The 104,362-nt window shown below is 35.2% G+C and overlaps 3 protein-coding genes across 14 annotated transcripts; 2 read left to right on the plus strand and 1 right to left on the minus strand.

Annotated features, from left to right (window-relative positions):
* Nucleotides 1-1,287: 1,287 nt before the first annotated feature.
* LOC125646072 (rootletin-like) lies at nt 1,288-64,323 on the minus strand. Of its 12 annotated transcripts, none has more exons than XM_048872229.2 (33): nt 63,294-64,323; nt 44,510-44,797; nt 30,207-30,392; nt 28,888-28,941; nt 27,456-27,559; nt 25,206-25,371; nt 24,799-25,011; nt 24,371-24,492; nt 23,721-24,278; nt 23,311-23,562; nt 22,673-22,800; nt 22,329-22,492; nt 21,880-22,003; nt 21,188-21,294; nt 20,621-20,771; nt 20,078-20,248; nt 19,729-19,898; nt 19,345-19,524; nt 18,698-18,894; nt 18,339-18,514; nt 17,798-17,983; nt 17,435-17,679; nt 16,460-16,892; nt 16,074-16,300; nt 15,825-15,945; nt 11,210-11,373; nt 9,935-10,114; nt 7,709-7,989; nt 7,313-7,442; nt 6,803-7,003; nt 6,249-6,418; nt 3,712-3,853; nt 1,288-2,992 (listed from the first exon to the last, which is right to left on the minus strand). In XM_048872229.2, the coding sequence occupies exons 1-33, from the start codon at nt 64,017-64,019 to the stop codon at nt 2,648-2,650; spliced, it is 7,062 nt and encodes a 2,353-aa protein (XP_048728186.2). In that variant the 5' UTR covers nt 64,020-64,323; the 3' UTR covers nt 1,288-2,647. The 12 variants fall into 12 exon arrangements, with proteins under 12 accessions (XP_048728186.2, XP_048728177.2, XP_048728168.2 ...); XM_048872220.2 differs by lacking the exon at nt 28,888-28,941 and adding an exon at nt 29,134-29,214; XM_048872211.2 differs by lacking the exon at nt 28,888-28,941 and adding an exon at nt 29,296-29,379.
* Nucleotides 50,393-79,721, plus strand: LOC125646112 (peroxisome biogenesis factor 2-like). The gene is made up of 8 exons (XM_048872268.2): nt 50,393-50,851; nt 53,479-53,556; nt 53,737-53,799; nt 72,190-72,387; nt 74,542-74,694; nt 77,367-77,414; nt 78,433-78,627; nt 79,099-79,721. Exons 1-8 carry the CDS (start codon nt 50,804-50,806, stop codon nt 79,195-79,197), a joined length of 882 nt encoding a protein of 293 aa, XP_048728225.1. The 5' UTR covers nt 50,393-50,803; the 3' UTR covers nt 79,198-79,721.
* Nucleotides 79,722-97,777: 18,056 nt separating this feature from the next.
* LOC125646067 (uncharacterized) lies at nt 97,778-100,987 on the plus strand. The gene is made up of 2 exons (XM_048872199.2): nt 97,778-99,171; nt 100,240-100,987. The coding sequence occupies exons 1-2, from the start codon at nt 97,808-97,810 to the stop codon at nt 100,535-100,537; spliced, it is 1,662 nt and encodes a 553-aa protein (XP_048728156.2). The 5' UTR covers nt 97,778-97,807; the 3' UTR covers nt 100,538-100,987.
* Nucleotides 100,988-104,362: the final 3,375 nt, after the last annotated feature.

Genomic DNA, 104,362 nt, shown 5'->3' on the forward strand with positions numbered 1-104,362 from the left:
GTATTGGGGTGAAGCCAAAATGGTCAGTTAAATATTAAATGAGTGAACAATAGAAATTTTTATTTTCTTGATAACTACCATTCCATTTCTTTTCAAATTGGTATGAAGCATCTTTTGTAGAAGGGGGATGTAAATTGTTTCAGGACTCTTGAAAAGGAATGCCCTTAGAACTAGTGATACTTTTAACTAGTATTCAGGTGAACTATAAAGCCTGTGGTCCTCTTATCTCAAATTTTCACTTGTCCAAATGAAAATTTTAGTTGTCTACAATTTGTTTACTCCAAGACACTCATCAACCAGTAATCTTAAATTATCCCTCTCTGCTGGGTCAACCAAAGGTCGATCGGTGAATAATGTTGCTTCCGGAATCCAGTTTAGGCAGATAAGGGGCTGATCTAATTTGTCCAAAAATCAACCAATTATCAAAATTTTAAATCTTCTATACAAGCACACGTGCAAGAAAAACTAAACTAGTGATGGAGGGCATTTACCAAAATAATAAATTTCACACAGTGGAGAAGCACATGCTGTTGTATCACTACCATGAGTGTGTTAGCAACTTCAACAAGCATTTATGCTTGCTGTAGATTTCAATTTCTAACACAGGTACTTAATTACATGCTATTTAATAAGCATAATAAATTCTGTCATTCTTAATCTGTAGTAAAATTGTGTTTTATGCATTCTGAAGAATTCCAGCACCATTTTTTTCCGTTCATATTCCAGATATATTGCTGGAGAAACTTTCTGACCCCCAGGGTAGGTGGGACATGGTCTGAACAAAAGTGGGTCACACTGAGTTTAAGAAACAATACATCTAGTTTGTGAAATTGGAATAGAGCGTCATATGCTGTGGGTATTTTTTCAAAGCATAATCCCTGTGAGGAACACCAGGTGGTGTCTAAAAGTTTTTATAATAAAAGTTTAAAAGGCTTTTTGTAATCGATATGCAAACATTGCAAAGTAATGTTGATTTAAATCTGCCCTTGGAGGAGCAGGCGACTTAAATGTGTTGTGACCTACAATGTACATGGTTCTCGTTTATTATGAACATGCACAAGGCACATTATGAACTGCACAGATTAGTTCACAAGGCACATTATGAACTGCACAGATTAGTTCACAAGGCACATTATGAACTGCACAGATTAGTTCACAAGGCACATTATGAACTGCACAGATTAGTTCACAAGGCACATTATGAACTGCACAGATTAGTTCACAAGAAAAAGGGGTGTCATCACATTTGGGGTCTCTTTTTACGAGTGTAACAACAGAAGATGTTCAAATAGTATGCACACTTTATTCATTGCTCTTTGCTGTGAAGAAATAAAGATATAAAAAGGTGAAGATAATAGCTGTACAAAACACAATGATAAGAGATAGCAAAAATCAACATCAAAACAAAAACAAACTTGCTGCAAAGAGATTTTTAAAAAAGGATTCTAAAAACGAAGAAAATAAAAAAAAACTATTGGACGAAATGAAGTGACTAAGTATAACTCTGACTCTTGTTTCGAGTCCATCACAATCTGCTCATTGCCTTTTTGTGTAAACATAAAAATAGGAATTAAGGGACTTCATTCTATTATCACAGAAACAAATAATCTGAAATAGTGTAATAGATTTCAACTCTCAAATCAAGATCAAAATCATATCTTAATTTAAAAAAATCACAACAAATACAAAACAGCTCAATATTTGGTAAAATAGAATTACTAGAGATTTTTTTCCTACGGTTGCCACAGTAACTTGCCGTGCTGGGAACAATCCAAAACATCTAATGTAATATATCTCATTAACTAGACATCTACATGTAACATCAAATAGATAAGTACAACTAGATAGTACATTAGCTCTTTGCACTTTGAACAATGAATTCTAATACACTCCTTGGGGTTTCTGTTCCTAGCTGATACTAAAAGCAGGGATCACGTTCTTTGAAATGTCTCAAACCAAATCACTTGTACATCACTGATTTGCGAAAGTTTTCTATCAATTTAACAAATTTTCAGACCTGATTAATCCACCAAAAAAATCTCGGGCCAGCGCCTCCTCGAAACAGATCCATGCTTTCTCAGCCGTCTGTGCTAAATGGACGGAATCAATAATAAAAACTGCCAATCCAAAAACAAAAATTGGTCATTATATCACAGTATTGTATTAATTATCAATTAACAATGACGAGAGCCTACAAATATAACATAATACTGATAAATATATATATTCCTAAAGACACACAACATAAAAATTAAACTCCTTAACAACAAAATTTCTTTATGTTAAAAACCTTTTCCCATTCCAATTTTCACAATAACACCCAGATGCTATGATTATTAACGTGAATCATCATTACTATTGGTTAAACGTGACACAAAATTAATATAAAACCTAAATATAAATCTATCTATTGATTTGATTTTATGTCAGGCACATGACCGCTGCCATATCTTTCAACAACATGCTGTTAATGCTGGAATGTGTCTTTTTTTCTTCAAATGGAATGAAAGATTCACACAAACTTCTAGTCATCAAATTCCTTTCTTTCCCACATGTAAAATCCATTCTTGCATAGATATTAAGCAAGACGTAGCAAAAATAAATATCTATTTTTCATTTATATAAATGATAACTGATAAAAAGGCAGTTATTTCTGAAGTTTCTTTCGGAGTGATAGCGGACTCATACTACGACGGACGTTAGGAGTGGACGTCAGCCCACCGTATCTTCTGTAATCCCGTCCAGGACTCAATCTTCTGCGGGATGCGGTCGGTGTCGGATAACTGCGTTCGAAGTTCATGGAATCGTCTAGTTTCCTGGTTTCGGTTTCCAGCAGCAGCGGGTCCAAGGACTGGTCGCGAGTGATGTTGCCCAGTGAATTGTCTAGGACTCCACGAATGTCCCGAATTTCATCCCCAGTGCGGGCGCTTCTGGAGATGTACTGCTGCCGTTTTCTCATCTCAGTGGCAAGCTGATCCTTCAATGTGGCAACCTGAAATGATTAATCACAAATGTATTCACAACACAATGACAAAAGTTTCATGCTTTTCTACGTTAGCTATATAATTTAGCGGGCAAGTTTCATACTTTTCTACATCAGCTATGATTTAGCGGGCAAGTTTCATACTTTTCTACATTAGCTATGATTTAGCAGGTAAGTTTAATACTTTTCTACATTAGCTATAATTTAGTGGTTAGGTTCCATACTTTTCTACATTAGCTATATAATTTAGCAGGCAAGTTTCATACTTTTCTACATTAGCTATGATTTAGCGGGTAAGTTTAATACTTTTCTACATTAGCTATAATTTAGTGGTTAGGTTCCATACTTTTCTACATTAGCTATATAATTTAGCAGGCAAGTTTCATACTTTTCTATATTAGCTATGATTTAGCGGGTAAGTTTAATACTTTTCTACATTAGCTATAATTTAGCGGTTAGGTTCCATACTTTTCTACATTAGCTGTAATTTAGCGGGTAAGTTTAATACTTTTCTACATTAGCTATAATTTAGCGGGTAAGTTTCATGCTTTTCTACATTAGCTATAATGTAGCAGGCAAGTTTCATACTTTTCTACATTAGCTATAATTTAGCAGGTAAGTTTCACTCCACTTGCATGCGAGGATATCAGATATTCAGAAAAGTAAACATGCATACTCTCAAGAGTTACAAAAATACATTAATTTTGACTAATAAATTAAATACTTACCGTTTCTTCCAGTCCCTTGACCTTGGCTCGGTGAGCACGCTCACGAGTCTCGAGCATTCTCTCAGCCTGAATCTGAGCTGATCTCAGTCTCTCCGTCTCCATCTCGGTCTCTGCTCTATGTCTGGTGGTCAGATCAATCAACCTGAAAATTGTTCAACCATGAAACGAACTGATCTATTACTTAATTAAATGGACTGTTCCAATCGTCAAATAATCTAAAGGACTGTACTAATAGTTAAACCATCACAAATATAGTTAAAATTAAAAGTCACTACATGAACTGGTTGTAGCATTTACTGAGATGAATATGACTGTCTTGTAACAAAGCTGAATATTCTAATGTACCTAATTTTATTCACATCATACAATATATGCTAGTAATTTCCTTGAATATGAATATTTTCCAAAAAAAAGTTTCAAAATCTGTAATGTGAAAATTAATCCACGATTAATTGTTTAAAGGTTAATTAAATTTGAACGAGAAGTAAATCAGAAAACATCAACAAATAATACAAATTCAAGAAAATAAACAAATTCAACAAGAATTGTGTCCACAGGATGCAGTGCACCTCCAGGGGTAAACTAGAATAAACGGGTTCTAGATGTCTTACTAGTGTTCTAGAATAAACTGTATAACAGGAACACGCCCCTCCCCCATGTTATTTTCACCCTCATACATTGAAAAATGATTAATACTGTTTCTCCAAAAACATTTACTAATGAATAAAATTTAGATTTTTCAATATGAATTCACTCATGGATGAGTGCAAGTTGAGTAAAATAAAATTTGGGCGAAATTTTCCGGGTATACAGTAAGCCTAATGTATAATGTCAAGGTCATCAAACTTGCAACATCTCTCATCAACATGCCAATATAGAATATATGAAAGATACTGCCCTGACATGTCAATGATGGGTCATAAAAATATCTCTGCATGCATTCAGTCATAAAACAAAAGTCAAAACACACTGTAGACATACTTAACTACATCCCTGACACCCCATTGACAGCGTGAGGAGGACATGGGGGCTTTCACTCTAGATGTATTGTGTCTTGAAAATAATTTAACAAGTATACACTCTCTCCCAGAGGAACCAAATAAGAGCCTAGTTCTGCTAACCCCCCCCCCCCCCTCCCATTTGCACAAATTTTAAAACCACTTCTCTATACTTAAGCAACCCGCTTCAAAGCTCCTTTGATTAATCTCAGCAAAATTTATGCTCAGACAGAAAGGTTTCCCTGGCATTTGTCCAACACTCTGACAATGGTTCCCCCAAATATCGTTTTTGAAAGTTCTGTTCAAACTAAATAAAAGAATATTGTGAAAACTTGGCTGAGTGTTTAATAAAGCAGGTTCAGGATTTCTGCGACATTCTGCATTCCTAGATGTGAACACTATACAACATCTTATACCCACACCTCCAGATATGTTCTGTCTGCATTGTACTGAGGCTGAGGAAATAACATTAACGACTGAGTTGTACTGAGGCTAAAGAAATAACATTAACGACTGAGTTGTACTGAGGCTAAAGAAATAACATTAACGACTGAGTTGTACTGAGGCTATGGAAATAACATTAATGACTAAGTTGTACTGAGGCTAAGGAAATAACATTAACGACTGAGTTGTACTGAGCCTATGGAAATAAACATTAATGACTGATTTGTACTGAGCCTATGGAAATAACATTAACAACTGACTATTTTGCGTGTGTGTGTGTGTGTGTGTGTGGGGGGGGGGGGGGGGGGGGGGGGGGTTGTTACCATATATAGAAACTGCTTCATGTGCAAAATCTAGTAAAGAATTTTGCATTTCATTTTTATTTTGGTTCAGTATTGAAATTACTGGGTGTGAATGAATGATGTTCTGTAACTCCCTCAAAAGTATCAATATCATATGCTGTGTGTAGCTATTACATAGATTTTGCCTATCCCTGGGCATTATAACTATGTGCTGTGTGTAGCTATTACACAGATTTTGCCTATCCCTGGGCATTATAACTACATATATGTGCTGTGTGTAGCTATTACACAGATTTTGCCTATCCCTGGGCATTATAACTATGTGCTGTGTGTAGCTATTACACAGATTTTGCCTATCCCTGGGCATTATAACTATGTGCTGTGTGCTATTACACAGATTTTGCCTATCCCTGGGCATTATAACTATGTGCTGTGTGCTATTACACAGATTTTGCCTATCCCTGGGCATTATAACTGTATGTGCTGTGTGCTATTACACAGATTTTTCCTATCCCTGGGCATTATAACTATGTGCTACGTGTGTTACATTATTACACCTATTTTTCCCTATGTGTTTTATATTACAATCCTGTGCTATGTGTTATATCCCTATCTCTGGACATTACAATCCTGTGCTATGTGTTATATCCCTATCTCTGGACATTACAATCCTGTGCTATGTGTTATATCCCTATCTCTGGACATTACAATCCTGTGCTGTGTGTTATATCCCTATCTCTGGACATTACAATCCTGTGCTGTGTGTTTACATTATGGTACTGATTTCACCTACCTCTGGGCGTGTTGCTGCTCTGCTTCAGCCAGCTGAGCTTGCAGTTGTTGGACCTGTTTCTGAAGGTCAGTGTTGTCGTCCTCCAGACGGTTCAGCGTGCGGTCCAGGTTTCCTTTCTCCACAACGGACTTGCTGGCCATCTCCTCAGTTCGCAGTTTTTCTCTCTCAACCTAAACCAAGAAGTTTTTATATGACTGGATAATCTACTGCAACTTAATTGGCAGTAACCATAGAAATTCATTTAGATAATGCCTATAATTGCAAGTAAACAGTCCAACTACTTTGTTTATATATTTGAATTGAATATCAATCTCACATGCTGAAATGAAATTTTTATGGATGTTTTTTTATTATTGTAAATTACATCTTGGAATAAATTCCAACTGCTTGAAAATTTGAAAAATCACATCTGATAATAGTTATTCATTATATGAATTTAGTCAGAATATTAAATATTTTCTATTATACATCAGACCATGAGTTATTTTCATAAAATTTGCAATAACAGCTTGTTTGTTGAATTATATTAGGTACTGAGATTTTCATGTTACTACCTTATCCAATGTCTTTTTCAGTGCAGATTTGTCTTTCTCAAGTCTTGCTGATGAACGCTCCATCTCGGATTTCTCAGTCTCGAGATTGGACATCAGTCTGGAGAGTTCCTGGACTCGTTCATGCAGAAGCTGTTTCTCGTTGCTGATTTTCTGAATGTTCTGGTTTAAGTCTTGTTCCCTTTCTTGTCTCTGTACCAACAACTGGAAATATATCAAGTCATTTTAAATCACAATACCAATCAACTTCAACGTTGTTAGACTTTCACAGGATTAACACCATAGATTTATAAAGAGAAAACATTCAGGAGACACTGAGCAACTGAGATTGGACTAATAATCCTAGGCAACATGGAAATAGTGCAAGGAGTAGATTTTCATGACTTTAGAATCTTGGGAAATTATGAATTTTTTTTACTGGATTAGCAGATAAAACTGGAACGGCTACTACACTGCCTTCAGCTACATGTATAAAATTTTCAAACAGTTTAGATAAATCTAAAGTCCACTGACTGTGTGTGACTGGCGGAGTTGTCCCTCCAGTTCCGCTCGGCGAACATCACTGTCTGCCACCTCATTCTGTAGTCCCTGGACACGCTCCAGTAAACCATGGTTCTGTTTCTTAGCTTCATTCAAAGCTTGTCTACAATCCATAAAATCAGGGTTACAAAAATGTTTCTTGGTCAGTTCGACACAAAATGCTATAATAAAAACTTTTTAAAATAATGCTTTAATATTTAGAAATCGTTATCTAAAACTATGAGATGATTCGCCATCAAAATGGCTTATTAGTTATCTTATATACTCAGCTAATATTTTTCATTACTACTTACAAGAACCATTTTTACATACAACTGATTGATACTGGTATCTCGTTTGGAGACACAGACACCCAGACAGATTCTGTACCTGGTGGAATCAAGCCTCTCCTGCAGGACTCGTCGGTCATGCTCGCTGCTGGAGAGCCCCTTCTGGAGCTGACTGATTCGCTCCTGGAGCTCGTTGATGACAGCCTGGTTGTCAGACAGGGTCAAGTTCAGAGACTGGACACGATCTTTCTGGTTGGATTCCTCCTCCTCTGTCTTATGGAGACTGGAGGTCAGTCGGTCAATGGTCAGTTCTAAGGACTGGGACTTAGACTCGAGGTTCTGGACTTGTTTGTTCAGACTCTCGATGCGATCCTGCAGCACCTTAAGTGTGATAAAAAATCCTAGTAAGTATCTCTTCTGAACAAATAAGTATCTCATTTTGAACAAATAAGTACTAGTATCTTCAGAAAGTAGTAATTTCCTTGCATTAGTATGACTTTCATCTTACATATCTTAAAATAAATCAAATATAATACAGTGAGATAGACTTCAAAATACATGCATCATTCCTCCACATGTATATCAAAGTTTCTATGGTACAACACAAGGTTTAACAAATAAATAATAATAGCGAGCAAGAACTCTAAAATACTTTTCACCATCCTTGTTTCATTATGTTTCCCGTGTCACAACACAAACACACATGTTAAACAAATAAGATGTATCATAGCAGGCTAGAATTCCAAATGCATGAACATTTGTAGCATTTTTGTTTTTTATCATTTTCCCATCTGATTGTTCAAGCTGAACATAAATTTCTCTTCGTCCATCACATTGAAAAACCTTCAAAATTTGACCTTGAAATGTCTCATCTCCACACTGCTGGTGTTGTTTTCTGAATCATCTTCAACAAAGACCATCCTGAACCTGTCCTTTTCTAAATGCCTAAGCACGATATCAGGCACCTGTGTCTTAGACAAGTCATTCTGACACTGTAAAATCTCCTTATCCTCACTTTCGTAGGAGCTACCACTTCCTATAAACTGTTCAAACCTTATGTTTGCCTTTCTCACTCTTTTTCCAGTTGGAGGTTTTTCAGATGTATACATTGTTTTAAAGAATCAGTTCAAACTACAAAAGCACCATTCCAGAAATCAAGGAGCACCAAACAGATAAACAAGCAGAATGCACTCCACACAGGCCTGGGCTTCAATAATATATGTCCCTCTATCTAAGAAGTGCTACTTTTCCCCTTGTCTCATTCATTATTCACTAGAACTACATAAAAGAGCATTCCAATAAAGAGAAATCAGGCACAAGAAAAGTCAGAGTGTTTGGGGAACAGATGGACACAAAGTCATGACAAGAATGATGAAGGGGTCCATGAACATATACCGCATGAGTAGAATTTTTAGCGAAGATTTAATTTTGGCATTATTAGTTAGAGTGATGAGATCAATAAAATTGAATATAGCTAATATTTATTCCATATCGATTTAATTTTGGCATTATTATCGAGAGTGATGAGATCGCTAAAATTGAATATCTCCAACATTTATTCCATATCGGAGGTAATAGCTATCTTTTTTGGAATTATAAAGTCACAAAAATTAGCTCTCAATAAAAATATATATATATATCCATGATTTATGGACAAATCACTCAATTTGTGTCTCGTTAAAAATTCCATTTATACGGTATATGGTGAAGCATACTAACAATATTCTCTTATTGAGATGAAATATCTTAATGAGTGAATATCATTAGTACAGATCACCTAATATGTATTTCTTCATGGACCTCATATTATCTCTGCAAATTACTACGTAACACATTCACCCCCTTTAACGTTTTGAGACCAACACCTAAAACAGTTTTCATTACTGTTTGAAAGTACCGGTATACTGTTGAACGTATCAAAGACATAAAATTATGATGTCATGGGGAATGCCTGTAATAGGTGTCATGCATATTCATCCTCTTTAATTATGATGTCATGGGGAAGGCCTGTAATAGGTGTCATGCATATTCATCCTCTTTAATTATGATGTCATGGGGAAGGCCTGTAATAGATGTCATGCATATACATCCTCTTTAATTATGATGTCATGGGGAAGGCCTGTAATAGGTGTCATGCATATTCATCCTCTTTAATTATGATGTCATGGGGAAGGCCTGTAATAGGTGTCATGCATATTCATCCTCTTTAATTATGATGTCATGGGGAAGGCCTGTAACAGGTGCCATGCATATTCATCCTCTTTCAATGGACATGGAAGTGGAGACTACCTTCAATCATCACACAGAATTTGGATCCACCTCTTACCTGGTTTTCAGTTTCCTTGTCATTCATCACCAGTTTGAACCTCTGAAGGTCACCCTCCAGGGATCGTCTCCCAAGCTCTAACTTGGTACAGCGGTTTTCAGCATCATCTAGGGTCAGTCTAAGAGCCTTTTTGTCCTCCTCCAAGCGAGCCTCATTAGCCCTCAACTTGGCAATCTTCTCCTGTTAATATCACAAGTATTCATACAGATTAAAAATGTTCAAAGACAAATAAAAAACTTATAATAAATGAATTATTGTCACATCCAATTCAATTTGAATTGAAGGCTTTTATTGAAGAAAACGCACAGCTCAGCTTTGTGTTGCATGTATCTCACACTAATATTTTGGTTTGCCTTTATCATGTTTATTATTCCATTGCTATAATGTTGACAAGCATATTGTGCAAATCATTGCTCTAAAAAATAGATAACTTAAGAAGTGTTGATAATTGTTTATTCTGTCAAGTCCCCCCCCCCCTCCCTAATTGACATATAGTATTGATTCATAAGAGTATTTAAAGATAATAATGAAAAGCTAAAGCATACACATGGGAAACAATGACTATGTATAATTAATGACTGCAGTGTAAATTACATCAATGCTACAATTTTTTTCTTGCTAACAATCTCTGTGATCATTCACAAGAATGCGTAGGTTATCAGTTTTCCAATATCACTAGCACAATAGCATTGATGTGAAAATTCTGTTACATGACAAAAAATTATGGCAGCTGCGATTTTTAAGTCAAAGTTCATAAAGAATGCAGAGTTAATTACTTCAGGTCTAATAAACAACATAATATCATTTTAAATGGGGAGTACATAAATGTTATAAGAAAAATTTATTATTTTTAAAAGATGTATTGGTTTAGACTTTGTAATTCCCTGGAACTGATCAATATATTTTAAAATGTTTCATGTAACATTTTAAACAAAGCAGTAATTTTGAATGGTGCCGTGTCAGTAAAACCTATCCTAAATGTAGAGGATAGAGCAGCATTACATTGTTGTGATTTGTATGTTGTTGAGATGTTGGCTGTGTTGTGATTGGCTGAGATGTTGTGTTTGGTTGATGTCACTGTAATGTTTGCAATATGATTTCTTTGATATGTTATGTATGTGATTTCGTTGATATTATTGAAATGTTCGCTATGTGATTTGATGTCATTGACATGTGGGTTGTGATTGGACATCATGGAGATTTAGGTTGTGATTGGATGTCATTAAGTTGTATGCTGTGATTGGATGTTATATTGAGATGTTAGCAGTTGCTGACCTCCTGCTGCCTCTTTTCGGTGTCAGCAGCAGCCAGACTCCTCTCCAAACTGTTGATCTTGTCAGCCATGACTTTACGCTCTCGTTCATTTCTGCGGATTGTTTCCTCCTGCAGCATGAGTGCAGTCTGAGCGCTGGCCAAGCGACTGTCAATTCCTCTCTTGTCTGTTAATGAGAAACCAAACATGTATTTATGACATGTTAGAGACTTTGTATGACACATTTCATATGTCTGTATATCAACCATATTCACTGTGTAATTGCTGAGTGTTTTATTCATTCATCAACAGACCTTTATGGTCAGAAATGCCCAGATTTTAAAGATTTTCTGATTCTATTTCATGAACCAGTACATAATAAAGTGCAAAATGTTGATAAGATAATCTGTCCATTTTAACAAATTAGCTATCTTGAATAAATAAACTCGTGAGAATTGTTATGGACCTCTTATCTTAGTTTGTGGACAAAGTCTATTTAAAGTCATCTTAAAACAAAGATGGTTGGTACCTGGTGTGGCAGCTTATTGAATTTCACCCCCTAGAGCCCTTGTATTGACCCAATAGTCGTGTCTATAACGATACATATTAGCTACAAGTCTGATTCTTGACATGAAATGCAAATTCAGAGATTACAATCTCCTGAACTTGTATCATTGACAGGCAACATTCGATTGTCACTCGGGGCTTTAAACCAAATTCATCTTATATTGATTGTCTATGGGAATTTTACAAATCATTTTTAAAACTACTGGGTCTTTAAATGGATTAAAACAAGATTGCAACAAAGCTTTACGACTGTGAAAACAAAATTAGAATTGTGAGGACTGTTTTAATTATGGTGTTGTTGTGTGAAAATTGATTTAGGCTCATGCCAAAAAAGAAACTACAATTCCTATTAAAATTACTTAATATCTGGCAGAGTGTTGCATTAGCCCATTCAGCAATATTTCAATACACAATCATTCAATGTTTCCACAGAAAGGGGATTACCAAGCTTGCCATTTTCTACTTGAATACACTAAGTTATTTCCGTGACCTCTTAATCTCTTTATATTATTACAATGCATTTATCTTTCATATTTAATTCTACAATTTGCAAATTTTTGCCAAGTCTGTATAATAATTAAAAATTCTTAAACACGTATATGATCTAGCATGAGAAAGACCTACTACCAGCTGATAGATATCATGTATATTATCAATTTTATTTGTACATTCTGCCTGCCAAAACAAATACAGTTTGGCAGATAAGCCTTGAGCTACATACCGAAAATGTCGTAATATTGCACAGACGGAAGAGGTTTGCTGAGTGGCACTTTTGCTGGGACATTTTCGAACTTCTCCGGAGGAATATAGTTCATCATATAAACTCTGTATGCCATGATAAAGGCAAGAATATGCTGCCAGTCACAAAAATATCACAAAAATCCCTGAGTCAAATTTTCATTTCTTCCTACATTCTTTTTCCTTAACTTTCACAAGATAAATCTGCATGAAAACACTTCATTTTCTTAATCCTCCCCCAAAAGGGCGGATGTCCTTTATCGTTCATCCATCTATGCAGCCAAAAACCAAAACTGCAATTTCCCTTTAAACTTTTACGGTCTTTAGACAGAGAAAATAAGTATTATTGATTTTCAGATCATATTGCATGCTCCAACATGCCTAGGCTGGGCAGATATAGAGCGGGAAGTTTCTTTACCTACTAATATACATGTAATGCATCGTGTCAATAGTTTATCACGGGATCAACACCATACAATGAAATCTATTCACCTCTCACAATGGGCAATATAATAAACGACAAATTGGACATGTATATACAGTGTCTGGTTTTACTAACGCTACCCCTGCCTGATCAAATAACACAGGAATACTCATTTTGTTAAAGTTTTTGAAAACAATTTGCTGAGTTAACATTTCAATGCCTTGTATTTTAGCAATGGGTATACAATTTCAAAAATTACATCATGGAGCAAATTTTAACGATAAATGATTTATTCAGAACTCTGTCATGCTGATATAAGTAAATTACTCAAATATACCAAATGATCATATTTCATTTCTTCTTATCAAATTATCAAACTATAGGTCTCAAATTGAATATTAAGGAAATTAAATGCAAAAAAAAGAAAAAGAAAAGAAAATCAAACTGAACATTTGATAGAAACATTGACACATCAGAGTTACAAAAAGGACTGTAGAGAAAATGTTCCTGATAAGTTAAATTTACCTGTCTATAAATACTTACACTCAAATATACCAAATGATCATATTTCATTTCTTCTTTATCAAATTATCAAACTATAAGTCTCAAATTGAATATTAAGGAATTAAATGCAAAAAAAAAAAAAAAAAAGAAAAAAAAAAAAAAATCAAACTGAACATTTGATAGAAACTTTGACACATCAGAGTTACAAAAAGGACTGTAGAGAAAATGTTCCTGATAAGTTAAATTTACCTGTCTATAAATACTTATGTGCTGGACAAACCCTAATTAATGTTTTTTATAAGCTTTAGAATGTCTATGAATATTCATGGCTAACAGATTCTTTACAAGTGACCCTGCTTAATCCATGATTAACATACTCAAAATGGAAATCTAATGTAAAATCAGATAATGGCAATCTCTTATTGCTGTTCCCGGTGAACCCTGCACAATCAGTGTAGTTTTAACTCGTAATAAAACCCAGAATTATCACGGAAATGAAAACCTACAAGTACTAGGGATCACTTTTACCGTGATTCAATCGACACCAGAATGATATACAATCCCGTGGATTCAATTTTATCTGACGAAATCAATTCCTTTGTCTGCAGGTGACTTTTGATGATTGTTGAACACCATAAACAATCAATCAGTGATCTCTAACGAGTTCGATCAAGAGCTGACCAAACATGTTAATGCCTCCAGGAGCAATCTAACAGTGTTTTTACCAACCCTTCTAGAATCAAATTACTCACTGAGCACAATGCATAAATTGTGTCAACTTTATACAGGTACTTATTGAAAATAATAAAATATGTAAATTGTAAATCATTTTTCTAACTGGAATATTGACTATGCAGTTTACCACAAACTAATTACAATTTCACAGCTTAGCACTTTAACCCACTGGTCCTGTAACAGATCTGTCTGTGCTTCTGGTGACTCAAGATAAAATGGAAAGCACTTAATATCGAACTTCTACCATTAAAAGATATTAAAATGCGAATTTTGATAATTGATTTTGATTTATTCAGAATATTCAGAAATATTAGGCAGTATTCAATCATAGTCATAATCAGAGGAATCATCCTCAATTACTTTCTTTAAATTTTCTAACACCAGCCTCTTCCTCTAAAACATCATCAGGTACAAGATGGGCATCTTGGGATGAAGGCCTCCTATCTCAATTTTCTGAAGTCATTTCTATTTGCCAAATATTAATTCTAAATTTCATTTTTTTTCACACCTGGTCCATTATGGGTGAAGATTTTTTTTTCATAAACCAAACATGAATTTTTTTACCAGCACAACAGACAGAGTATGTTTTAAATTTAACGACCCTTCCAATTATTGGTCCATCTCAGGCCAGTGAACAAGAATTAAGGTCAAACACTGACCACAAACATCAATAACACAATGACTGTTACATACTGTAGAATTTGTTATATCACATAAGGTGTCTGAAACAATATCTAACTAGAAGACAAATGTGCATTAATTACATTTACATGTATTAACTAGTGTACACCCATTACCTGCTGCATGCAATTTATCACATACCTAACCCTGCAAAGTCATCAATGTTTTCCGATTCCAGGACGATACACGACTGTACATACTACTGTGAAGTCATTAGTTTTGAGTGGGAAGTTTTTTTTTACCTACTAATATACATGTAATGCATGTTTCTAACTTTCAAGGCCTCCAAAAACTAGAGAGTGTAAACTACAACAAATTTTAACTCCTAGCTCCAGCATAATGCATTACGATACATCTAGTATTTCCTATGTATCATTCTATCTTATGCACATACTGTTCCCCTGAAATTGTGCACTTTGAGTTATGAAATTCAATGTAATTTTTTATCCCCACATAGCATTGAAATTTTGCTGCATTCTAAAATGAAGTAGATATCAAATATAAATCTATACAATTCATATTACATAAAGTAAGTTAATGCTACATCGTACTTTGAAAACATAAATCCCCAAAAGAAATTCTTTGCTTTAAAACACAGGAGTGATAATCTGATCCCATGAAAATAATTCATTTTTGGGGAAATGTACAAAATGCACTTTGAAATTAAATCTACTGCATTCACAAACTGAATACTGTATGAATTACTGTAAACCGACTTTTATTCGCGACGACTTTATTTCGCGATTTACTCGTGATGAACTGGTTTGCAGTGACTAATTTTTGCGACCAAGATAATCTTAAACATCCAAGAAACAATAAAGGTCTGCTTTGCAGCGAGAAATTTTCATGATGAAGTGGTTCTTGCAAACCTAGCGAAAATTTCTCGCTCGCGAATAAATGTTGGTTTACAGTATTGAACAAGTGGCGGTTAGACGGGTTCGACCACCTGACCTCCACAAACACATATTGACAAGAGTTGTGTCCCCTACCTTCCTCCACGTCTCCCAGGGATTTTTGCAGAATCTGATGTCTCCTCTCAGTCCTGTCCTTCTCCTCTTCTAATTCTTTCAGTTGGATGGCCATACTGCGGACATTGGCAAGGGCATCATCCTAAACCAGAAACCAATATTAGCATAATAGTTGGGTATCTTGTGTATGAAAGACTGCATGTTCATTTTTCAAGATGAAGTAGAATGCTGGACAGGTAAAATTCCCAGCCTTTGAAATCTTTTACTTACCCTCTCTCTCTCTGCTCCGGCAAGCTGTTGTACGAAATCTCTGAGAGCCATTCTGACTGCCTCAGGGTCTACATCCAGGGCATTAACTTCTCCGACCCTCTCAAACCTGACTGGGGACACACCACGAGAAGAAGTACGCACGGGGCTGCCAGATCTTTCAGGAGAACCAGTCCTGGGGATGGGGCTACCGCGGCCCTCAGTAGTGGTGGCATAGGTGTTTTCAAATCCTACAATAGAAATCAATTAAATAATGTTTAAATAAAAATCTTCAAAAACACTAGTAATGCACTTATTTCTGACAATGATGATCTGCAAGTTTTATGAAAGGTATCAGAAATTGTTCCCATTAAACCTGTACTGCAAGAGTAAGAAGACTAATATAATACCTTTAGATGGGGAGTTGGGTCTGGATCTTCTTGGGCTATGACTGCGGGACCTGACTGGACTTCTGGCCCTGGGCATTTCTTGTCTGAATCCAATGGTTCTCTTTAGACTGGATACAATGCTGCTAAGTTTAAACTCAACATCCTGTTTAGCACCCTCTATTCTAGCCAACTGAGCCTCAAGGGCATTAACTCTTCCCTCTGACCCACTGAGCCTAAGTTTAAGTTCAGCAGCCTCAGCATTGGTGTTCTCAAGATTGATTTCCAAGTTACGACGCTGATCTTCTAATTTTCTCTCACAACGGCGGCTGTCCTCCAGTGCCATTTGGTAGTCCTTCTCCTTCAATCTGGATTCATCGATCAGCTCACCCATCTTACGCTGAAGGTTGGCAAGTTCCTTTCGTACAGCTTCACGACTAGCTTCAGTCTCTACAACCTATTCAATTCAATTGAAATCTAATAAGATGTGGTAACCTTCAAAATCATATGTATAACATACTGTGTAATCATTCATTTTCTTGGGGTGAAATTTTTGTGGTTTGAGAAAAAATTATTTGTCCTTGAAGTCTTGATGTTGTGGTTTGAAGCTAAATTTCTCCTTTCACAGAAAATTTGAATACATGTAGATAGAAATATTCCTACCACATACATCAACAAAAATTAAACCCCCATGAAAATTTGTGATTTCATAGTAATTGTAGAATTTTATCAAAATGAGAGATTAAACATGATGAAATGTCATGAACAATGAACGTAACAGAAAATAAAAACTTGTGGAAAACGGTAATTAAATAATTCATCTGAAACAGAACGGAAAGAGAAAATATCATTGACAATTTCTTTTACCTGATGCTTAACCTAACAAAGAAAAACAGTATTTGGCATAAGTATACACATGATTTCTAAAAGTGTGAGTTGATCATTGCAGATCACATCTGACATTTCTTTTCAGTGATTTTAAGATGAATAAAATCTCACCTTCTGTTTCAGATCAAAAGCATGTCTTCTGCCTTCCTCCTCCTTCTCTTCATCCCGACTAACTCGTGCCTGTAGATCCACCACCTCTTTACCAAGCTTGGATCTTTCACTGTCCAGCATCTTGACCTGGCGTCTGAGATCCTGCAGTTCACGTCTGGCTTCCAGACGAGCTTTCTCCACCTCACGTAGACTAGCTCTCAAGTCAGCAGCCTCCTTCTGAACATTTGCCTTCTGCTCCTCCAAGACTGTATTGAAAAATCAAAAACAACATATAACAAGTTCTCCACAAAAATATTCTCTCTTTTATATTATATAACAGCTGTGAATTCAATGGTTCCTGTGACAGTGAAATGTCATACTTACTGCTACATTTCTGTCTGTGGTCACACAGGTCCCTGCTTAGCTCTGTCTTTTCCACTTCATTCTTTTTTACGGTACCCCTCAGGTCCTCATTTGTCTTGGAGAACAGTTCCTTTTCTCTGACTTCATCATTTAGGTTTCTCTTCAGTTCAATCATGTCCTTCCTCATCAGCTCCATCACCTCCTCACCTATTCAACAAACACATATAATAATGAAAACAGACAAAAACATAAAAAAGAAGAAACTGTACTCAATTTTAAGATAATGCAGCCTGCTTTTCTATATTTCCCAAACCGTTAACCAGATATGTTGAACATTAAAACAAGATACAGTTAAACTTCAGTATCCCAAACACTGATATCTCGAATACCATGGATATGTCGAAGTGATTGGGAAGTCCCAACCACTTATTTGTTTAGTATTTTACCCTCAATATCTTGAATCCTCGGATATCTTCAAGTTTTTTCTCAGTCGCATCGAGATTGAGATAACAAGGTTTGACTGTAATTTGAAACTTCTTGAGAAACAAACTTAAGTACTGACCTTCCCTGACTTTCCTGTTGGAGTCAATCAGATCTCGGCGGACATTATCTCGAGCCTCCTCCACAAGTTTCAGCTGAGTCTTGAGATCAGCAACCTCTCTCAGAGCGGACTCTCTCTGTCTTTCTAGCTCTCTAATCTGATTGGTCAGATCCTTCATCTCCTTCTCATGGTTCATACTGAGATATTCAAAATGAAATAACATGTTGATTTGATCTATAGCATAGCAAGATCAAGAGCAATTATTGTAAACACTAAATATAACATTAAAGAATTCATTCCATTGCTTATCCATTTTGTAATAAACATACGATTTCATTACAACCGACTACAAAATTGAAACAAAATTCAACCCAGCCTACCATGTGTCCTCAAACTGTCCTCTCAAATTTCTGAGTTCCTGATTGAGTCCATTCATGTTGTTCTTGTCCTGTTCCTGTCGAGCTTGGTACTCGCGTCTCAGACGCTCATACTCAACATTCAAATTAGCCAGTTCCATGGTCAGATTGTTGTTCTTTTCAGCCAGAGTGCTCTTCTCTTGTTCCAGGAGAGACATGGTCTGTAAACGAAAGAGAAATGAACCTGTTGAGACTCATTTCAGCAGTGTTGTAACAACAAAAGCAAACTGAAAGTAAAAGTGTTACTAATAGAATTAAAGCATGCTATGTCACATTTATAATTTTATAACTGCAATATAACACTCATAATATCGAACAGTTATCCTCTTGAAGTATAGTTTACACTCGACTTTATGTAAACAAAACTGATACATAGTATATCACTGCTGCAAGGTTAAGCAAATATGTTTTAGACAGTTTTCTGATTATCTATCATACAGACCTAAATCTTGGATAAATCTTTCTAAATTATTGCATGGATCTCACTTATCAAAAACCTTTTTCCTTCAATCATGGATGTGAATTCATCCAAGTTAATGGGATTACATCTAAATGACTGAAAATTTACAATGGTACAGACTTGTACATATAGAGACCCCGTACTGCATTACCTGCTGTTTGTCATTTTCAGCCATCAACAGCTGGTTGTCTCTCTCTCTCTGGAGATTGGCAAGTTCAGTCTGGAGGTCTTCCCTCTCGCGATCGAATCGGTTCAGCATCTCTTCCTTCTCCATGGCGTTATGGTGGACCATTTCATCCCTCTCCGTCTCAAACTCGTGGCGCTGCTGCTCCTGTTTCACAAAGACAAGTCATTATCTCTGGTACATCTTACATTTAAAAATTTGGGACTTACAACATGTAATTTTTTCCACACTTTTAAATACACTGATATTCAAATATACATGTAAAACACAGCTATAAGGAAAAACATGTTTTGCTGCCCATTACTGAAAATAATTTGAAGGATATCTGTGTATGACTACTGAATGCCTTACCCTCTCTTTGACCAGTCTCTCCACATCGTCCTCGTGGCTCTGTTTCTCCTGTGTGAGTGCCAGCTGCATGTCACGCTCGAGTTGAGCCAGACGTCTCTGTAGATCCTCCTTGATGTGCTCAAACTTCTCCAAGTCTGCTTCCTTCTCCTTGATCAGACGGTTGATTTCACCTGAAGTGGTGCACATACAAAATTACCATCTAAACCTTAACTAACCAAACAGATTTTTTCAAGTTTTGATGACAAAAATTGTTCTCAGTTTTTGATGACAAAGATGCACCAAGCAATATTTAAAAACTTTAAAGAATGAATAAATAGAGGATTTATTAATCTCAATAAGGGGAGCTTACTCTGCAGATTTTCTTTCCTCAGGATCAGTTCCTGGTTCTCGCCCTCAAGCTGTTCCTTCCTTACAGTGAGCTGTTGCTCAGACTGCTGAGATTCATAGAGGGCGCTCTCCAAACTGTCCTTTTCACTGCGGAGGGACGAAATAACTTCACTCTGCTGGCGATTCTCACGCTCTGAAATGAACATCAATATCCATCACTAACTTGTCAGAAAAACCATTCAGCTCTAGACATGTAGTTGTTTTTGGTTATTTCCCAGTTTCCTGTCCAAATGTGTTGCAAAAAGTTTTTAATTCATGATATTTAGCTCCTTTTATATAAATGTTATAGTGATGATATTTTCAATGTAGTTTAAATTTCATTATTTTGGCCAACTGTGAAAATATAGTAGATATATTATCAAAATGCAGCAAATATAAAGCTGTAAACATTATCAAAATGAGAGCAAATTCAAATCAATTTTCAAACAGGAAATTTCCCCTTTTTACTCGATTAACTCTACACCTAGCTTTTCATCATGTTGAATAATGACTTCTCCCTGATTACCTGTAGCTGTGACCTGTACAATGAGTTCTCCCTTGTCCTGGGTCAGGATCTCCTTTTCCTTGGCCACTTTGACATAGTTTTGATTCTGTCTCTCTACTTCACGCCGGGCCTGCAACAACTCCTCCGCCAGAGCCTGCTTCTGGCGCGACACCTACACAACACAAGACATCACTATTAGACATCACCTATCTGTTTGCAATTACATCTAAATACTTGACATGCATGTACAGAGGTAAGAAATTGAAGTACTGTAGATGTACTTTTTCCCCAAGTGGAATCAATTTACGCTATGGTCGTGGATATTAATTTTATGCGGATATTTGTCCCAGCGAACTTAAAGTACATGTAAGACATACGATGGCAATCGAAAATCTCTATATAATTTTCTACCTTCTGATTGAACAATAATTGCTATTTCGTGGAAATATGACCCCATGATTTTAGTCCCGTTTTATTTTATTATTTCCCGTTATTTCAATATAAATTTCTTCCGAAGGAGAGTTGTTCCTGATTGTCTCCCTTCTCTCTGTTTTTATTTTTCTCATTATTTTAATATAGATTTCTTACGGAGGAGAGTTGTTCTTGAATGTCTCCTTTCTCTCTGTTGAGGGCCTGGATCTCATCCTCCAGCTGTTGACGAGTCATCTCACTCAGCTCCAGAGTCTGGTTCAGACCTACAGATATCAACAACATTAACTACTTTCACTTTAACCACGAGTCTGGTACAGACCTACAGATATTAACAACATTAACTACTCTCACTTTAACCAAATGGTGAAAACAAAGGAAAATTACATTCGATCTACACAAACTTTTCAGTATTCAATTATAAATTCAGAAGCATTGACAACAGAATCAATGTAGCAAGCTGACATGCTATATTGAAATGAGATATGCAAATTATGAAGATATATGATCCCCTTTCACACATTCATATCACCCATGGGATGAACTGATACTCCAGTGCATGACAAATTAGATGGATATGAAGGTATCAGTGTTTTAAAAATGCACAGACAGGGGTTACATAATCGGGTATTATGATGTAAATCATTATATTGATGTACATTACACACAACAAAGAATACTGTGATGGCTCAATTTTCCAAATATCAAGTGGATATGCTTGATCTACAAATCTATAGTATCTACAAAACGATAATTAAGAACTGACAGGAAAGAAATCAACAACATAAAAGGGCACCCCCCAAAAAATGGCGGTAATCTGTCAGTCCCTGTGGCACACATTATACACCTACCCATCTTCTCTGTGTCCAAGTCCATCTTCTCCTGCTCGACACGAACCAGTTCCTCCTTAATGCCAGTCTTCTCCATCTCCAGGGCTTGTTTTTCTCCAGTTAGATTGGCCTTCTCAGCCTCCATCTACACAACAGACACATCATCAAGGTGTTCAGTTATTCAAGAATTCTTGTTTCAATATGCGAAGACAGTATCTAAGGTATATCTTCTTTAAAAATTCAAATATCACTAAGTTCCTTTTTATGTTCAATGTGGGCAATAAACTTCAAAGATCACAACAATCAAATGGCATGACTATTCAGTTCCCCTTGTATTACCATTACTCTCATATATAGTAATTAGGCCTCCAAGCGATATAATTGTGTGATTGCAAGCATAGATCTACAGTGTATTTCTCTGTCATACACCATGTCCTTTACATAAATACACTCCATTCACTTTGCTTTACCTGCATGATGATCTTGTTGAGTTCGACCTTGTCCTGGCCCAGGCCTTCATTCAGAGCCTGCATCTTCAGCAGGGCGTCCTTAAGAGTGGCCTCCTCCGTCTTTGCTTTGTTGATTTCCAGCTCTAGCTCGGCCTTCTGTAGCTCAGCCTTCGAAAGGGCATCACCTATACACAGAGAGATTAATGAATTTAGCTTATATTTCTTAATCAATGAATTAGCATTTTACTGTTTTTATCAGTATACTACTTTTTATAAAAATTCAACCAAAGCTTTTATATTTCTTACGTAAACGATAAAAAAGGTATTTTTAAAAAAAGACTGATCTTTTGTGCTACTCTACTTACTGACTTCTGCCTTCTGTTGTTCCATCACCTCCTTATCCAGGAGAGCTCTGTTGAGAGCCTCCTTAGTGGATACCAGCTCCTCCTTGATAGTGCTGTTCTTGTGTTCAAGCTGGTCAATCACTCTGTGACTGAAAGAGGAGGTCATTTATTACTAACTGCATAACCACAATGATTACAGAGAGGCCATTTATTACTAACTGCATAACCACAATGATTACAGAGAGGCCATTTATTACTAATTGCATAACCACAATGATTACAGTTAACTCAGTATTGTGAAAAATGGAAAATTTGTCATGATATCATCTTCATTGAATAATTCTGAAATGTGCATGCTTCCATTTGAATACTGTAGATTCCTTATTTACGCGAGTACTTAATATGCCAAAATTATTCATATACATCAAATCGCTTGAACATGAATTTGCACATCGTCTGTTAATCAAGAGTTCTTGAATGTATTTTTGCAACAGAAAATTAAAAGCGAATAATATTATTTTGTGAGTGATGCATCTCACGAAATTTCGCGATGATAAATTCCTCACGTATATTTAGGAATATACAGTATCCCATTTGTTGAATTATTCTGGTCATTTAAAACTTCTTCCTCACCATCTGTCTTTCTTTTATTTCCTTACCATCTGTCATTCTCTTTGATCTGTCTCTCCTTGTCCTTAGTGACATCCTCTTTCTCGTCTTCGAGTTGGTCTCTCTGTCTCTGGAGGTCTGTGTTAGCAGCCTGGAGTTTCTCGTTCTCATGCTGCATGATCTCGATCTGCTCATTCAGCTCACCCCTGATCTTCTCCAGCTGAGATTTTTCGCTGCCTGTCAAACTCAGAGCATTCTTAACTCTGTCACGATCACGAGATGTGTCCTCTCTCTCACGTCTCCTGCAAAATAAAGTAAGGAAATTGTAGTGCATATAAAAACTTATCAAATAGCACTGAAACTATTGCAAACAGCTTCATTTTTCTTATCTTCAATAATTGTTTACATAAATTTTCTTGTAATCTGTAAATTTGTTGTCTTAATGTTTATGGAAACTTACAGGATATCAACATCCTCCTTCAGCTGCAAGACCTGCAACTCAAGACGCCGCCGCTCATTGTCAAGGTCATCCATCTGTTTTCTGATGGAACCATTGTGGTCCTGGCTGGCCCTCAGTTTGGCACGAGCCTCCGACAACTGCAACTGGCGCTTGTTCAGAGCTGCCTGGACAGCAGAGAATGTCGCATCAGCCAAAGCAGGTGACCTCGACCTTGCCATTGGTGACTTGGAGCGGTCCCTGAGCAGTGGAGATCGTGCACGGGCAGAGGGAGAAACAGACCTGGCCCTGGTTGGGGAGATTGACCTACGACCTTCCTCATCTTCATAATCATCAGCATCATTGATGACTGCCTCAGCAATGTTACGGAGGGCCTCATGAAGAGCATCTGTCTCGCCTCGCATCTGTCTGGCTGTGTCTGTTTCTGGCAGGTCATAACTGGTTCTCTCTCCCAGTCTGGTCTCCAGGTTGTTAATCTGGCGTTGCAGAGACTGGACAGACTTCTCTCTTTCCTCAAGCTGGATCTTCAGTTTCTCATTCATCATTGTCAGTTCGTTCACCCTAAACAATGAAAAAAATCATTAAAAAATCACAGCTACAAAATAAGTATTTTAGCGAAATGGTTCCTTAATAGGATTTTGTTGTGGACTTACTTGGCGTTCAGTTCATAGCTGTGAGCATCGTAACGGGACTGGAGTTCAGCAATTTCACGATTCTTCTCTCGGAGCTGGTTGTCGGTGGCTGTCCTGTCTGAACGCTCACGGTCCAACAAAACCTGTCACAGAGTCATTACATTAATACACATAAATGATCCTTTAGCATTCATACAGCTACTTGTATCTTCAAAGTAATATATTTTTCATTCATACAGCTACTTGTATCTTCAAAGTAATATATTTTTGCATATCCTTATTTTCAGTTACATTAAAATTCAGCATAAATGGGAAACACATAAGCAAATTTATGTAGTCTAAGTTTGACAACCCAAATAAATCATAAAATCAAGCAGATCCCTTTTATTTCAAACCAGAGTGTGGTTATAAATCAAACAGACGGACATTTGATGTTCTTTCCTCCTTACCTGGGACTGGGTGTCCTGGTTACGCTGGTTGGCGGCCAGATTCAGACATGCTGAGTGCATACTCCTGGAAGCACGAGTCACATCGTTCCTCACGTGGGACAAGTCGCGCTCCGTTGCCGTCTTGAGATCTCCGAAAGATCGACGGAAGGCCACAACCTGTCTCCACAGAGCCAGAAGTCTACCGTGCTCAGCGCTGAAGTATTCATTGAAGGACTGCAAAAAAAGACAAAAATATAATTTACGTTCATCTAGCAAAATGTTCCTATCTTATCCGAAAAAGATTTCTAAATAGATAAGCATCTCATAAAAATATTACTTACATGTATATAATATAATTTAAAAAAAAAATAAAACCATAACTAGTACTTGTATCATATGACTTTTGACCTCATTTTCATGACAATTACCTGCTCCTCATCACGCCATTCCCTCTCCCTAATGTCCAGCTCCTCCCTGGCAGCCTGCCAATCCTGGGTCAACTTGTGGATGTCAGAGGTCAAGGATTGATTAGCAGCAGTAGCCTGGTCCAGCTGTTCCCTTAGCATGGCATTGACATGGGCCAGACTGGCACTCCTGGAACATTCATGGAAAGACTACTGGTTTTATTGTTTGTTTTATGTAACTTATGCACAATGCACATGCAACTTGAAACTTAAATCACAATGAGAATTTTCATTCATTTTGTAATTTCAACATCCGCATTATCGATTTAAATTTTTGAAGTTTTTCTGTCTTTGATTCATTATTCCACTCCTATAGGTGAATGATATCTGTCATAAATATTACAGTAGAAAGACATCAATTATTTCCTATGTTACATGATGCATTAAATGATGTATTGATTGCTTTGTATCATCTGATGTGTCAGCAAAAATAAATCAACTAAAACTAAGCCTTGTAAGTAAATTTCATAAAGCAAAATTAATTTTCAAAAAACACACCAAAAAACAAGTGTGGGTCTAAGTGTAGTCGAGATAATTAAAACTAGGATTGGTCACGCCAAGTTCAGCAGAATTAAAACAAGGATTGATCACGCCGGTTCAGAAGGATTGCATGGTTATCAACCAGGTGATCCCCCCACAAAGAAAGAAACATAAAAAAACAATAAATCCTAATTATTATATGCTTCAAAAAGCATGAATCTGTGCTGGTCAACAATACCTACATAAAATATGTATGGGCATTAAGAACAGAATGATTTCAAAATATATAGGTAATATGACATCAAGCAAGTTTACAAGATTTCACGACTTTTCATGTAGCTAGTTTTCAATAAATAATGACCTGGTAGGGTCCTTTCATTCCTTTGTAAATTACCCTCGAGATATCCCCGGCTTTTCTCTCCTATCAATAAACACTGTTCATGGTAATTGTTTTCATTATTATTTCAAAATTGTTTTTTTATCTTACGTGTGTGTGTGTGCCAGAAAATGACACACATATGAAATACCTGAAGAGTTTTAAAAGAACAAAGGCTGCAATGAATATTCATTCTTTGAAATCCCACTTGACTTTAAAAACTTTGAATTATCTGAAAACAGCTTACACCTCAACTTTGTGATGTGTAATTCTAATTTGGATGAACTAATTCTGCAAATACTGATCTGACAACACCCCTGTGATTAAAATTCAATTGAATTTGTATACATCATACACACGTACAGGTAACAGATCATATTCCCATTAAATATTGTAATTTCTATCAATGTAATGTCAGAGTGTTGACGTATATGTACTTGAACTTCCCGAATTAATTAACCTTAAATCTCCATTTTAAGATAAAAAGTAGATGACCTGGAATTAATGAGAGGAGGGCACTTCTCGCCAATTTGAAGGTTAAGCTACATAGGTCCTATACAGGGTACACAAAACAAATCAGACACATGATGAACTGCCCAGATCCCTCACAGAAGAGCTGCTAAATCCCACACAGAAGAGCTGCCTAGATCCCACACAGATAAGCTGCCTAGATCCCACACAGAAGAGCTATCTAGATCCCTCACAGAAGAGCTACCTATAACCACACAGAAGAGCTACCTAGATCCCTCACAGAAGAGCTGCTAGATCCCTCACAGAAGAGCTACCTAGATCCCTCACAGAAGAGCTATCTAGATCCCTCACAGAAGAGCTACCTAGATCCCACATAGAAGAGCTACCTATAACCACACAGAAGAGCTACCTAGATCCCTCACAGAAGAGCTGCTAGATCCCTCACAGAAGAGCTGCATAAGTCTTACACAGGATTAGCTAAATATATTCCAACATGACGAGCTTCACATATCCTAAACAGCAGACTATAAATGAGCTACACTGATCCTTTATAGGGTACAGTAAAATGATATTCTCAAAGGTGAGCTTAATAACATGCCAGGTGAGCTGCATTGGGTAGGCCACACAGATATAATATAGCCTGATCTATACAGGTCCCACGCAGTGCGAGGTACCCAGATCCCATGCAGTGAATTTCACAGATCTCATACAAGGTTAGCCACACAGACACAATATAATCCTACCTACACAAGTCCCATACAGCATGAGGTTCACAGATCCCATACAGGGTAACAGATACAATATAGCCTGATCTACACAGATCCCATAAAGGGTAAGCTACACGAACTTATCTGATTGTGTACAAGGTGAGCTACACAGGCCCTTACCGTTGCTGCTCCTCCTCGAGCTTTATAAGTGTGGACTCTAAGTCCATGTTGCGGCTCTCTGAAGCTTCCAGACTTTTCCTGTAGGATTCTTCTGTAGATTGGAGCTGCAGAAAACAAAACCAAAAGGTGTTACTTCTGCGTTGATTAGCATAAATGTTGTAATGACACATTCATTTTTCAAATTAAAATTGATATTATTGAATTCATATTTTACCAGAAGCACTGATCAACTTTTATTTGTTGCTGTTTTAATTTTTGCATGCAGCATGAACTACTAAATTGGAAAGATTATTTCATTTGCATCTAAATGTGCATAGTAAGCTGTTTTATTTAAATTGCAACAGATATACTGTAAATCTGGATATTTTTGAGTCGATTTATTTTTGCGAATTTGAGTAAAAAAAGCCTATATATTTATTTTTGTGTTTCTTATTTTTGCAAACTCATGGTGGAACTATGCTGCATTTTCAGTTAAAAGCACAGACTGCTCCTTTCTATTAAAGTATCTTAAAATTTACATCTTGTGGCTTAAAAATCTGAGTTAAAACTGACCATCGATAAACTACCTATAACCCACCAGATTAGTTACACACGAGTGATATCAAATAAATCGCCAGTATTGATCACTATTTATACACCTAGGAGTTAATACAACTGACCATTGAATTGGTGGATCAAAAAAAAAATTTACAGTAGTTATTTTTGAGAAAAATATTTTTGCGAATCCAACAGACTCGCAAAAACACTAAAAATTAATCAACAGCAAAAATAACCAGATTTACGGTACATAGTATGGGAGTAGTTTAGTTTCTCCCTAAAACTAAGGATAAAAACATTTTTAAAAATCCACTGTTATAAATATGATAATTCAAACTTAACAATGTGAAAATTTATTTCACAGTTCACACAAATCACAACAGAAAGCAGCCAATTCATCTTACTCTCCTTGGTAACCTTGGAATCACAAAGCAAAGTTCAAAGGTCATAAAGTGATCAAAGGGTGCAAAGGATAGCAAAAGGGTGGTTGAAATATGTCCGTAGGTGAAGGTACAGGTGAAGAAATATAAGATTTGACAGAGACAGAACAGAGGCAAAAGCCGTGCAGGAAAAGTCCCACACTATCCACCTAAACCATCACCTGATGAGATATGTGGGGACTTAACACTTTTAGTATGTTCTGAATCTTAATCTTAAATTCTTACTTTCAGCATCACTTTGAATGTTCAAATTTACTTGAAACATGGTCGTCTTTGAAATTGCAGAAATATTATGCTATTAAGTTTGGACAAAACTCAAATGGGTTAATTTAAAAAAAAATATGATAGAATGATGGTTTTAGTTTTGAATGTCTAGCCAACCACACCATTAGACATTTAAGTTCATATTAGGATGTCTGAAGGCATGAAGGATTGCAAGGGGATATCATACTCACTTTACTTTCTACCTGACGCTCTAGATCAGAGCATTTACGCTTGTATTGTAGAACCTATGAAATGAAACAAGACAATGCTGCTGCAGAAGTCTAGTGAAGTACAAGCTACCAACAACCCAACGCACTTGACTGAACTCCTGGTCATGCAAATGTTTTAAAGCACACCAACAGAAGTTACAGAAATCACAGGCAGTGATGAGTGAGTAAACAACGGCCCACTAGATGGCACCTTCACACTGCCCTTACCAACTTAAGGTTATCGTAACGGGATTGTAAGTCCCCGTTTTCTGTCTCTAAGTCCTCACTCTTTCTCTTGTACTGTAATATCTAGAGTTGTATACAAGGAGGATTATATATATAGTATGATGATATACAGGGTGGTTTGGCCTTTCAATTTTGGCCTTTTACCTTCTGGTTGGCGACTTGGTAATGAATATCTCTGCTGCGCATAACATCTTCCAAGTCTGTACATTTTTTCTTGTATTGTAAAAGCTGTTGAAATCAAAATCTGTTACATTATATGACTTGTAAAGTCATTCATCTGTTTCTCTAGGACTGGAATATGTAACTCTAAAAAATTCATAACAATCTCATACTGAAGTGGGCCTAATAATTACAGCGAAAAAACAGTTAATGCATCAAAAATTCTAAATTCACATGCAATTGATTCTTATATACTATCTAATGTAAAAAAGTTAATTATACATATATATTTGCTGAAATACTTTATTATTCACTGTAAATTTTCAAACCTAACTCAAACATTCTACATAAGCTATTAAGATTTCCTAAAAAGAAGTGGGGGAAAATGAGTAACGTGCATTCAACCTTCTTATCTCAATCTGTAGTAAGAAAATCAAAAGTAATCTTGTTCAATACAATGAAAACAGACATCCATAAATCTCTCTCAATATACACACCTGCAAACTCGCCGTGTTAAGCTGCCATTTTATCAATCTGAGCAGTATTGAGGGTAGCTTTCTATTGAATATTCAATGATTTACTTGCATACAAAAATGTAAAACCTGTACAAATTCCAACATCCTTACATTTCTCATCAGGATGTATGTACATTAGGGATTCATTTTCTCATAACATCTGTGTAGAGTTTAAATATTTAATATCTACCCAGGTAAGTAATTACCTATATATTTACCTAGTGAAGATGTTAGTGACTGGTGAAATAGTTTACTATACATCACACATTGACAGGGGGTATTCAAGTACAAAACTGTTCACATTTTGAAAGTTTTAAAAATTTCACATATCATTTATAAAGTAATAAGTATCAGACAATTGTACACGAATGCATCAATTACCTTAGCCTGTAGCTTTTTAACAAAATCAGCTTGTTGGTCTTGTCCGTTTTGAAAAGCTTGTAGTTTCCTTTTGTAGCTTGCGTGCTCCTCTTCAAGTTTACGACGAAGCTCGATGTTCTGCTGCACAAGATTCTTGGAGGGTGCCTCTAAAGATTCACCACCCTGTCCTCGTAAAGACTGTTCCAACTGCAAATTAAATATGGAATCAATTCAATTATTGTTTTAAAAGAAAGATATCTTTTTTGCAAGAAAGAGAGAGGAAATCCATTACCATCAAAACACTGTCAACAGTCTATAATCATTTCATTACAAACTGTGATGATGCTTAGAAAACAATGAATTATTCAGCATCACCATTATCTCTAAAGACTCCGAAAGTCAACACAATTTTTTTTTACTCAAAGCACCTGCAGTTTAAATTCTGTGCCCACACATTCTCCTGTTCAATACACGTAGCATCCTATCACACCACAGGTCCTACCCTCTATCTCAGCTTCCAAAGCACAGCAGAAGCTTAACAGTGTCACAGTTCTCACAACCAAATCTGATTAAATAATCCTCATTACTGGCAGACTGGAGTTAGACTTATTTGTACAGAAAGATGAGTTCTGCAATAGGAAGTCAATATTCCACAAACACTATAAGCTTGCTCAGAGAGAACGATCTTGGGCACTAAGCTTTTGTGTACGGAATATTCACCTGTAATTAAATTAACCTTGGTGTAACTGGGGACGTTTTTCGTGTCATGTCATGTTCACATTTAATTTCATTTACACAATGAGAAACTTACATTTGTGAGTTAACTGTTAATTATGACTGCCCATTGTGTGTTCGGTAGATGTGGGAAAACGCTGATGTTTACTTGTTAATGTATTCTAACACAAATATGTACAATCTGTCGGGACCTCACCAGCTAAGCAATTTAAAATGCTGAATGTGTGATTAAGGAATATTACTACATTGCTGATTATAACTATGAATTAGCTGCTAATAGATTATTCTCACAATTTGTAATACACCCTAGTTAGTAAAGGCTTATCCAGGAAAATATTTTTTCTTATCCTTTAATACAAGACATGAAATTTAATATCAGGACAATTTCACACTGTATCAAATTTCATACATCATAAAGCAGCGATTTAAAAGGTATGAAAGAATTATTAAATACACCATTTGATGTCATTTGAATATTTTTATCAAATCAATTAAGGATAGGTCATAAGTGCAGATTTTGAATATCAATTTGCAAATTGCTTTGATCATTCAAAGCAAAACTTGATACACTTCCTTTATAGATATCGGTAGGCACATGGTAAAAATAGGACTTCAGAGATCAGAGCAATGCATTAACACCCCCCCCCCCTCCCCATATATTAATCTACGGTACCATATCTAAGGATAAACTACAATTAAATCTCTCTATCTACTTACACTTTGACATTGCCTCTCCTGATCAGTGTTTGAACTGACCTATGTATTAAAGTCTTCACGGTTTATTAACCAAATACCCTTGTATAGCACTTGATGGTAATCAAGTCACACTTGAACTAATGTTTGATTAATTATTGAATCGTCAATTCATTCTTTATAATTCTTGGTCCTCTACATACTTTGCTTTAATGATGGGAGGTTTCAAATCATACAAACATTGAATTCATCTGCCAGTATTTCTTTAAAACGTCTATTTCTAATTAAAATATCAAAAATTACAGGTACGAGGTCCAATACTAATTTTTAAGGTAACAAATAGTGTATCAAATTCCCAGTCAGCAATTTTGAGAATGATTTTCACCAACTACCACTATGAGCTGAGAATAATTGAAAACTCTGAATAACTTGCAAAAATCAATTTCAGGAAATTATAGGAGTTTAAAAGACACCTTATTTACTTATTTATGCTATACTCTAAAAATCAATAATGGTAAACTAATTCTAAGTACACAAAGGTCATGAAAAAATGGTCTCATATCACTTCTTTAATATGTTGTGACCCAATTTTATAAGTTAAATATTGGTTTCTATTCTTTGTATACATTGTTTTCACACTTAAAAATGACACATCCTCCTTAAACATTATACAGGTGCTGTAAAACCAGTATCTGATGTTAGAATGGACCCTAAACAACTGAGCAACAACTATTAACTCAATCGCACTCAAAATGAAAATGCACTTCTAGATGCATTATGGGGTACTGACTGCGTCCACTTTCTGCCGGACAAATCCAGGCTTGGGGGTTTCCATGACATCCAATTCCATGTCACCACCTTCATTTTCTATCTGTATTTCTTCCGACATTTTATCTGGTAAACAAATTTATCTGTTCAGTAGAACTCCTTTATGAAAAAATACGTTTTGCTTTCAGATATTTATGATTCTCCAGTTTGTTGAATCTAGGACTGAAATGTGTGTAAAGTTTGGAGATCTGTTGAGGAACTCTGTATTTGCATTCCCTTTAGTTGATAGGTTTACTAGGGGTCAATATCCAAGCATTTGACAACAAGCAAAAGATAATAATATTCTGCTGGTGTGTATTAAGACCTCTTGAAAACCTCAATATTCCTTCTGAATTGACTGTAAATCTTTATCGATCATTTCAGTGAAGAGGTAAGGTAGTTTTGCTGTCACGTATTTGCACAATCAGCACACTGTGTCCCAACATCAGTGAACCTAGCCCTCTATGTACAATAATGGCACTTTCTGGTAAAAGCAAGCACAATTCAACAATTCTCCTGTACCTCAATATGATTTCATTTCTGCCTGTCTATTGTGCGATTAATCCTTTGGATACACTTATCACTGAACTGAAGTCTTTCTTCTTAATTCCACACTGGCATATTCTTGCACATGAAGAGAACTTCAATTAAAGACAAACAAGTGCAAATAAAAAGATCTGTCAAAACTTCACTGAGCTCCTTAAAACCTTGCACAGTTCAATTCTTATCTCATTTCCTTTCTATAAGTTAGTAATCCATGGAGCTGAATTTTTATCAGAGGTAGAGTCTAAATGAAAAAAAGACGGTTTGTTTAAAGAAAGTTAATCGACATGCAATGAAGGTCAAATGGTCCCAGTCTTGTTTAGTTCCAGTACACACATTCAAACAGAAAAATTCCCTTTCAAAACTTCAGACTGAGACAAGAAAAATTCTGCTGTTCCATTGATTTTGTGTCTTGGAAACACTTATCGAAGTAATATGCTCAACAAAAGAATATTAATCCATTCAATGAGATCCTTTTTATATAAAATTTAAATCATCATTTATTTCATTCGAATTGTGTTTTTAGTGTCCACAAAAGAATTCCATGTAGGTAAGAAAGTGTATTAATAAAATCCTAAAACTGATGTTCCATTCAATACAGGATCCAGAATTATCTCCCTTTCAAATAATCAAGCTTGAAACCAAGAGTTTGTTGTGCAGACATGAAAAGTCCATGCAAAAAGAGACCAGAAGTCGTCATGAATTCTAGAAGTCAAAGAATTATGGGATCTTGGTTGTAAATCTTTTTGATAAGTGTTGACATGTTTTGTGTTTATTGTCTTAAGTTTAAATACACTAGTGTTTAACATCGAGCAGCATTTAGCCTTATTGGGGCCAGCCTTAGATACGGTAATGCACAGCACTGCCCCATTGATTGCAATAACTCATAAGCCTAAACAGCAATTTATCTAATCCCTTTGATTTTTTAACTAAAGTATACTAGTACTGAAAGACCAAGTAAATCAACCTATTGAATGAAAAAATATTATTTTCTCAAAAATTTATTTTTTCAGGAAAGTTCAGTTTTTGTGCAAATTGGTAATGCAAAGACAATCCCAGCACTGTAACTCAGGAGAAGGTCACTCTACTTACTCCTGATAATGCATACTGGTTTGCAAAAATAACTTGGAATGTTTCAAAACAAAATTAATCACTTAATTTCCCTTGCAAAGCAAAATTCTAATGTGATTACATGAAGTGGTTGTTGAACTCCTTTGTTTCTGGTTTTGCTGAGCAAGAACTGCAAGGCAAACAAAAGGTCTGCATGGTGTAGAAAAATGGATTTACTCATTTAAATGTCTTTGTTTTCAGTGGTTCTCAATATCAGATTATTTTCACTTGACTGCTGTCAAACCCTCCACAACAATGCAATTATGAGTTCATTTCACTTGTATAAAAAATATTGAAAATCAGGTTTCCTTAAAGTGATCTTACATGAATTTTCGGGGAATCGTCTTTAAGTGACAAGTATACGAGAAAGTCATTCTCACAAGAGACAGAAACGTTTTAATGTTTTAATGGTGCATATCTCAAGTCTGGATCAGAATTCAACTTTGTCATTCTCAAAATGCTTTATAAGGGGAAACTTGCTGTCCACATCTCCAGTCAGGTCAAAAATCAACGAACCACTGTCACAAAGAAGATAGATATGAAAATTTAAGCAAACACTCGTCTCTAGGGCTCAGACAACCTATACATACAATTACCTAACTTAAAAGGTTCCAAATGATTTGCCCAGTCCTCTAAAAGATTAGCAGTTAAAGTGCATGGCTTCATAAATCAATGAATGAAAACAATGGGTCACTTCAGCCTTCGAAATACAAATAGTCCCCTTCTTCAGTTGAGGATATATTGTACAAAATGGGGGATTTCTGATAAAAGCATTTCATATCTACCTAAATCCGTGTCTCCATTGATAAAATGAACATTTTTCCAGTAAAATAATTGGACCTTGTTCGTTTCTAGCGGATATATCACTGGATTTTGATGTTTGGTTTTGAGCCATATTTTACCTTTAGTTAAGTCAATAACTGTCTACCCTAAATTCTGTTAAAACTTTATGGCACAAAAAATAACCGGTACATTTTGGATGAATGTCTACCATTTTTAACTGTGAATTCAATCCCCTCCCTCCTCTTTAAAGATCTGATAAACTGCCCTGGTCTATGGATCTGTATTGTGCACTCAACTGTGTATTGATTGTTGTGTTCTCGTATCCAAAATTTTGTCCTCTAATCACAAATTATCAGCAGGTATGTAACCATTTTTACAAGCCTCTGACGATTGGCTATATCATTAAAGTCAAACACGCAAAGTGCCAGCACAAACAACAGTAGAGAAAAGGGGGGACCAGAATGATACAAACTTTTCCAATATTGTCACCCCAAAGTCAATAAAATCTCAGGACCAAGTGGTAAATTGTGAGATAACTCGGTAGTAAAGTACATACAGATTCTATAGGGACTGACCAATTCCAGTCAAATTAACACCCTGCTACAGATAAAAGCCAAGTGCACAAGGGATGAAGCGAGGCCAAAGGACTGGGACCTAAACACCACGATCACTTCATAAATTGGACTTGTGTCAATATATACTTCAATAAACAGTGCCTGATCAGATCTATCAAGACTCTTCAAATCTATAATGACAGCTAAACTTCATATATTTTATCTTATGACATGCTGCGATATTTGACCACCAGGGGTACCAAAGGCATGTGTCCTCTAAATTCACTTTATCTTCCCAAATTTTCATATATGGGTACATGAAAACTTGAACTTTCATAAGAAAAGTCAAGCGATACATAAGGTATATTTCTGTTCTTGTGGCAGTTAACCCTCTCAAGTTTGATGAAAGATGGTAAAGAAATAAGTACAGGTCCTCTCAGAATTCGTGTAATTGTTGAGTGCTTGTCATTGAGTATTTCATCTGGCTAATTCAGGCAATATTTAAGTAGTCAACGTTTTCAGTTTGCTAATTCCAGGCGTATTGTTAGAATATTTCCTCTCATTCTTGGTTTATTTAGATATGGTGGTGAGAGAACAAGAATGATTGAAAATTCACTTCTGACTTTAAAGTAAACTGAATAGAAACACCTCACTCTACATCTCAAGTTTTCCCACTTACTGGTGTTTCATTTTTTTCTTCTGAAAGAAATGTCAGCGCTTTTAAGACTTTACTTGCTTTCATGTCACAGTTTAGCAAGGAGTAATGGGATTTGCCTATGTAACCAATATCACACTGCTTTGAACTACTAAACTACCAAGAAATCACACCTGGACCGTTATGTAAATCTGCGTTGTACACATAAGCTGTTTGATTAAGCCCATCCAATTCTGCCAATATACACTTTGTCAAGAAATATTATGTAACAGTGAAAGAGTAGACAGGTATTCACAGTACTTGTGCATGCTCTACTACTCAAACTTGGGTGCTTCTGTTCTGACAGACAGTTCCTAGTTCAGTTAAAGCATGTTTACAGAATAAGCACAATCAATGGGAGATTTTTGTCCTTAAAAGGGCTTTTCTTATATTTCAACACTTTACTATAATCAGCGAGCACAGGAAAGCTGCTTAACTTAAACTGATCTAGAATGAAAGAACTGTTTAATCATATACATTTACATTCTGAGGTCAGTCAATCAGCTCTCTTACGCAAATTCATTTTTGTGGTGCTGATGTTTCACATTAATTACAGAAACAAAACTGATGGCAGTAATTTACATGTAATATGAGACCTCCCCTCTTCACTTTTCAAGCAAATTAAATGTGCCATAAGCACTCATCCCAATACACTGAAAGTTTTTAAATCTGATGACATTTCAAACTAACGTTTTTGTTGTTTTTATCAGGTTTACTATTGTTGAAAGTCTGCCGTTTTCTATGTTTCTGATATTGCATGACATTTTCAAATAAATATGGGCAATGTCACAAACCACTGCATGCATTGTTTGAAACAACACTAAATGCCTCTCAAAAATTCCCTTGATTGAACAATTAATTTTTACAATTCCGTAATTACCTCTAAAGTATAAATATTGACAGGTCTGCCTTACTCTATGTCCAATACCATGACATATATTTGACCCAATTCATATTTTGTTTCACATTGTAATGTATTACTACAAAAGAAGTGCCAAACTCTGTCAGTAGGACAATAGCCACGAAAGATCAATGCTAACTTTGTGAGCTGCCGTCCCTGGCTGAAACTAGTCCCTGGCTGAAACGACAGCATTTTTTTGCCATTTGTATAACACCATAAATTTGTGTCATTCTGGCAAAGGTCTCCTAGATACAACATTTACGTAATATTTGCATTGCTAAAAGTTAGCAAAATATACACATTAGAGGAGAATTTGCACTGAGCAAGCTTTGTATACCAATATCTTTATGCCAAACACATATATCAAGAAACAAAGTCATTTACACAAATTAAATCCTGCATTATAATGCAGTGGTCTTTTGATAATTTTGATCCACAGAAAACATGTAAACAATATTGTACATGATTTAAAGAAATCATTGCCAAAAAGCAATCATTTGTCACCATTATTTAAAATCAATAACAGCAAAAGTTATTCCACACTATTACAGTTCAGAAGATTAAATCACAAGAACCTAAAGAATATGTGCCCTGTCTTATAGTTTAAATAATTGCTCCGATTAAAAGCAACAAACAAACAAAATGAGGGAATAACTTCCATTATCCTTTTAAAACTAGCCTTAAATTGCTCGTCAAGAAGGCAATAAATTTTTCCCAACAAATTTAAAGAGATAGCATAAGCAAATCTGAAGACTCGGGTCCAAAACAAATTACCCCCACAAGATGCCCTTCGTTATCTCTTCCTTTGATGCCTGTGCAGGGCTTGTCTATCTATAATAACCACTGAAGCAGGAAAAATATTATTTGATATTCACCTGAGTGTGTCTGCTAGGTCTTCTCTCTCACAATGTGTTCATGATATGTATTAGTCCTCTGCATACAATTGTTCTGTACAGACACGTTTATGAATTTCCCGCTGGGCCTGTTTATTGGTAGATATTGCACGCTAGCAATGGCCATTTAAAAAAAGTTGCACCCAAGCAAAGGTTCCTGACTAAACAATAGGGTTAGCCTTATCATGTTTGAAATTTAAAAGGTTTTTAGATTCTAGGTGAAATAAAAGCTTAGTAATGATTAATTTTCATTTTCAGTCTTGGCCAGTGGTTAGTATGTTATTATACATTGCATGTACAAAGTAAATATATAGCGGACTAAGTACCAGTGCTAAAACTTAATCCATTTGTATTTTATTGAAAATGAAAAATGGACGATTAATTTCTAGCCATAGTGCTGTTATTTGACATTTAAATTTGAACAAAGGCTTGGAGAGCAGGATATTCCCTAGGCCAGAGAGACACCAAATTGGTTGCATTAAGAGATAAAAGCAGATAAAAGTTGACAGTCATTCAGCATGTGGTGTAAAGTCTTATATGTTTTATAACACAAAGTAGCTATAATACTTTGTTGTTTTTTTATCACCCGATCTATCGTTCTGAAGGTGACTTGTGACTCTTAAGTGTGAATATTTTAAATGCCTGTAATTTCCAACATTAAAATTTTAAAAATATTTCCATTATGCTTGGAACCATGGTTGAGTGTAATGATACACACTTCAGCATTTCTCTGTATTGCCTCAAACACAAATACATTTCAAAATAAGCTGTATTATTTGTAACATACACATGAAAAACCTCATTTATCTTCCAGCGACAATGGTAAAACAAACAAAAATTTTTGATCGTGTTTGTTCAAATTTCAATTCACACACACAAGTGTATTGCAAATTTCAAAACATCAAAGTCTAAATTCAACAAGAAAATATCGAAGACTATAGTTTGAGTACATAATAAGAAAAAATATTTTCTTAGGATACATTAATGGACAACTGTATATTTAACCGAAATAAACCTGATCATCATCAAACTCTATGCAATACATCTTTCATTTACGACAATTTTAAAAAGTAAAGGATGGGCATAATTAAACCACTTCCCAAACATACGGGTTGTAATTTACGAGAGGGTTTTTCTATGTCTTTACACAATGCAACGTTTGAAACAGGTTTCCAAAGTTACATTATCAAGATCTTTTAAAAAAATAACAGGAAATTCATGTCTGCAAAGCTTTAAACTGAAAATCAACCACAAGTGCAAATATCAGAAATTATAATATAAGATCTATAAAAAACTTACTGAATAGAGAACACTGTAAAAAGCACCCAGAATTCTTGCAGACTCAAGAAAAATTCATACTACGTGCCGCAAAAAAGTACATCATTCACATGATAGTCTGGAAGTTCTGTTCACAACCCCATTAAACTGCAAACAATGAAGTAACCTAGTATTGCCTGGTTTAATGAATAGCTGTTCTAGTAAATCATATTTTAGGTATCAGCAAGTTTGATACATAGATGTAAATTAAGATATGTTTGTCTGATATTTGAATGTGGAATATACAAAAGGACTAAAGCACACACTGCTCCTGACAGAATTAGGCTGGCATAGATAAGACAAGATTGAATCATTGACGATAATCATTATGATTATTTTGGTTCGATCCCTGTAAAGTCTATTTATCAAAATTTAAAATTACATAATTGATTTTAATCAAAGGTTGAAAACATGCTTAAATGCAAATTAACAGATTTTAGTCCACTAAACTACCTATATTTTATCAGCAATAGAGAATTCAAATGATTTCGGATCCAGGTTCCTGATATGATGTTGTTTAGAACTTCATGTAAGATTCCCAGTAAACAGTTATTGTCTGATTTTTCAATTTACGTGAATCATGAAATCTATCTGACTAACAAAAGAACCTATAAAGTTGTTCAAAATATCTTAATATGGGACATCAAAAGCATTTTTGTTCATGGGGAATTTGATATATGTAAATATTATCTATCTTATCAGGATTTAAAATTAAATCATATACACATAAACATTAATTTTAATTCTGAAAGTGCAAGGAAGTTTTAGAATAAGTTTCATTATGATTTATATGTGACATATTCAAAATCCATGTGCTGAATTGTATATAAAAGTACAAAACTTTGATAAGAGGTGTCAATCTATTACAATCTCTGGCAACAACAATACGTACAGAATTGCCCCGAAAGGTATATTTTACAAAACAATATTTTTTGTAGAAATGAACTGAACTTTAACAGATTAATATCTTATGTTGGTAGATAAGTTAACATAAAAGGGAAGTAACTTCATCCCTAAACTGGCCCAGAGACACGAGGTTATAGTGCCATACTTATATACAAATTATATTCCGAGCACAATGTCCAGTGTACAGAAAACTTACTAGTACAGTACGCAGAGAACTACTTGTGTACAGAGTTTTTTCTGCAGAATCTACCGTAGTGTCTTTAGATTAACAATTGTAGCTAAATATAGTCTTCAATTAGGACATTAAACATGAAATGACATCAACTTTTTCGGCAATGCTTGCCAGAAACTGAGGGCTTAAGATTCCAAGACTAAAATACATCAGCCTTCCAATCATTGCATTTTTTCCCGATTTCAGTATTTATTGGAACTATACCTATCCTATAAAGGCAAGGCATACTTGACTACTTTGATTTCAACTTGGCAATAGAAAGTTATTTCCTTTATAAACCGATAAGAATTAAGAAAACATAAGAAATTGGTTTCCAAACTTCATTTATTTCCAATAAAACACCCCATGCTAGGCTGACACTATCAACAAATCTGCCAGTTGCTGATCTTACGTAATTCTTATTTGATTAATTAAAGGCAGTAAAAGGAAATGAATACTCTTTCATGAAATGGAAACATTTGAGGAACAGAATCACAGATTTGTGTATTCACGAATTTATCCTATGTTTGAAATTCATCAGAATTTTATTGTTAGAAAATGTATTTCCATGTTTGGTTAACCTACTCCCTAATCATATGATCCTCTAAGCCATGATGTCACAAATACCAGTAAAATTAATGATACTGAGGACAGAATGCACTGATATCTAGTTACTGCTTCATCTCTCTATATAAAGGACAACTCATTCATCAGTGCAATGAAAATACTTCAAATTAAAGGGTACATTCCCACTGATGATAAAAATTACACGACATTTCAGACCCGATTTAACAAAATTCTAATGTACCAACCCTCTGAACATTAATAAACATAGGTTAAAATGCGGATTAAATTACGGCATGAACATTCACTCATACGATTAACGCTATTAAAGGGCTAGAAAATCCAAAAGCTTTGATGTTAACCATCCTTGAATTTCTTCAAGTTTACTTTCAATTTCCACCTTCCTTGAAAGATAAGTCTTAAATTCTTAAATTTGAAATTTCTTCACTCTCTATAATTTATTTCAGCAATAAGTAAAATTCAATTTACCTGTCCACTTCAAAAACCCACAAAATCTTATAACATGTTTCAGCTTGGTGTGTGAGCTGTGTACACCAAAATACTCAACCAATCCTCCTCGTATTGGCTTATCTTTGATTTCCAAGTTTGAACGCCATGAACAATTCCTTGGAATTTTATTTTTAAATTTTATTTCCAACTTTTTTTCTATTTGAAATAGCTCTTTGTTAATTACATTTTGTTTCTAGTCATATCAAACATTGCAAATTTGTATCTGTGCACATTTTATATAATTTTGAAATTTCAATAAAAAATTCACATGGTAATCAGATTAAAATGACCCTTTCTGAACTAATTTGTATCCTGTAAATATCAAGCATTTCATTGTCATGCTCTAAGTCCACGTATACTGGCTTCACATAAGGTCAACTGATTTTGAGAGTAACTTTAAAAGAGGCCAAAAATTAAGTCAGAGATAACTTTGGCCCACAAAGTGCAACCTTTCTGCAAGTTTATCAAAATCATATGACACAAATTGATCAGAGATATGACAATTATAAACAAATAGCAAAGTCACCAAGGAAGTGTGCTTTTGAAATATACAACTCTATATGAGTGTTTGTTTGAAGTTCGATTAAAACAGCATTCCTATATCAATAAGGAGAACTGCAATTTTACACAATTTTTCATTCTTCAACATGTTCAGGAAACTTTTATCTAGTTATTTCATAATAAGATATGCCAATTATTACTGCAACTTATGTATAATACACATAAAAAAAGGTAACACCTGTCTGAAATTTCACAAGTAGACTTAGTTACCCAAGACTTTGATGGTTTGATGATTTCTTATCTTGAATTAGGAATCCATTCATTTTATTCAAAACATAGAATTAAATCTGAGAAAATATAAGACTACAAATTAATATTTTCAATTTCATTTAGGTGCAATTATGAAAAGTCTCTTAATTTTAAATCAATTCCTAAATGAATACCTGAATTTTGAATTTCATGTTACAAGCATACTGCTTGCAAAAGTTTTCTTGAAAAGTTGGAAACAGATATGACATTTTATAAAATTTGGTAGTTAAGCCAAATCACAAATCTGATGATCAATACAACTGAACTCTAACTGAAGGAGTGGAATACATTTTTGTTTTTTGTTTTTTACAAAAGGGAAAAAATATTTGATACACACGTTTCATAGGGAATTCAAAAATTTCTGAGCACTTTTTAAATACTTTGTTGATCAAAGGTTTATAACTGTGAATCATTTAATCTGCGCCCTCCTGCAAAGCAGACAGTGCATTTATTGTTTTTAGGGAAATAATACTTGAAGTAAGTCCAGTAGACTAGAACTGTTTGAGTGCAGACCGTCCTGGCTATAGCTGTAATACAGTCGGCCATACCGAGTTAAATACACACACACAACTGTATTTATACTGCAGATTATCTGTTAAGAAAATTCAACACAATTTATCATGTCTATTTATACAAGTTTGTCTGGGTAAGTGTAGGGTTAGGGTTGACGACCAATTCAAAAACACAATTCAGTTTTTGTTGTAACATGGTGGGTTTATTTGCAATAGAATTATCTGGATGAGAAATTGACTGATCAACAACTAGAACTATACTATGTGCATAGCTTTTTATATCAGACCAAAATATAAATCACTAGTACGGAACAAGAATACACGTTTAATTATTTGCATTTATGATGCATGGCTACAAAAAACTATATCAACTTTTATACACTGAAGAGTAAATTTTCACGTTTCTTTAAATTTGATGTAAAGGGAGCACCACAGTTGGTTACATCTATTGATAAAATAAATTGATCAGTGATAAGCTCTGATAATTGTAAGCCTTGTTTGCCATTTTAAAACTTCGTGGAAAACAAGAACACTTCATCCACACAATGTCGTCGCATGTGGTGTTGGAGATTTTCTAGGAATTAAAACTACAATGTTATCGAATTCGTGAATTCATTATCAATGGATTTTAATGTCAGATTATTTTTGTAGAACTATCATATTGAATTATCATCAATTATTCAAAAATATATGAAATCTGAAAACAGTGGGCACAAAATACACAAATGAAACACAGCATGAATCATGTATAGCACCAGAACGTGCTAAACGATTAGCTCATTATATGTCAAAATTTGAAATGTTAACTCCTGATAAATTGGGTGATTACTTACGAAAAAGAATATTCAATAAAAAAGGCTGTAAAGTTTCATCAATGTTAAGCTATGTTAAGTTTGAATCTGTTATAAAAGCTGATAGTGTGTTTGATGAAAACTTTATCTTTAATGCCTTATCTTTTATATATCAAACTTTATTTTTACATACTTTATCATTAATTCGTAATCTTTTATATATGAAACTTTATTTGAACATACTCAAAATAATTTTGGATTACCGGTGGTCACCTAGTTGTCTGCTAATACATTGAGTATCTGAAGGAGTTCATAAACTGTTCAATTTTATTCATTTTTATTTTGTATTGGCACACATACATATAAGACCCTGAAGTGAAGGGGGGGGGGGGGGGGGGGCACTCAAGTCATGCATCACCACACTGATACAAAGTGGGGCACTAGAGTCATGCATCACCACACTGATAATAAGTGGAGCACTAAAGTCATGCATCATCACACTGATAGTGGGACACTAAAATGATAGTAAGTGGGGCACTAAAGTCATACATCACCACACTGATACAAAGTGGGGCACTAAAAGTATGCATCACCATACTAATACAAAGTGGGGCACTAAAGTCATATATCACCACACTGATATAAGTGGGGCACTAAAGTCATACATCACCACACTGATAGTAAGTGGGGCACTAAAGTCATGCATCACCACACTGATAGTAAGTGGGGCATTAAAGTCATGCATCACCCACTGGTTGTTGCAATACTCTAATACTTTTGAATTTGTTTTACAGATGATATGGATTGATCTGATCAACTCTGAACGAAAATCCACAAAAAAACCCTTGTTTCACTAACTTATTTTGAGATTTGTTTGGAGAAAGCACACACTCAAACTGATAATTCTACTATAACACATGAACTGATCCTCTGATCCACAGCACACCAACTTACCTCATCCCCTCATCTCTATAGTGTTCTGAAACTCACCTTATCACTAATGGCATTGTACTTGATCCCCAGTTCATCTCTCTCTGCTCTACTTGCTGCTAACAGGTCTTCAACTCGGTTGAGTTCTGCAGCCAGGAGCCTATTCTCCTCCTCTAGCTGTGAGACAGTGGGTGTGGTCGACATCCTGGGTGGGGTGTAAACTGAGTCCTCAGCAGGCAGGTGCTTGGTGATGATCTCCCTAACACGAGCAGGGAGCTTGGCTGGTTTGTTGTCCTCACCAAGGACTGTCAAATCCTCACGGTCTCCTAGCAGGGAGTCCTCTAATCTCTATAATAAAATATTACTAACATCAACAAAACTGCATTCATGTTTTAAAAAACACATTTCAATCAATCTCAGCACCATAAATGTAATGATTAAAAGATGATGGTGTATTTAGATGCAATTACAGTTACAAATAGGATTGAATTAAATGACGAATATGTAAATGTTTGTAAAAATTATAAACAAGCCTTGTGATTTTTTCCCTCTAATTCATCATTTATGACTCTGACTTTGGATCAGGAACTGGGTTTTGCAAACAGCATGAATGGTTAATGAACTGAAGTGGGCTATGCTATTCATGGACATTAACACACAACCAGCAGTTTATCAATGTACCATTTAACACAAACAAGGTTTTTGCAATTTGAATAAATGAGATTGTACAAAGCCACACTTACATCAATTATTAAAATTCTTATGATAAATGAAATGAAAGTTCTCTGCATTCATCATTTTTTAATGCCATGAAACTACATACAATGGAATATTGATCAGAAATTGGAATGAGTTTACTGGAGAATTGGATTTTGAAATGGAACCAACGGTATTGACAATACGTACATATTGTTCATATATACTGTTTGCTGAACAAATATTGCCATCTACTCTCCCTCTCTAACAGAAATATCTAACAAAGATTTCTGTCAAGTATCAATTCTGTCAATTTCATCCAGCAAAGCTGTACAAACACCAAGGTCTGCCTAGGTTTTACTCTTTATGTGTGTGTCAATTCTGATTTGCTGGACTTTCTAGCCAATTCTAGAACAGCCATTTTCAAGGTGTACTTACTGATCTCAAGATCGTTCCAGGACTGTTCTAATTATCCTTAAACTTCACTATCAGCAGAAGTGATTAAGTAATGAATCTATGTATGCTTTGTTTTATGATTTGAAAAATCAAGTCACCTTTTCAAAAATGTTTTCTAAGACCTTCAAGTTCTGGCGGAAGGGGTGATGTAATTTCATTATATACATACACGTATATTTTAAATATGTGAATGATTGGTGACAGGAGAGACACTTTGCTTTTTCTGAGGCATTTCTGATATTTACACTACTTATACCTAAATTACCTTACATGTACTAATTTAACAAATATACTCTGTTAATTTTATTTAGTACATGTATCATAACTATAATTACTGTTAAATACAAATAGTAATATGCAAATAAACATGTGAGCTCTCATCAGAACTTAATGTCTCTACTAAAGATATTTTTTTAATAATTATAAATACATAATATTGTTTGTAAATACATTGTAAACCTAAATAGCAAATTTTCAATATAAAAATCTGTGTTGGGTGAAAGTTTTTTGATTTAATTCAAAGGTACCAATACATGTAAACTACTGCATCCAAATCTCCATTCATTAAAGTTTATTTAGAATTTGATACTACATCCCAATCTCCATTCATTAAAGTTTATTTAGAATTTGCTACTACATCCCAATCTCCATTCATTAAAGTTTACATAGCTTTTGCAACATCCAAATCTCCATTCATTGAAGTTTACATAGCTTTTGCTACATTCAAATCTCCATTCATCAAAGTTTATTTAGATTTTGCTACATCCAAATCTCCGATAACCAAACATTATCTAATTTAGATTTTGTTACATCAAATTCTCCATTACTTAAAATTTATCAAGATTTTGCTATATCTAAACGAAATTGTCATTCTATCTAGACTTATATGTGTGTGTTTGTGTGTAACTGAATTATGTCTGTGTGTTTGTGTGTGTGAATTATGTGTGTGTGCGTGTTTGTGAATGTCTGGTAGCCTATTAGGTTTATCTATGTGTGTGTGAATTATGTCTGTGTGTATGTGTGTGTGAATTATGTGTGTGTGTGTGTTTGTGAATGTCTGGTAGCCTATTAGGTTTATCTATGTGTGTGTGAATTATGTGTGTGTGCGTGTTTGTGAATGTCTGGTACCCTATTAGGTTTATCTATGTGTGTGTGAATTATGTGTGTGTGCGTGTTTGTGAATGTCTGGTAGCCTATTAGGTTTATCTATGTGTGTGTGAATTATGTCTGTGTGTATGTGTGTGTGAATTATGTGTGTGTGTGTGTTTGTGAATGTCTGGTAGCCTATTAGGTTTATCTATGTGTGTGTGAATTATGTGTGTGTGCGTGTTTGTGAATGTCTGGTAGCCTATTAGGTTTATCTACGTGTGTGTGAATTATGTGTGTGTGTGTGTTTGTGAATGTCTGGTACCCTATTAGGTTTATCTATGTGCGTGTGGGAAGGCCTGAATGTTACAAACTTCCTCCTACTTACGTCCGTGTATACTTCACATTCTTCACAATACTTTAACGAAAATTTTCAAGAACAAAGTGTAAGAGCTATTTTTTTAATGATGAAAATATGTTTATATCCTTTGTACAGATCAATACACAAATTACTACCACCTGGACTTCAAAAGATATAATCACTGTAAAAAAAAAAAAAAAAAAAAAAAAAAGCACGGCGTCTCTCGAGCATAAAATTTGGTTTCCATTAAAGTCAAAACTTTTGTGGTCTTTACACCAACACCAGCATGTTTAATCGTTTACTGTTGTATTTGTGTAAGAAATGAGTCCCATCTAATATATAAACATAGTACCACAACTTTTGTGGGAACCTAAAATGAACATTGAACGTTCTGATTTGAGCAAACATAACAACAAATGACTTTTAAACAAGAGCAAATGATATTTACATAGAAATCCTGTGTATCATGGTATCTTAAGTAATTTCAATTTCTAGTCTGAAGTTTGTGCATAACACACATTCTCTGAGATAAACATTGCACGACAAGTATAAAAAAAAATGTGATAAGAATTCAAAATTTGAAAATACATATATATTTGTATATATATTAAGATCTGTATTTTGATGTTGTAAATAATTTTGAATGATTAAACTTATACTTTAAAAACTCTGATATATATACTATAATTCCTCAGCAATCAAGGCTATTCAACATTTATCTACTCTATATGACTGCCCTCAAAACCAGATCCAATTTCATTTGGTGGACAATACAGATCTTAGTATAGATGTTAAATTTACATACTTGTGATAAACTACAGGTCTGTGAGCTTGCTTACTTAGTTTATAATATTGGCAATTAAATTTGTAAAATTTCTTCCCTATCCAGAGTCAATCTGGGTACAACCATAATAATTCATTGTTTTCCCATTATAACCAACAGGCTAATATTTGGTGAATAAAATAATATGTGAATTTTAATCCTATTTCATATGTTGCCAAAAATGCAGGCAATATTAAAATGTTTACAAGCTTCTAAAAAACGTTAAATGTGTTCAACATTTACAAGCAATTTACAAAGGATAATGAGACGAAAAATGAAGATGTGCAAAAAAGGGGAGATAACTTTTGTGATGTACAAGTCATTAATATGCAAAATCAATGCAAAAGACCTGCTGCTTTATGTGCAGAAACGCATGAAGAGAATTAAGTGAATCACGAGATTTTGCGACTTTGCACAATCTGAGCAAAGTGGTGTATACATATAATATAATACAACTTTGCTCAGATTGTGTCAAAACCCTGTGAAGTAAATGATGTAAGAGGGATTCATCCCCCCCTATCCTATACTAATTAAGCTAATTGGAGATCATATCCGACTAATTGCCACACCTTTCTCAAGAGTAGATAAATAAATAAATGCATCATAACATTGTTAATAACAAGTAAGAAGAAAACCGTGCATTATGACTTATTTCATCTAGCGTCCAATGAAGTGAGTATCCCGCCATGGAGTTATCAGATTCAAAGGATGAAGAGTGTCCAAATAGATCTTTAACAGGCGGAGAATTTCTACGGTATGTAAGGTGGCTCATTGTGAGCACATAATTAAAAAACTTCGCAAAACTTTCATTAACTTTTATAACCGGAAGTATGAATCTCTGTGTAATTTGGGACTATCACACGGGATATTAGTCCCGCAGAAATTGGAAAACGTTTCTATAGTAACGTCGTCCACTAACGCGCACCTGTCAAATAAAATGACTGGCCGAAATTAGGTGCTCTCAAACCGAAGTAACAATACGTTGATTGAATATTCTCAAAAATTGCAAAATACAACTTTAAACAGACGTCCAGATACCTGTAATATTAATTAATTTCATTTAAATTGTGGTTGCATGTATGCTCTGCAGTTCTAATGAGAATGATCTAGATGTAAAGGGCATTTAAAAATCCTAATAGGCTTAATGAATTGTGACAGTTCATAACAAGAAATTGCATGAATAGATTATAAGGACCAAAAATGAAAAGTATGTAAATATATATCTGTATGTACAATGTACCAAAAGTGAAACGAAATTTGCCTCGGACTGATTTTCTGGCATATTACATGTATATACGTTTATAATTCTCGACAGTGTCGAGCCGAAAAACATCGATAAAACATAATTGATCAAAATGTCACCTGTATGACCCGTTCAAGTCGATCGTCAGACATGGGTTCCCCGGCACAGGGCAGACGTTCACTGCGTAAAACTGACCACACCTTCACTTTTCCAGGGTAGGGAACTTGCAACTTAAAGGCTCCCTGTATCTCTTTCACTTCACTTCACCGGATACACCTGACTGTGTATATTTTTCCAATAATGGCTCGTACTTTAATTCATGTTCATACATGTTCATTGAACAGCGCCATTATACAGAACAAACCATTACCGAGTATTGCAATACACATTTTAAATTGATCACGATCGACAGTTTGTTAAAATCTATGAATTCTTAGGTTTTATTCTCTACAAATATAAAAGTGCTTGTTTATCTGATAAATTAGATACTGCTTTCAATATATAAAGCAAAGAATTGAAAATGAATAGCTGTCATTCAAATCTAAATTATGTTTTAGATTTACTGAATAATATTTTCCTTGAACAATGTAAAAATTCAGAACTGGCAGAATTGATTGTTTTCTTCCACCGGAGCAATAAGAATATTCGCAATGCACAATGTATCGAAGTGTCTTTAGGTCAGAGTCTCGTGTTCTGTGCCAAAACTTATGTAAGCAAATCCGACCAAATTACAAATCTTATTAATTTATGTACAGCTTGTACGTGTTTCTGGACCTTCCAATATTTGTGTTTCTGGTCGCTTCCGAATTAACTTATCTGTTTTTATAATGATTGGTATAGCGGCGGTGGACTGGTGGAGAGAGAGAGAGAGAGAGAGAGAGAGAGAGAGAGAGAGAGAGAGGGGGGGGGAGAGTAAAACGTGTAAAGTGAGGACAAATTTCAACCAATGCAGAAGTTGTGAGGACAGAATTGCACTATGAGAACCCAAAATAAATAAGAAAAATTGTCCTCAAATATGTGACATAGAACAGCATGTGAAAGATGTAGATACAAAATATTAGCTTAGTGAGGACAAGTGGTGTGAGAACATGATGTCGTTACTAATATTCTCTCTCAAAAACCTTTTTTTTCATAATTCGAAAGAGGGTATTAGATAAACCTTTATAGATTAGGTATCCCTATAGCTATAACTAACATAGTACTTTTTTGCCTTTAGAATATTCTCTTCTACACATTCCTCACTTGGTAGGTTTGGTTTGGTCGGGGGGAGAGAGAGAGAGAGAGAGAGAGAGAGAGAGAGAGAGAGAGATCGAGAGAGAGAGATCAGTAAACATTGTTAGGGTATGCGGTTCATGTGATAGTTTTTCTACTATAATATCTACTAAAGCCTGGATTTAGAAATAATACCTCTTCAATAGAAAAACTTAGTGCGCTTATTTTTTTCCGGAACTGAGTTTTGGGTATATTTGGATTTTAGTTCTTATTCGTTTTATATATTTTTTTTTCATATGAGTTATACAGCCCCTATATCTATTTATATAATAGAAGTTTTATTAAGATAGCAAGCTATTGGGTGTGGGTTTTCTTTAAATAAGACATTATTTTTTATTTTTTTTTTTTATGTTTTAGATCTAGGCCCACATCCAATGACAGCAGAGCTTATATAATTACGTCGGTTTTCATTGCAAGATGGCGGACCCCTTTAATGAGAAAACGCCAGCTCTTAGAGTTAGTCAAGTATGTATGCTAATTTGTGCATTAAAGAACGAAATAAATATTGCAAAATCAATTTATGTCATTGCGCTTCTTGTTCACTTGTTTTATTTCATACCTATAGTTTTAAACACAAGGCATTAATGCTAAATCTTGTCATTGCCCCAAGTGTTTGACACATATGTGTGGATTGCATGATTGGGTTGTCACATGTGTTCTAAAATACAATTATATAGTAAAACACCACAATGGAGGACATTCAAAACACTCCTAGCACCAAGCACTTGATTTATCTCCGCAAACTGTACTTTATTCCTATGTAAATCCAATCCAATTCGACTCTGAAATGGTGCATAACAGTATTAACACGTCTTGTAAATATTGCCTCAGCCCAGGTCAGTGGTGAAAATGCATTTTAACTTGGTCGGCTGTGAAGCGATATGAAAAAAAGTTGACTTACCATTCAACAACATTGTTTGGAACAGGTCCAGTATAATCTCTTTAATGAGCTATATTGCTTTAAAGGTTATATAGCTTTATCTGAAAGCTAGTTGGTATAGCTTAATCTAGCTATTTTTACAGAAGAATTAAACTTTTAAAGCTATATAGCTTAATTTGGAAATTGTACTGGACCTGTGGAAAAATCTTAAAAGTAAAGACAATGAAAGTGCAGATAGATGGCCTCCCAGTTGACCAAATTGCAATGAAGATTGGCTGCAGACCTTTGGTGACTTGGAATAAGTGCTGTATATGATTTTCGAGTTAAATCATTATGTATTTCATTTACAAAGATGTCGAGGTAATTGTGTAGCCTGCTGTAATAATTCACGAATTGGAAGCGGGGTTCTTTAGTGACAGTAGAGGACGGTTTTTGGCTTCATTCCCAAAGTGGAAAAGAATTTTCCCCAAAATTATCTTTAAATATTTCCCAAAAGTTAAACATTAAATCTACCGATTATAGGATTGAAAATGTATTTTCAAAAATGTTTGGCTTTTTCTCATCTGTCAGAACTCCTATTATGAAATTTATTTCAAATGGGATCTATGTATTTGGACTATGTGTTTAAAAATGTTGCTAAAAATGTTAATATAGGAAAATTAAGAAGCTTGATGATAGGAAACGAAGAAAATCCTGTGAGAAGCATTCCATATACAGAGTTTCCTCCCATGTGGTGTGTGTGTGTATAGATATATAGATATCAGAGTCAATGCCAAGAAAACCAAGATCATGATCTGTGGCGCAGGCTTGGATCTTCTGCAGAGCTCGGGCGAATTCCCATGTGCCATACCGGTGTAGGCAGCAACAGTATACACTGCAAGGGCCTTAAGCACTTGAAAGAGGATCCCAATTACCGCTGCCTTAGATGCCTGGGAACTGCTCGACCAATAGATGAGAGGCCACAGAAGGAAGTTCAAGTTGGAACAGACAAGCTAAAGGTAGTAGCTTCCTTTTGCTACTTAGGTGACCTGCGGCTGGAGGATGTGTGCTCTCAACGATCACTCGTGTGAAGACGGCCTGGAATAAATTCAGGGAACTGCTACCTGTCCTCTCTTCCCGTCATCTTTCCTATAAGACCCGTGGCAGGTTGTACAGCACATGTGCGTAGCGCGATGCTGTAAGGAAGTGAGATATGGCCCTTGCCAAAACCAGACCTCCTTCGCCTACGACGAAATGACAGAGCCATGGTCAGACAGATTTGCAGGGTAAAGCCAGAAGACACGGCTAGTGTCAGATCAAGCGAGCTACTGGCATGACTTGGGATCGATGACCTCGACGCTATCCTACGGGAGAAGAGGCTACGCTGGTTTGGGCACGTTGCTAGATCCAATGGGGCAATCAATAATGTCTTTATTATGAAAAAAGAGGGAGGACGACAACCAGGGAGACCAAAGATGACCTGGAAAGCACAGATAGAAAAAGACCAGCGTGAGTGGGGACTTCATGATGTCAACCCATTGGACAGAGATACCTGGAAGTCAAATGTTAGGTCTGCCATGTGTGCAGCAAGCCAGTTACCTGGAAGGGAGCCCACTGCTGTGGAAGAAGCACCTAATCCTGCACGTTAATCAAAATGCCGATGATGATGATATATATATATAGAGAGAGAGAGAGAGAGAGACAAAAAGGGGGGGGGGGGAGAGTTTTCATTGTATCTATACTGGAAAAATAGACTCTGGAATAAAAATGTATGGAACAAGGTCTTGTGCAATGCATCATACAGCATTTATAATTCTTCATGTGCTGTGCTAGATTGACAAGCATTGTTGCACAATGTGATCAAAGGTTAAAAACATGTAATAGAGGTATTAGATTAAAACAAAATGGATTCAAACATTGCCCTCGGGCCTCTCATAATGCTGCCAACAAATGGAAGTCAACAGTAATTTGCATTGTATAATATTTGACATGTACAGCTCAATGTTTTGTTTTAGCTAGTATCTTTATAAAGCAAAATTGCTTTATCAAAAAATAAAGCTATTTTGAATAGCTTGATATGTTTGTGATCTTCAGGTGATTGATGATAGAATAACAAGAAAGTCTTATCTGCTTTGAAAAGGCTAAAGTGAGGGTACATAATTATTCACTATGTCATGTATAATGAATAAAATATGTGTCTACATCAATAATTATATTTGTTTTTGCTTAACAGTTGGATGCCTCAGAACTGGACAATGAAGTTGTACACATCATAAAAGCACAACTGAACAAGTTATTCAAATATCACAAGGTGAATATTGTTGTATTTGATCATTAGTATTGATGGAATATGATAGGGAAATTGTTAATTTTTAACAATTGGGGGAAATGCTTGCAAACATGCAAATATTACAAACCTACAATGGGGTGTTGCTCCATATAAATTGCATATTTTGATATTTTATTAACACTATGAATTATTTTCTTGCAGAGCAATGTGCTGGTTACTTATGATCCAGAAGTAACTGCTGTCATAAAGACCATCATCTGGAGAGTAAGTACACAATTTTGATAGCAGGGATTGTAGAAAATTTAGTTTGAATTAAAACTGCTTGTATCTTTTATATCCAATTTTAAATATAAATGTTTCTCAAGTTCCTTGCTGAATGTAAATCCTTTCCTATGTTATGAAAACAGGTCTTTTTAGCTCTTCTGAGCCAAAGGCTCAAAGAGCTAATGCTATGGCCATTTGTGCGGTGTGCGTAAACTTTTTAGAAAAAGGGCTATAACTCAAGAACCCCTTGGCCAATTTCTTTCAAATTTGGTACAGGGTATCATTGGCCCAAGGGCTTTCATACATACTAAATAAAGGGATGTGACCCTTTAACAAGGGGAGATAATCAGGAAAATACAAACAAAAGTAGTGGTTGCTAAAAAATCTTCTTCTCAAGAACCACAGGGCAGATTATCACCAAACTTACACATAAGGATGAGGATATGTTGTAGATTAAAAATTGTTCAAGGCATTACCCTGGGGCAAAGGGCGTGGTCTCAAGGTCACTTCAAAGTTGACCTAAATTTAAATTTTTTTTAAATTCCTTAAATCTTAGATATTTTAGCCATTATAAGGACTAGGATCATCAAATTTTTACAGTTGATGCATCTTAGGACCTTGTGTCAAGTTGTCTCAAAAGTAGGTCACGGTGACCTACTTTTTGAATTTTGCAGGTATTTATTTTAAAATTAATTTTGATGCATATCTTGGACACTTTGAAGCCTATGATCATCAAAACTTGTCAGTTGGTGGATCATGGGACCTTGAAATGCGTCAACTGAAAAATAGGTCACCGTGACCTACTTTCTGAATTTTATGGCTTATCATTTATAGATATATTTTAAGTTGTTATTTCAAATACCGAGAGGTTTAGAATCATCAAATCTTGTAAGTTGATGCATCTTGAGGCCTTGAAACATATTTATAAAAAAGTAGGTCACAGTGACCTACTTTTTGAATTTTGCAGATATTCAAATTTCACATTTTCAATTTTAGATGCATATTTTGGGCACTGTAAAACCTAGGATCATCAAACTTTTTCAGTTGATGCGTCTTCGTCTTCGGTTTGTGTCGACCAAAAAGTAGGTCACCGTGACTTACTTTTGGTATTTGACAGCTAAATTACTATATTTCAGACACTATTTGACCTACAATCATCAAACTTTGACAGTTGATGCATCTTGAGTCAACGGAGTGTGTCGACCAAAAAGTAGGTCACCTTGACCTACTTTTGGAATTTGACGGCTATATTTATATATTCAGATACTATTTGACCTACAGTCATCAAACTTTGTCAGTTGATGGGTCTTGCATGTTTGAAGGGTTTCGACCAAAAAGTAGGTCAACTTGACCTACTTTTGGAATTGGACACCTATATTTATATATTTCAGATACTATTTGACCTACAGTCATCAAACTTTGTCAGTTGATGCGTCTTGCATGTTCAAAGGGTGTTGACCAAAAAGTAGGTCACCTTGACCTACTTTTGGAATTGGACGGCTATATTTATATAATTCAGATACTATTTGACCTACAGTCATCAAACGTTGTCAGTTGTTGGGTCTTGCATGTTTGAAGGGTGTTGACGAAAAAGTAGGTCACCTTGACCTACTTTTGGAATTTGACGGCTATATTTATATATTTCAGATACTATTTGACCTACAGTCATCAAACTTTGTCAGTTGATGGGTCTTGCATGTTCGGAGTTCGATGACCAAAAAGTAGGTCACCATGACCTACGATTGGAATTTGACAGCTATATTTCAATATTCAGATACTAATTGGCTTAAAATCATCAAACTTTGTCAGTTGATATTTCTTGGGTTCTCAAAATGTGTAAACCAAAAAGTAGGTCACATTCACCTACTTTTTTTGAATTCTTAGGATTTAACTAAAGATTTAGAATACTAAGAGGCTAAGAATAGAAATGGTGGGGTTGTACAATTTATCAGAAGAGCGATTCTAGGCCCTTGGGCCTCTTGTTTAGTGAGGTTTCTGCTTTAAAGTTTGACTTCTAGAAGACACTTTCGAATCACTTATTTTTATGTCTAGTTTCATGGTAGGCATCTATACCCATGAATTAAAATTTCCAAGGAACAGAAGTGCCCTACCCTAAGGAATGAGGCTCCTTCCAAACACAAATGTAATCTCTCAAACCATGAACCACTGACCCCAAGAAAATGAGTGTATGATATATTGTGTAGTGAAAAGAACTATATCATGTATACCGTGAAACCTGTCTAATCCGACGTGCACTGGGAGACAAAACTTTGTCAGAATACAGAGTGTGTAAGAATAAACAGTGTAAAAAACAATGGACATAAGAAATTGAGAATGAAAATAAGGGTCTGAATGCCCAGTGACATGGATTGTACAGGTGTCGGATTAGGCAGTTTTCACTGTACAATAAAGGTCATTATCTGCTCTCATATTTCACAGGTTCAGTTTAAAAAATAAATTAAATCTAACAGACAAACAGGATTTCACTGTTAGGAAGTATATAGTCCTAAGACCTTTAGTTAGATTTACAATTAGGAAAATAGATCTATTGCCTCTGATAAAGCCATTTTTATGATTCAGAGTGACTTAAATTTTGCCATTGCACTGCTGCAGTCATAACTAGTATCAATATTTGCTACAAGGCAATATAAATTTCTAAAGAATTTTTTACCAAGTGACATATATATAACCCAGGTGAGTTACTTTTGAGAGAGCCTGTAGTTTTTGGACTGCAGAAAGCATTAAAGATCATGAAATAATTGGTTTCTAATTACACTGTAATTTTATTTGATTATAGTTGTTGATGCAAGCTATACAATTTTTTTTATTACCAATATGAAAATTTGCTAATGATTTGTGATTATTACTCTTCATTACATTTTTTTTTTTATGCTTTACCAACAAGAAATAATGACAAATTTCCATTACAATGGATATATCAAGTCAACCTGAATAGTCAGGAGTGTCCGACAATCTGAAAATAATGATTTATTAAGTACCAGATACTCTCTCCCAGTTACAGAATAAGGAAACTCTTTGTTAGTTCCATTATCTGATTTATCATCACGATAGACAGAGGAAATAAATTAAAAGCTGTTAATGTCGGTATATGCAATATTATATCACAAAATTGATTTCCTTTGGTATTTATGCAATTTTAGTTCAAAAAATTGATTTCCTTCAATGAATTCCAATGTTAATATGTCTGCTCAGCTTTTACGTCAATATCTGCTGTTAATAATCATAGTCTTCAATGCCCTCAATACTTTGAAAATTGAAATAATATGTAAATTGTAGGTCTGTCCAAAACTGCATAAGAATGGTAGCATTGTAACATCGGATACAGAATGTGAATCACAGCTTTTTTGTTTAGAATCAAATTAGTCAGGCATTCAAAATACACATGCTGGAGATATCTTTTACCATAATTTATCCATAAAAAATATTTAGGATTAATGCTAAAAGTCTTTATCTCTAGAACACAAATAAAGTTCCAGGGTATTGTTATTTTTTAATGCTTTAAAAGTTTTATCAAAGAAAATAGCCTCTACCCTTAAACTTTAACCTACAATGGTTAAAGTCAGAGCGCTACTTGTCAAATAAGAATGTGAATGGTAGATGGAGATTTAATTGATGTAGATTTCGAAGTTTCTAAACTCCTGTCAATAAATGCTGAGTAGACTGGTATTGATTTGATGTGTACACTTCTTGATATGACCTACAAAAAACATAACTGTAATGGTGTTTTATAAATCTAAATTTTATTGCATTGTGCATCCTGTAGCTGGAAAAGATACAGAGTATGTTTTTGGAGTTCTCTCCCTTCAGTCTGTACTTTGGAGGGGGGGGGATGTTTATACCCATTTTGCTAACATTCTAAAATTTTGTATTCCCACTTAGCCAACTTTAATTTCTATACCCAAGCAATTACCTGGGTATATTATTAAGATTGAGTGTGACAAGCAATTACCTGGGTATATTATTAAGATTGAGTGTGACAAGCAATTACCTGGGTATATTATTAAGATTGAGTGTGACAAGCAATTACCTGGGTATATTATTAAGATTGAGTGTGACAAGCAATTACCTGGGTATATTATTAAGATTGAGTGTGACAAGCAATTACCTGGGTATATTATTAAGATTGAGTGTGACAAGCAATTACCTGGGTATATTATTAAGATTGAGTGTGACAAGCAATTACCTGGGTATATTATTAAGATTGAGTGTGACAAGCAATTACCTGGGTATATTATTAAGATTGAGTGTGACAAGCAATTACCTGGGTATATTATTAAGATTGAGTGTGACAAGCAATTACCTGGGTATATTATTAAGATTGAGTGTGACAAGCAATTACCTGGGTATATTATTAAGATTGAGTGTGACAAGCAATCACCTGGGTATATTATTAAGATTGAGTGTGACAAGCAATCACCTGGGTATATTATTAAGATTGAGTGTGACAAGCAATCACCTGGGTATATTATTAAGATTGAGTGTGACAAGCAATCACCTGGGTATATTATTAAGATTGAGTGTGACAAGCAATCACCTGGGTATATTATTAAGATTGAGTGTGACAAGCAATTACCTGGGTATATTATTAAGATTGAGTGTGACAAGCAATTACCTGGGTATATTATTAAGATTGAGTGTGACAAGCAATTACCTGGGTATATTATTAAGATTGAGTGTGACAAGCAATTACCTGGGTATATTATTAAGATTGAGTGTGACAAGCAATTACCTGGGTATATTATTAAGATTGAGTGTGACAAGCAATTACCTGGGTATATTATTAAGATTGAGTGTGACACAACTTCAGAGAGTGGGGCTAAAATTTTAATTATAAAGCATAAGTGTGAAATTTTTATTTGTTTGATACTTTAATAGAGCAGAGCAGATATCATGCTGTCAATATTGAACTGAATATAGATATGTCCCAGAAGTATAGATTTTATATGGTGTTATTTCTTATTTATTTATGAATGTAGAACTCTAGAATACTGAAATTATGTTAGGTTGTGCAAGAAATATTAAAAGAACTATAGGGTCTTACAACACATTTAGTGAATCACTGTCTATGTTGTTGTTGTGTCTATACAAGTAACAACACACCCACCAAGCATGTCATAAGGTGAGGACCTCGTAAGTTGTTAGAACTTCAAACCTTTTGTAAATGTATTCATACCATGAATTATGTCCAAATCAGCATGTATGTAATGGGGTTGATTGAATTGGAACATGAAAATGAAAGAAGTAGATAGAAACACACACACACATATGTATATAATCTATAAATGCTTAAAATGTAATGTTATATGAGTACTGTCTATGTGGATTAGAACAACATGCAAACATGTAATTAAAGAATTAAGTCAAACCAGTTTTACGGAAGGACTTGGTACATAAATATGTAAAGTGTATATCAGTTGTCAGTGTTTATCATAGTTTAGAATTAGTCTATGTTTGGTGTAAGGTTCAGGGGATTAGGTATGTAAATTATGCATTGTCCAATGGATTATTATTGTCAATACCGCGTTACTGTCAACTTAAACATTATAGCAATAAAATTTTGTCGTGGTGCATGAAATGCAGCTCCAAAAAATGATTTTTTAAAAATTCGATAAGTGTAAACATAGAATATCAATTTAGTACTTATGTAAATGTTGGTGATACCTCAGGGATAGATTAAGGACCTGATTGGTTAGATTTCACCACAGTATTTGAATTGTGATTTGTTATTGACTGCATGAAGCAACATTATCATTCCTGGTAATCGATGCAATCTCAATGAACTATTGATTGATTGCCAGCAAAACTGAAATTTGCTGACAACATAAAACATCATTTCTTATTGATTTTTATAAAGAAACAGGTAATGAGATGGCTATATCGCTGTAGCACAAGAACAAAACCGCCTGGTTATTAAGATGCATTGTTCATGACTGGAGAGGCTGGGAGTGGGATACTGATGTGTTGGGAACACAGCATCTCCATTTTTCTTGCTCAGGCTTGTGACCTTGAGAGGTCACACCAGCTTCACTGTTCATGACACAGAATTCATTTCCAAAATGTAGAAAAATATAATAGAAAACATATACATGTGTTTGTATGTTAATGGAGAAGAACATCTGATCTTGCAGAAAAAAGACTGTTGGTTTTATTGCCAATACAAGCTACAGTTTGAACAGAGAAATAAATACTAGCAAGAGCCTTTCATATTACAGGAATCCTAATGCAAACTTCTGGTAATTGTGTCACCAAAGAAGTTTTTTTAATAAATTGATTATAGAGCTAAGATAATTCATTTGAGGCTTACGTGTAGTTTTGATATTATCCTGGTGACATTAATTTAATGCTGAATCACAAGTTTGTAATTTTAGTTAATGAGTTAAATGTTTCTCAGGGGTATCTGAGCCAGCTATTTAATTATTCTTGAGCACTGAATTAAATACACCATTCTGTGGTTTTCAACAGTCTCTTATCAACCAGCAGAAGATGACCTATTTGAACTCAAAACGTGCCAAGTTGGCTGTATTAATTTTGTTGGGTGTTGAACACATTTAGCATGTTTAGTGAAAATTTATACCAACAAAATTAGTAACAAAGGAGAGTGAAAAAATGTAAGATTCAAAGACATGGCGAATTTTAAATCTGACAACCAAATTTTACTGCCTGTAAATTATAGGTTGTGATTAATATATGGGGTGTCATTGATCCATTTTTTGGATTTTAAAAAGTAGAAAAGTCTACTATGATTTGCATTTAAATAATGACTTGAGATTGCAAGCATTGTAACTTATCAGGCCCATGGGTCACATAGCTCACCTGAGTCACCACAGACTTGCCAAAAGATCTCATTAACTTTGAGCCTCTTATTCTTGAATTTCACTGCATGTCAATATGACATGTTGATATAGCCATGTTGATGATCATCGTAGTTGATGCAAAGACAACTTCTTCTGTCTCTATATCTAAATATTTACACTTTCTCTCCCTATTGTGGCCATGTATTAGCATGGGAACCAATACTACAACCACTTCAGTTATGCTACATCATAGCTCCTTGTATAAGGGTATATAGAGGAGACCTATATTATGTGTGTTTATATTTGCACACATTCATAAATTTTCTGTTCATTTCATATATCTACCCCTGGTCTACAATTGGTTATGATTTATGACACATTATAAGATTAAAACAATTGTTCTGTGTATGATATTGATGTGCTTGAAGTTACCATGCAATAGACAGTTTATGAGTTAGAACTTTGAATAAAATACATTGAAGGATGATGAGAGGCTGTCAGGAAATGTTATTCAAAGGGATGCAATGCATATTAGGCCTAAATAATTTCTGAATAGGAATAAATCATATTATCAACAAGTCTAATGCACATGATTTCTCTAGATTTTTGTGTCGCTCTGATTTTGTCCTTATTGGATAGTTGTGCTAGTCTTTTGGTTAGTGCCACAGGCAATTATATATCGCTTGGGTTCAAATTCCCTATCAAAAAGTATTAAATTCAAACCCAAATGATATAATTCCTGTGGTTTATGTGGAAAAACCGTGGATGCCAGGCCTCATCAACATGCAATAATTGTATATATGTTTTGTCACCCTTTTGAATAGCATGACAAAGAGCAATTGTACTTGGTGAATGTCCCTTTACCCTTATTTTAAACTCTGTGTACTTCAGTTTCACATTTGATTGGTTTGTAAAATTAGAACCATCCCCCTCCCTTTCTCATTTCAAATGCATTATATCTAATGATTTTTTTTTTAGTGTTTTAGTACAATATAATAAATCTCTTTTAAAGAGTTAATGTTTTTGTTTGGAAAAATTATATGTAAAATTCATTAATTCTGAGGAAAGAAGGTTAGAATGTAATCACTGTTGAAAATACCAGGTCACTAAACAACTGAGACAATTAATTCACGAAAGTGCCAACCAGAAATAGAGGATGTCTGATTAAGTAATACCGTATGAGCAGAATTTTTAGCAAGGATTTAATGTTGGCATAATATTAGTGAGAGTGATGAGGTTGCTCAAATTATATGCGAGGAATTTATTATCGCGTAATTTCATGAGAAGCATCACTCGTAAAATGAAATTATTCATTTGATTTTTATATTGCAAATGTACATGTAAAATATCTTGGTCAATTGAGCACTCATGAATTCATGTTCACGTGATTTGATGTATATGAGTCATTTCGCAATATTACGTACTCGTATGAAATGAGGAATCTACACTAGTGATCCACAACACGTAAATGAGATCAATCATGATAATTTCATCCTCAATGATTAACTGTATCTAATTCTATTTCTTGAAGTTTTCCAGTTTTCTTGGACTTCATTCATCTGTATACATTTTTTGAAGGAATTTCAATGTATAATATTTTAAACAAAAAATATAATGCTTTGACATTTTCTCCATGGAACACAATAAATTCTGTACAAAAATGTCTAATCTTTGATGTGGTATTATGTGTAAACCAAGACAGTTATTTGAATTGTCCAGTTCAATCCATTTAAAACCCTGGTTATATAACTAGATTTGGTAAATCATGCTTCACCCCTTAATGTTCATGAGAATGGTGACATAACAGTGCAAAAATTTAGCCTCATGTTCTTGAGACCAAATTTATTAAATTGGCACTCAGTCTTGTATTATAACTCTTTGTTGGGACCTATTTTAAAATTGATCATGCAACTGTTAAGACCAATATTTTCAATTATTGAAATTATGTACCCCGTAATGGGTAAAATTTGGAGGAAATGATAGATTTTCACATGTAGAAACTTCTTCATTTCTTCAGACTGACCGTAGATTTGCATTTGAAAAAGTTGCAGCATTGGATGAAATGCAGAAAATAGTTTTAGTTGTAAGTTGTAAAATGCAGGGCCCCTTGCATTAAATCGACTTGAATCCCCTTTATCCAAGGATGCATATGGCCAGTTTGAAAAGGATTCAGCTGGAGTTTAAAAAGAAATACATTTGTATTGAAAAAAGTGAAAGATTGATATATTATGATGATGGAAAATCATCAATAAGAATAGTCATTTTTTTTCACGTAATCTTTAAATGCAGCACTTACAAATCAATTGTATAGTTACTTTTTATGAATATAAAGTCAATACTCAGTATTATATGCAGTCAGTAAAAATATACCCATGGCAAGTAATTTTTGAGTTGGTACGAGATATTCATTGCTTATAAGGTACTGGTAGTGTGAAATCTTGATTGATGAAGCTATAAAAGTGGGCAAGAGGGGCTGCCAGATAGTTCAGTCTTGAAAATGCAATAAATAAATCTTTCACTGTTGCTAAACAACTGATTATTTTACAACCCTGGCATTACTTGTGTCTAGATATGAATTTTGTATTCTGTTTGTGATGGGTATCTGTTTGTATTAGCTTTCCAAAGTAAATTCAAATCTGAATATTACCGATCTCATGCATTCTTCACTTATTTTCATACCTTCAGTTCATCAGGGTCCAGGTAATAACCATGAGATGGCCTTGACCTTCGCGACTGTGACAGTATAGCTGACTGGGCTAGTTGTCTTGACTTTGTTGGGCGAGTATAGGCAGACCTTAGGCGGTCAAATTTGGATCCGAGGGGCATGGAGTTGGGTTCAGAATTGGAGGCGTCAGGGTGGTGGAGAAATTGTTCGCTGAAGTCTGAGAACATGTCACTGACTACCGACCCCCTGTCTTTGTAACCTACCATCAGATCATCAGTGCTAGAGCTGGGTGCTCTCTCCTTGTCTTGCAATCCTAAATACCCATTTTGGAGATTTTCAGATGAAATATCAACCTCTCCATCACTTACACTTCCAATATTGTCATCATCATCATTACTTTCATCTATTTGCCTTCTGTTAACATCATCTTTTTCCTCATCATCTGATTCATTTTCAAAATCATCTTCATAATCGTTTTGCTCTCCAGTTTGAAGACTGGTTATTGGTGACCTATATGCACTTTCATTCTGACCCTTGTCATCAAAGATATCGTCTTCCTTTTCATTTTCCAGTTCATTACCATTTTCTATGTCATCAATTTCTATGGCTGCAGAGCTTCTCCCACTGGTGCCCCCGCTTCCAATGATTATTTTTTCAGGAATTTCTTCAGACTCCCTGCTTGAGGCCTCACTGCCATTCATATCCTCTTGACCAGCCTCTTGAGTCTCTCTGTCATCCATATTTAGCCTTAGAAATTTCCAGGTGTATTCCGATTTTTCCAGCTGATTCAAAATAGAATGTCACCGTCCAAATTCACAAAAGAAATTATGAAATCCACAATATGCTGCAGTATCCTGTTTTTGCTTTAAGGAACAAGCAATTGTTATTTTATAGAAGTCATGTAAGGTTATGTCACTTTAACTGCCACATGTTTCCTGAGTGTAATGGCCGTGTGCCAATTTCCAATGATTTTTTCCCAATAAGGTAGAGTAATCAATTCCTTGTTGACTATGGGTACATTCATTGATCTATTTCTCTGTATTTATCAGTGGGGATTTATGGTAAACCAGGAGAGGTTCAGAAAGCAGAATATATATAGTTACTTTCAGTTTGGTATTTTATTTGATATTGGGAATATTTGTAGTGATTTGCTCATAAGGCATTTATGACATTAAAATAGGATTCACAGCTGTATTGATACATCATCTTAGCACTCAGTATATATTAAGATTATTTACTTGATGAACAAATTATTATGTGTTAAGCTATTTATCCAACTTTCAAAATTTATTACAAACTGATACCTTTAAATGAGAGAGAGAGAAAGAGAGAGAGAGAGAGAGAGCAGGGCTAAACAATGATGAGAGGAATGAATACACCTAATAAACAATCCAAAACTTACCAAAAATACAGTTTAAAAACTTACTTCTATTATTAGAAATCATTTTGTACTCAGTTTTTACAAGATTCTTAATTGCATGGTCTATGTGCAAGTCACCATTGTTTATTCAAATATATCATTTACAGGTCATCTGTGGCTTGTCTGTAAAATGTAAAGGATTTAATAAGCGCAGCAGTACAATGAACGTCGAATACACAGTCTTTTTGTTTAATATCTGTGTTTCATGTTGCAGCATGAAATGTTTTGCTTACATTAAAACGTTATTAATAAAATTGTTTTCAACAATGGTGAAAAAATATCTATATAATCTAAATTAAATGTTGAATTTTAAGAAGGGCAGCTTTTTGTTATCAAAATAATATTTAAATGTAACTTGAAATTGAATAAAAATGGACAATTAATTCTTGCACTATGTAACTTGAAATGAATTTTAAAAATAGTGGCATGGTAGAATACACAAAGTCAATTTATATGGCTATATGTCTGATTAAACATTTCAAATCTTGCAATAACACAAATTTCAATTATTTAGAAGAGGAAAAAGATTGTACGTGCAGAATTTTTGAATGACATTTTTTTCTTTAACAAGGATAAGAGTACACATAGTAAATGTGTGAAGGACATTTATTTTGATCTCTACAGACGATTTCTGATGGATAAGCAAATATCCAAGACAAATCTCTCAGTGGTTGTGAGGAAATTCTTGGCAGGGTTTGGATACAATATATCGGTCCCGTATAAAGATTTTCGTTATCAGACATGTCCGAGATTTGTATTGTCACACTTTGACAGAGGAATCGTTGATCAGTATCTGGTACTTTAAATTAGATATGGAGATTTCTTGAATGAGTTGCCTATCTATGTGTACTGGGTTAATATATGTTGAAATCTATTAATTGAAGTACATAATGTATGTGTACTTGTGTCTGTAAGTGTGTCTGTAAGTGTGTCTGTAAGTGTGCCTGGCCATGACCAATACCAAAAATACAAGTGATTAATAGTGTCTCAACGATTCTTGTACTAAATTAGTTTACACCGTATTCATTTCAAAGAAACAAAAACCTGATTAAATACACATCAGAGAATTGTTGAGATTGGAAAACAAGAAGTTCATCTGCACTTAAATTAGTTCCTCTCTCATTATCATATGTTAATAAAATTAAAACTGTATTGTGCTGAATTATGATTGCATTTAAAGTCTATGATCCACATTTTGCTAGATTTTGAACGAAATTTAATACACATTGATATATTGTAACGTTTTAAAATCAAAACTCTGAATAATTGACCACCTTAGTCATTTGGCACTTTCTTACAGAGTATCTGCAATTATATAACAAATAATATTTCATGTTACCTGTATATATATTTGCAATGTATATTATATTTATCTTGCAAATATCATGTTTGTTATGGTAGAATTAGATTAATAAAACAAATTAACAGAGAATTATAATCACTTTGTGTTTCATTGGAGAGTTGAACTGTATGCTCTACATCAATATTTAACAAAAAGTTTTACTCAATAAGTGTGAAGGGTACTCCAGTCCCACTTGGTATTGTGTTGCAGTAAATGACTTATGAATTCTTTATCTCACGAAAGTCTGCGATCATGATCCAAGCTTTACTGTGTAGTGTATGTAGAAATTTGCATGAACCATTTAGATTAAATTTACAGCTGCTTTACACAGGTGATACATCAAGATTTAATCATAATTAGTACAGTATGATTAAGTTGACTACTTACTCCTTTTCTTGATTAAATATTTTCTTAGAGCATAAGTTGCATGGACTGAGAGATTATATTTAGCCCAGCATCAGGTTTATTAGTACCCAGTGTTGTGTTTCAAAACATATTAGTACGTGAATATTGAATACCAATAATCAGCTCCTCTTCTGTGTCATAAAAGTTTTTTTTCTGTTAAATCAATTTTCAAAACACTTGACAGAATCTGAATCTAACTAGAATGTGTGGACATGCAATCTCTAAACTCCGATCTTTAATTATTCACTGTAAGTACAAGGTTTCATTACACTGTGGAGGGGTATAATGGGTCTGACATGTTGAAGGGCGTGTCATGTACCTTTCTCACAGTAATATATTGCCTTTCCAGAGATAGCATTAGGAAATAATCATTAATATTTCATGACAGGCCTGATTTATTTCTCCAATACTGTCAGGTATATAAGAATGGAGTTTGTACTGTGTGTATATTGACTTGATATACTGTTTCATATAAATAAAAATCTTATGTAGACTATAGTCCATAGAAACAAGAGTACATATGATCATGCTAATGACGGGATATAAATTACTGCTATGCTACTTGTTGACCTATGAGAGGAGAAAAAGTGTTTCCATATATTTCTTTGATTGTGTGCTAGGTGTAATCCATAAGTACATGTATAGAACCCATCCTGATGGATTTACAGTAGCTAAGGATTCTCACTGTCTAGGATAGTAGAGATTATGATGGTTATGTTGTACATAGTTGCTTATAATGTTGAAGGACCACACGGGGCTGACTGGCTTGAAAAATTGTCTCATGAATTCTAGTATTCTTATGAAATAAATTTTATTTTTGAAAGTACATGAGGGTATGAAATGTGACGCTTCACGCCGGCGCACTTCATGAAGCGTTGCAGTTCATACCCTCATGAATTTTCAAAAATGAAGTTTATTTTTTATGTTAACGTTCTACTTTCATTTCTGTTGGAATTCCCAGTTGTTGAAATGGATGTACTGTGTTCATCAAGAGTCAGTATATAGAAATGCTGGTACATGTTTTTAATGAGAATTTCAAAAAAATAGTTTTGATTAGCAACAGAAAAATAGTTTTGATTGGCAAAACTTAATACTTGTAATCTGTCAATGCTAGTAAATTATGCAAAAATGACCTGCTACACCACAGAGGCTAAGTCATTCACCTTCAATCAGGATAAAGACAACACAAAGCCAACAATCATCTTTGTAGGTGTATGTGGTACGTTACATCAACTCCTGGAAACAAATACTGACTGAGCCCGTGTGTAGTAAACATTTCAGGGAATTTCATATTATTCTTACACTCTTTTTACTTAAAATGATGTTTCGTACACAAAACAAAACACTTCTCACATGGAACAAAACATTTCTTACATGAAAAGAAATGTTTCTTGCACAGAAACATGAAACAATGTGTTTCTGAAACAAATGCTTCTTGCATGAAAGGACTCATCTTTTACACAAAACGATGTTTCTTAAACAAAGCTAAACTTTTCTGACATGAAATGCTTTTAAAATGAAATGGAAACGATACGGAACTTACACACTTTTTCAGTGTAGTAGTATGTTTCAGGGTCGGGAACAATTTTGTCCTGGTGCTCTGACAGGGAGTGAGGAGTAAAAAATACCATGATGGATATCTGATATCTGATGATGGATATCTGGATTAGTTTATACTCTATAAGAATCAGCCCATCAGACCTGACTGGCAAAAATTTATTGTGGTGGGTAATATGTCCTCTCAATATGTAATATTATATTACATGTACGATAGAAAAATGTCAAAAAAGAAAATAAAATTTCATACGCTGATGAATAGTTACTCATCGCTTCAGCTTAGAACAGAAACACTGAGACCTAGAAGTTTGATGAGACCAGATACTATGTATTCTTTAAAAATGTCCAAAATATGAATATTTAATCTTGATCTAATCTCTGTCTCAAAACTTTATAAGATTAGTTTTTCAGATGTCCTAGTATATAATTATCAGATCTGTACAAATCCTAATCATCTTCTTCAGTGAAGAATTGAGTGTTGTAATATTATCCGATGTACTGGGGGTATTGAGCATGGTTGATAGAGATTTCTCAGTGATGCTTTATCTGACTTCAACTTTGATAAAAAAAAAATTGTGTTGTGAATGGTCCTTTAATAGATCTACTGATGAGTTCTGATTTGAGTTAATGTTTTAGTCCTTGTTCAGCAAGCTGTGAACATCTCCATTAGCAAACTATAAACATTTCCATAGGTGGTCACTTTTTTTTTGAAAGTTGAAAATGTTTAATTTTTCTGTAATATGTAATATATTGGAATATAATTGTCATGGATATTGGTATTGCATTGCAAAAAAGTAATAACTTATAGAGTTGTTTCATTAATTCTATCCCACTTTCTTTCCGAATTCAATTTTGATTTTCTCTGTCCATTTTTAAAGGCATTAGTCCTGTATATTTTGGCATATAGCCTTTTGGAACACCCTGTACATGTTGGAGACATTTTGATATCAATGTACACATTTATTGCTTGATAGTATTGGGTGTATGAAGCTTTATTCACCCAAGAAAAATCATATACCTTGAGGACAATGCCCAATGGGATATGATTATACCCTGAACAGTCCATATAATTTATTATACCAAATCAAAAACTATTCTCAAATTTTAGACTGGCAACATGCAGTTGACTTTTATACATTGTAAATCACATTTTTTATATTAAGGTAGCTCACTTATACCTTTATGACACTACGTTACAAGATGATGATTTAAATGTTTTGTGAAATTATTTGTATCGATCAATTTGTGTGACTATCATCGTAGCTCAGTGGTTAAAGCATAGGGCTGGTAAACCATAGATATTGAGTTCAAATCCGCCAAAGTCTTTTGTTCATATACGTGTTGAAATAAAAAAAATTGAAAATTATGTTTTTATCCATATTTGCATATTTTCTGCCTTTTTAGCATATATACTTAACATATATCATCATATCTTTTATGATTAAATCAATTCGTACTAAAACTATTTCAGAGTGTAGTGAGCCACCTTAAGAGACTTTATTTTTGCAAGGATGCAATTCGATGTTATAAAAAAAATTTAAAAATATTTATTCGGTATATACATACATACAAACATACATACATAAATACCAAGGATAACCCATGAAAGCTCAAAAGCTTATTTCCAATGGGGTCCTTTGATGCACAGATGTTTGCGCTAGGGGGTCATTTATGTGGGAGGAAACCGGAGTACCCGGAGGAAACCCACGTGTCCGAGCGGGCGACCGCCATACCCTCTCACATACAACCACTGCCGATCATGGGGATCGAACTCGGGTCACAGCAGTGAGAAACGAGAGCGCTACCTCTGCGCTACCCGGACTTTTGTGAATTATTATTTATAGATTAAATCTTCTATGATTAAGAGTTTATTCATGTGAACTAAATTGTCACAAATGACTATAGTACAGGTTTGAATAATCAACATTTGATTGTAATGTCACGGTGCTTATGCAGACCACCTCTATAATGTTATTGTTATCATCTATGAAGAATCAGATGGAAAAGACGGAAGAGTGTCCGAAAATTTGATTTGCAATCTTTTATTTCAAATATGTTTGTCATCCTCAGTCACATGACTGAATAAACCAAATCTTGCGGATGAGGTACAACAATTTATGGTTTTTTTTGGAACACTTTGGATTCCATTGACTTTTGCAAAAGGAAAAAAGTGAGTTTATATTAATGAGGTACTCTACATCGTCATAATAGCTGACTTCCTTTTAAAACATGGATGAAAATATAAATATCAGCAATATGTGTCTATTCATTTCAAAACTCATCGTCTAACTGAGTATAGCTCGATCAGTAGGTTAAATTAGCATGTTGATTGCTGAACTGTAGATGGCAGGTTCGAGTCTAGCAGGTGTTTTAAATTTTTTTCAGATTGCTTTCTACTAAAACTGCATTTTTTGACTAAATAAAGTAAATTGGAAAGTTTTCAACTTCAAAATATTGTTATACATATCCTCCACTTTTCATCCATATCAAATTTCTCTGGTGTAGCATACCTCCTTAATTGGGATTTGTTTGCTTTTTTTGCACTGACTGGTTACCATGTTTGTAAAGGGCTCAAACAAAAAATACCAAAATACTTTAAAGTTGTGAGTTATTTATTAAGGTATTTTATAAAAATATTGAAAATACCATCAGATCTCAAAGTTTTGTTTTTTCCATCATGTTTTACTGGATTAAATATCCATCCATTCCAAAACTTCTGCTGGTTTCTCCATTCAACATGTTGGAGGATCTATTTCATTTCAAATGGATGGACTTTCCATCCAAAAAATTGAACCCAACATTTAAAATAAGCGAATGGTAATACCATATTGTGTTCAAAGTCAGCATCATGCCATCATCCCGATTCTTAATGTATATGTAACCAAATAGTGCTGCATTTATCAGTTAGGTGACCCATGGAATTGACAGAAAAAATGTGAAGGATGGAGTTTCATGTTCGTATGCTATTGTGCTGGGTTCAAAAAGAATTATTGCACCTTCTTGCATTCTGCTTTGATTTGTATTAAAGTGCTTTTTCAAAATGTGCACATGGGGCATAAGTCTTTTGGTGGATGAGGTAAATTATATTTAGGGTACAAAGTATATCCAAGAACTAAGCATAAATTTCAGAGATGTACAAGTTACTTTTTATTTGGAGGTTACAATCAAGAGTGAAATGTGATGGAAAATGATTGTGTACTCACATGTGATGCTAACTTTTCCAGTCTGGTGCTCTGTAACAGATTAGTGCCTTGACCCTCTACCGGGGATGTTGATTGGGTGGTTTCTTGATAATGTCCATTGGAGAAACTTCCATTGGTAATGCTTTCATAGCCACTGGTTCTGGAGGATTCAGAGGACTGGGTTTGTGTTTCCATGGCATCGTTCTGGTATCGACTGCTCCGTGTGATGAAAGTTTGTCTTTTTCCAACAGAAATTTTCTGTGTGATGCTGTTTTCCATTACTTGTACACTTCACAGACAGGCCAAGCTTTATTTTTGTTGGAGCTATAGTTTTTTCTTTTTGGTTTCAAAAAGTCTTGACAATGGACTATTCATTAAGATGAGTAAAGAAATTGTTTACTGTGTAAGCAATCTTTTTCAGCATGGCAAGTCAAGGGATACAGGACTAGCATTACATTAAACAATTGGAGCAAGATTGAGCATGAAGATGCTTGTCAATGAATGAGGCATTTTAAATTTCCTAATGACTAAAAATTAGACAAGCACTGCATTCATATTTGTGGGGGTAAAATTTTAAATCGAAATTGTAAAAACCCAGCCCAAAGAATATGTTACCACAATCATGTATTGTAGAAAAACATTTAATTTCTGTACTTTGAAATGCAACCTTGTAATTTAATGATGGGGAATTTTTGTAACCAGTAGTCCTTGCATTCACTGGACCTTTAAATATAATTTCTTAGGTTATACGTTTAATGACCCACTACTTCTTTAACAATTAACAGAAATCCTAGTCTTTTAAAGGGACTCTTAGAATAACAGCACACTTTGAATATTGTATTCTTAACAATTAATATATATGTGCATTTATTGGTTTACAGAGACAGATTTGTTTCTTTTCTGAAATGTTAAAGTTTAAGTATGCAGTAAGGATAAGAATCATGCAAGGGGGATTCTGCCTATGTGCAGGTAAAGGGAGCTAACTCTTACATTTTCTTCTTCAGTTTACCATTTATGCACATGAGAGCACAATTGGACAACAGATACTGAATTTGAAATACAGTGGCACTGCTCAGCAGACGTCGTGGATGAGCAGACGACAGAAGATTCTGTATGGCCTGATCCTTATTGTCTGTCCTTGGCTGAGGGAGCGGACAGATAACTTGCTCAATTTTGTAGGGTTGTCACAATACCACAGGAAGGTACCTGTCCTTTATGTACATAATTGATTCTATAAAAGCTTTGTTAATGCATGTGATAATTAAAGTAACTTGGTCTGTACCTTAGTTACTTTCCCCCACTGCCTTTAAAAAACAGATCCAAAATGTGTACTTTTCATTAGCGTACCTGATCTGAAAGCTGTTACGAACTTTTCTTTTCAAAGTTTGTCCATAGTCTGTCTGTGTTTTTAATTTCTTCTCAATAACCACTTGGCCAATATGGACCAAACTTGACAAAAGCATCCATAGGTAAAGGGAATTTGTTCAAATGAAAGGCCATGTCCTTTTTTATCAGTAAGAAATAGTAAACATAGGGTAGGGTGCTTAAGAAATCTTTTCAGGAATCGCTGAACCAGAAAAGCCAAAACTTGTATGAAAGCTTCTTTATATATATAATGAAGGTTCAAGTTTGTTTAAACCATCAACCACAGGCCAGGACAGGACCATGATAGAGGTTCATAGGGATATACATGGAAATTCTTCAAAATTCTTCTCCAGAACCGCATGGATACAATATGTTAGATTAGTGTGAAAGCATCCTCATGTAATGTAGATTCAAATTTGTTCACCACCATAGCCCCTGAGACTAGGATAGGGCCAGAAGAGGGGTTTAAGAATGTAGGAAAATTCTCTTAGATAGGAATTCTTTGAAAATCACCTCATTATGTGAAATTGATGTGTAAGCATCCTGATGTAGTTATATTTTAAGTTTTTAAAAAAAATCCTTACACCTGGTGCCAGGGTGAGGGTCAGTTATTGGTTAACATGGAGAAATACAATTATTCAGGTGAGCAATGTGGCTACAGACCTCTTGTTCATTATTTTTCTTTAGTAATAGAACACAACAACACATGCTAGTGTAGGTACAGGTTCAATACTTATTTTATTGGTCCTGATATATTATATATTCATAACTTAATCCTATCCAGTTGAAATTTTCTATGTCAATTTAAATTTTGAAAGAGTTTGGAAAGGACTTTGTTTTACGAAGGAAGGATTGTTTAATGAAAATGTTATATGACTTCATGATTTTACTGTTTATGTTTCATCTAATATATTGTCAGTATTTATACCCCTAGACATGTATTTCATTTTTGTAATTTATAATACATGTCGCTTGAAACTAAGTAAATGTTGTAAATTCATTAATTTGGTTGATAATTTTCCCAAACAGAACACTGATAATTAAAACATTAATATTGATTTAACCGACTTTGTTTTGAAAATTTAGTTTCCCTGTGGAATCATCAATATTTGTGGATTTTATGGGCTTCCCTTACCTACAAATTTTCATCTCCATGAACAATTATACACAAGTTTAAGTTTCTTTTTTATATCCTGATTACATCATGTGTCTATAGACAACATTATTCATATGTCACATTATAGGTTTTATAAAGACAATAATTGAGTTGTTTATTTCAGAAAAAACAACTAATTAATTGCAATTAATCATTATTATTACATAATATATAGTGTAAATATAAGCAATGTCACATTTTACATGTGCTGTCAGAATTATAATAAAATTACAGTTCAACGAAACCTTTATTTACATCAGTTTTCTGCGCAAAAGTGGATTTTAAGTACAAAAAGGTCAAATTAAACACACTGTATCTCAATGGCAAGCATTATGACCCCTATTTTTATACCCCATGCAACAAAGTTGCAAAGGGTTTAATGTTTTTGACCCGTCCGTCAGTCTATCAGTCCGTCAGTCCCTTTTTTTGTCAGCACAATTCCTCTGAGACTGCTCAACAGAATTTCGTGAAACTTTGTAGTTAATAAGGAAACACTGTGTAGATGTGCATATTCCCAGAAAATTCTGATTCAATGATTTTTCTGGGAGTTATGCCCCTATTGATCTTAGAATTTTGAGTCCATCTGTCCTGGTCTTGCAGTAATGCATAACATTACCATTCCTTATGTGAGACATTGTCAAGCAATATTGGAGCATGGGGTATGTCAGCTTGCTCACCTCTGCTTTCTTTCATTGTTTTTCTATTTATTATACCCCTTCAATATAGTGATTAATGCTTCCTAAAGAATTGACAATGTTACAAAACTCAGGTTTAAACCTCTGGTTCATGCTTACTGACACAAGTAAAGTTTATGAATTCATGTTGTCATTTACAGATCCAGAGAATTCTGAAATGGCTAGACATTAGTCTGAAGCTAGCAGCAGTTCTTAACTTTCTGGTATTCCTTCAAAATGGGGTGTACCAGACAATAGCTGAGAGGATACTGGGGATACAGGCAATGTTCCCAAACAGACAAGGTGTCAGACAGGTGGGTATTCTAAACAGACAAGGTGTTAGACAGGTGGATGTTAGGGATCCCAAATAGACAAAGTGTTAGACAGGTGGGTGTTAGGGATCCCAAACAGACAGGTGTTAGACAGGTGGGTGTTAGGGACACAAACAGACAAGGTGTTTGACAGATGGGTGATAGAAATCCCAAACACACAAGATCTTAGACAGGTGGCTGTTAGGGATTCCAAACAGAGAATGTGTTAGACAGGTGGGTGTTAGGGATCCCAGACAGACAAGGTGTCAGACAGGTGGGTGTTAGGGACACAAACTGACAAAGTGTTAGACTGGTAGGTGTTAGGGATCCCAAACAGAGAATGTGTTAGACAGGTGGGTATTAGGGATTCCAAACAGACAAGGTGTTAGACAGGTGGGTGTTAGAAATCCCAAACAGACAAGGTGTTAGGGATCCCAAACAGACAAGGTGTAGACAGGTGGGTGTTCGGAATCCCAAACAGACAAGGTGTTAGACAGGTGGGTGTTAGGGATCCCAAACAGACAAGGTGTTAGACAGGTGGATGTTAGTGATCCCAGACAGACAAGGTGTTAGACAGATGGGTGTTATGGGCACAAACAGACGAGGTGTTAGACAGGTGGGTGTTAGTGAACCCAGACAGGCAAGGTGTTAGACAGGTGGGTGTTAGGGATCCCAAACAGACAAGGTTTCAGACAGGTTGGTGATAGAAATCCCAAACAGACAAGGTGTTAGACAGGTGGGTGTTAGAAATCCCAAACAGACAAGGTGTAGACAGGTGGATGTTAGTAATCCCAAACAGACAAGGTGTCAGACAGGTTGGTGATAAAAATCCCAAGCAGACAAGGTGTTAGACAGGTGGGTGTCCCAAACAGACAAGGTGTCAGACAGGTGAGTGTTAGGGATCCCAAACAGAGAATGTGTTAGACAGGTGGGTATTCCAAACAGACAAGGTGTTAGACAGGTGGGTGTTAGGGATTCCAAACAGACAAGGTGTAGACAGGTGGGTGTTAGAAATCCCAAACAGACAGGTGTTAGACAGGTGGGTGTTAGGGATCCCAAACAGACAAGGTGTTAGACAGGTGGGTGTTAGAAATCCCAAACAGACAAGGTGTTAGACAGGTGGGTGTTAGAAATCCCAAACAGACAAGGTGTTAGACAGGTGGGTTTAAGGGATCCCTAACAGACAAGGTGTTAGACAGGTGGGTGTTAGGGACACCAGCAATGTTCCCAAACTAATATCTGATATATAAAGTTGTTGTACTTTATCACTTAAGGATATGCGGGACGATGATCACGTGATGGTTGCGAATATATTATAAATTTAGAACTGGACGCAGCGTAGTTAAAGCTTCCCGAGAAAAATCACAATGCTTTACAGACAGATTTACACATGACACTTGGTAGCGGTAGCAAATTACAACAAAATGTGGTGACATTTTCCCCGCGATACAACGCCATGACTTACTTTTTTATTGTGACATCATATAGTGTGTTGATTAAATTCTTGTCAAATGATAAGTTTTATTTCTCTTTGATATTAATTACAAAGTTTCCCCTTTTCATATACATTGTATATATTATATATATGTATAGTATGCGCCACAGTTATTTTGATACACTGTAGTATAGCCTATAAGTCACAGAAATCACTCCTACATGTATGCAATTTGCATCTAGGCATTTAGAAAGAGAATGCATAAACAATGACTCTGTGCAAGTGTAAGATGAGGATTATTTGTTGATATTTACTATAGTACATGTAGTGTGAAACTAGAACTGGACACATATCTCTCTAACTATTTTATAAAACATTTTTATGAAACACTGCTGCGGAAATGGTAACAAATGTAAAAAAAAAAAAAAAAACAAAAAAAAAAACATGACATACGTCGGAATGTATGCGAGAAGCAGACGTGCGAAAAAGAAAGAAAAAAATTAAATTTTGTAATGCAAATAAATTGAGACTGTCCCCCCCCCCCCCCTTACTTTTAACAGTAGTTGTAAATGAAAAGAATATAAGCTTGAAAGTTATTTTTTAAAAAATATTTTGCCAACCCTAACCCTAAAGTGAACATATCAATGTATAACTTCAAGGATGCCTACCTCAAAATCAAGATTAGCTTCATCCCTTCATATTTCTACAGGAAGTTAGGTATATGAATAGCTTTTAATTGAAGTATTTGCAAAAAAATTTATTGACAGACTAATTTCCACCCCAAATACTTAAATTTTCCCAATTTCTTATTATGTGGCTATGTTTAAGCATGTTATTATTATTTATTTTATATTCTGCATATATTCTAAAGATTAATGTAAAAGATATATATAAAAATTCCATCAAATCATATTTTTTTTAAAATTGAAAATCGGAATGATCTTGTAAAATTCACAATTTTCAAAGGGGGGGGGGGTAATTCAAAGCTTATTACCTCCCTTGTATACCAAGAAAGTGGTCGTGAAATTTATACACATTGTAAAGGACATCCCGATGGTGCTTCATGAAAAAAAGAAAAAATATTCATTGACTAGTTATTTTTGGCCACATCGTCCCGCATGTCCTAAAGCATGATGCCAAAAATGAAATTAAGAAATTGGAGTGGTTGTAATATGTATTATGAAAACGTTTACTGTATATATTTACCATAATATTCTGAGAGATTGTAATAATTTTGTAGGTCAGTTTTGAATATATGACAAGGGAATTGCTCTGGCATGGATTTTCTGTAAGTATGTCTTCTTGAATGTTTCTACCGATACTTCTATGTAAATTAATGTACCTGTTTTAATCATTATACCACAGTAAATGACACAACAGAATACAGTAAAACTCGAATATAGCGAACACGGATATAGCGAAATTACGGCTATAGCGAAGTGAAAACGATTTCCCCGGCAAATTCTTTATATATTCTATATAAAAACTGCGTCTATAACGAACACGGATATAGCGAATTTACGGATATAACGAAGTAAATTCCTATTCCCCTTGAATTAAAAATGAACGTTAAAATCACCTTTTATAACGAATTTATTTTTTTCATTTTTTAAAACTCTTTGTGATTTTTAACAATCGTTTTCCATGGACATAAAGGATCCACACTTATTACAAAATTTATGTCTATTTTTTCAAAAAAGGTTGTTAACGCAAAATAATACTTACACATGCGTTTAGGAAATATATTGTCGGTATTGTTTACTATTCTCGTTAATTAAATTTGAAGTTTGATTGCATTTATTTTATCGTACACTCCTTTATTTGTGTAAAGCAACAAGTAAATGTCAATTGCAATAGAATGTACATGTATGTATTGCGCAAAATTTTGTTGACATTTCTCTCTCGACATGTTCTTGCATGACTTAATAATCCATCAAGATAAATTATCATATATAAATCAACGTGTATATTTCTTGTATAAAAATATTTCTTCTCGAAAATATATAGGCTTCATTTCTTTTAAAGACAATACAAACGCAAGTATATCGATTGCTGCTTTCTTAGAGAACTGATACATGTAGAACAAATCAGTTTTATAACGAATTCGTTTTATAACGAATTCGTTATATTTGAATTATGAATTCGCTATAAACGTATAGCGAATTATGCTTATAGCGAATTTTTATAGAGGGTCCCCAGAAATTCGCTATATCAGAGTTTTACTGTACTGCATACACTTGTATTTCTCGTCACGTAGCCTTCCAATTTCTTCGTGTCACTACAATTGACTTTTCTTTCCTTCTAAGGAGTTCTTGTTTTTTACCCTTCCCTTGATCAATTTCCAACGTGTGAAAAACTTTGTGCGGAGCCACATCTTGCGGAGACCTGACGACCCTGCAGGGGATGGCCTGAGGGTGATGGAGTGTGCTGTATGTGAGGACGTCCCCACAAATCCCCAGGAAATTGGCTGCCCACACCTGTTCTGTTACTACTGTGTACAGGTAAATTTCTCATTCTACTAAGAAATTATTGTTCATGTGATATTATGACTGTCAAGGAATATTTTCTGAATGATAGTAGTTACAGATATTAGTGATAATTACTATAGCTACTTATGTAATAGTTTGTAGAATATTGCAATTTACAATTCTGGTGCTTTACGAGTCAAAATCAGCAAGCATTTCATGGAAAGTTAAAGATTTTGTTTTTCAAAAGCTGTTGATATATATTTGATTTTATCCCACTTAATACAAAAACAAATCTTAAAAAGTACCAAAATGCATAGGTCACTGTGATTTTAAAAAAATATTTGACAAGGGGAGATAACTTATAATTAACACTAAATGTCAATTAATATTTTATTTGATAAAGTGTTATTTGGTATTTTCAGAAAATGAATAACTTTAATTAGAAGTTTACAGGCTGATAATAACACACTGATCTGATTTTGATCATTCATTGATCGTTTTCAGAGTAACTACAAGGCAGATCCAAACTTTTCCTGTCCAAGATGTCGAACGAACATTCCAGTTGTTGCCAGTATACGCCCATATAGAGCTGTTATTTCATAGGCTCAAGAAACATGTACCCATTGTCTTTCAAACTTGTGTCCATTAAGATGAGTGGCAGAAAGGTTAAAAATACAAAATGAACAACTAATAATTCATAATTCAATGATAATAATCATGTTTGAATTCCTTTGATGATAGAAGTAATTTATCGCTTAAGGTGAGTGCTCTGTATACATTACACATATTTATCTTTTTACAGGGTGTGTGTGTGGTATGTTGTTTGTCATATTGAACAAAGTACGGAAACTGATAATTATGACGTTTACATCAAATTACAGGCTCATGCACCATCTAGCATTAGTTCTGATAATGTCTGTTCTTCTTTCCACACCATATAACATCCTTGGTGATCATTCATCTGGCAACAGTATGTTGATTTGCAGTTGAGTCTATCAATTTTGTTATAAGCCTGTCTGTAATGTATTTCAGTATGTTTTTGAAAATCAGTTGTTCATTTTGTATTAATGTCTTTTTTACCCTTTCTGCAATCCATACATTTAGCTTTAATAAAACATTTTAGAAGATTTGAATTGTGCTTTTTTATATTGAGGGATTTATGTGAGGTGGATAAGGTAATGTAGTGGAGGAGGGGTGGAGAGTGGGAAGGAGCTGGACAGGAGGAGGGAGGGAAGGGCATAGCAGTAGAAATGAAGAGGGAGGAGGGAGGACAGGAGAATTGAAGAGGGAGGGATGGGATAGAACAAGAGGAATGAGGACGGTGGAAAGGGGCATGACAGGAAGATTGATTGATATCTTGTTTAACGTCCATCGAGAAAATCTTTCATTCATATGGAGACATCATCATTGCCAAAGAAGGGCTGCAAAATTCAGACCTATGCTTGCCTTTGAGCAGGGAGGGACCTTAAATCATGCCACACTTACTGTGACACGGGACCTCGGTTTTTGCAGTCTCATCCGAAGGACCACCCCATTTAATCACCTTTTACGACAAGCAAGGGGTACAGAGGACCTATTTTAACCTTGATCCACACGGGACCAGGACAGGAAGAAGGAAATGACAGGAGGAGGGAGGGAAGGGACAGGAGGAATGAAGAGGCAGGACAGGAGGAGGGAGAAAAGGGACAGGAGGAATGAAGAGGCAGGACAGGAGGAGGGAGGGAAGGGACAGGAGGAGTGAGGATGAAGAGCAGGACATTAAGGAGGGAAGTTGAGGGATGGAAGGGGCAGGACAGGAGGAATGAAGATTTATATATATGATAGTATAATCCTAAGAGAAAGTTGTAATCCATGACTTTAATATTTGTAATGTTCTCCAGTAAATGTACCACCGCCATGTTTATGTTTATATTATTTGTAATATTGTACCGATAAGCTGTAAAGCTTAAAGTAATAACTTGAACTTGATTTGAACTAACTTGAATTTACATTACATGAGGATGCTTGCATATTTAAAATATGACTAATTATGGCCCTTCTCCTGAGAAGTTTTTAAAAGATTTTCCCTATAAATCCCGTGCAAAACTTTTATCCCCTATTGTATCCACCCTACCCTCGGGGGCTATATTAGAATAATTTGAATCGCTACTCGATAAGGTGTCTTTCACATAAGCTTTGTCTTTTCTGATTCAGTTGTTTTTTAAAGAAGAAGATTTATAAGACATGCCACCATATTTTTCACTATTTGTTAAAGCTGTATGGTCTGTCTATTTTTTTTCAATACTCGGTTGATAAAGCTGTATGGTCTGTCTATTTTTTTAATACTCGGTTGATAAAGCTGTATGGTCTGTCTATTTTTTTCAATACTCGGTTGATAAAGCTGTATGGTCTGTCTATTTTTTTAATACTTGGTTGATAAAGCTGAATTAGTTTTACCTATGTTCACATGTGTATATTTTTTCTTCATCATGTTAACTCGGTTAATGCAGTTACTCCATTGAAAAGTAGAGCATGGAGACCAGTATATAGATGGTTCATATCCAGTTAATTCTGCTACCTCAACTTTTATTCTTCCTTCGTTTTTAAACGTATGGTCTGTTCTTTTAGGACTGGTGTCAATTTTGCCGATTCGAAATCATGTCTGCTATGCGTCTATAAATACTTCCCCATGGGGATCTGGATTAAAATAGGTCCTCATACCTCTTGCTTGTCGTAAGAGGCGACTAAATGGGGCGGTCCTTTGGATGAGACCGCTAAAACCTAGGTCCCGTGTCACAACAGGTGTGGCACGATAAAGACCCCTCCTTGCTCAAAGGCCGTGAGCGCCAAGCATAGACCTCAATTTTTCAGCCCTTCACCGGCAATGGTAACGTACATAACTCGGACGCAGCTGTCTAAATTTAGATTTGAATGAGCGTAAAACAACGAAGATACTAAGGAAATATTAGGAAGTATTTGCTATTTGTTTCTTTTAAACAAAAAGGGGAAAGACTTATAGCACGGTAATAAAATACATAGCCTTACAAAGAGATATGATTGGACACGTGACTGTCTCTTGATTTGTCTTCTGGATGTGTATTAGAAATAACGAGTGACCTTTGATTGTAAACATCAATTTAAACCAAATAATACTGGTAAAGTGTTTTTCCATCGGTTGAACAATTTCGAATATCCTGTACCCAAGGATTCTTTTTGGCCAGTGGTTCTGGAGAAGTTGGAAATATGTAAATTCAAGTTTACGAATGGACAGACAGACAGACGACAATTGATCAGAAAAGCTTACCTGAGCTATTGCTCAAGTGAACTAAAAAGCCACATTTTTCAAGTGAGCTAAAAAGCCACATTTTTGTGTGTGTTTTGTTGGTTTACGGAATTCTTATTTAAAATCATTTCTGAGAAAATAATGGTCAGTCTAAGATTAGATTAAGAACAAAACCAGAAATATTGAGAACAAAACATTACTGCATGTTTACCCAACATGCTTTGTGATATCATTTAGGATATACATATGAGGTCCTCAGACAGAATTGAGTCCAAAGTTTCTCATAAAAAGATATGTTTATTTCTATTCAGGCAGCATCAATTTTTGTTGGATCGACGAGAATAAAAAAAAAAACCTTGATTTTTCAATATCGAAAAAAAATGGTGCGTGTAGACACAAGTTGTATTTAATACGAAGTCGATTTTGGAAACATATTAAAGATGCAAAATAGTGGTAATTAAAATCAATGAAAAATGTTACATTTATTCCATAACTAATATTTTTGTAAACAAAGTTATGTAATCCTGACCACAGGCACCTGTTGTGTATTGTTGGTAAAAAAAACCTTTTTCTATCTATTTCTTTTTTCCATTTCTCGATGAATGAATGAATGTGACCTTTGATTGTAAACATCAATTTAAACCAAATAATACTGGTAAAGTGTTTTTCCATCGGTTGAACAATTTCGAATATCCTGTACCCAAGGATTCTTTTTGGCCAGTGGTTCTGGAGAAGTTGGAAATATGTAAATTCAAGTTTACGAATGGACAGACAGACAGTCTGAATGAATGAATGAATGAACTCGAGCACGACATGTCTGACAAGTCTACATGATCTTTAATCTTATACTTAAGATAACGAAAGCTTTTATCACAAAATATGAGGAACAATAAGCCTGTTTACATTATGGGGATATAAAACTTTGGAAGCGTGAGATAACAAGCTTCCATATTTTTTTATAGTGGCAAATCAGGAGGGTGGTTTGCACCTCCTTATGTTAAACATTGCAAACAAATATTGCAATTTTGAGGTCTTCAATTCCCTTTTTTTTGAGCCGAAAAAGGTACAAACTTGGTGACAGTACCAATACAATTGTTGCGCACTGATTAAATTGATGCGCGCATAAATTCAGCTGATTTGAGCAATAATTGATTTGATATGCGCATTATCTAAGGCATTAATTGAATTGATGTGCGCAATAATTCAATTAAAAGAGCAATAATTCAATTCTTGTGCACATTAGTTGAACTGATGTGCGCATTAATTGAATTATTACTATCTTCAATTGAATTGTTGCGCGAATCAAGTCATTTTGGTGATATCAATAATATATTTAAATAGAGCAACAATCAATTATTGCACGCACAAATTCAGCAGCATAATTGATGCTATCAATAAGTCAATCAATTCTTTATTGAAGATATCATTACTGGGTGGAAGAGATCTGCGCGCATGAAATGAAATAATATCTTCAAATAATTAAAAAGATGTCTTCAGTTATTTTGAGTTTATGTTAATTTGGCGCTCCATAGTCCTAGAGTATGTAAAATGTCATCTGTAACATAATCGGGGTTTCAACCTCGCGTATCACCCACTACTTAAACTCTGTACCGTCCGCTACCTTGTTACACTTACCAACAGTGCATGCTCTCAAGCAACCTATACTCTTTGATTTGACAAGTTTATCTCTGCTTATCGTGATATTATTTTGATCTGTACAAAGTGAAAGATATGTACCCCGTTTAAAGAGGTATATACATATGGACGACATTGTAATCATGAAATTTTAATAGAGTAGAAAAAAAATGTGAAAACAAACTCGTTAAAACGATTTAGAAAATTGCAGAAAACTGGAATTTGTGCCATGTACGTCTGGTTTTCAGAGTCATTGACTCTCGTGGGGTGCTTGTGTACATGACATATCATAAGTATGTTAAATACAAAGTGTTATGCCCTTTACAAAGAGGGTATAAACATATAGAATAATCTTTATGGGTGTGGGTAAAAAAAAAATCTTGTGATGCAGAACTTCCATAAAATAAAATGTCAGATTTAGATCTACTGAATACCACTTCGATAGAAGTGGGTCAAAACATGATTGGTTGTTTGTATATTGTTTAACGTCCCGCTCAAGAATCTTTCACTCATATGGAGACGTCATCATTACCGATGAAGGGCTGCAAAATTTAGGTCGCTTATGGACTTTGAGCAGGGAGGGATCTTTGTCGTGCCACGCCTGCAGTGACACGAAACCTCAGTGTAATTGCGGTCTCATCCAAAGGGTCGCCCCATTTAGTCACCTCTTACGATAGGCAAGGGGTACTGAGGACCTATTATAACCCGTTAAATCAAGGACCGTGCAACACATGGACCATAGGCATGTGTTTCGAACAGAAGCTTGATATTCTCTAGGCTGAAATGAAAACCTTTTTTTTTAAATCTTGAAGCATGTAAATATTTCACTACAAGTCTTATTGCTAGAGCTGTATAATTGATATATATGAACATTGTAGCTTTGACCTCTAACCTCATAATTAAAGGTCATCTTTCTATTTGATGATCTGGACCTTTTAAAGTTCAAATACAACAAGGGGCACAATCTGGTCTTATTAATAAGTTCCATACCATAATACAATGATATTAATTTGGTAACAAAATACCTTAATCCTGCTGCTCACGACCTCGAACGTCGTTTTTGATTTCAGTAGCTCATTGCAGTTTCACAGATGATGTCCATTTTAATTTGTTGAGTACCGGTGAGGTGTTGCCGTGTATGTATACATCTATATATATATATATATATATATAGATAAATTAGACTCCACTTTTATTAAGAATACTAAAAACCTGTTTTTTTCAAAATCCATACAAAACCATATACTGTACTGTCACATGCTAAATTGACAAAATTACGAAAGCCGATTAGGATCACTTAAAAAACAAAAAACAACAAATTCTTAGGCATAATGCGAATCAAAGGCGTTATAACGGAAAATAAAGGCGTATTAACGAGAAGTAAAGACGTAATAACGCAAATAAAAGCGTAATAACTCAACACAAAGGCGTAATAATGCATAACAAAGGCGCTAAAACGCGGGGGGGGGGGGGGGCGCAATAACGAGAATAAAAGGCGTAATATTTAACACGAAACAAAGGCGTACTAACGCGAAAGAAAAGCGTTATAACGCAAATGAAAGGCGTACAATCTAATTAAAATTAGATCCTAGAATACGCTCACAATCGCTACAATAGGATCTGACATAACCCCATAGAATGTCATGTCCACATGGCTTGTAATATTATGAGAACTATCGGCCAGTCAGATTGCGCCCTATAGACAATGATGGCTATTTAGGCGGTTCCCGGCAACTCGTACACAAGTTGCCGTAATCTCTCTTCCACAAAGTTTATTTTACACTGTGAAATTGTATATTCTCGCAAAACGAATCTCAAATTTTCGCAATAATGACTAATCTATTTCATTCATACAAACAACGAAACGTCCGATATGAAATTGTGAATTCCGATTTATGTATGAATAGGATTGGGTACGGTTTGAATAGTTTTTAAGATGGTTTTCACAAGGAATTTACCGCCAGTTGACGTAAACGGTGCATTGTGACGTCGCATCTAGCTGCGATGTGTTTTCTTTCAAACCAAACAATCGCAGCCATTTTCCTTGAATTGTGAACACCGACGATTTCATAGACGATGCGCTGATTGGCTAACCTAAGGTTCACATGAACATGACCCCTAGTCGGGTTATGTCAGATCTTCTTACACAGTGTCTACGGATCTGAGAAATCTGATTTTAATTAGATTGGAAAGGCGTAATAACTCGGAAGTAAAAAGGTGTTCAAATGCCTTTTAGAACTAGCGTAATAACGCAATTTCAAACGGTGTAATAACGTAAATAAAAAGGCGTTATTACGCATTTAAAAGGCATTATATAGTGCGAAGTGAAAAGGCGTTAAAACGCAAAAAGGTGTAATAAAGCGTATCAAAAGGCGTTATTACGCCTTTCAAAAAGAGCCCTCGATATAGGGCTGTAGGGGTACCAAAACCGCCTTTGAATTTACCAAATAGAATGTCTTCTCTATTCTGCACCTCCTCGACAAGGATTTCCTTTTCTATCTCAGTCCAATTCGGCCTTTTTCTCAGTAGAGGGGCGGGCGCGGATTTGAAAATGCATTTATCGTTTACGATTTGCAGCGCTACTTCGTAGTCTGACGACATATTGGGTTATACAGGGGATGCTTACTCCTCCTAGACACCTGATCCCACCTCTGGTGTGTCCAGGGGTCCGTGTTTGCCCAACTATCTATTTTGTATTGCTTGTAGGAGTTATGAGATTGATCACTGTTCGTTATCTTCACCTTGCACTGTACTGTATATAATGTACATGTAATTGCAGGCAACTTCTAATGGTGACGTCATTAAATCGTAAGAAAATTACAAAAAAACTACATGCTAAAGCATTGTAGTTAATGTAAACAACAAAGTGAAAGTGGATCGTCGAAAAGTAAGGCCCCTTGTAACAATGAAAACACGTTGAGTTATTTTGTCAAATCTCAACTCACGTGAGGTGAATCTGAGAGAGTTTGGTGGCAAGGCATTTTAGGAAAATCTCTGCTGAGGTAAAAAACTTGAATTTGAGTCTGAGTTTGAGTTTGAGATTTTTATATGTTGGTGGCCCCCAGGCCTGGGGACTCTCGTTGGTGAAGCCACATTTCAGACTTCTCTAATGATTGTTTATGGGGCGATCGAATGAAACAAAACTGATAAAGGGATAGAGAACAACAGAGTCAAACATAGAGCACCCTTAAAAGGGGTCGCATAGGCCTTTAAGGGTAATTTAGGTCATGATACATGTTAATAACAACTTAATCGTTGAAGAGTCCACCAAAGAAGTATGCAAGGCAAGATAGGGGACCCCTAGGACTATCGTTTTTGGCCCTTAGCATGGGATTGTAGGGGAGCCACCATTTTAATCATGTAGAAATGCTAATGATAATTCCATCTGAATGAACTAATATCGCTAATCTGTACAATACACTATAACATACATGTAGGATTCAACGTACACTGTTTATATACCTTTCATTCGCATTATTACGCCTTCTAAATCCACTCTAATATGCCTTTGTATCGCGTTATTACGCCTTTAATTTGTTTTATTACGCATTTCTTTAAGAAATAAGGTATCATTTAAAAATATTTATCGGGATATAAATACGGGTTGGTCACGTGATCAAATTCCATAAAGCCCGAAGGGCTTACAACTTACAGTTTTGATGCGCTTTCACTTTTGAAAAGCGAAGACGTTGAAGACCGACTTTGAAAGATATTCTGTGGATATTACGGAGTTAACAGAAGACTGAGATGGAGGAACATGAAGAACAGGGCGGCAGTCGTCAGGTGTAGGCAAATCATTTATAGACAGGTCAGAGGACGCAGCTCAGATGAATCTCCGGAAAGAACTGAACATCGCAGAGAATATGGAACTGCACGAAGGTAAGGGACGGTTTGGATTTGGATATGTAATTGTTGACAAACATGAGCTCACTGAACGCTTCTTTTGACTCGATAAATTTCTGTAAAAGGGTTTTAACGACGCCTCGCTTCGATGTCCCGACATAAACTTGGAAACCGACATCAATCACCTATGGCTGCTGTGGCACGGAAGCAGTGTGGTGTGTAGGTCTTAATGCACTTTCACGACTTATCGGCCATACATCCTTTGAATGACCTTTTTGCTAAAGCCTAATGTCATCGTCTAGCAGTAGGTACAATTCCGCATCACCGATGACCGGGGTGAAGTTGTAGCAGACGAAATTTTAGACATACAATAGTAAAATATTGTTTACAGAAATGCTTTTATCAATTATGGGTGAAAGTCCACTGCTTGGAATACAAATAAAACCGTAAATACATTTTGTGATGTTGATTTCATCTATTGATAGATTTCTGTAGTAAGTGAGAGCGATTGCTAGATGCGTATTGCCTTAGTAAAAGTAGTACCTGTTACCTACTTTTAACAAATGTTCATACGCATACAAATGTTGACCCCGTAGTGGATTTATGCAGAGATAAATACGTATTGCTCGTAATAGTGTTATGTAGGAGAAAACAGTTGCAAATGTAAATATTTCAAATTATCACGCCTTTGATTCGCGTTACTACGCCCTTTGTTTTGCGTTTACGCCTTTCATTCGCGTTATTGTGCCTTTCTTTTGCGTTATTACGCCTTTGTTTCGTGTTATTACGTATTTCGTTTGCGTTATTATGCCTTTGTTTCGCGTTATTATTCCTTTCATTCGCGTTATTACGCCTTTTATTCGAGTTATTACGCCTTTTATTCGCGTTATCGGACCTTTCTTTCGCATTATTATGCCTTTCATTTGCGTTATTACGCCTTCGCTTCGCGTTATTATGCCTAAATATTTTGCGTTGTAACGCCTTAGATTCACATTATTACGTCTTCGTATCTTCGTCTCAGAAATAAACTCAATAGGTCTTTTCTTGACTCGTTCTTCGATGCAGAGGAGTATACACCCCGCAGGAGGGACAGGACATCCCACGGCGGAGGAGAATACACCCCGCAGGAGGGACAGGACATCCCACGGCGGAGGAGTATACACCCCGCAGGAGGGACAGGACATCCCACGGCGGAGGAGTATACACCCCGCAGGAGGGACAGGACATCCCACGGCGGAGGAGTACACACCCCGCAGGAGGGACAGGACATAACACGGCGGAGGAGTGGTGGTATTCAAGAGAGCGGACATTCCTTACAGGAAACGACGAAACCTTGCTCAACAGTGGAGTGCATTACGTTAGAAGTTACACGGGGGCTGTATAGAAATGGCTGATTCTAAGAACAAGTACATACAGACCATCATCTATTTACAATTTCAGTAAGTAAGTAGAGAAATGTTTCAGTGTTACCCAAAGTATTATAGTAAATGGTGACCTAAACTGCGATATGAATGTTCCAGTAAAATGTAAACCTTAACATGATTTGTGTGATATCAAATATAGTAAATAAATCAACTTGTTTTGAAAATACAATCACTGATTGCTGAAAAAGGGAAGGTAACGAACAGTGATCAATCTTATAACTCCTATAAAATATACAAAATTAAGAGTAGGACAAACACGGACCCCTGGACATACCAAAGGTAGGATCAGATGCCTAGCAGGAGTAAGCACCCCCTGTCGACAGGTCACACCCGCCGTGACCTCTACATCTCGATCGGGTAAACAGAGTGATCCATAGTCAAAATCAGTGTGTAAAGAACGGCCTAACAATCGGTATGAAACACGTCAGACAGCATTTTACCCACATGAAAGGTCCTATTGGTAAATTAGATCATTATATTACGACCATAAAATTTGCGAAATGCCGACTTTAAATGAGACTGTTGTTGAAACCCCTGTAACATCAACTTAATTGTCAGTATAGCTTACATCAATTTAAAAACTGATCATATGCAAAACAAGCTCTTGTGTATCAAATCAGTTGAAAGACATAGACACCATATGCAGATGATAATGGAATATTGTTAAATAAATATGGTAAGTTGGCGATTGATGAAGTTAATGTTATCCTTACAAACAATGTAACGCGGTTATTTGGATGTCAGAATATTGAGAATGGTTTATTCGTGATTTTCATCATTTCATAGGTGTTTTATCAAGGATTGTATACCGCCAAAATAAACGCAAAAAATAATATAGAGGAGCTTTCGGACTTTTGATATTGAAGAGATCAGAGCAGATATACAAAACATAAAAACAGAAGGTGGCAGTGATTATAAGCAGGGAACAGGTTAATGATATCGATGAAAATTTTGAAAAACCTTCCTTGTAAATAGCCAACAAGCGTGTACCTCTAAAAGCCAGGTGTACCAGAGAAAAGACAACTCCATACATGAATAGAAAATCAAATAAAACAATTTACACAAACGATATGCTAAGGTTAAAGTATGGAAAGTAACCACCATAGAACATACGATTGACTAAATCATAGAAACGATATATTTTTAGCCGAGTTGCAACGAAGTTGAACTCGGCTATTGGTTTGGTGACGCGGGCGGGCGGGCGGGTTGGAGGGCGGGCGGTTGGGCGTCAACAATTGGTTTCCGGATGATAACTCAAAAAGTTTGCAATCTAATCAAATGAAACTTTGATATATTGTTGGGTACCAGGTAAGGAAGACCCCTATTGATTTTGGAGAAAAATGATCAAAGGTCAAGGTCACAGTGACCGAATATAAAATGAAAATTTCAGAAATATTTGGTTTCCGAATGATAACTCAGAAAGTTTAAATCCGAATCAAATGATACTTAAAGATATTGTTATGTACCAGGTAAGAAAGACCCCTATTGATTTTGGAGAAAATGGATCAAAGGTCAAGGTCACAGTGACCGAAAATAGATTTAAAATTCCAAAAGGATTTTAGTTTCCGGAGGATAACTCGAAATTTTTTAATTTGAATCAAATGAAATTTGGATATATTGTTGGATACCAGCAAAGCAAGGCCCCTATTAATTTTGGAGAACAAAGGTCAAGGTCACAGTGACCGAATATAGATTGAAAACTTCAGACAAATATGATTTCTGGACAGTAACTCGAAAAGTTTAAAACTGAAATTAGTTCTTCACAATTATAAATATACCACGTCATTCCTGGCTTTACAATATATCCCATGCAACTCGGCTCATGCACCCCTGGGTGCATATACTGATTTTTTCTTCTAGATTGGAATGGCACGATTATACGCCGTCATAAAAACAACATAATAGAACTACAAAAAACAAAGAAATCTCGTCAATAGTATGAAGAGAAAATCAGTCACACAATGTTCTTGGAACGGTTGGGGGATATAAATCGGTAGAGTTTTGGTCAGCTACAAAACCTTTTATGTCAAAGAAAAACAAGGGCAATGATTTGTGTATTATTTTAGTAGAAAATAATGAGATATTTAAAAAAAAAAAACTCGGCCAAAGATGGTTGGCAGATGAAATTGGTAAGGGTGTTGATTTTAATCCAGATACACGTCAGAGAATCAAGACTATAAAAAACCCAAACAATTTGTTGTCTTTTGATTTTCATGCTACAAATTAAATACGACATTTTAGCTAAGTTACTTAAACCAGGAGCACCATCAATAAGTCATCAGATCTACATATGTATTACTTCGTCTTCCCGTTTCTTCCTCGACCATCTGAAAGTAACCCAAGCCTCATCTCTGTAAAAAAAAAAGATAATCCCCTAAGTAAGAAAAACTATTGACCAGTTGGTATATTGCCTCAGATTTCAAAATTATATGAAAGGGTCATGTCCAACCAGCCTTTGATTTATTTAGAAAAAAATTCTATAATCACCTGTGTGCAGTTAGAAAGGGACAGGTCTGTCAAGCAATTCTACTTAGGCTTCTTGTGGACTGGAAGAAATCACTAGATGAAAATAAGCATGTTACAGATGGTTAACGGATCTAGCATGTTACAGATGGTTAACGGATCTAGCATGTTACAGATGGTTAACGGATCTAGCATGTTACAGATGGTTAACGGATCTAGCATATTACAGATGGTTAACGGATCTAGCATGTTACAGATGGTTAACGGATCTAGCATGTTACAGATGGTTAACGGATCTAGCATGTTACAGATGGTTAACGGATCTAGCATATTACAGATGGTTAACGGATCTAGCATGTTACAGATGGTTAACGGATCTAGCATATTACAGATGGTTAACGGATCTAGCATGTTACAGATGGTTAACGGATCTAGCTAAGGTATTTGATTGTCTATCTCATGATATGTTATTGTGTAAAGCTGCAGCCAGCATAAGGTTTATCAGAAAATGTAGTTCAGCTGGTGAAAGATTACCTTACAAATAGAAAACAGTAGATCAAAGTATAAGGTGTATTAAGTAGCGTGTACCTCAAGGTTCAAATTTAGGATCATTGGTTTTTAATATATTTTTGAATGACATTTTTTCATTTTATCAGAAAGGGTAAGTTTTATACAACAATGCTGATGACAATACTATATCTCATTCTTATGAAAACTTTGATATTCTCATTAACACTCTATAGAGTAAGGAAGTTCAATTTTTATGAATCGGTTCAAGAAAATTGAATTTAGGCAAACCCCAGTCTGATTAAAACCACCCCCTCCTCCTTACACTCGTCAGTGTAAGGAGGAGAGGGTGGTGTTAATCAGACTGGGCAAACCCATGTAAGTTTCAAATATTAGCGATGGGAAAGAAAACATTCTATAAGTTTTCAAGTTTGGCAAGGCTTAGATAATGTGGAAAAAACTGTTAAGTCATTATGCATATCTATAGATTACATGTTAAATTTTGATAAGCATATAAAAACCGTATGCAGGAAAGCATCGCAACAAAGAAGTTTTTAAAAGTAAACAATGTTACATTTTTTTTATACTGTCAAATATAACTGTTGTCCTATGATTTGGTATATTTGTAGCAAAGGCAATATTCAGAAATTAACTTTAAACTCTATTCCATTTATATCTTAAGAGTTCATCAAATCATCGATGAAGATCGACTATCTTATACTTTAGTGTAGATAGACCCATTTAATGAGTGAAAGATGCAGCTGTAGCAAATCAAACATGCTGATCAAGATATAGGGTTCACGGCTGGTGTGACCGATCGATAGGGGATGCTTACTCCTCCTAGGCACCTGATCCCATATCTCGTATGTGCACATGGACGGCCGCGGGCATACGCAATTACACGTATAGCTCAACAGATCTGAATTCATTCTGTTGTCCATATGCTGTAAACATAATACGAAAGATAATTCAAAGTGTTTGAAATCTGAGTGGATCACCCAAATTACATTTAGAACCATTTGAAAGAATCAGGGTGGGGGTATTCTCACAAACAATAATACTAATAATATTTATTTATATACCGCCTTATATGATCATAAATAACCACTCTAAAGCGCTGCATACAATAAAAATGATACAGCATGTTATAAAAGTAGTAAAGGGAAATTACAATAGCATTAAAAGACAGATAATATCAAAACAATGATAGCAAAACACCAATAATGTGAAGTAAAATTACTAAAATTTAAAACATGCTGTGCATTAAGAAAGTTCCACGCCGTACAATCAAATGATATAAAATACAACAAGGCTGCATTATACATATAATAATACATTATAATATATTTTTTTCAGAGGACAGTCCCAAATTGATAGTTTAATAACTACAAGTAATAATAATCAAAAGTTTGAAACAAGCGGATCCAGGGAAGGGGAATCAATATACATGTATATGGTACTAACAAATCTTAACAGATATTCGTACAATCTCACACAATGAGTTTATCAAAGTGTACTAACGAACTAACAAATCACTCAAACAATTCAATTGATTGATTGATTGAATATTGTTTAACGTCCCTCTCGAGAATACAGTGGTGACCACTGCCGGTGAAGGACTGCAAAATTTAGGCCTGTGCTCGGCGCTTATGGCAGGGAGGGATCTTTATCGTGCCACACCTGTTGTGACACGAGACCTCGGTTTTTGTGGTCTCATTCGAAGGACCGGTCCATTTAGTCGCCTCTTCTTAGAATAGAACAAGGTAGTTACAGTGGCACAGCAAGACAAGATCGATTGTGTGAATTTTGTAATTTGAACGAAATTTAGGACGAATAAAATTTTATTTTAATATGTTCTTTGTACAAAAACCTCAGATATCTGCATACATAAAAAAGTATTATTGTTCGCATGCTTCTATGTTTAAACTGGTACAACTGATGTCAATTCATAATGGAAAACAACTCTGTAACCTGGGTTTTAAAAAGTGCTTTACTCATACGATCTAGCTAAACTATCATCTAATATATATATTATGTAAACTTGACTTATAACTCTCTTCATGTATGTCCATCCTCTAATATTCACTCCACTTTTCATATTGTATACACCTTTTTTTGTTTATACTTTGTAATTGAATATTTATTATACTGATGAGCCGTAAGGCTTAAAGCCAATAAACAATACAAGGCGACAAGCAAGGGGTACTAGGGACCTATTCTAACCCTAATCCCCACGGGATCAAACGATTTAATTAACAACATTTAACAAAATTATACACGCGAATTATTGAATCGTGCTATCAACTAAATCAACTGAACTAACAAATTCATATTATATAATCGTTCCAACAATTTTCTAAATCGTTCTAAAGTTTTCTAAATCGTTCTAATGATCTAACTAGATCATTTGAACGATTTAGGTTTGTTCTCCGAATTTCTTTTCCACCTTATTATCCAAATGGGACTAATGCGCTGTCGCCAGTATCTAACAAATCTTACGGAATTGTAAAATGCAATGGTCTTTTGCTTTGAAAGCGAAGGTTGTATCTTCGACATTGTTTCAAACTCGCAGCATTGCTTCGTTGTGTCCTTTTAAAATTCTGCATTTGTTCAGAATCGTGGATCTTCACTGGACATTATGCTAACCACTGACGGTATATAAAGTTCCTGTTCCCCGTTATATATTCCCCTACCACCGTGTCACGTGACTTGTTGATGACATAAATGTACATGGAATCCTTTTTCTCTCCACGTGATCTGCTAACGGTATACAAAACCCTTTAACGTATGTGATGATTGAAAATTAAGACTTTTAACATTCATGTACATAATTAGCCGCAGAACTGTAGCTCTCTGAGAAAATATTGACAGACAAGAGTCTGCCGCTAGTACACAACGAATGATATGTAATGATGTATACATGTACTTGTGTGTAATTTTGAAATTTCTACGATACCGATAACAGGGATAATGACTTGGTCCCTTTGACCTTTGACTCCGGTACAATAATACATGCACAGAAATGTACTTGTTTTCTAATCATTTGCTTCCCGAAGATTAGTTATCAAGATGTCAAAGGTAAACATTTATTATCTTATTTGTGACTAATCAAAAGTTCGTTATCTTTAAAATGTAAGCAGATCCTAGATTATACACGAAGTACTCTATATTTTGGCACTGCATCAGACTCACCTGATTGAAAATAGCATGCGCATGCGTGGTGTAAGGACGTCTTTCGTTTCTTGTATATTTTAATCACATAAGACGTCCTTGTACCACACAATACGAAAATACACTTTAAGTGGTGAAGTACCATGCGGGAAGAAGAAGAGAAGAAGAAATCCGCCACTACACGTAAAATGCACCTGTAGTTTTAGCGAATGTTTCTTACTTTGCTGCATACAACTTAAAGGTGGGATAAAGACACGCACGATAGCAGAATACCTTGTAGTGAATAGATCATAGAATCATTCCAAGATCGCTTTGATAAAGGGGTTAAGGTAACTCCATACTGGCAGTTTTATCTAATACAAGATTAAAATGTGCATTTATTTCCATTCATTAGAGTTAAAACTAACAAATTATCAAATAGAATACATAGGTCATCATACTTTTAAGATGTGAGACATGCATAAACAGAATCATATATCACCATCAGAAAATTGCAATTTTCCTTAAACAGCGTTATCAAAATTCCATACAAACTGGTTATGACGATCAGGGGCGGATCCAGGAATTGCGGTTACGGGGGGCGCCACTTTATGAGGCAGTGGGTTCAGGACGAAGCCCTGGTGGGGGTCCAGGGGGCGAAGCCCCCGGAAGCTCCTGGATTTTACAGATTTTATGGGGCTTAAAATATTTCTCCTATTTAGTCATTTGTACTATTTTCTATCATTTTAATAAGGTGAAATTAATAATATGACCCACTTTTAAGGGCAATTTGGAAAAAATTATAAGTTCTCCCAATAAAGTAATTAAAGAAATTAAAAGATTTTGTCATTTATTTCTCCGGGAGTGAAAGAAATATTGCGATTTACCTTAAATTTGAAAATTTCAGGGGGGGGGGGGGGGGCGCCGACTGCGCCCCCTCTAAATCCGCCACTGACGATATAGTAGCATTCATAACAATTTCATGAAACTGTATCTTCACAAAAAGATATAAAATGTCTGTAAAAACTAAAGGAAATCATCGCATAATAGACTTGATAAAGAAATCAATAGAAACAGAGTTATTGCCCTTGGATTCAATATTTTGAAACGTATCATTGATTATTCATCTATAACTTACACTTTTGAAATATTTTATTTTTAACAAGATTTTTTACAATAGTTATAGGAAAAGATTCCATGTTCCTATCATGTATAAATCTAAATAAATCATTGATTTCACAAAATCTGATGACATCACAGGAAGGTGGGATTACTTTAATTTGACGGCTGATAACCTATGCCATAATAACTAACACATCACACACATTTCACACAGGCGGCCTACAATTGGATCATACTACACTCGTCCTTATCCGTAACCGAGATAAAGAAATAACCGAATGAGGCAGACGTGTGCTCTAATTATATATTTATATATAGTTTATTCACCAATCAAGGGCCCTCGGGGGGCATGTACATGTTAACAGGCAATTAATCATAACAATGAAAATAAATAACAATCATTTAGAAGTACTACCGGTAATACTGACGGAGTTCACACTTCTGCACTGCACATATCTATATAATTATATATGAAATACTGATTACAGACAAGATTTAAATTAACAACATGATAAATAAAATAACCCAACTGCCTCACATAACAGTTTCTGGGATAGCAGATAATGATAGTGTCGTGTGAATACTTATATAAAAGAGAATAATAGCATTATATGAAAGAATAAAAAAAATTAAAAAAAAGATATAATACATTTCTCCACTCTGCTTGTAGCAGTTAGATCTAAATGGCGTGTCGGCTTTGTGACGTATTTTGTCAGCCGTAGCGAGATAAATGGTCAGTGTTCAAACTAATCACAGTGATTGGGGAAGAAATGTCTCCATTAGGTTTAGGTTTGTCTAGACATAATATGAAATCTTGAACTGAAAGCTACATAGACGCGCCATGAAAGTTTCCCTTCGATGTTCCGGTGGATTTGGAAAAGACCGATTTATTTGGGGGGGGGGGGGGGGAGATTGAGATATAATCAAATTTTACAATGATACATCTATTGTGATGGGCTGAGTTTTAAAAAAAAAAAATTATATTTGCATCAAGTAAGAATTCACGCTATTTTTGATAACGTTGTTTACAAATTCAGCGGCACACCACCATCTTTACAAGTCAAGGGTTATCAATTCGTTACCTCGACGAAAGAATCAATAACCCTTGACTTGTGAAGATGGCACACCATATTACCCATGTTTAATTAAGCGTCTTGTGTTTGATGCGACCGCCGGGGGTCGAACTCGGAACACGCAACACACAAGCTTTCAAATTTGTAGCGTCATATACCAAATGATTTAGTTCGTAGCGTTCTTGTTAAGGAAATCAAAATTATAACAAATGGATATGATGTTCTTACGGGTGATCGGAATATCAACCAAACAGTTTAATTCAAACACTATCTAGTTTCCCGGTTGATGCTTCGATCAATAAAAAAAAAAAGAGTACAGGGTCTTTTCTCAGAATCGGATGGGAATTGTATATTCCAATCAACAACAAAAAATGTAATTCATTCTTACTATATGATTATTTAATTGTTTGATTTTAGTTTTGTATGCGTTTATCTTGATGCAAATAATTAAGAATAATGCAAAATATATTTCACAGTGTTATACTGCATTGAAGAAAACATAACCGATGCATTTACCCTATTTACTGTTGTTATGTAGACAATGACCTTCACTTCTAGTGCCTCTGCAAAACTTTTTTTTGATCTTTCTGAAATATCATAAACAATGAACTGTCTTCAGTCCGAATACGGCAAGCTCCAGTGACCACAGGCCTACGTTTTCTACGAAAAAGAGCTCCTTATCGAGGTATAAATACCGCGATTATCAGATTCGGGCATACACTTACAAGAGCATCATGGCGGATCGACGACGACCGAAACCCGAAATAAAAAGGCCCCACGCCTCAAAGAAGCATTTCAGGCATCAGGATTACGACAGCAGTGAGGACGATTCCGAGATCATCGAAATGGAAGACTTGGGTGAAAGGCATCACGCAGGTGAAGGTCGTCCGAGGAAGTGGCACGGAGGTATAGAGTCCAGGAACAGACAATGCGACAGTGATGAAGATCCACAGAGCACAGGACATCACTCGACTTCAAATTGGGAATTAAGGAATGAAGATTATCGCCCAAGATTAGATCGTAGAAATATGGGTTATAATAACGGATCTCGACATCCAAGTTACCAATACGGAAAACGACAGAGGATATACCTGCCTGAAAATACGGAAACTGGAGATATGAATGTTGCACGCTACTCGGGGAATCATTCTCCGGAGGCTGTTGAGATGGGTTATGGGAAACCATATTTTTACCACAACCACGGCCATGGCAACAATAACAGAAGCTATCCGGAAAACATGGAAATAGGCTACTGGAATCGTGGATTCCTACCCGAAGAGGCACACCGATACCCCGAACCACGAGAAGAGCATATGGATCGCGGTTTTCAACCACCAAATATGCCTCATCACCATGGTAATCATTATCCACCAGTCTGGAATACTCAGATACAATCCAACGTCACACAGTACCCACAAACACAACAGGAAGACCGGTCCTCCCCGCAAGAGGAAGAGAAAAAACCGCGAAAGGTCTGGTGGTACACTACATGTCGTGTCTTCTCTGCCATTTTAATTATTCTTAATCTTGTCTCAGATTGGCTGCAATACTCTGATATGAATGATCCTATTGCTCATATAAAAGAATCGATACCAAATTTCGAGGTGACGCATTGTGTTACTTCCGAGAATACACGCAAAGGTATCGCACAGCAATTCATGTACTTTACCATCGCCGGGACCCTTCTGGCGCTCCTACAGTTGGCGAATATTATATACCAGATCGTCCAAAATCACCGACTAAAGCCCGATGATGAAATACGCAATTATCTGGACGAGCGAACGGAAGTTTTTCTTGTGAATGCGTTTGTAAGAATTCCACAAAATTTTCTACTTCATCGCCTGGAAAAAAATTGCATTGAATGCAGCATCAGTTGGAATTCAAAAACAATCAAACGATTCCTGAATGGTTTATCCGCATTACTTAGCAGCGTTTGGCGTTATCTAACGAACCTCAAAGTCTCCTCCGGTAAATCCAAATGCACGTTTAGTTGTTCCGAACTATGTGGGAAATGTACGGAATGCTGTGGCGACTGCTTCAAAGACTGCTTTAAAGGCTGTTTTAAATGTATATGTCCATGTTGCTGCTGTTGCTTTGAGTAAGTAGTTCATTCTGTTACTGTCAACTCTAATTTAAAGGGAAAAATTCATGTAGAGGTAATTCGGAAACATTTTCATTTTGTATAGAAACCAGGGGTGGATCAGAAAAGTTTCACGGGGCGGGTGCTTTGATCAAGATATCACCTTCCAACACAGGGAAAGAGGGAAATCTTGCAAACGCCAAAATGGCTAGATGTAATTCCATAGTTCCCAGATCGAAATTGGACGTCCGACCGCAAAATAGGTCTGGAGTTACTTTATTTAAACAAGAATATGCGTTCTTTGTTGTTTTATCAGGTGATGAAGGGAGCAAGCATTGCAGAAAAATTCATAACCCGCGTTAGCGGGTTATGCAAATATTTTTTGTCTGCATTGATTGCTCTCTTCATCAACCGATAAAACAACAAAGAAAGGTATTTTATTGTTTATATTTCATTTTGTGTGTATTTTTAAAAATACAAACTAAATTTAAGTACTAAAATATCATATGGTTGACCCATTCGTTACTTTAAAATAATATAAACGGAACAGCCAATACACCTTTTGACCTTGACAACACTCCATATTTGGTAATGACTAGTTTGGAACAAATATGCATTCATGGTCATTGATGAAAGCAATATCAATTTTTAAAAGAAATACAAGAGGAAAGATTCAGTGAATGTAGATGTACAAGTGTTTTCACGGATACCGCAAGAATTAAGAGAAATGATGCTTGAAGCATAGATTGCACAAGTTTTCCCCCCACCTTTTGGATCTGCAGTTCTCCGGTCTGACATCCCAATATATACGACTGGGAAGCTACAGAACTGCAAGTACCAGACATATGTGAGAAACAATGCATGGTTGTGAAGTGCATGAAACTCTACATAACTTGTGAAATTCATGACCTCTGGGTCAGGGATTCACGAGGCTTAAATGCAAATATGAGATTCCACGACAGGGCTATTTATGTTACTCAAGTGGATGTTAAGGCCTATGGGCCTTTTGTTAACTATCAGATTGTTTTATGGTGATATTTTTCTTGTTTTATTTGAGAGATATCTTTATTTTGTGTGTTATTTCAGTTGTAAAACGTTTTTTCCATGCTGCTGTTGCTATGTCATTTGCAAGAATTCTCACATGTCAACGAAGTGTGTCTGTAGTGGAAAATGCGAGTTGTGCGACCCAAATGCGCCCTCCATCTTGGCAGACCTCGCCGCAATGCCCACCGGCCTGTACACCTTCCTGTACATAGCCAGGATCATGAAGTACTTTTGCAGCTTATCATCAGTATATTATATCTTTAAAATTGTCCCGAACTTCATCAACGATGTCGTATTTAATTGGATTTGGAAGGAATTGTTTAAAGTACCCAATGTATAATGATTATATTTCACATCTAATAATTTGAGGGTGCCATTTTTGTAATTCTGGTATCATTTTGAAGGGTTCATCACATAAAAATAATCCACTATAGGAATTTACAAAATTTTGATTACTTCTTGATTTATTTTTCCTTGCATTTTCTCTTGGTAAAAAGTTGCATAAACTTTCTTTTTTATAAAAATTTGAAATAGAATTGACCATTTACTTCAGATATCTTTTAGAAAATATATTTTATTTTTCATAAAAGGTGAATAACTCTTCCAAAAAGGTTCAAGTACAAATTGATTGTCTAATATGTTATCAGTCATGTGGATTTGATGTATTTCACTTTTATCACTTTGTCTTGATTTGAATTGTTCAAAATTGTTTAATCTCCTTTTGTTATACATTGAACATCTTAATTAGAGAAAGAGAAGGAGAGAGAAATAGTATATATGTATCCTTTTACTTTTTTTTTTTTGCAATTTATATTCAGGATGATTAGAATAAATTCATAGTGTCGGAACACCAATCACATTGACATCACAATGTCGAAACACCAATCACATTGACATCACAAAGTCGGAACACCAATCGCATTGACATCACAATGTCGGAACACCAATCACAATGTCGGAACACCAATCACATTGACATCACAATGTCGGGTCACCAGTCACATTGACATCACAATATCGGATCACCAATCACATTGACATCACAATATCGGATAACCAATTAAGTTAACATCACAATATCGGATCACCAATCACATTGACATCACAATGTTGGATTACCAATCACATTGACATCACAGTGTAGGGTCACCAATCACATTGACATCACAATGTCGGATCACCAATCACATTGGCATCACAATGTCGGATTACCAATCACATTGACATCACAATGTCGGGTCACCAATCACATTGACATCACAATGTCGGATCACCAATCACAATGACATCACAATGTCGCATCACCAATCACATTGACATCACAATGTCGGAACACCAATCACATTGACATCACAATGTCGGGTCACCAATCACATTGACATCACAATATCGGATCACCAATTAAGTTGACATCACAATATCGGATCACTAATCACATTGACATCACAATATCGCATCACCAATCACATTGACATCACAATCTCGGATTACTAATCATATTGACATCACAATATCGGATCACCAATTAAGTTAACATCACAATATCGGATCACCAATCACATTGACATCACAATGTCGGATCACCAATCACGTTGACATCACAATGTCGGATCACCAATCACATTGACATCACAATGTCGGATCACCAATCACGTTGACATCACAATGACGAATCACCAGTCACATTGACATCACAGTGTAGGGTCACCAATCACATTGACATCACAATATCGGAACATTAATCACATTGGCATTTCAATGAGAGCAAAGCTGGTAATTTCGTGGTTAATCTGACTTGATGACTTGCAGTAATAAATGATCTAGTCGATTGTGACTGACCTTTTTAAAACGAATTTTTAATCCGCTAACACATTCGCAACATCCCCCTCCCCCACCACACACACCCGGATGTTATCAGATCTGTTTGCACTCCTGTTTTGCTTTTAGGACATACGAGGCTTTGTTTACTTATCTAAAAAAAAAAAAACCTCCTGAGGCGTTGCTCTCGGGGGATATGAGTTTTAGTGTTTTTAAGAGAGGAGATAAGGAAATATATTTGATCTCTGATAAAGTTGAAAATGGAGAGGCATTAGTCGATTGTAGCTTTGTAAAAAACGTTAAGCTATGTACACCTATTTTAAAAATATAGATTATCATATCATGAATGGATTATAAGTTCAGCCGTCAGTTATGATAAAACTGTATACAACGTAGAATAATCCATATACATGTAAATGTATTTGCATTTGCGGTTTTTCAATATTTGGTATGGACAAGGTATTGTAAATTTTTCCATTCATACTGAGGCATCACCAGCACAGACTCTAAGTTTTAAATATCTCAAACGTCGACTGTGTTCACCAGCTGTAGGTGACCGGAGCTTAGCGTTCAGGGCCGTTACAGTGAGGCTAATTTAATTAATTATCCAGTTACTTCATCAGGAGAATTAGCTGTAGAAGTGATGGCAACCTTTTTTCTCTCTCAAAGTCTCTTAATGGCACAGGAATATATGCTAATGACTAATAAAAACATTTGTTTTCTCTACGAAAACAAGAGATCGAAGCCTAATAAAACTACGCTTTTAGTGTAAAGAAATATATAAGGAAGAATTATTGTCTTGCAAGACTATAATTATTTAATCATCAAACTAACTCATTCATGTGCCTATTTTGAGGTTAAAAAGTGTTTGAAATTATTCGATACTGGTGTTATTTCTAAAATATATAATATAGAGCGATTGTCATTGAATTCAATTTTGGGTGACAAAATGACAGCTAATGCCCCTTTAAAGGGGCATGGACACGATTTGAACTGAAAATTTTCAGATTTTATTTTTCCATAATAGAATGACGTAAAACATAACTTGAAGCGCAAACATTTCGTAACGTATTTCATAAAGACCATTAGGCCAGTAACGCATACCCACCCACCCCCCACCCCTAGGGACTTTTCTACACTATGATGTTTTGAAAGTGTGTATAAAATAAAGGTAAATGAAGGTTGTTTTACAAATTTATGTTGGAGCGTTTTCAAGATGTGGCCATTTGAATTTATAAAAATTTTGTAAATTCAAAATGGCCGATATCGAGTTCCATACCGCATTACAGAAGACACATTGTAAGTTAATTTACACAAACAATGGGCTAGGGGCTTCCCAGAAAGGACATCGATCGGTGAGAAATACGAATTGAAAACTAGAAAACAGTGTAATGTGGAAAGTGGTACATATTTTTAAATGTCTGCAAAATACAATTTTCATAGATCTATACATTTCATTCATGACTTCCTTTCAGTTTACAAGTCTTTTTACAAATTGTGCATTCAAAAGCCGGTCGTGGTATCATTTCCACCATCTCGCTAATCATAACATGCTCTTCCATCTATATCATCAAATAATCCATGCAAACATAAATTAAAAAGTATCTTTAAATCAAATAAACAGGTAAAAGTATATTATGCACCATATTGTTTACTTTGAAGCCAAAGTATTTGCGACTCCCCCTTTCTTAATCATTAACAAAGTTCGACTCCCCCCTCCGTTACATTTGCATTGAAATAAGAAATCGTCTTCTTGCATTCTTTAAACGAGTATTTTCCAAATTCTGATTGTCAAACAATAAAGATTGTCAAATAATAAAACATTTAGATCACCTGCTATCTAGTCATACTGCTTAAATATTCATTAATGCATATTTTTTGTCATCAATGTAGCAAAAGTTATGAATTCTGCAAATAGATCCGAAGTGTTTGAGCATACCAGATGGTTAAGTCTTGCAAACTTCCGATGTACATATAGCTTATTTATCGTATTGTTCCGTGCAATATAGCATTTGTGCAAATACTAGTTATAAATGCAACAAAAAGCCGTGAGACTGACCTACCTTTCGGTGAATTTCGAAGCGAAGAAAATCGACTTCCTCTGGCGTTAAAAGCGACTCCCTCGTTCTTTTTTGCAACTCCCCCAAAGTAACGGTTTGACACGGTGTGTATGCATTATTAAATGAATTTGATAATATTAATAAATAGTCAACGTCTAATAACTACGGCGGACTATCGGCAAAATATGCAAGCATTTTGTTTTTATTTCATCAGATGTGAAAATAGAGTGGATACGTAATATTCTGTTGAGTTGAATTTGATTTCTTATGAACACCCCTGGCCTCTG

This window comes from Ostrea edulis, chromosome 1, assembly GCF_947568905.1.
Source record: "Ostrea edulis chromosome 1, xbOstEdul1.1, whole genome shotgun sequence".
Classification (NCBI taxonomy): Eukaryota; Metazoa; Mollusca; class Bivalvia; order Ostreida; family Ostreidae; genus Ostrea; species Ostrea edulis.

What these genes read in the sequence shown, in the direction of transcription:
- LOC125646112 (XM_048872268.2), top strand. Translation starts at nt 50,804, where the DNA reads ATGGCGGACCCCTTTAATGAGAAAACGCCAGCTCTTAGAGTTAGTCAA. An exon ending in CAGCTCTTAGAGTTAGTCAA is followed by an intron (nt 50,852 to 53,478) that starts GTATGTATGCTA and finishes TTTGCTTAACAG; the next exon opens with TTGGATGCCTCAGAACTGGA. An exon ending in TCTGTTACTACTGTGTACAG is followed by an intron (nt 78,628 to 79,098) that starts GTAAATTTCTCA and finishes GATCGTTTTCAG; the next exon opens with AGTAACTACAAGGCAGATCC.
- LOC125646067 (XM_048872199.2), top strand. Translation starts at nt 97,808, where the DNA reads ATGGCGGATCGACGACGACCGAAACCCGAAATAAAAAGGCCCCACGCC. An exon ending in TGTTGCTGCTGTTGCTTTGA is followed by an intron (nt 99,172 to 100,239) that starts GTAAGTAGTTCA and finishes GTGTTATTTCAG; the next exon opens with TTGTAAAACGTTTTTTCCAT.
- LOC125646072 (XM_048872211.2), bottom strand. Translation starts at nt 64,019, where the DNA reads ATGGATGACAGAGAGACTCAAGAGGCTGGTCAAGAGGATATGAATGGC. An exon ending in ACCCAACTCCCCATCTAAAG is followed by an intron (nt 16,301 to 16,459) that starts GTATTATATTAG and finishes TTTCTATTGTAG; the next exon opens with GATTTGAAAACACCTATGCC. An exon ending in TCAAGGGACTGGAAGAAACG is followed by an intron (nt 2,993 to 3,711) that starts GTAAGTATTTAA and finishes TAATCATTTCAG; the next exon opens with GTTGCCACATTGAAGGATCA.